The following is a 144,179-nucleotide window of genomic DNA, read 5'->3' on the forward strand; positions in this document are numbered from 1 at the left end:
TGATAGTTTAGCCACGATCTTGCGATCTTGATTTTTCTTGATTTGATGTTGCAAATCCGGAAATTATTTTCTTGTTTTATTGTTGGAATTGACAAATATTATCTTTAATCTTTTGTACTTTGGTGGCTAAACCGGTTTATCCTTGTTGTTTTTGTATGCTGGTCTTGTGTTGTAATGTGAATTCCTCTCCAAGAACGTAGGAGATGGGCTTGGATGAGTGTATACAAGGAAGTAGACGCAAGGAACCTTGAGGATGGAGGTATGTGAGGCTGTGAAAACAGCTAGGATCCACTACCTACCTATGAGTGGTGACTACCTCTTGGAGGCTAAACACCTTACACAACAAGGGATATTCACGAGGGACTTGTATGGAAGGTAAGCACCGCTATGGTGTACCCTAGCACCATCAAGCCCTCGAGTGAGATGTTGGATATATGTTGATCATGTGTTTATTCTGAGAGCAGGCATAGAGATGTGGATCATATATGTTACCTTTGACCGATCATTAGACATGAACAATTCTAAAATGTAATAACCAACAATTCTACGAGATGAACAATGAAGAAAACATAAATTGAAAATGCAGAATCCAACTGAACTAAAACTAAGGAACTGAAAGAAGAACTGGAAAATGAACTCAGAGGTGCACCTAATACTAAAAATTAGGGCAAACTAGGTAGGACCAAGTCACCTTGCCCTAGTCCCTTTTTGGACAAGAAGCTAGAACTCTGGATCTAGGATCTCAACGGCTTGAAATGCAAAACTGCCAAGAAATGATGTAAAACTCAAGGGACCAAGGTGTCATTCCCTAGTCTCTAAAAACTGAGACCTAAATATGTGATTGATTCTGTACCTATGTCTTTCATCGGTTCTAAAAGTTGTGCATACACCAGATTCTTGTACCTATGCCTGCAACTTGAAAAATGGTATCTGATGCTCTGCAAAAAGGATTAGAAAATCTGTTTGATGGCAACACACACAAGAGCACAAGAAACAAACATTAGTGTTAGCAACAAAAGATTATCCTAAATAGGCATATCAAGAGAGATATTAAGCATGAAATAAAAAGCATATAAACATAGAATAAAATAGCTAATCAAGATGCTCATAGTTGCTCCTCCCTTGTTCCTCTCCTCTCCAAGTCCCAAATGAGTGTAGCTCTCAGCTTTTAGCACTAGCCATGGATGCCATATGGAGATTCAAGATGGTTGAATATGATAAGCAAATACTATGCAAGAGTAGATAGTGATGCTATGAAAAAGCTCTATGTTAATGTCAGTATAACAACAATACTCTAATGCATCCTTGTTTGCTTGAGGAGAAGGGTTCTATTTATAGAAGAAATGGGGAAATGAAGGGTTAAGATTGAATGGTTTAATCAAGGGCCAAGTTTGAAAGTTGGGGATCCATGTGCACAATTGGCACCAATAAAATGGTGATAAGTGTCAACATAGGATTGGGTTGAGAGAAGAGGTTGGAGGCATTAAAGGCCTGAGAAGACCTCATGGTTATCTAGAGGCTAAGGGTCAAGTCCAAATTAAGATTACCCACTGGATTAAGAGTTAATCCAAGGATAAACCTTTGTGCAAATGTTTAAGAGATAATCATGGTCAAAGCATTAATGGCCTGATGAGACCTTTGGGTTGGGTAGAGGTTGAGTCAAAACAAATGTTTTAACCATGTGGGAGGGTTTGAGGTAACCATTAATGGTTATTGGAGACTTTGGGGATTAAGTGGTTGAAGGTTGAAAGCCTTCAATGGTTATCAAAGACTTTGAGCCATTTAGTGGTTGAAGGTTGAAAGCCTTTAATGGTTATCAAAGACTTTGAGGGTTTGAGAAGTGACTTCCCTTTTGCTTAGGAATGTGACAAAGTTTAGAGAAGGGGTTAGGTTATTTAGAAGTGATTAGAAAATTCTAGAAGGGGTTTAGGCATGCAAGTGGATTTTGGAGGAAAATGCAAGTGGGAGAAATTTTGGTATTTTCAATTAAAATAAAATCATTTATTTCAATTAAATGGTGTAATTTGCATTTGGATAAATATTCAAATAAATATTAATTTATTTAAATGAGAAAAATGAAGATAAAGCATTAAAATGCTTGAAGACTTTGAGGGAAACCATTAAAGGCTTGAAGACTTTAAGGAGAACCATTAAAGTCTTAAGAAGACTATAGAAGGAAGCCATCAAGTTTGAAGACTTTAAAGCCATCAAGTTTGAATACTTTAAGGGAAACCATTAAAGGTTTCAAGTGGGTGAGGATAAATAGGATTTTAAATAAATAATTTATTTAAAATAGTTGTGCAACTTGCTTTTGTAGGAAAATACAAGTGGGTGGAGGATAAAGGTGATTTAAATAAATTATTTATTTAAAATAATTGTGCAACTTGCATTTGTAGGAAAATGCAAGTGGGTAGAGGATAAAGGTGATTTAAATAAATGTTAATTTATTTAAATGTGAGAGGTGGGATTTTGGGGGATTTAAATAAATATTAATTTATTTAAATGTGAGAGAATATTTAATTAAATAAATATGATTTATTTATTTAATTAATGGTCTAAATTTGGTTAAGTGAATTAAATCAAATAAATTGAATAATTTATTTAATTAATAGGAGAAGAGGGTTAAGATGAATTAATTAAATATTAATTTAATTAATTATTAATTGATGGTTAAATAATCAAATAAATACTAAGTATTCATTTAATTAAGTGGACAGATTTATGTGACTACATTTGCCCCTCTTTGAGACGGTGCGGTTTATCGCGTCGTTTCAAAGAAAGAAAAATAGGTGTGAAGAAATGCCCCATAAAATGTAAATTTAATGGGTGGTATGCCCCCTCGAGAGATGGGCCGAATTTTTTTGAAAAATCGGGCGATCTCTCGAAAAAGAATGAAAAGTGGAGGGAGGTAGACTAGAAGAAATTAGAACTAATGATGAAAGAATGGGAGAAAATGGAGTGAATATGAAGAAACAACAAGCCAGCGAGTACCCTGAGGTCATGCAAGAGATACATAGCAGATGTAGTGTGGGGTTTTGATTGATGCTATACAATTGATCAAAATTGGTTGGACAATCTAGTGCAATCGGTTTAATTTCCCCGGTCAAGTCAAAGCGTGACAGTTGATGTCAGTTGGTCGCTTGGACATGATAAAGTCTGAGTAAGTGAATCAAAGTGACCTGATGGTGACTTAGACAATTGATGTAATTTCCCGATGAAGTCAAGGTATATGAAGCAAAATACTCGTTGAGACGTAGACAATTGATGTAATTGTCTGTTGGATTGTGTTTGATTGGTTGATCAATTGATAGTGTGTGCGTGTGATGGATGGTTGTGGGGAATCATGGCAACCCCGTTGAGACTAGGTCATTATGATAAATGCCTGTTGTAGTCTAGGTTTGCCATAATCGATTACCTGTTGAGACCCGAAGATACTTGATCAGAGTATCTGTTGATAGTCTAGGTGTGTGGGAGTCGATGTATCTGTGTAGACAGAGTAACTGGCTTAATTTTGTGGATGAGTGAGGATGGGAAGCGATGAAGGGATTAGGATGATGTTGATGATCAAGATAGGGAGGGTGAGGGGGGATTCGATGTTAGATAGAAGATATGGAGGACTAGGACCGAGTCCTATGGAAGAAGATGAGTAAAATAGAGTATGCATTATTATGACTACGTATGTATGATATGCAGCTATTATGAATGTATGGATGGATGGAATGCAATGAAATGCAATATATACAAATGAGATGGAATGATGATCCATGGTGCTTTATTTTTCATCATTGAGCTTTAAAATGTTGTAAGAAAATACAAGCAACTTGACATAAAGATTCAAGATGACCAGAGTATTTCTTACATGGATTTTATATAGCAAGTTAATACAAGCAGCTTGATATAATGGATCAAGTTGACTTGAGTATTGCTTGCGGAACAGGCAAGGATTATCTCCTTTCATGCATGACTTGGATTGTCCTCCTTGATCTTAGACTGATCATATCCTGAGACAAGTGCATACCGTAATAAGAGATAAAACCTTTATCCAGTTTGGATGAGGTAGGAGGAACCAAAGAAAAAGCATTGTACCTGCAAACAAACAGTATATACATAAAGAATAAATAATATAGATCCTTGGTAATAGTTCATGCTCATATGGTCGAGGTATACGCTGTAGTCAACAAGCCATAGTGATCTATGACTGCATTTTGCATAAGATCACATAGCTTGGTGAACTTCCCACATAGACACCATTAGTACATGCCCCAGTACTTTATCAGAAATAATGCACAAACAATACAAAACAATGCTACAAGATCCTGATATAGATAAACAAACGATTGTACTCACAAATCAACCAAGTATTTGATAGCTTAACATAATTTTCTTGTCAAAGAAAACGTCACTTTTGTCTTTGTTTTGGTAAGGAAGGATGCATCCTTGTTGAAGATAGTTTGATTGTTGATGTTGATTGTGTGGTTGATTGGTAAATGGTCATTGTGTGAGTAGTTTGTCAATGTTTGTTTTGGTATCTGCATGGATGGGTATGTACAAGGTGTTGCCATGTTTTTGTGTGATTTTTCAATGGTTTTGTCGATGTTTTTGGATTTTGAATTGTTTTGAATGTTTTTGGATTTTTGATGATTGTTTGAATGAAGAACTTAATGAATCATAAGACAATGTAGAATCTACTTCCATCAATAGGTTAAAGGCATTGCCCCCAGTTTTAGACATGACTATGAAAAAGCGGGATGCAAGATGTATGGAGTACTATCATAATTGCAAAGGAATAACAAGCCATGGTTGATGGATGGATGGATGTATGTATGAAGTAGATGTGATCGCAATGAGCCTGAAAGACAATGGAGCCATAGCCTTTATGAGTGGCATCTGTTTTCCAAGTTTTCACCATCGTACTTACCCAAGGTGCCACCGGAGTGGTTGTTCACCGTTTGGATGCATGATTTTTCTTTACTTTTTTTGAATGTTTTTGTATTTCTTCAGGACATTTTTCTGAATGTTTTTGGTATTTTCTGATATGCAGGGGAGCCTGATGCTCTGTACAGCTTAGGTATAAAACTGTTTGAGGTGCATGCTGTTGATTGGATCTGCACGCGGTTCTCCTTCTGATGTAGCCAACTGATATGCCCCGGACCCGAACACAGCAGTGACAACATATGGGCCCAGCCAGTTTGATTCAAACTTGCCCTGATGTTCTCGGTTTGGTTGGTTGTGAGGATTCTCTCATAGAACAAGATCACCTACCTCAAATGTACGAGGTTTAACTTGGTTATTGTAGCTTCTGCTCATGCGCTGCTGATAGGCTTTGAGATGGTTGTATGCAGCTTGTCGCTTCTCATCTAGTAACTCCAAGTCCTAAAGACAGGATACTCTGTATGCTTCATCATCTATCAAATTATGCAAGGAAACCCGTAATGATGGTATCTCAACCTCAATAGGTAAGATAGCTTCTGCACCATAGACCAATGAATAAGGAGTTGCACCTGTAGGGGTTCGAATGCTAGTTTGATATGCCCATAGTGCCGGATTTAGTTGAACATGCCAATCACGGCTGACATCATTGACTGTCTTCTTTAGGATCCTCAATATGTTTTTATTGGATGCTTCGACCTGACCATTGCCTTGTGGGTAATAGGGAGTGGAAAAGTGGTGTTGGATATGAAATTTCTCACAAAGTTCGCGGACATCCTGATTTTTGAAAGGAAGACCGTTATCTGTGATGATGGACATGGGTACACCATACCGGCAGATGATGTAGTTGAGGATGAATGAGGTGATCTGCTTGCCGGTGACTTGGGTAAGTGGAACAGCTTCGATCCACTTTGTGAAATATTCGGTAGCAGTAATAATGAATTTATGGCCATTGGATGAAGATGGATGAATCTTACCCACAAGGTCAAGGCCCCATTGACAGAAAGGCCATGGTGTCGTGATTGGTTGCAGTTCCTGGGCTGGTGCATGTATTAGGTCACCATGAACTTGACATTTCTTGCATTTTCTGACAAAGTAGTAGGAATCCTTTTCCATAGATGGCCAATAGTATCCATTGCGCAGGAGTTTCTTGGCTAGTGACGGACCACTTGAGTGAGTCCCACAAATTCCTTCATGGACCTCTTCCAAAGCCTTTGTTGTCTCACCTTGTCCCAAACATCGAAGGAGAGTACCATCAAGATCACGTCGGTATAGGGTTTCGGCAATAATGGTATATCGAGCAGTTTGGCGAATGAAGGTTTTACGTTGGTTATTCGATTGGTCGGGAGGAAGGGTATGATCGTGGAGATAGGTGTAGAATTCACCGTACCATGGGGATTCAGAACCAACAAGGCAAAATATCATTTCAGATTCAGGGATATCATAAGCGGGAATCCAAAGCTGTTCTACCAAGAACTCGTAGCATGTTAAATTCTGCGGAAGATCTAGTAGAGATGCGATGGTAGCCATAGCATCAACAACTTGATTCTGATCTCTTGGTATCTACTCAAAAGTGATAGTAGTAAATGATGTCTTTAGAGTGTCCACCATTTGCTTGTATGGCATGAGTTTATCATCCTTGGTCTGATACTCATCTGTGGCTTGTCGAATGACCAGTTGTGAGTCGCCATATACTTACAGTTCTTTTAATTTCCATTGTATGGCTAGTCTGAGTCCTGTGATCAAAGCCTCATATTCTGCTATGTTGTTTGTGCATGGAAATGTGAGCCTGTAAGACTTCGGGATGCTATCACCTTGAGGTGTGATAAACAGAATGCCTGCCCCCGAGCCGTGCCTAGTGTATGAGCCATCAAAGTAGAGTTTCCATGGTTGTGTTGTTGTGATCATGAATATCTCTTCATCTTGAAAATTGGAAATAAGGGGGTGATCACCTGTGAGGGGTGCATCGGCCAACTGATCTGCAATAACTTGACCTTTGATAGCTTTACGGTCCACGTATTCGATGTCAAATTCACTTAGAATCATCACCCATTTGGCCGAGCGACCTGTCAATGCTACTTTGCTGAGTAAGTACTTGAGTGGATCAATCTTTGCGATGAGTTGTACCTTGTGCATCAACAGATAGTGCCGCAATTTAGTGGTTGCTAAGATTACTGCTAGGCAAGCTCGCTCAATAGGTGTGTAATTGAGTTCATAGCCAACCAGTGTGTGAGAGATGTAGTATACAGCACACTCTTTGCCTTCTGCATCATGTTGTGCCAATAATACACCTAATGTTGTACTTGTTGCTGAGATATAAAGTAACAGTGGTCTACTTGGATCTGGTGGTATCAGCAATGGTGGATTCATGAGATAGTCTTTAAGTACCTGAAATTGTTGTTGGCATTTGGCATCCCACTGAAAGCGGATGTTCTTGTGTAGCAGGTGTGTGAATGGGTGACACTTATCAGCCAATTGTGCAATGAATCTGCGGATGGATTGAAGCCATCCTTGTAGTGTTCTTAGCTGACTGATATTCTTTGGAGGTGGCATGTCCATGATAGCTTTTACCTTTGCTGGGTCAACCTCAATGCCTTTGCTTGAGACAATGTATCCTAGAAGCTTCCCGGAGGTCACTCCAAAGACACATTTCTTTGGGTTGAGTTGAACATGGTATTGTTCCAGTCTATCAAATATTTTATCTAAGATGTGGAGATGCCCATCTCTAGTGAGTGATTTTGCTAGTAAGTCATCCACATAATCTTCCATCATAGTATGCATCATGTCATGGAAGATGGTAGTCATTGCTCTTTGATAGGTCACTCCTGCATTCTTTAGACCAAAAGGCATTACATTCCAGCAGTAGGTGCCCCATGGACATGTGAAGGTTGTCTTATGTTGATCTTCGGGTGTGATTTTTATCTGATTGTAGCCAGAAAAGCCATCCATGAGTGAAAGCATCGCATGTCCTACTGTTAAATCCACTATGATGTCGATATTTGGTAGGGGGAAGTCATCCTTAGGACATTCCTTATTCAGATCTCTGAAGTCAGTACAAATGCGGATGCCCCCTTTTGGTTTGCCGACAGGCACAATGTTGGAGATCCATTCTGCATAATCAATTGGCCTAATGAAACCAACATCTAGGAGTTTCTTGAGTTCTGTTTTTACTAGCACTGCAATCTGGGGATGCATCTTACGAAGCTTCTGCTTGACAGGTTTGGCTCCTTCTGCTACTGTGAGGTGATGCATGACTAAATCTGGATCAAGCCCAGGCATGTCTGCATATGACCATGCAAAGTTAATCTGACGCTATTGAAAGAACTCTATAAATTTAGGCTGTTCCTCTGGAGTGAGAAGAGATGCCAGATGTATGATATGAGGATTTTCAGGAGTCCCCACATTGTATTCTTTGGTCTCCTCAATGAGAATCATTGATCGTTCTTGTTGTACATTAGCAGGGAGAATGTCAAACCCTTCATCCTCAGGCACCTCAGAGAGGTTTTCACCATTGGATACGCTCTTTCTTTTTACGTTTGTTGGATCAAACACTACCACAGTGTGGTTTTCACTAGAAAATCCATGTTTTATTGTTATATTTTTGCAGCTAAAAGGTTTGGCATCCGCCCTGAAGTATGCTGCGCTATTAAGTTCAATGGTGAATCCAGCTTTGTGATCCCCACTTGGTAGATTATCCCTTAGTTCCAAAAAGTCAATGATGGCCTCATCATTTTGGAAGAAGTCAAGACATGGGGGATTTGGTTGGTTCCATTCGATGAGTTCAGGGTGGATAATGGGCATTACTTCATCGATTAGGTTAAGTTCATTAGATGTATCAGTGAGGGTTAAGACAGTGTGGTGAAGGTCGTTGATGATACTCTCCCTGTCAGAATCAGGCGTAGGATGAGACATAGGGTCTGTGGAAGATGTTTCCAGCTCAGGTACCCAAGTGGTCTTTATCTGTGCTTCTCCGTAAACAGGGATGTCTTTGCATGGCGGAGGTGGTGATGTGTCTTCCTCATCTGAAGTGTTAAGCTGTACAGAATCAAATTCCCACTCATGTGAGTCGGTCTCTAAATCACTTTCCAGCATCCGATTGCTATACCATATTGGGATGTCGCTGGAGTTGAATACTACAGGCGTGATTGGTTTACGTACCTTTGTAGTGATCGGTGTTGTAGGAATTTTGATGGGGATTAAAGGATTTGTTACTAGAAGTATCGGCAGTGTTGATTTAGTGGCTTCTGTTGGAACGGCTGGTGCCAAAGATGTTGCTATGGGTTTCAATACAGTTGTTGCTACAAATGGTGTTGCTAATGGGATTACTGGTTTGTTTGGTGGGATGAATAACATTGGTGATGGTTGCAGTGGGGTTGTGAGCCTTGATGGGGTAGTGGGGATAGTGCTTGATGGTGCTTTGATTATGAAAGGTATCCTCTTTGCAGTAGGTGGGCAAAATGGTTTGCTGGATTTTCCTTTGAATCTGAGTTTAGGAAGGATCTCTTTTTCAAAGCCCAGGCCTGTATTACCTTTGGGTTTTAATTCTAGTAGCAGAGGTTCATGTCGTCCTTGTTTGCAGTATCCCAAAGCACTCTGACCATCATATCCCATTCTTTGCATAATGAGGAGGCCTTTGCCATACTGTTCCGTAGGAAGTGTAACTTGCGGTTTATCAGTGGTGATGGGATCTTTATAGATCCATTCTGCTAGGTCCTCATCTTGTGTCTCTTCCTCTTGACTCTTTCCAAGGATGAAAGGCATCAAGGCACATGCAAGCATGATTAATGGTTGCTGGAGTAACTGCTGTGGTTTACCATGTGTTCTAGGAGAAGTGGGCATTTGTCCCACACAAAAGAGTTGACTCAAGTTGTATTCTCCAGGACCTTCCTCTGCTACTTTCATTTTAATTTTTTCTTTCTTGGGTATAGGGGTGTTCGAACTGGCAAGAGATGCGGGATTTACATATGATGTGGAGGAAATGGCTTCCCTATTATTAGGAACAGTAATCTCTGGTTGATGGCTGATATTATGGCAAAAAGCAAAGGGATTTGCATCACCCAGGATTGTGATCTTTGTACCGTTATGTGGGAACTTGATACATTGATGGTAGGTAGATGGAACAGCTTGCATGGCATGTATCCAAGGTCTCCCTAATAATAGATTATATGGCAGAGGAAGGTCCAGAACCTGACAGATGATATGCTTTACCACAGGGCCCACTCGGATTGGTAGTACCACAGCTCCTTTGGATGAACGCTCTGCATCATCATAGGCCTTGATGGTGATCTTCTTGCGAGGATCCACTGATTCTATTGCATATCCCAATGTTGTGACCAACTGTAGTGTACAAATGTTTAGGCCTGCTCCATTATCTATCAAGACTCGCTTGATCCTATGTTGGTTGATAAAGTCTTCAATGTGTAGCGAAGCATTATGAGGTTGTTGGAAAGAAGAGTTGTCACTTTCAAAAAAAGTGAGACAAGGTGATGACTTTATATTTCCAACCATGGCTTGAAACTGGTCCGTATTCAGGTTTGTAGGGATTGACGCCTCTTGGAGTGCTTGATCCAAGATTGTTTTATGAGATGGTGATAGGCGCAATAGCTCTAAAATGGATATAAGTGCAGGCGTTTTATCTAAGTGTTCCACAAGATTGTACTGCTTTGGGACAGAGGTGGTGCCCTGTGGAGCTACCTTGATGGTGACCTTGCCACGACGTGTAACAACATTGCAATTTGAGGTGGGATTTTTGAAGGTTATAGTTGCAATTTGTTCACTGGCATCATACAGGTGATTTACAGTATAGTTATACGTAGCCTGTGTATAATCAGTGGTATCAATGCCTCACCAAGAAGTGGAAGGACCCCTTTGATCTTGTGATGGAAGTGGATTCTTGAACATCAGATGATCATTATTGGTCATTTTTGGGTCATGTCCTTCAATTTCAATTTCTCCTCGATCAATAAGATCCTAAATGAGATCTTTCAATTGGTGACAATTACTTGTCTTGTGTCCTCTTCCTTGATGGAACTCACAGTGTTCAGTATCTCTCCACCATGCCGGTTTGACCTGAGGCTCATAGTTTGATAGCTTAGGTAGAGTGATCAAATTTTGAGAAATGAGTTGTCGCAATATTGTTTCAATGGGTTCCCCTAAGGGAGTGTATGTGCATTTTTGTTTTTGCTGACGAGGTCTAGGTTCATCGTGAGATGTGATGCGACCTTGATTAGAAGGAACATTTGTGTTTTTCTGAGGTGGAGGATTTTGTCCTGCAAACCGAACCACAGGTTGTGCATTTTGGATAGTTCGAGCATCCACAACCCCATCGTTGACGATATTCTTATTCTTGTTCCAGAAGTTTGGTTTATCACTATTGAAGCGCGGGTGAGGACCATCTTTTGGTTCATTAAAGATTTTGATGAGTCCTTTCTTGATGAGTGCCCTTTCACATTTTAAACCCTTGGTGATCATATCGTTAAAGGAGTCTGTGTCTTTGACATCTAGGTGAAATTCCATTTCTTTGTTTAAGTTGGAAATGAATATTTCCACTAGTTCTCATTCAGGTAACTGAAGAGAATGTCTGCTAGACATTTGGCACCATCGTTGCAGGAATACTGAGAATAATTCACCTAGTTTTTGTTTGGTGTTGTATAGATCAGCCATGGTGATATCGTGTTCAATGTTATGAGAGTAATGAGTGAGGAATTTTTGGATAAGTTCCTCAAATGTTCTAATGCCACCTGGTAGTTGGGAAAACCATGATGTGGTTGTTCCTCCCAAGCTTTGGGGAAAAAGGCGCATTATGTATGTGTCTTCATATGCTACTTCAAGACAAGCGGAATGAAATTCTCTGACATGATCACGAGGATCTCCCTTTCCTCTATATTTTTTGAATTTTGGTGTTTCGAACCCGCGTGGAAAGGGTGGCATATAAAGATTCCTATCAAAAGGATAGGGACAGATGTCGTTAAGTGAGAATTGATTGGTCTTAACACCACTATGAAGTTGTTGGGTGAGATTCTTGACTTGTTGCCACAACATCTCCAATTCATTTAGAGGAGGAGGTGGTGGGTTACCTCGAGGAATGTTATATCTGATGTGATTTCTACCTCTTTCCTCCTCATGGCGACTTTGTCTTTCTGATGCTTGTCTTAATTGGGCAAGATCAAAGTTAGAGGGGAGTTTGGCTCCTTCTTGAGCGAGTTTTAAGAAGTGAGCATCCACATTGCTCCTGAGTATTTCATCAAACAATCTGTTAAAGTGAGGGTTATGCTGAACCCTTTTGATTTTTGAAGGAGTGGGAGTACTTGGGTTTTCATCATTTATATTTCCTCCAAGTGCTTCTTGATATTCATTGAGATTTTTTTCTTCTTCTTCCTCAATTTCTATTTCTCGTTGCCTTGACCGTGATCGAGTTTGAGCCATTTTGCTTGCAAGTTTTTGTTGAAGTTGATTGAAGATGATGATGAGTTGTCGATGAAATGAAAGATTGATGGTTGGTGATTTGTATTGTATGGGGATCTCTAGCACTTTAAGGTAGATGTAACCAAAATTCCTTCTTTGAATTGCTTGTTTGTTTTGAGGAGTTTGGATGTGATAAGGTGTAGAGAAATCTTAGATGTGTTACAGATTTTGACTACCTAGTAATGAGAGGATTCACTCATGAACTAGTTTTACCCTACGTAGATGTGTCTCTTAGGATGAGCTTATCCTAGATGTAGAAACAATCTAAAAAGTGATGTGATGTGTTTGATTTCAAGCAATATCCAAAAAAGGAATCTTGGGACAAGAACCTCTTAATGTTTTGAGAGTTTTGGGATGGATTGATGATGGAATAATGATGTATGAATGAGATGATGGATGTTTTGTTTTCAACTTCAATAAAAACTTTGTGTTACAAATGGAACAAACTCTACTTCTTCCCTTTCAGGCATTGGTGGCACTTCTCGAGTTGTGTTGTAGGTGATACAGATGTTTGGGAAGAAGTTGGGATTAATCTTTCCTCCTTGATTTTTGTGATAACTCAGAGCTCTATATTGCATAAAAGCTCTGTGGTTCAATGATTCTGAATCAAACTCGTTTGTTTTACCTTGAAGGTATAGACGCATGCGATGTAGAAAGACTCTATGTGAGACAAAAATTTGTCTATTGAGATAGAAGAATTTCCTCCTTTTGATCAAAGCCTTTGAGCTTAATGGTCTCCTTTTCAAGTTGATATTCTGATGACACTTCTTCTTTCGCAAGATGTGAAGAATGGTCATAAAATTTGTCTCTTTGTTGTTTGCACTTTGTTTTTGGTATTTTTGTTTGTTTTTGAGAAATGTTGGATGAATACTGTGTTTTTGGGATTGATTTTCTGATTTTTATTTGACAAGAAAACAAAGCAAGCACACAAACACAAGAATGTTGCCTCAAAGGCACAAATGAGTATGGGTCTAGATCAACCCAATCCTTGGACTTGTTTTTGACCCTTCCTTCAGATGTATTTTAAGGTGTATTTCCAAAGCCTGAAGTCGGCTCAATTTGCACTTGTTCTTGACTAAAATGAACACACTTCAAACACTTTTTATCCCTAAGGTCAAATGGCCAGTTGTGATAAATTTAGCCCACATCTTGATATTTCTTCGACTTTGGTACTACATACCTTATGAATCCTGCCTTGGCAGGTAAGGATGTGATATACTAAGTCTTGCATGAGCATAACAAATAGATGATCCCTATGATGGGGGAGTCACCACTTTTATCAAGCCACAAGTGACTTTTCAAAAAGCTATGTTTCTACTCAAGGAAATATGTATGGTGAGTATCTTGGGAGCAAAACCATCTATGCTCTTGTACTAAATTATATCGCAAATATCCTCAATCAATAGAACAGGTGGGCTACTACTTAAAGGTGTTTAGTCATGTTCGATGTTTTTGGACATAAGTTCATTCTGCAGTGACTCACTTAAGAGCCTTGTAACTAGTGGTGGGGCCCATTTGTCCTTTCGGCCAGTTACACTGTAGGAACAGCTATACCCAAGGCTACAGCTTTCACTCTCACCTGATTTCTATAGCGGCTCGAAGGATTTACCGCTCGAGGTCGTTCCCAAGAGTATCGATCCCTTGGCAGGCCTCTCTTAAAAAGATAAAATTTGAGTGTTACTAACACTTTTCTCTTGCACCTAGGACCACAAGAGCCAAGGGAGAGGATAGTGTGTGTTAGAGGTAGGACCACTCGACCAACTCTTTTGCACAAGTGTGCCAAACATAAAATACACTTGTTCTTTTTAATCTGTCATTGCAATGTGATCTAACTATTTGGAGATGTTGCTCCAACAGTCATGGTGTTCTTCTTAACTTCAAAGGCAAAATATTTTGTAAACTAGGAACTTTGAAATCCTAGTCATCTGAATTGAAAACACGTCTTGCTTGAAGTAAAATTGTTTTTGAGCTTGAAGGAAAAATGGCTTGTTCTTTTTAGATTGCCCAAGACAAAGTGTTGATTGTAAATTTCTTTTAAGTTGATGCAAGAAAATAAATTTTGTTTTGTTGATTTTAAGCACCAAAACGAAGTTTGTTTCCTAACTTGCAAGAAATAAAGTTGTTTTGTATAAGTTTGTGGTTCTTTTTACCTTGGAATAATGAAATTCTTTTTAAGAGCCCCAAACAAATGTGTGAAAAAGCCCAAATTTGAAATGTGAAGTTAATTTTAAACCAAAATAAAAAGTGAATTCATTTTTAAAACCAACTTCAAAAACAAGTTAGTAAAAAATATAAATCTACTTTTTAATCTAATTTAAATCTGCACAAAAGAGAAAAATAGTTAGTAAAATCTGCCTATTTGGTGGGCTTCTACAAGCCTAATTTTTTTGTTTTTGGTTACAAGGTGATTTGTACAACGTTTTGTTACAATAGCGCTAGTCTGCGTTTGAACAGAGGCACTATTTAACACAAACGCACTAAAAGAAAGGGAAAGACAAAGAAGGAAAAAGAACTGAAATAGGGGGAATAGCGCCAAAATAATGTCAAACACACCAAAACAGTGTCAAAAGCGCAACCTGTGTGACATTTTCAACATTCAAACATGTTATTCGTTAAAAAAAAAAGTTGATCTTTTTGGTGTTCGATTCACGTCGGGTTCACCAAATGATGCTCTGCAAAAAGGATTAGAAAATCTATTTGATGGCAACACACACAAGAGCACAAGAGACAAACATTAGTGTTAGCAACAAAAGATTATCCTAAACAGGCATATCAAGAGAGATATTAAGCATGAAATAGAAAGCATATAAACATAGAATAAAATAGCTAATCAAGATGCTCATAGTTGCTCCTCCCTTGTTCCTCTCCTCTCCAAGTCCCAAATGAGTGTAGCTCTCAGCTTTTAGCACTAGCCATGGATGCCATATGGAGATTCAAGATGGTTGAATATGATAAGCAAATACTATGCAAGAGTAGATAGTGATGCTATGAAAAAGCTCTATGTTAATGTCAGTATAACAACAATACTCTAATGCTTCCTTGTTTTCTTGAGGAGAAGGGTTCTATTTATAGAAGAAATGGGGAAATGAAGGGTTAAGATTGAATGGTTTAATCAAGGGCCAAGTTTGAAAGTTGGGGATCCATGTGCACAATTGGCACCAATAAAATGGTGATAAGTGTCAACATAGGATTGGGTTGAGAGAAGAGGTTGGAGGCATTAAAGGCCTGAGAAGACCTCATGGTTATCTAGAGGCTAAGGGTCAAGTCCAAATTAAGATTACCCACTGGATTAAGAGTTAATCCAAGGATAAACCTTTGTGCAAATGTTTAAGAGATAATCATGGTCAAAGCATTAATGGCCTGATGAGACCTTTGGGTTGGGTAGAGGTTGAGTCAAAACAAATGTTTTAACCATGTGGGAGGGTTTGAGGTAACCATTAATGGTTATTGGAGACTTTGGGGATTAAGTGGTTGAAGGTTGAAAGCCTTCAATGGTTATCAAAGACTTTGAGCCATTTAGTGGTTGAAGGTTGAAAGCCTTTAATGGTTATCAAAGACTTTGAGGGTTTGAGAAGTGACTTCCCTTTTGCTTAGGAATGTGACAAAGTTTAGAGAAGGGGTTAGGTTATTTAGAAGTGATTAGAAAATTCTAGAAGGGGTTTAGGCATGTAAGTGGATTTTGTAGGAAAATGCAAGTGGGAGAAATTTTGGTATTTTCAATTAAAATAAAATCATTTATTTCAATTAAATGGTGTAATTTGCATTTGGATAAATATTCAAATAAATATTAATTTATTTAAATGAGAAAAATGAAGATAAAGCATTAAAATGCTTGAAGACTTTGAGGGAAACCATTAAAGGCTTGAAGACTTTAAGGAGAACCATTAAAGTCTTAAGAAGACTATAGAAGGAAGCCATCAAGTTTGAAGACTTTAAAGCCATCAAGTTTGAATACTTTAAGGGAAATCATTAAAGGTTTCAAGTGGGTGAGGATAAATAGGATTTTAAATAAATAATTTATTTAAAATAGTTGTGCAACTTGCTTTTGTAGGAAAATACAAGTGAGTGGAGGATAAAGGTGATTTAAATAAATTATTTATTTAAAATAATTGTGCAACTTGCATTTGTAGGAAAATGCAAGTGGGTAGAGGATAAAGGTGATTTAAATAAATGTTAATTTATTTAAATGTGAGAGGTGGGATTTTGGGGGATTTAAATAAATATTAATTTATTTAAATGTGAGAGAATATTTAATTAAATAGATATGATTTATTTATTTAATTAATGGTCTAAATTTGGTTAAGTGAATTAAATCAAATAAATTGAATAATTTATTTAATTAATAGGAGAAGAGGGTTAAGATGAATTAATTAAATATTAATTTAATTAATTATTAATTGATGGTTAAATAATCAAATAAATACTAAGTATTCATTTAATTAAGTGGACAGATTTATGTGACTACAGTATCTAGGTGGATATATAGGGTTTTTCCTTAGTCAAACCCCCTTTTTTTTGGGTGATTTCCACCTCCACAAATAGTTGATAATGCATTGAAAATGTGTGTGCAAGAATCTACCCTACACTGTGGAGAGAAAACCCTAAATGTTAATAAATGTAAATGTAAATGCTTCAAATCATAAATGCAATAATGGATCTAAATCATGATTGTAAATCTAAAAATTAATGTTATGAAGCTTGTACAAAGACATGAAAATAATATGAAACTATACCAAACCCTAAGGGAGAGGTACAAGTCAATCAATAGTTGATGATATCCTATTATTCTTCAATGTCTTAAAAGCTCCTAATTGATTTTTAAGATAATTGATGTAGACTTGATAAATTCTTGATGAGTTCTTGATTTTCTGATTATAGACTTTACATAAGTTGCACTTTCACTTCATAAGAGGCTCCTTCAATTGCTTGTAGATGGATCCTTCAAATGAGGAAAGGAAAGGCTATATGTAAGAAACCCTAACTTTATTTTGAGTCATAGGGCGACCTAGAAATGATATTTTTTGCCGATTTATTGGATTTAAACATTTAAATACTACCAAAACATGCTCCCAAAATTTGGGGAGAAAAAAGTTGAACTACCTAGTCCAACAAATCTTTTGCCAAATTTTTGAGGAAGCAAGATATTGTGATGTTAAAGTATATGGGAATTTGAGATGTCTAGATATCTGAAATCAGGCCTTTAAGGTTGAAATAGGACATAATTAGGGCATTTGATGAATTAATTAAGTGAAAGACTAAAATAAAAAGGGGCTCACTTAGTGTAAAGGGCCCACTTTTATGATGTGTAGAGTGATAAAAGAAGACTTTAGACTTAATTAAATTAACTAATTAAATGCTTAAAGGGAATTTTAAATGCAAGATGCAAACACACTTAGGCGAGTGCTAACCTAAGCATGGAATTTTACCACCCAGTTAAGGGTGTACAATTTATGATGCTACAGTGGTATAGAAATACCATTCCAAAGAATTGAGAAATGTTGTAAAGCTATCAATTTTCTCAAAGCCTCTACTATTACTATGAAGAGGGATGGTGATAGAGGATCTCATTGTCAGATCCCTTGTGAAGATGAAAAGAAATCTGTAGGTGTTCCATTAATAAGAACCAAAAAAATTGCCCTTGTTATGCACGATAAAATCCATTTACACCATCTATTATCAAGGCCAAATCTGAGAAGAACATGATGAAGAAAGTTCCAGCTGACTTTATCATAAGTCTTCATCATATCCAACTTAATAATCATAGTTTATTTTTCATTTTCAAATGTCAAATGAATAATCTCATGTGCTATCAAAGCTCCCTCTGAAGTGTCCTTGTGATTAGAAATAACTTATAGTATTCAATTAAATGAAATATTTTAATCTTTAAACAATTTTTGTCCTCGTAGAAATGTAATAACCTTTCAATATTGGATTGTCTCTTTGATTTATGATAATGACTTTGATGTAGTGACTATTCATCTTCTTTGAAAGCTTATAAATAAGCTCAATTTGAATCCAATAAATAGAGTTACAAGAATACAACTCTTAGGATGAGTTTGTTAGGTTGTGACGTACATCTCATCTATCAAGTTTTCCAATTTGTATGGACTCATGGAGTCCATGGGCATACATCTACCTCATGAGTTTTTCTTACTTGTATAGACTTGTATAGACTTGGGCATACATCTCTACCATGAGCTTTCCTAAATTGGATAGATTCAAGGGCATACATCTCTTTCACAAGTTTTCCCAAAATTGTATGGTTTTTACACATATTTAATGAAATGAAACTTTCATGTGGTTTATTATGTGTTTACAATACCACCAATTCTACTTTGGGTATTGTCCCCTGAATTGGCAAAATAATTGAGATCACCTTGCCTGTAACAAACCCTCCATGTTGTTGTGAAATAATTTTAGGGAGTAACTTTGCCAATCTAATAGATTTGCCTTTGTAACAATTTTGTAAATGGTGTTACAAAGGGAAATAGGCCTAAAGTCTACAAAGGATGATAGGCATGACACCTTTGGTATCAAAATAATGTGTGTAGTGTTGAATTACTTCAACATTTTATAATAATTCCTTGACTTCTCAACTAAATTCCAAATGTCATCCCCTACAAATACCCAACATTTTTGAAAGAACAAAGCTATACATCCATCTGCACCTAGGGCCTTATCCAGTTGTATTGAGAAAACAACTTTTTTGACTTCTTGAAGGGAAAAAGGCTTTAGTAGATCTGCATTCTTCTATGGAATAATCAAGGGTGGAATGTGTCTCTCAAGACTGAAAGACTTTCTTGGGACAAATTGGCATTGTCTACCCTTGCATCATTCAAGAATAAGGTAGAAAAAAACTGTACACCCTCATTTTGAATACCTTCTTTATTTGTTATGAATTTTCTTGCCGAGTCTTGGATATGTGTAATTAGATTAGAATCCCTTCTCATTTATGTTGAGTAATGGAAGTATTTTGTATTTTTTTCATGCTTTTGTAGCCAAAGTTCATGTGATTTTTTCCTCCAAAAAATCTCTTCCCTCAAAATAATTTCTTCCAATTTCGTATTCCTATATTTTTCAAGTTTATAAGTCTGATCATTGATCCCATGCTTTATAATATCATCATTCAAATTCTTGATGGCTTCCTCCATGTGTAGTTTCTACAAAAAAATATTTTTGAAAACAGTTTTGTTCCAATGTTTGATTTTCAGCTTGATCCATTGTATTTTCTAGCAACTTGAAATATCCTAGATCCTAGGAAGAACAACAAATTATTCCACCATTGTTCTAGTGAAGACAAGAAATAAGAATCCATGAACCACATGTGTTCAAATTTAAAAGGGTTCTTTGTTTTTGGGAACTATGGTGAAAGAGCAATAGATGCTTGAATGGAAAAATGGTCTGAGCTAGATAGGGGTAAAATTTCAATCGGTGGAGTGCCAAACTTATCTATCCACATGAGGTTAACCAAAAACCTATCTAATATTTTTATAATGTGCAAAAAACCTTTCCTTCTATTTGTCTAAGTGACATTACCATTTAAGGGAGTGCAGTCTTTTAATGCATTGTCCCTCATAAAATCATTGAAAACTTGCATGGCTTTCAAAGGAGGGACTATACCACCGGTCTTAACTTTTAATAAAATGATTGCATTAAAATCCCCAACAATTACCACTGAAGCCTCTAGGAAGTTTTCTAATGATTGTGAAATTGTACCCCATAAGAGTTTCTTACCTATACTTGAGTTTGGGCCATATATTGAAAAATAAATGTAAGGAGGCATCTCAGACTATAACTTCCACTTGTATGAAATTTGCCTTGATTAAAACTAGCTTAATTTGGGCACTCTTCTCCTTCCATATAATTTATAATCCACTTGATGCCCCTATGAACTGGGATGCCAAGAATTTCCACTGTTTTCACAATTTGAAAGGTTGATCTTGTGTTGCATCTGAAAAAATTAGTCTCTTGCAATAATATTATATCTGCCCCCAAAGTTTCTAATTGATATTTCATGACATCTCTTGTTAGGGGCATTCAAGCCACTAAAATTCCAAGAAATAATCTTCATTTGTGGCCCAGAGAGTTGCACACTCTCATTGAGTGCAATTTCTCCTCTAATGTAGACTGTGTACTTGCCTGAATATCTTGCATTGTTTGTTTAGCAAGTTTTATTTTCTTTGGAGGCCTACCCACCTTGCCTTTAGTCTTTTTTTGAATGACCTCCTTCTTAGACTGAGCTTGAGTAATAGAATCTCTAGTAGGAGATGACTCTTGACTTGTGGAGCTTTTAGACAAGAGGAGAAAAATAGAAGGAGAGATGTCTTTCCTTTCACAATCTAAGAGTTGCATAATAGAGGTAGACATTCTTTTTAGCTTACCATCCAGAGGCTTGAAAAATGAGATTCAAGGAATGGATCTCAATATTTTTCCTAGAAGTGTTGTATAGAGCCATAGAATTCAAGATTAAGAATAGGGTATCCCAATTCAATTGTGATCTTCTCCCAATGAAGTTTTACCCTGCACCCACTACATTAGTTTTCATAAAATAGCTTGGAAGGTGAGTAGAAATATTAATAGAGTGAGTTAGCTTATGAATTTCCTCATCTATAAGTTGGTGACAAGCTCTGAAAAGCCAAGCCTCAATAATATTTTCTAGTGATCTTAGGAGAAAATCTTGTTTTAATTTCATTATGAAATTCCTATTCTTTACTAAAATAGAAGAATGTTGAATAGGAGACTCTTGAACATACACATATTGAAACTGAGAAAAAAATCCACATGAATACAATATTTTCAGGATATAATAAAAGTAGAGTACCTCAAAATGCAAAGAATAACAAAGGTGAATATTAGGTTGATATTGTGGAAGAATGGAGCTTGGATTTCGATTGGAAACTCCACTTCTACTCCAATCAATTGGATTTGAACAAAAATCTTCATAGACCTTGATATCATGTTGGTCTGGAAGTGAACATTAAGAAGTGAAATGCCCTAAATGAAGAATGTGTTGTTTCACAATGACCGCATCATCCACTACAACCTCTTGTATGAATGAACCAAAGTTGGAATCAATAATGATCTTAGTTGGGCCCTGTTTGGAGAGATCAACTAGAACATATACTCTCACTAATTTTTTTGTGTGTTCATATGGGAGTAAGTCATGTATCATAAAGATGACAAGTTATTTGGAAAATGCTTCAACTAAATCCAACTCTTTATATTGAAGAGGAAATGATGGAAAGGAGATCCATTTTGGAACAAATTTAATAACAACGGATTTTGTGTTGAATTTAGGCATCCATGGTAGGGTTGTTAAACCTATTCCTTCACAAAACTAGTCTTTTTGTTTGTGAACCCTATCATGTTCTTCTTTACATGGAAAAATCAAAATAAAGAAACCCAACCCTTATCAATATAAAAGATATCTTTTAGACTTATCCACAACTTAGAAGCCCATTTGCATAGAGTATCAATGAGAATAGGGTTTATGTAGAAATTACCAATCAATTTTATTTCTCTAAGAAGTTTGATCTAAGGACTCAAGGATTCCTTTGAAATGGCAATCTTGTGAGTGCCCATTTTATCACCTCCTCCAACATTTCAAGGTTGAGAAGAGGGTTCTTGTTGGAGATTAACGACCTTCTTCCTAACCCATACTTTAAGCATCTCCTTTGTATTATGTGAAACCCGCTTATTCTATTGCAAGAACTCTTGTCTAGTATCTCCTTAGCATTTTCCTGTTGCTCTAAAAAAATTGTTGTTCTCTGATTTGGTTTGAAGGGAGGTCCCAGAGAGATGTTATTTGGGTATGTAGGAAAACCCTGATACCTTTGTTTGAAGCCCCTATGGAGACCTGAAATCAAGTCTTCTTCATGTAATGAAATATTGTTTGGGAAAATCAAAACTGAAGGATCATTAGAATGCTATGTAACCAAAATATCTGGCATCTCCATAAAACCTATTCTACTGATTTAAAAAAAAAAATCTTGCTTCAAAGCCATCCACCTAGAGCCATAAGTTAAATGATTTAAAATGGGTAGTAGTAAAGTCCAATCCTATCTGGTCAGTGGAACAAGCACCAACATAATATTTCATAAGTAAATTGACCCCCCACCTTTTCCACTACAAAGTTGCCTTGAACTTGTAACCTCAAGGGATCAGACCCCAAGTCCTAACCAATAGAGCTACAAGTGGTGGCTAAAGGGTAGTAGTAAAGTCTAGTCCTATACCCTGAGTCAATGGAGCAGGCAGTGGCACAATATTCCATATGGGAACTGACCCCCCACCCTTTCTACTACAAATTTGAGTTGAACCTGTGACCTCGAGGGAGCAAACCCCAAGTCCCAACCAACTGAGCTACAATTGGTAATATTTATGTCATCATGCATGACATTGTTTTACCGAAATTATTAAATTCTAATTTTTCAAATATAGATTCACCACACCTAGATATTTTTTTTCATAACTTTTTGTTGCATATATTTATTTTTAATTAAGATTTGAAATTAGAGTAATTACTATAATTTGGACAGAGGTGTATGCCATAATGCATAACCTTTTTTGTATGCCTTTGAATTAAATTTTTCTTTTTTTGTTGAAATAAGGATATCAATACCTATGAAAAACATATTCTTTAGAATTATTTTTCTATTTTCTTATTTTTCCCTATGTGTGAAACAAAGACCTTAATTTTTGATGAAAAATATACATTCACAAGAAATAAAATTAAATATAATAACAAAATTAAATATTTCTAATTATACTTTTTGGGAAACTTATAATAAGGGCACATACTCGCAAAACATAAATTGTAAATGAGATTGTTCAGTCCCCCAAAACATGAAGTAGAATTGATTTTTGTTTGCATTTTAATAGGTGTGGATGACACTCCATTTCAAGTATGATTTAAGACTAGAGGAGTTATATGCAAGGGGGTTCAATATTGTTGAAATATAGAGCTAGGTTGCATCCCTTGATTGGGATGACCTAGCCTTTCAATTTCTAATTGTACATTGGCCTTATAAACTCAATGTATATGCTGGACTCATTTGTAACTTGTAAATCATATGAGGCTGGCCATATTTGGGCATGTAAGCAATGTGTAACATGTTTTAGGGTAGGACCCAAATTGGACGGTTGAGCAAACAACATGTAACTTGTAATAAATAAATCATTATTTGTATTTTTGGCCACAAGTGTATTTAGTCAACCTAGCCTATAAGGAAATGTAACCATGTATAAATACAAGGCATAGTGATGCCTTACATAATCACTCAAGAAATGATCTCTTCATCAATGAATATCTCTACAATATCAACGAACTTGCCTTAGGTATTAGCGAACTTTCCTTGGATATCAACGAACTTGTTTTGGACATTAGCGAATACACATTAGAGACCAATGATCACACCTTCGAGGCCCGCGATATTAATCTGAGTCTCAGCTAACATCATCTCTACACACAGTATCAAGTTCTGAATGTATTTTATCTGTCGAATCTACCCTAGAATCTTCCCTACTGGTGATTGAAGGATATTACAAGTTCAGATCAGAAGTTGTAAAACAAATAAGTCATTTTTACCTTTTCCCTAGGAGGGTGAATTGCATTTGATCAATTGATGATATTAATAAATAATATCTGAACATTGTTGTTGGGTTTTTCCTCCAAGAGGGAGGTTTTGCCAAGTTATATGTGTGTTATGTGTGTGTATTTTTCTCTATCTATGTTTTATGTTAATCTGATCACTAAAATTAACAAATATAAGAGAATTTTATCTAACCCTAATCAAGTGAAATCCTTCAAATCAAACCTCTCATGGATTACATCATTATATTTTTTAAGAAATATGTGATTTGGAGCAAAAATCAAGATGTCCCAAGTTTGGGACTCATTATTGTGGGATTACGTTGATTTCTATCAAATGATGTCTCATTTTCACTTTCATGGATTTTTCCTTGACTAGTACATGGAACTACAATTCTTCTTCTTAGATCAAACCTTTTACTATCCCTTATAAGCCCTTGTATAGAAAACATGAAAAAAAAATGTCATTTAAATGCAACTTGGCATTCATTGTGAAAGTAAGAGGGTTTTACTATAGAAGAAATCCATTTTTCATTACAATCCACATGCATGTTTTTTAATGAGTGTAATATAGTGATATCCAAGGCCCTAGAAGTCAATTTCAATTCTCTCCTCTTTATTATTAATTGTTGATATTAATAAATAAGATCTGAACATTGTTGTTGGGTTTTTCCTCCAAGAGGGAGGTTTTGTCAGGGTATATGTGTGTTATATGTATTTATTTTGTCTCTATCTATGTTTTGTGTTAATCTGATCACTAAAATTAACATGGTATTAGAGCCACATTTTCTCTAAGTAATCAGATTAACAGTAAACTCTCACTTTCAGTTTTGTGTTCTTATGTTAGTCAAGATGGTGATAGGGTTGAAGGTAGAAGACAAACTTGAGGGGGTAGACTTGAGGGGGCCTTGAATTTCATTTCTTGGAAGGTTTGCATACTTCTAGAACTTGAGGAAAATGATCTACTTCAATTTGTAGTAGGACAAGATTAAACTGAGCCTACAGATCAAGAGGATTTATGTTAGTTCAAGAAGAATGGCATCAAAGCCAAGAAGATTCTAATTGATTCTATGAAACACCATCTTGTTCCTATCATCTCCAAGATGTCTGTAGCTATAGAGATGTTCAAGCAGATGAAAGGAATGTATAAGATCAACAACATAAGTAGGGAACTTGCATTAAGACAACAACTGCATCAAGTCAAAATGAAAAAGGGAGAATCAGTCATGGCTTTCTTCATGAAGATTTCAAAATTAAAAGATCAGCTCAGTGCCATTGAAAGTGAAGTTGTGGACAAAGACATTGTTATGCTTGCATTAAATGGTCTTCCTCACTCTGGAAATGATTCATTCAAAGCATAAGAGAGAGAACTAAATTCCCCACATTTGATCATCTCCAAGTTGACCTCATTCAAGAGGAATCATGCCTGGTTCCAAGAGGAATGATTAAGATCTTCCTTGGTGAAGACAATCATGTCCTTGCTGCCCAATCAATCAAGAAGAAAGGTGGCTATTGGAAGAATAACAACTTCAAGAGAAACAGAGATTTCAGACGCTCTGCTGCTCCCGATTCTAGAAAGAAGCCAAAGGATCTATCTCGCATTCGATGTTTCAGATGTGACAAGTTTGGTCCTATGTGAAGGAGTGTTAATCTCAACCCAATAAGTAAGAGGAAAACCTAAATGAAGTTTTAGATCACAAAAATAATGAAGACTTCCTCTTCATTTATTCCTTGTCAAGCAACATTCCTACAGATAGTAACACTTGGCTGATCGACACTGGAGCATCTAGGCACATCAGAGGCTTCCGAGAGCAACTTACAGATTTGGTAGAGGATTCCAACCTTCATGTTGTTATTGGTGATAATGCTCAATATTTTGTAAGAGGTTTTGGTACTACTTCTATTCAGTTGAGTGATGTTTTATTTGTACTAGGAATTAAAAGAAAACTAATCTCAATATCTTCCCTAGAAGATAAAGGTTATCAAGTTGCATTTTCTTAAGGAAGATTTCTTGCATGGCCTAAGAAATCTAGCATCAAATCAGCTCATGTCATTGGAAATATATTTGAGAGTCTCTACAAGCTTTGAACCCATCCTATTGAAGCTTTCATTCATGAAGCACCTGAGTCAAGTGAACTATGGCATATAAGACTCAAACATCTTCAATTTTATACTCTTCCCATACTTGAGAAGATGGTTAAAGGCATGCCTAAACTCGGTCATATCCATGATGATGTGTGTAAAGGTTGTATTATGGGTAAAAATATTAAGAGTCCATTTCATAAAAGTGAATCTAGGTCTAAAGGGAAACTAACTCTTGTCCATTCTAATTAATGTGGACCTATGTCTATTGCATCTCCAAGTGGATTCTTGTATTATGTAACCTTCATAGATGACTACTCTAGGAAAACATGGATTTACTTTCTAAGAACAAAAGAATCTGATGAAGTCTTAAGTAGATTTAAAGCATTTAAAGCCTTAGCTGAAAATTTATCTGGGAAAAGAATTAAAGTACTAAGATCTAACAATGGAGGTGAGTACACCTTGGGTGGATTTCATGATTTCTATTTAGAGGAAGAGATTAAGAGGGATTTCTATGTTCCCTATAACCCTCAACAAAATGGGGTTGCAGAAAGAAACTATAGATCCATAATTCAGGTAGCAAAGGCAATGATTCATGACTAAGACTTGTAGATGTTTCTATGGATCAAAGTAACTAGGGCTGCTATCTATATTTAGAATAGATGTCCTCACTATGTCTTGAAGGATCTGACTCTAGAAGAATCTTTCTTAGGAACTAAACCAAATATTGGCCACTTGAGGATCTTCGAAAGTCTAGTTTATGTTCATGTTCATAAAGAGAAGAGAACCAAACTGGAACCTTCATGTAAGAAGGGTATTCTTGTGGGCTTTAGTGAGACCTCCAAAGCCTTCAAAATTTACATTCTAGGTTAGAAATTCATTAAGGTTAGTAGAGATGTTACTTTTGAAGAAAATATTGCATCAAGAAGTCTAAAAGTTTGTTAATAGAAACATATAATGAGTTTAATGGAAATCAAGATATATATATATATTGATCATGATGTTGAGATTCAAAGGGAGTCTTTCAAACCTATAGATCATAATGATTTAATTAAGCCAATGGATACCACTAATGGGCTAAGAGATATTACAAAGAGCAAGAAATGACCTCTTTGGGTAAGGAACACCATTCAGGAAGCTGAAAAGTTTGCAGCCCCCAAATACACCTTCAGAGAAAGTAGGAGACCACAAAAGTTCTCCAACTATGTTGCATTGATGTGCAACATCATTGAGACTGAACATTCTAGAGTTGAAGAGGGTATGGACCAACAAGCGTGGGAAAACACTATGGATGAAGAATATGAGTCTATCATCAAGAATGATGTGTGGGATATTGTACCTAGACCCAAAGGTAAGTCTGATGTATCCTCTAAATGGTTGTTCAAAATTAAACATACTACTAATGGAAGTATTGAGAAATATAAGACTAGATTTGTAGCTCATGGATTCTCTCAAAAGGAAGGAATAAAATATGAGGAAACATTTTCTCTTGTTGCTAGATATACTTCCATTAGAACTATAATAGCTATTGCTACCACTAAAAGGTGGAAGTTACATCAGATGGATGTAAAGATTGCATTCCTAAATGGTTTCATTGAGGAAGAAGTCTAAATTGAACAAGTAGAAGGTTATGAGATTCATGAAATACAATCCCACGTTTGCATATTGAAGAAAAAACTATATGGCCTTAAGAAGGCCCCTTGTGCTTGGTATGAAAGAATTGACAAATATTTGGTAAGCTTAGGATTTTGTAAGAATGATGTTGATCCTAATCTTTACTTCAAAGTGTTTGATGGTGAAATGATAAGTCTAGTTTTATATATGGATGATTTATTTATAACTAGTGAAGATAGCCTCACCATTAGATGCAAGATAGAATTAGCTTCAGAATTTGAAATGAAATATTTGGGCCTAATGAATTACTTTCAAGGACTAGAAGTATGGCAAAGTCCTAACAAAAGCATTCTAAGTCAAGGAAAATATACTATTGATATCTTGGAAAGATTTGGAATGTTGGATTGCAAACCTATGTTTACTCCTATGCAAAATAACTTGAAAAAGTTAAGTATATCTACTACTAATTTTGATTTTGTAGCTCTAACTGGGTACATGCAGTTGATTGGATGCTTGATGTATCTAGTTAACACTAGACCAAATATCTATTATGCAGTTAGTGCTCCCGACCAGTTCATGAACAAACCTAAGCATGTGCATCTTGTGGTAGCCAAGCATATGTTGAGATATTTGTGTGGCACAGTTGGCTATGGCTTAAAGTACTCTCTTAATAATGTCATCACCTTGAAAGGGAATGTCACTAACAGAAAGAGCACTTTAGGAGTATGTTTCAGTTTGGGATTTTCCATGATTTCTTGGGATAGCAAGAAACAATCCTCAATTGCATTGAGTATTGTTGAAGCAGAATACCTTGCATCAAGTGTGGCTTCAAGGGAAGCGGTGTGGCTTTGCAAGCTTCTTGTTGGGTTATCTGGACAACTTTGGGATCCCACAGTCATTAATTGTGATAACTAGAGTTGTATAAGAATGTTTGTCAATCCTATATTTCATGATAGATCAAAAACATGTGGAGACTCATAATCACTATGCTTGAGATATGGTATAGAGAGGTGTCATTCAGCTGTAATACATTAGCACTAATGAGAAGATAGAAGATGTTCTCACCAAGCCTCTTACTCGAGTAAATTTTGAATACTTCAAAGATAAGCTTGGAGTTGTGGAGAACATAGCTCTACCTAAGAGGGAGTCTCATCTTCCATGATACATTAAGTTGTATCTTCCACCCTCTATGGGAAATGCAAGGTGGAACAACCCTCTATGGGAAATGCAAGGTGGTGTTGTATTCTTCTCTGGGAGAAGATTTGAGGTGAAAGACCTCTTCTACCCTTTATGGGCAACGCAAGGTGGACCCATCCTCCAGGGGTATGCATGATGGATATCATGCAAAGAGTCCATGGAATATTTAAATCACCCTCTAGGAGTGCCTTGGTGATAGTCACATTGTGACTTGATTATTCAATGGATCCTCCCTAGCTAAGAGGGAGTTTTGAAATATAGCTAGGTCGCATCCCTTGATTGGGCCAACCTAGCCTTTGAATTTATAATTGGCCATTGGCCTTAGAAATTTGGTGTATAAGTTGGACCCATTTGTAACTTGTAAAGCATATGAGGTTGGCCCTATTTGGGCATGTAAGCAATGTGTAACATGTTTTAGGGCAGGACCCAAATTGGGTGGTTGAGCAAACAACATGTAACTTATAATAAATAAAACATTATTTGTATTTTTGACGGCAAATGTATTTAGCTGACCTTGCCTATAAGGAAATATAACCATGTATAAATACAAGGCATAGTGATGCCTTGTCACAATCACTCAAGCAATTATCTCTTTATCAGTGAATATCTCTACACTATCAACGAACTTGCCTTGGGTATCAGCAAACATGCGTTGGATATCAACAAATTTGTTTTGGACATTAGTGAATACACATTAGAGACCAATGATCAAACCTTGGAGGCCCGCGATCTTCATCTCAGTCTCAACTAACATCATCTCTGCACATAGTATCAAGTTTTGAGTGTATTTCATCTGCCAAATCTACCCTAGAATCTGCCCTACTGGTGATTGAAGGATATTTAAAGTTTAGATCAGAAGTTACAAGTTAGATAAGTTAGTTTTACCTTTTCCCTAGGAGGGAGAATTGCATTTGATCAATTGTTGATATTAATAAATAAGATCTAAACATTGTTGTTGGGTTTTTCCTCCAAGAGGAAGGTTTTCCCAAGGTATATGTGTGTTATGTGTTAGGATAACTGGTGAACAACTGAGAGGGGGTAGGTGAATCACTTGCTAACAAATTATAACTTTTAATCCACAATATAACCTTAAACAAATCAAGTACTGGTAAAGCATAGACAGATGTCGATAGGAATAGATACCGATAAACAATATAACTCAACAATTAACCAAATAATCAATGTAAAGAAATCATACCACATAACACCATGATTTGTACGTGGAAAACCCGAAAAAGGGAAAAACCATGATGGGAAACCTACCCACAGTCAGATGATACTTCTGCAGCAATGAGGGGCCTACACTTGCAGGAAGGTACATTGCTTAGAGCCAACTTCTCATTACAAAAGAGTCTCACTGACTATAGAGAGGCTAAAACCTTCTCAAGATAAATGGACAACAATCCAATAGAGTGAACTGCTAGAAATGGTGTCTAACATGCCTAATTACAGTACCGGTTAAGCTCAATATCAGAGGACTAAATCCTCTTCTGAATCCAATTTGATCACCAATGATCAATCAACTCCTATGCTTGAATGATATAACAATATTCACACATTACATTCCTTGACCATGACCTTTCTAATAACCATGATACTTTACAAGAGTTTCTACCTCTTATTTATACAAACCCTAATAAACCAATTAGGTCGCCACCTAAAGATATTATAATAAGATCATTATATAATTCCTTATTACAATGATATGCCATGTTGGCTTAAGACCAAAATAATTAAATAAATCCATAAAACATCTTGAAACATCTGGGTAACGTGTAGAGTATGCATTAGCATGATAGCAGTCTATAACCAAGATAGCTACCAGACCTATTATGGGTCCACCACGCCAAAGCAACGTCTTCAAGAAGTTGAAGCATGATCAATGAACATCTTTAGCATCCTGAAATCCATGAAGAAGTTGTACCAACACCAATTATGCATCCTGTCATGATTCCTCGATGAAAGCTTTGCTGGTAAAGCCTTAAACCAATGTCGGTAAGTGTTTACCAAAGTGTATGATAACATCCAATTACCAAGCCAATCACAAATGACCAAAACATTTTCATGGAGCATATAACACATGAAATCAAATATACTTCACTGATTCAAACATGTCAAAAGTGTTAACAGATAATCTCTTCTACCTGTAACACTAGATCTTCTACTAGTAACCAAAAACCTATCTACCGGTAACCATCAACTACTATTGACATCAATGGCAAAACATCAATGCAACACATAATCAATTCATCCATGATGCCAACAATCTCCCCCTTTGGCATTGATGGCAACACTAGATGTGAAAAACATCTAAGTAGCAAGAAGTGCCAAAACAAGTCTCCCCCTGTGGAAGACAACCAACAATCAATAGCTCTCTCCCTTTGAATGATATCATTGTAAGGTTCAAATAAAATCTCTCCCCCAAATGTATACAACTTCTTTTTCTTTATTTTCACATCAATATCTCTCCCCCTTTGATATCAATGCTAAAAATCTGACAAAACTATCAAAGAAATGATAAAACCCCTGAAACTCAAGGCTAACTACTCCCCCTGAGTAGTAGCACCACTCATCAGCGCCATAATGAATAATGTCTCTGATAATGCATATCAAACTTATCACAAAATTCATCAATCAAGTCTCTACTAGCGGGGCAGAAACCCCTAACCTGTCTCTCAAATATTCAAATGATTCCTTAGACAATGGTTTAGTGAATATGTCTACAATTTTTTCTTTAGTGTTCACATAAACCAATTTGACTTCCTTTGCTTCTACCTTGTCCATCAGAAAGTTATACTTTATTGAGATATGCTTAGTCTTAAAGTAAAATACCAGATTTTTTGACATGTCAATAGCTGCAAAGTTATCACAGTAGATAACTACCTGTTCACTATATTTTTCCCTGATATCCTTCAACATTTGCTCCATCCACAAGAATTGAGTGCAATTAGTTGTTTCTACAACATACTCAGCTTCTGAACTAGATAAAGAAATGCATGACTTTTTTTTGCTGATCCAAGAAACTAGTTTCTTTCCAAGAAAGATATCTCCACCAGAAGTGCACTTCCTATCATTAGTATCACCTACCCAATCTAAGTTAGTATATGCACATAAAGTGAAATCATCATCTCTAGAATACCATAAACCATATTTTGTTGTTCCTTGTAAATACTAAAATATTCTCTTTACTGCACATTCATGATTTTATTTAGGATTACTTTGATATGTTGAAACAATACCTACTGCATTCATAATATCAGGTCTATTCTGAGTTAGATATAACAAACCACCAATCATAGACTTATACCTTGTCGGATTTACCGATGTAGAAGTATCCTTGATAGATAATTTCTCACTTGTAGTCATAGGGGTACTTACCAGTTTGGAATTCTCCATACCAAACTTCTTCAAGAATTCCCTCAGATACTTAGTTTGATAGATAAAAATCCCTTTGTCAATTTGAGTAATCTTCAAACCTAAGAAAAATTTCATCTCACCAATCATGGATATTTCAAATTCATTTTCTTGTTATTAGCAAATTCCATGCACAGTTTATCTTCTCCTCCAAAAATGATATCATCAACAAAAACGTCAATAATCAGAATATCATTATCAGTGATCGTATAGTATAGATTACTATCAACACTTTGTTTAGTAAAACCAAGTTTCAAAAGATATTTATCCAACCTTGAATACCAAGCTCTAGGAGCCTGTTTCAAACCATATAAAGCTTTCTTCAATCTACAAACCATATCTTTATCATCTGTCAATGAAAATCTGTCAGGTTGCTCAATGTAAAATTCTTCCTCAAGTTCATCATTCATAAATGCACATTTGACATCCATTTGATAAACTTTATAGTTCTTATAAGCTGCATAGGCAAGGAATAGTGTAATAGCTTCAATTCTAGCTATAGGTGCAAATGTCTCACCATAATCAATTCCTTCCATTTGAGAATATCCTTTACAAACCAATCTAGCCTTGTTTCTTACAAATTGACCATCCTCATTTAGTTCCAATAACATTCTTATTTTTAGGCTAGGGAACTAAAGACCAAGTTTCATTCTTTTCTATCTGATCTAATTCATCTTCCATAGCCTTTAACCAATGTTTGTCCTCACAAGCTTCAATAACAGTTGTCGGTTCAATTTGAGAAATAAAACATACCTCTTCATTTTCTAGTTTTCTTCTTGTCATAACTCCCTTGTTTCTATCTCCAATAATTTGATCTTCAAAATGATTTAATCTTACATACCTTGGTGTCTTTGGAACTTCAGGTTCACCATTTTGATCATCAGTCATAGTTGAGTGTTCTCTTTGTGTTGGTGTAACTATTTCAGCTTCCTGTACCAATTGAGGCATTGTCAGTTTTGTTATGATCATTTCCACTGCTGGTTCCCTATCATATGATATAGAATGATTTCTATATTGTTCATCTACTTTCACATTAGCACTCTCCACAATTTTCTGCAATCTTTTGTTATGGCATCTATATGCTTTTCTTTGAATTGAATAACCAAGAAATATTCCTTCATCACATCTAGGATCAAACTTTCCAATTGAATCATATCTTTTGATATAGCATTTAATTCCAAAAATTCTAAAATACTTAATAGTAGGTTTGTGTCCAAACCATAGTTCATAAGGAGTCTTACGAATTTCATCTTTGATGTGAACTTTGTTCAATGTGTAGACTGTTGTACTCATTGCTTCTCTCCAATAGATATGAGGTAATTTGGCTTCCATCATCATGGATCTAGTTGCATCCAAAATGGTTATGTTCTCCATTTTGCTGAGGAGTCCTAGGTGCAGATAGATGTCTCCCGATTCCATTTGCCTCACAGTAACTATTAAATTCATGAGAAGTGAACTCACTGCCATGATCTGATCTTAGAGATTCAATTTTCAATCTAGTTTTAGTTTCAACCTTCACTTTAAAGATCTTCAATTTCTCAAAAGCTTCAGACTTCTCCCTTAGAAAAGTTACCCACATCATTCTAGAATAGTCATCAATAATCAACATGAAATACCTATCACCTTGAAAGCTTCTAGTCCTTGTTGGACCACATAAGTCAGTGTGACTCAAATCAAGTACAACATTAGATTTATTATGTATGATTTTAAAAGAACTTCTAACTTTCTTACCCAATTGACATTCCTTACATATCGGATTATGATGCTTCATAATCTTAGGTATATCTCTAACTTCCTTAATTGAACTCATCTTAACAATGCAATCAAAATTAACATGACACAACCTCTTATTCCATAGCCAACTCTCATCAATATGAGCAATCAAACATGTCTTATTACCAGTGTTCAAGTGAAATATATTACTTCATGTTTGAATACCGGTTGTAATCTCCAAACCGGTCTTGTTAATGATTTTGCATTTTCTATCTTTAAACTAAAGTTGGAAACCCTTATCAACCAATTAACCAACACTTAAAATATTATTCTTCAAACCTTCTACATAATAGACATTATCAATATTATGCTTTCCATCCAAAGAAATAATACCTCTACCTTTGATCATACATGCCTTGTTATCTCCAAATCTGACTTGGCCACCATTGTATTCTTGTAGGGACAAAAATTTTCTTTTATCTCTATTCATATGGTGTGAGCATCCACTATCAATTACCCATTCATCTTTATCTTCAACTTTTGTTGTCAGGGCCTTTTATTCATTCTTGATAGCCAGTTCTGGTTCATCTTCCTTCAATGCATAGAATACTCATTCCTTTCCATTTATGGATCCACTAGCAAAGTCTAATAGTTCTGATACTTAATGTTAAGTACAGATGCCAAGCTAATAAGATGAGAGGTGGGGGGGTGAATCATATAACCTTAATCTTCAATAAAAACAACAGATTCAACCTTGGTAACATATACTTCAGTAATATAACCAAAACTGCTAAACATGCAAACTCAAAAGCATATAAACATCATAAAACTCATAACACCAGATTTAACATGGAAACCCAAATAGGGAAAAACCACTATGGGATTTCAGACCCACTAAGAAATATACTCTTCTATATTATGCTCGGTTAAAAGCAAATCCTATTAAAGATTACAAACACATTGCTAGATGTGACCCGGTTAAGGGATTTCCCTCAGATCTGTTAGGATCTTCACCTTGTTAGAAGTGACCTTGTTAAAGGATTTCAAACACTCAATCAGAATGTCACCTTGCTAGAGGGTTTTACAAATAAGAATGTTAAGTCCACTCAGTTAAGAGATTTTATGTCACTTTACAAAATAATAGTAATAAAAATCTATCTACAACTTCACATCTAAAATGCTAAAGTAGATTCTTATTTTCTCAATACAATCTAGGACTTATCTTGTCCATCTGTTGGGCTCTATACTCTATTATTCAAATAGTTCTTCAAGCTTCAGTGCTCGGTAATCACTATGTAGCATCCCTATGCATACACTTGCCTGCATGCATTGTTTATCAACAATTCCTTATTTATAAACAATTCGCCAACCGCTTAATCTCCTTGGTCACATTTCCCATGATCAATCATAGCCATCAGATCTTCAAACTTGACCAAGTTCAATGTATCCTTCGATATGAAAAATGTTTTACCCCACCTTGGAACTTGCATATATTTCTTGGAACTTGTGCTAGGGTATTGCGGTTCAATCTGTGCTATAGATCTTCCTGTCGATTTTCCTTTACCATAGATTCTTTAACAAACTTCATGCATGACATACCAATCATTTAATTAGTTCCATCTCATCAGCTTCCTTCATTAAACAATGCTTTTATTCATTCAATGCATTCTGTTACTACTTGGTTGCAACTCGATAAATACTAAACTTCACTTGGTAGACATTCTGCCTTCATTAACCGATAGCAATAACCTTAGGGTTTACCGACTAGGTTCCTTAGGGTTTACCAACTAGGTTCTTTACTCAGTAACATAGTATAGTATTAACCTTACAATCAACAACATATGTATGATATCAAAACAATCTAAACATCATGATCTCATCATTGTCTAACTCGGTAATAGTTGCCCATTGAATAACTTATTCCTCCCCTTATTCATCACATTGTTTCTGTGTCTTTTACCAATTTCTTTATACTCATCAAATCATACTTCTTAAGATATGGCAACATAATACTGAATTAGAAAATCAATTTCTTGACATCAATGACAAAATAATAATATTATGACAGTAAACATCCTTGATCAGTTATATCCATAGTCATCAACAACCTTCTCAATATGCATATGCCAACAATCTCCCTTTGTCTGTTATAATGCCAACAATCTCCCCCTTTGGCATTGATGGAAAAACCAATTGATTTGACCTAACTGATTCGGATTGCTATGAGATTCTGAAATGCTGAAATGCTCTCCCCCTGTCATCAGTTTTCTCCCCCATATATTAGTCTTCTCCTCTTTTCTTTGGTCTTCTCCCCCTTTGCCAAAAAGTAAAGAACTAAAACATAATTTCTTCCTGTATGAAGTGATTTCCTACTGTTATGTGTCAACTTAGTCTTGGTCAGAGCATTTTGTCTTTAGTTCCTATTCCTTGTTATTAATTCCTACACACCTTTAGAAAACATCCTAAAGTGTGTAAATCAGCATCAACTCCTAAAAGATATTCTGTAGAGTGATCGAATTGATGCGTTCACCGAACTCGGTCAATGAATGGAAGATAGGGGTAGGAGCCCTAACTTACTTTTGAGATACTCAAAAGTGTCCCTTGGCAATGGCTTGGTAAAGATATCTGCTATTTGTTCCTTTGTGCTAACATACTCCAACACCACTTTCTTCTCTTGAGCTTCTTCTCTAAGATAATGATATTTGATAGAGATGTGCTTTGTCTTAGAGTGCATAACAGGATTCTTTGAAATGTTAATGGCACTAGTATTGTCACAGAATATAGTTACTAGCTCTGTAACTTTTTCATTTATACTTTCCAATAGTTGTTTGATCCATGCTATGTTGGTACAATTCAATACTACAGCAACGTATTCAGCTTCTATTGTTGACTGTGAAACACATCCTTGTTTCTTGCTAAGCCAACTCACTAGTCTTTCTCCTAAAAAGAAAGCTCCTCCACTTGTGCTTTTTCTATCATTAATGTTGCCTACCCAATCAGCATCAATATAAACTTTTAAATCAAAGTCATTTCCTTTCTGATATACTAAGTCGTAATCTTCAGTGCCTTTCAAGTAGCTGAAAATTCTCTTGATTGTTGTCATGTGTGTTTCCTTAGGATCTGTAGAGAATCTTGCAACTATACCTACTGCATGTGCTATGTCTGGCCTACTGTGAACAACATATTGTAGCTTTCCAATCATGGATTGGTAAAGTGTCTCATCAACAGATGTAGATTCATCATTCTTTGATAGTTTATAGTTGGTAGTCATAGGAGTACTGACTAGTTTTGAATCCTCCATTCCAAATTTCTTCAAGATTTCCTTTATGTACTTGGATTGAGTAATGAAAATCTCATCTTTCATTTGCAATATCTGTAAACCTATAAAATACTTTATCTCACCGATTAATGACATCTCAAATTCTTTACTCATTTCATTTCCAAAGTTCTTGCATAGAGAGTCATTTCCACAAAAGATAATATCATCAACAAATATGGCTGAGATCAGTATTCCATTTTCATCATTCCTCATGTACATATTGTTGTTTTCACTTGTTCTTATAAATCCAATCTTGATTAAATAAGAGTGTAGTCTTTGTTCAGACCATATAAAGCTTTGTTCAATTTACATACCTGATCTTTATTCTTGTCTTCAACAAATCCTTCAGGTTGTTCAATAAAAACTACTTCTTCTAACATACCATTCAGAAATGCAGATTTGACATCCATTTGATATACCTCGAAATTCTTGTAAGAAGCATATGCCAACAATGTTCTTACTCCTTCAAGTCTAGCCATAGGTGCAAAAGTCTCACCATAGTCAATTCCTTCTTCTTGGCAATAACCTTTGCAAACTAGTCTTGCTTTATTTCAAATGACCTCACCTTTTTCATTCAGTTTTTTTCTGAAAATCCACTTTGTACCTGTAGACACCTAAAAATGGTCAACGCTTGCGGAGTCATACTTTAACATTTGCACATTGCCTCATTTTAGGTTTTTGTGTCGCATTAACATTTCTCCTATGTTACGCACTTGGTTTTTATCATTTGTGAGCATCGAGTCTTTCTTCTGCATTTCTTCATTTATCTTGCTTTCGAATTAGGTCTTGTCGATAGCAATCTTTAGTCATGATTTTGGTCAATCTTTGTCCTTGTCAATCTTGTCATATTGCGATCGATTCGTCATCGATCCTTGTCCTCTTCAATCATGTCAATTTGGTCAATTTGTCATTGATTTTTGTCAACCAATCTCAATCAAATCACTTATCAGCATTGATCCTCTACCAATTAAAATCATGATCAAATCGAATCGACATCAATTATCTTTTGTCAAGACCTAATTGTCGTCCTTGCATTTCTAATTCATCTTCTAAGGTTTTATGATTTATTCATTTAATCTTGTTTGTCATTTTCCCTCTAGGTTAAATTATTTATTTATTTATCCTAAGTCTTCTTGTCACAATTAAATGTTTATTTAATTGGCTAATTAATTCCTCCTATTTTTGTAAATTAATTAATGAATGAGAAATTATTAATTAATTTACCTAATTTGCATCAATTTTCTATTTTCTTCATTTCTAATTTTCATTATTTCCTAATTCCTAATTTCATTATTTCCTATTTCCTATGCTACAGTACTGATTAAATTTATGTCCTTTGGTCTTGGGACCAGTGTCCATGTGTCATTCTTCTTGATTTGATCAATCTCTTCTGTCATAGCATTTATCCAATCTTTACTGTTAAATGCCTCTTTCACTATCCTCAGTTCAAATTCAAATAATAGACATGTGTTATGTCTCAGTTTGTTCCTTGTCATCACTAGATCATCCTTATCTCATATAATCTGACTTGATGCATGATGTCTTCTAACATACTTGGCTAATACAGGCTCGGTAGGCTCTGTATGAGCTTCTTCATCACTCGATAACTGGACATTATCTTCATTTTCTTCAACAATTCTCTCGGTAAAACTTATCGGTTGCACATAAACAAATTCATCATAATCTTCTAGTTCTTTGGAATTTCCTTCATCGTTTCTTTCTACAAATTCATCAATTTTCACATTTGCACTTTCTACTATTTTGTTAGATGATTTGATCATACATTTAAATGCTTTGCTTCTAGAAGAATAACCTAGAAATGTTTCTTCTTCACTTTTCTGATCAGACTTTCCATTTCTATCATCCTTGTGTACATAACATCTACTTCCAAAGATTTTGAAGTAACTTACATTAGGTTTCTTGTCATACCAGATTTCATATGGTGTCTTCCAAGTTCATTTTTTCAGTTGTACTCAGTTCAAGGTGTAAACTACTGTGCTTATTGCTTCTCTCCAAAATGTTTGTGGCACTTTCTTTTCAATCATCGGGGTTCTGGCACAATCCATAATAGATCTATTTCTCCTCTGAGCTATTCCATTTTGTTGTGGAGTTCTCGGTGTAGAGACTTGTCTTTTTATACCATGATCGTTGCAGAATAAGTTAAACTCATCAGATGTGAACTCTCCTCCTCTATCTAATCTAAGACATTTCAGTTGTCTTCCTGTTTCATTTTCAACTCTTACCTTGTACCATTTAAACATTTGAAAAGCTTCTGATTTTTCTTTTAAAAACATAACTGACATCATCCTTGAATAATCATCCACAAATAATATAAAATATTTATCACCATAATAACTTTGAGCTTTCATAGGACCACAAAGATCAGTGTGGATAAGATCTAAAATTCCCTTAGAAGTGTAGGACTTACTTGTAAAGCTTGATCTTGTCATTTTACCCATCTGACATCCTCGGCACATAGCATTCTCAAGTTTCTCAAGACTCGGTAGACCTCTTACTCGGTGCTTCTTGCTTATTTTGATCAGATTATCAAAATTTACATGACAAAACCTTTTATGCCATAACCAGGTATCATCTATCTTTGCATATAGACACTTGTTTTGAGTTGATTCAAGATGAAATGTATTACCTTTTTTTTGTGTCCCAGTAGTAGCTAACTTTCCATGCTTGTCATTAACTTTGACAATTCCTTTCTGAAATTCTATTCGGTAACCTATATTGTTTATTTGTGCTACACTCAACAAATTGTATTTCAATCCTTCAACCTAATAAACATCATTGCATTTTGCATTGTCAAGAAGTGTTATAGATCCTTTACCTTTTACCGGACATGGTGCATTATTACCAAATCTTACATAGCCTCCATCATAATCTTCTAACATAACAAACTTGTGTTTATCACTTGTCATGTGATGTGAGCATCCACTATCTATGATCCAAGAATCATTAGTATTTATGTGAGATATTAGGGATTTTTCTTCATACCTTTCTTCATCTGATCCATCTTTGATAGCCACATAAACTACTTCCTCTATATCAGTTTCATCTGATTTATCATCATTGGATTCCTCATCAGCTATTAAGCATGGCTTTCTATCTCTTCTTTTGAATTCTCGATATCAGCTGTAATGATTATCTTTATGTCTGTCATCTCGGTAATCTCTCTTTTCAGTAGATTCTTTGTCAGGATAGTTGGAAGCCATATGTCCTATCTTATCACAATTGAAACATTTCAAAGGTAGTTTTCCTTTATACTTACCTTTGCCTCTCGGTAACCTTCTGGCTAATAGTGCTTCAAACTCTTCTTGCTTTCTGATTTCCTCATACAATTTGTGTACATCTTCCATGTTCTTGTGAAATCTTTCACTTGATCCACTGTGATCCCCTTTAGTGTACTTACTCATTCTATCATTGTAATCATTAGATTCACCAATATGAAAAGAACTAAATGTAGATTCAACTTTATTTACCGATGACCCACTGTTATCAAAATTACTTAACTCAAATGCATGTAGCTTACCAATAGTAGCATCTAAAGAAACTAGCATATTGGGTACAGACCTCAATTCATTAATTGGAGAGACTCGGATTGCATAAGCTAGTAGAAGAGTTCTTAACAACTTACTTGTTATATCCTTTTCTTCAATAGTTCCACTTACTCCTTTGATTTGATTGACAATCTCCTTTAGTCTTGTAATGTACTGGGTTATGTTCTCACCTTCATTCATCCTCATAAATTCAAGTTGTCCTCTTAGACTATCCACTTTTTCTCTTTGAACATGTTCATCTCCACCATACACAGATATGAGCTTGTCCCACATTGCCTTTGCATCATTGCAGCCTTCTAGATCATTAAACTCTGAGTTGGTCAATGCAGATATTATTTCAATCATTGCTTAGATATGTTCATGCTTTGCTTTTATCTCTTCCATTGTCAATGGATAGGTGCTCGGTGTAATGAAATCATTGTCCAGATAATATACAACATATTCTCCAACTTCTGATAGGTGCAGCTTCATCCTTTTCTTCCATGTAGAGAAACTTGACTTGTTTAGCTTTGGTGCATCCCTCTTACACATCTTTAGATCTTTGCCTCAAGTACCTTTAAACTTTTTCTTCCGGAGTCCAAAGCTCTGATACCAATTGATAGTTATGATACTTAATGTTAAGTACAGATGCCAAGCTAATAAGATGAGAGGGGAAGGGTGAATCATACAACCTTAATCTTCCATAAAAACAATAGATTCAACCTCGGTAACATATACTTTAGTAATATAACCAAAACTGGTAAACATGCAAACTCAAAAGCATATAAACATCATAGAACTCATAACACCAGATTTAACGTGGAAACCCAAATAGGGAAAAACCACTGTGGGATTTCGGACCCACTAAGAAATATACTCTTCTAGAGTATGCTCGGTTAAAAACAAATCCTGTTAAAGATTACAAACACATTGCTAGATGTGACCCGGTTAAGGGATTTCCCTCAGATTTGTTAGGATCTTCACCTTGTTAGAAGTGACCTTGTTAAAGGATTTCAAACACTCAATTAGAATGTCACCTTGCTAGAGGGTTTTACAAATAAGACTGTCAAGTCCACTTGGTTAAGAGATTTTCTGTCACTTTACAAAATAACAATAATAAAAATCTATCTGCAACTTCACATCTAAAATGCTAAAGCAGATTCTTATTTTCTCAATACAATCTAGGACTTATCTTGTCCATCTGCGGGGCTCTATACTCTATTATTCAAATAGATCTTCAAGCTTTAGTGCTCGGTAATCACTATGTAGCATCCCTATGCATACACTTGCCCGCATGCATTGTTTATCAACAATTCCTTATTTATAAACAATTTGCCAACCACTTAATCTCCTTGATCACATTTCCCATGATCAATCATAGCCATCAGATCTTCAAACTTGACCAGGTTCAATGTATCCTTCGATCTGAAAAACATTTTACCCCACCTTGGAACTTGCATATATTTCTTCGAACTTGTGCTAGGGTATTGCGGTTCAATATGAGTTGTAGATCTTCCTGTCGATTTTCCTTTACCATTGATTCTTTAACAAACTTCATGCACGACATACCAATCATTTAATCAGTTCCATCTCATCAGCTTCCTTCATTAAACAATGCTTTTATTCATTCAATGCATTCTGTTACTACTCGGTTGCAACTTGTTAAATACTAAACTTCACTCGATAGACATTCTGCCTTCATTAACCGATAGCGATAACCTTAGGGTTTACCGACTAGGTTCCTTAGGGTTTACCGACTAGGTTCTTTGCTCAGTAACATAGTATAGTATTAACTTTACAATCAACAACATATGTAGGATATCAAAACAATCTAAACATCATGATCTCATCATTGTCTAACTCAGTAATAGTTGCCCATTGAATAACTTATTCCTCCCCTTATTCATCACATTCTTTCTATTTCTTTTACTGACTTCTTTATACTCATCAAATCATACTTCTTAAGATATGGCAACATCATATTGAATTAGAAAATCAATTTCTTGACATCAATGACAAAATAATAATATTAAGACAGTAAACATCCTTGATCAGTTATATCCATAGTCATCAACAACCTTCTCAATATCCTTATGCCAACAATCTCCCTTTGTTTGTTATAATGCCAATAGAGTCTTCTGCTGGTTCATCTCCAGAGTCATCTATCACTCCTTCCTCATCTAGTATGTAGCATTGTTTTCTTTTCTTGAATCTATATCCGTTCCTGGTTAGGCTTAAAAATTTTCTTAACTCTTTTTTCAAACCTTGCATTCCTTTCAAGACATCTAGATGCAAAATGACCAATCTTATTATATGCAAAACATTTAAAAGGTTCTTTTCCTACATACTTACTTCCAATTGGTCCTTTAGGTACTCTTCTAGCAAATAGGGCTTCAATTTTCTCAAGCTATTCAGCTGCTTTCCTCGTGTCTTCCAATTCTTTTTCATATAAGGCTATCCAATCACTCTTGCCAGTAGATGTTGATGATGATGCATGAAAAGCAAGTTCAGACTTTACAACTCTAGAAGATCCAAATTCTTCAAGCTCAAAGGCAGATAATTTTCTAATCAGGATGTCTCTATTAACTGAAGTGTTTTCCATTGTCCTTAACTCATTAATTGCAATTGCCTTCATCTTGTAAGTTGGTGGAAGGGCTCTCAAGACTTTCAAAACTATTTCATCTTCACTTAGAAATCCTCCACCACATTGAATTCCCATAACAATCTCATTTACTCTTTCCATAAACACAACTCTTTCATTTTCTTCCATTTTTAAGTTTTCATATCTTACCCGATAACCATCAGGTTTAGAAATTTTGATGGTAGGGTCACCTTCATTCAGAGTTTGCGATTTGTCCCTCATAACTTTAGTCAATGATTTGTCAGTCAATCCCATGATTTGCTAATCAGTAAGTGCACATAGGAGGGTTCTCTAGCTCTACAATCATTTTCAATATTCTTATCCAAGTCTGCAAGAGTAGGGTTGCCAGATGTCAGATCATAAGGTGTGTAACCTTTCTCAGTGATCTCCCAAATATCTTTTCCAAGACATCTAAGATGAGTTTCCATTCGAATTTTCTATATCCCATAATTTGTTCCATCAAGCTTATGGGTTTCTTTTCTGAAAATAGTTGCTAATGGATTAGTTGTGTTAGTTCCCTTAGGATCTACCTCAAGCGGTTAAGCTTCTGCAAAAGAGGACCAAAGCTCTGATACCAATTGTTAAGATAACTGGTGAACAACTGAGAGGGGGGTTGAATCAGTTCTTAACAGATTATAACTTTTAATCCACAATATAACCTTAAACAAATCAAGTACCGGTAAAGCACGGACAGATGTCGGTAGGAACAAATACCAGTAAACAATATAACTCAACAATTAACCTGATAATCAATGTAAAGCAACCATACCACATAACACCATGATTTGTACATGGAAAACCCAGAAAGGGAAAAACCATGGTGGGAAACCTACCCACAGTCAAATGATACTTCTGCAGAAAGTATGTGTTACAATGAGGGGCCTACACTTGCAGGAAGGCAAGCTGCCTAGAGCGTAATGCTCATTACAAAAGAGTCTCACTAACTATAGAGAGGCTACAACCTTCTCAAGATAAATGGACAACAATCCAATAGAGTGAACTGCTAGAAATAGCATCTAACATGCCTAATTATAGTCTTGGTTAAGCTCAATATCAGAGGACTAATTCCTCTTCTGAATCCAATTCGATCACCAATGATCGATCAAATCCTCTGCCTGAATGATATTACAAAATTCACACATTACATTCCTTGACTATGACCTTTCCAATAACCATGATACTTTACAAAGAGTTTCTACCTCTTATTTATACAAACCCTAAGGCCTAAACCAATTAGGTTGGCCACCTAAAGATATTACAATAAGCTCATTACACAATTCCTTATTACAATGATATGCCATGTCGGCTTAAGACCAAAACAATAATAAAATATCCATAAAACATCTTGAAACATCTAGGTAATTTGTAGAGTACATGTTAGCTTGATACCAGTCCATAACCTAGATAGGTACCAAACCTATTCTAGGTCCACCATGCCAAAGCAACATCTTCAAGAAGTTGAAGCATGATCAATGAACATCTTCAACATCCTGAAATCCATGATGAAGCTGCACCAACACCAATTATACATCCTATCATGATTCCTCAATGAACATCTTCAGCATCCTAAAATTCATGAAGAAGCTGCACCAACACCAATTATGCATCATGTCATGATTCCTCAATGAAAGCTCTATCGGTAAAGCCTTAAACCAATGCCAGTAAGGGTTTACTAGAATGTATGATATAATCCAATTACCAAGCCAATACCAACTGACCAAAACATGCTCATGCAGCATATAACACATGAAATCAAATATACTTCACTGATCCAAACATGTCGAAAGTGTCAATAGATAATCTCTTCTATCGGTAACACTAGATCTTCTACCAATAACCAAAAAATTGTCTGTCGGTAACCATCAGCTAGTATTGACATCAATGACAAAACATCAATGCAGCACATAATCAATTCATCCATAATGCTAACATTATGTGTGTGTATTTTTTCTCTATCTATGTTTTATGTTAATTTGATCACTAAAATTAACAAATATGAGAGAATTTGACCTAACCCTAATCATGTAAAATCCTTCAAATCAAACCTCTCATGGATTACATCATTATAGTTTTTAAGAAATATGTGATTTTGAGCAAAAATCAAGATATCCCAATTTTGGGACTCATTATTGTGGGATTATGTTGATTTCTATCAAATGATGGCTCATTTTCACTTGCATGGATTGTCCTTGACTAGCACATGGAGCTACAATTATTCTTCTTAGATCAAACCTTTTACTATCCCTTATAAGCCCTTGTATAGCAAACATGACAAAAAAAATGTCATTTAAATGCAACTTGGCATTCATCGTGAAAGTAAGAGGCTTTTACTATAGAAGAAATTCATTTTTCATTATAATCCACATGCATGTGTTTTATTGAGTGTAATATAGTTATATCCAAGGCACTAGAAGTCAATTATAATTCTCTCCTCTTTATTATTTTTTCCTTCCCACATTACCATGCCTTATGTATATGCATGCATGCATGTATATGTAATACATATATACTTGTATATTTGTGTGTGTGTGTGTTTGTATATATCTATATATAGGCATACTACATACAATGTATTCATATAGCATACATATGTACAAATATTGACATACTACAAAAATACCTTCTATAGACATATATGATCTTAATATTTTCATTGTAAACCTCAATCCATAAACTCTATTTCCCTTAATGCCAAACCTTGAATAAGAAAAATCCTAGACATCAAGCCTTACATCATAGCGCCTAAAACCAAACCCTATATCCCTAAACCTCAAACACTATTAAACCTCGAGGGCTAACACTAGAATTAAAACTTGAAGCCATGAATCCCATTGAATCATGTTTATACCCAACATATCAAACCCTAAACTACAAAATTCAAATGATTGATCGTAAACTCCAAACCTTAAACCCTCCATGCTTAGGTATCTCAAAACCCTAAAATAATAATTGTAAGTTTCCTATTTTTTTAACCCTTAAACCATAAACTTTTTTAAACCTAAAACATGCATCTTAAATCCTAAACCTCAAAACCTAAACTAGACAAACCCTACTTACATACGAAACCTACCTATAACCCAAAACCCTAAACAACAAAACATTTTACATTCTGTATACCTTCCATCCTTTAAAGTAGAATCTTAAATATTTTATGTTGGCAAATCCCAGCCACCCAATTCTTAAACTCCAAACATCAACAAGACACAAAACCCCTATTTTAATGCTAAAATTAAAACATAAAACCAAAAAATCTAAATCCCATTGAATCCTAAACTATAAACTTCAAAACCTAAAAGTGTTTTCTATATCATATATTGTAAACCCTAAACCAAAAAACATAAATACAAGCCTCAACACCTTAAATCATAAACTCTACATTTCATAGCTAATTCAAAAGATTCAAGATGAAAAACATAACTGATTTTTCAAACAATCTCTTCTCACTTTCTTTATATTCTTTTTATCATAAAATCTTTTATAATCATGAAGCTCTAATCCCTCCCTTTTATTCATCACAAGTTGTACAAAGTCACTTGCGCTTATAGAACCTACAATTCAAAATTTGTAAATACTAATAAAATTGCGCCCTAGAAATACAATTTATCTAAATAAAGCCTAAATTAAACCCTAAACCTTGTTTACCTCTTTCCTAGACCTTAACATAATCTCAATTTTTCTACCAAGAATAAATTAAAGTCATACATATATAAACATATCTTTGTAAACAAAGATAAAAAAGATTAAAAAAAAAACTATCCAACCCTCAATAAACACCAAAACATCATTACCCTTAGCCATTCCAAGGGTTAGATCCAAAAAAGCTCAATATTTTTGTAACCCTAACCAGATCTGAATGTGGAAAGAGCAATACTTGCCCAAAATTTTGACTTGCGCATTTGATTTGGAGTCTTTTTAGCAATTTCAAGAATCTGTCGGTTAGGTGATAAGCTCTACGAAGACATTCAAAACGATTCATTTGCAAAAAAGAAACTTTACAAGGATCAGTCCGTATCAAAGCTGGAAGTAGGTAATGTTTTGTCCCTGTTATAATGAATATTGAGTTGATTTCTATTTTATTATTCGACTTTCGGTTTATTTTCATGGAGGTGATTATATAATCAGATATTGATATATATAATATTATATTTTGTAATTTATTGTTCTTTAGTCAAACAAGTAGTTACAAGTCAAACGAGTTGTTACAATAGTAAATGATATGACAAAAGTAATGTTTATTTATGGTACAAAATAAAGACATTTTTTTGTACTGAAGAAGATTTGAACAACACCATCTAGATGCGTACAACATGGACTTTCCCATTAAAAGTAAAGACTTAATATCATAAAAAATGGAATCAAATGAGTGTAGTAAAATATTAATGAAGGATCAAATCTAAGTATGCTCAAGCTAAAGTCGTCACAAATATTGGTTATGGATAGTTGGATGGTATGACCTTACAGTGTGCTTGTAACTCGCAATGGTCTTACTATTTGACTTATGAACTCATGTTTTGAATACAAAAAGTGAGATATGTAGATATTATATCATTGTGAGATAAGAATCACGAAAAAATTGTCATGAAAATATGATATTATATAGAATCCATAAACCAATCATTATAGAGCCACATAAAATCAAATGGATAGTTACAATAATCAATGACAACATAGAAGTAATGTCTATTTGTGGTATAAAATAAGGACTTAATATAATAAGAAATAGAATCAAATGGGTGTAGTAAAATATCAATGAAGGATCAAATCTAGGTACTCATATTGGTTATAGACGCTTGGATGGTATGACATGGCATTGCACATGTAATTACTTGTAGTGGTCTTACTATTTGACCTCTTCTCATGTTTTGTATACAAAACATGTCAAGGAGGGATGAGATATTATGTATATAGAGAGATGAAATTTTATATATAAGTTAATAGAGATGGCAACGTGTGGCACTCATCCCTTAAATTAGTTATTAGTTATTTAGATAACTTGTGTAATTAATTATATTAGATATCAAGTAAGTCTACATGGATTTAATAGTCAACCCTTCCATGATATTATTAGGAGTTTAAATTATATCATTGTAAGGAATGTGAAAAGTGTGTTATGTGTTTGAAGTCTTTGGAGAGATATCTTAGAGTGGGTCCTTCCTTAAAGAGTATCCTATGGTGTTAGTCTACTTCAAGAAATTATAATATTTCTAGATATATAGAAAAATTAAATATCTTGACTTGACTTTTAAATCAATAAAAGATAATTTTTACAATTGTCAATTTAAGATTGAATATTTTAACTTATATAAATAAATCTAAAGATATTTGAAATAACATTCATTTTTCAAATGAAACCCCTAAAATTTATTATAAATAAATTATTTCTTTAATAATTAAAGAGAAAAAAATATGAACAAATGTATGAATGACATTTAACATTTAACTACTCAAAAGTCAATGATATTATGAATCCTCAAAAAGATAATCTTTACTTGCAATGCAATAAAATTATTAAAAATGTAGTATAGGTCAAGTATCATTTTATATAGTTATATATTTACAAATGGTATTATTTTATATAAAATTATACAAAAAGTGAGATATGTAGATATTACATCATTGTGAGATAAGAATAAAGAAAAAATTATCATGAAAATATGATATTATATAAAATAAATAGACCAATATTTATAGGATCACACAAAATCAAATGGATAGTTGCAATAATGAATGACAACACAAAAGTAATATCTATTTACGGTAGAAAATAATGACTTACTATAATAAAAATAGAATCAAATGGGTGTAGTAAAATATTAATGAAGGATCAAATCTAGGTGATCTCAAGCTAAAGCCATCACAAATATTGGTTATGGGTGCTTAGATGGTAAGACATGATATCATACTTGTAATGACTGATAGTGGTCTTACTATTTTATTTCTTCCCATGTTTTGAATACAAAACATGTCAAGAAGGGATGACATATTATGTATCTAGAGATATGATATTTAATATATAAGTTAGTAGAAATGGAAACATGTGGCACACATCCCTTAAATTTGATATTACTTATGTAGAAAACTTGTGTAATTAATTATATTAGATAATGATCAAGTCTATATGGGTTAAATAGTTAACCCCTCCATGATATCATTAGGAGGAGTTTATATAGAGAATGTGAAAAGTGTGGTATGTGTTTGAATTCTTTTGAAGAGATAGCATAGAGTGGGTAATTCCTTAAGGAGTATGTTAGTCTACTTCAACAAATATTATATATCTTGATTTTACTTTTAAAACGATAAAAAATAAATATTTTTACAAAAGCCCATTTTATATTGAACATTTTAACTTATATAAGTAAATCTAAAGATATTTGAAATGACATTAATTTTTCAAATGAAACCCCTATAATTCATTATAAATAATTTATTTCTTTAATAATTAAAGAGAAAATAAATATGAACAAATGTATGATTGCCATTTTACATTTAACCACTCAAAAGTCAATGAAATTATGAATCTTCAAAAAGATAATCTTTACTTGTAATGCAGTAAAAATATAAAATTTGTTGTTAGACAGTTCAATTAACTGGAAGACAATTGAGAGGGGGGTGTGAATCAGTTGTCTCAGATTACCAAAACCTTAAGAAATTAAAACTTTAATACCGGAATCGAAAAGATCAATACCAGAATGCTTAAACCAATTACCAAAATAGCAGATAAACCAATTAAGCATAAACAACAATCAGAGAATAAATACCATCCACATGACACCAAGATTTGTACATGGAAAACCCGGTAAAGGGAAAAACCATGATGGGAAGCCTACCCATAGTTAGATAATACTTTTGCAGTAAGTATGTGAATTACAATTGAGGGGCTTGCACTTGTAGGAAGGCCAATAGCCTAGAGCACACTGCTCATCACAAAAGGAGTCTCACTGACTACATAGAAATCCATATTACAATCCGGAAGAAGGAATGAACTACAAAGATAGCATCTCCTATGCGTGAGTACAGTTCCGGTTAAGCTCAACACCAGAGGACTAAATCCTATTACATAAATCCAACTCGATCACCATTGATTGACCAAATCCTCTACCTAAATGATTATTACATTATTCGCTCATTACATATCCATATCCCATTCCCATGTGTGATCTACAATGAGATCTTACATCATATATATACAAACCCTCGTCCATAAACAATAAGATCGCCCACCAGACAATAACACAATTACACAATTACAAAACATGTTGGCCTAAGACCAAACAAATAATATCCAACCCATAAGACATCCTGAAAACACATCGAGAGGTCCAATCCACACGTTACATTAAGCTGGTCCATAACCTAGATAAACCGGGACCTAATTTAGGTCCACACACACTAAAGCAATGAAATACATCAACCAAGTCTTGAACATGATCACCATCAACATCCTGAATCTCCATTAGAAGCCACACCAACATCACTTATGCATATCATCAAGGATCTTCAACAAAGCTATGCCGATGAAACCCTCATCGGAACCACAAACCAAGTTTACTACTAAGAAGGATAGCATCCAATCACCAAATCAAAACCAACTAACTGAACATGAACCTAAGTAACATTAATAAGCCAATTCCATAACCCAAACATACCAGATCATACCAGATCAAATCCAACCAGAAACCACACAACCTACCGAGACTTGAAGGGTGCCGGTAAAGAAGCCAAAATAGATAGTGTTAACATCAATGACAAAACATCAATGCAACACATAATCAATTACTCCAAATGGCCAACAATATCTCCCTTTGGCATTGATGGCAACACTAGATGTGAAAAACATCTGAGTGCGAAGAAATTCCAAACAAGTCTCCCCTAATGGAAGACAACCAACAATCTCCCACACAAAGATATAGCAATTAAGTTCTAAAACAAAGACCAAACTCCCCCTATGAATTATATTTTTGTACAGCTCTATTTTTTACATATATCTCTCCCCCTTTGACATCAATGCCAGAACTCTAACAAAAATATCAAAGAAAAAATATAAACCACTGAATTACAAAGCTAACTACTCCCCTTGAGAAGTAGCATCCCCACATTAGTCCAAAATGAATAATATCTTTGATAATGCATATCAGACTAATGCCAAAAAGCATCAATCAATTTTCTATCGGAGGGGTAGAAACCCCTAACCTATCTTTGAGGTACTCAAATGATTCTTTAGGCAAAGATTTAGCAAAAATATCTGCAATCTGCTCTTTAGTGTTCACATAAACCAATCTGACCTCATTTTCTTCCACCTTCTCCTTCAAAAAGTTATACTTGATAGATATGTGCTTTGTCTTTGAGTGAAATACTGGATTCTTTGATATGTCAATAGCAGCAGAGTTATCATAATGAATAACTATCGGTCTAGTGCAATTCACTTTGATATCCTTCAACTTTTGCTTCATCCACAAAAATTGTGTACAATTAGTAGCAGCAACAACATACTCAGATTCAACAATAGATAAAGAGGTACATGAATGTTTCTTGTTGATCCATGAAACCAACTTCTTTCCAAGAAAGAAAGCTCCACCAAAAATACTTTTCTAGTTATCACAATCTCCTTCCCAATCTGTATCTATACATGCACATAAAGTAAATTCATCATCGTTAGGGTACCACAAACCATATTCTAATGTACCTTGCAGATATCTAAAACTTCTTTTCACCACACTCTTGTGATTTTCTCTAGGATCACTCTGATATCTAGATGTAATACAAATAGCACTCATTATGTCAGGCCTAGTCTGAATCAAATATAGTAGACCACCAATGATAGACTTGTAGGATTTACCAGTGCATAAACATCTTTCCTTGTCAATTTCTCACTAGTAACCATAGGAACTACTTACCGGTTTAGAATATTCCATGCCAAATTTCTTCGACAATTCCCTAGAATACGTAGTTTGATAGATGAAAATACCTTTATCAATCCGAGTAATCTACAAACCTATGAAAAATTTCATTTCCCCAATCATAGACATTTCAAATTCCTTCTCCATATTTTTAGAAAATTTCATGCACAACTTATCTTCACCTGTAAAAATAATGTCATTAACAAATACTTCAATAATTAGTATATCATCATCAGTGACCTTATAATATAGATTACTGTTAGCATTACCCTTAGTAAAACCAAGCTTCAAAAGATATTTATCTAGCCTTGCATACCAAACTCTAGGTGCCTGTTTCAATCCATATAAAGCTTTCCTTAACCTACAAACCATGTTTTTATCATCTGAAAGAGAAAAACCATTAGGTTGCTCAATATAAACTTCATCATCAAGATCCTCATTTAAAAATGCACACTTAACATCCATTTGATAAACCTTGTAGTTCATATGTGCAGCATCGACAAGAAATAATCTTACAACTTTAATCCTAGCTACCAGTGCAAAAGTTTCACCATAATCAATTCCTTCCTTCTGAGAATATCCTTTACAAACCAATCTAGCCTTATTCCTTACCAATTGACCATCTTCATTCAATTTATTCCTAAAAAAATCATTTAGTTCTGATAACATTCTTATTTTTAGACCAGGGAGCTAAAGTCCATGTGTTATTATTCTCAATCAAATCTAATTCTTCTTCCATAGTTTTCAACCAACATTCATCTTTACATGCTTCAATTATTGATACCAGTTCAACTTGAGAAATTAAACATACCTCATTAGTTGTTGGTCTTCTTCTTGTCATCACCCCATTGTTCTTATCCCCAATGATCTGATCTTCTGAATGACTCAATCTCACATAACTAGGAGTCTTTTGACTCTTTGTTCCTCTTCTCGGTTCTTCAGTTACTATTGAATTTTCTGATACTACCAAAGTAACTGGTTCAACATTCTATTCTAGAAAAGGTGTTACCAGTTCAGTTATGATTATTTCCATTTTCAATTCTTGCTCGTAAACTCCGATTTGACTTCTATTCATCTCATCCACCTTGACATTAGCACTCTCCACAATTCTCTGCAATCTCTTGTTATAACATCTATATTCTTTGATTTCATTAGAATAACTAAGAAATATGTCTTCATCACATCTAGGATCAAATTTGCCAATGATATCATCTCTCTTGATATAACATTTACTACCAAAGATTTTGAAATACTTAACCATAGGTGTATTGCCAAATCATAATTCAAAAGGTGTCTTACCGGTTTCTCCTGTGATATGTACTATGTTGAATGTATAAAATGTTATGCTCATTGCTTCTCTCCAGTAGATATGAGGTAGACTAGCTTTCATCATCATTATTGTAGCAACATCCAAGATAGTTTTGTTCTTCCTTTCCACAACTCCATTTTGTTGAGGTGTCTAGGGAGCAGAAAATTGTCTTCTTATACCATGCTTCTCACAAAAGTTATTAAACTCACCAGATGTTAATTCTCCACCATGATCTGACCTTAAACATTTAATCTTCAATCCTATCTCAGTTTCCACTGTAGCCTTAAATATTTTAAACTTTTTAAATGCTTCATATTTTTCCCTTAGAAAAGTAACCCACATCATTCTAAAATATTCATTAATGATTAGCATGAAATATCTATCACCTTGAAAACTTTTAACTCTAGCAGGGCCACACAAATCAGTATGAATAAGATCAAGAACACCACTAGATTTATCTTGTATACTCTTAAAAGAGGTTCTCATTTGTTTTCCCATTTGACATTCTTTACATACCTAATTATAGGGCTTCACAATATTAGGTATATCTCTAAGTGCCTTAGTTGAACTGATCTTTACAATGCAATCAAAATTCACATGACATAGCCTTTTATGCCATAGCCAACTTTCATCAATTTGTGCAATCTTCACATGTCTTTTCACTAGAATTCAAATAAAATATATTACCTTTTGTTTGAGTACCAGTTGCAATCTCCAAACCATATCTATTAATGCTTTTGCATTTTCCATCTTTGAACTATAATTAAAATCCCTTATCCACAAATTGTCCTACACTCAAAATATTATACCTTAAACCTTCAACATAATAAATATTATCAGTATTGTTCTTACCATCCAATGATATAGTTCCTTTTCCTTTGATCATACATGCTTTGTCATCTCCAAATCTAACCAGACTGCCATCAAATTCTTGCAAAGATAGAAACTTCCTTCTATCTCCAATCATATGATGTGAACATCCACTGTCAATTACCCATTCATCCATGTCTTCAATTTTAGCAAAAAGTGCCTTCTCTTCAAGTACATTCTCTTCTAGTACCAGAACATCTTCCTTGATAGCCAAGAACACCCATTCCTTTCCATTGCCAGAACCACTAGTAGAGTTAGGTGTCGGTTTATCATCAGAATCAATCACACTTTCCTCATCCGCTATGTAGCATGATTTATCTTTGTTTTTCCTATACTTATACTTTTTCTAATATCCAAGGTTAGGCTTAAAAGATCTTCTAGCTCTCTCTTCAAATCTTGAATTCCTTTCAGGACATCTAGATGCAAAATGACCTATCTTATTACACGCAAAATATTTGAAAGGTGATTTTCCTTCATACTTACTTCCTACCAGTCCTTTAGGTACTCTTCTAGAAAATAGGGCTTCAAATTTCTTTGCATATAAAGCTTTCTAATCTTTCTTACCATTTGATGATGTAGATGCATGAAAAGTAAGTTCAAACTTCACAGCTCTAGAAGGTCCGAATTCTTCAAGCTTAAAAGTAGATAATTTCCCAACCAAGGTATCTTTGTTGACAGAATTATTAGCCATTATTTTCAATTCATTAATTACAGTAGCCTTCATTTTGTAAGACAGTGGTAAAGCTCTCTGAACTGTAGAAACTATTTCATTTTCACTTAGAGTTCCACCACAATATTGAATTCCCATAACAATCTCATTTACCCTTTCTATGAATGCAGTAATCCTTTCATCTTCTTCCATCTTGCAGTTTTCATATCTCACTTGGTAACCATCAAGTTTAGCAATCTTCATAGTAGGGTCACCTTCATTAAGAGTCTCCAACTTGTCCCATATATCCTTTGCATATGATTTGTCAGTTAATCCCATTATTTGCTAATCAGAAAGTGCACACAAGAGGGCTTCTCTTTCTCTACAATCATTCTCAAGGTCCTTATCCAAGTTTGTTGGAGGAGGGTAGCCAGATGCTAGATTATAAGGTATTACACCATTCTTTGTGATTTCCCAAATCTCCTTGCCAAGACATCTCAGATGAGTCTCCATCTGAATCTTCCATACTCTATAATTTGTTCCATCAAGCCTAGGAATATCTTTCTAAAAGATAGGAGCAGATGAACTAGATGAACTTCAACTATTAGTCGCCATAGGATCTTCCTCAAGAGGTTAATCTTTTGCAGAGAGGACCAGAGCTCTAATACCAATTGTTAGATAGTTCAAATAATCATAAGACAACTAAGAGGGGGGTGAGCGGTCAATCAGTTGTCTCAGATTACCAAAATATTAAGCAATTCAAACTTTAATAAAAGAACCCAAAAGATCAATATTGGAATGCTTAAACCAATTACCGAAATAGTAGATAAACCAATTAAGCATAAACAACAATCAGAGAATAAATACCATCCATGTGACAACAAGATTTGTACATGGAAAACCCGGTAAAGGGAAAAACCAAGGTGGGAAGCCTCCCATAGTCAGATAATACTTCTGTAGTAAGTATGTAAATTACAATTGAGGGGCCTACACTTGTAGGAAGGCCAACATCCTAGAGCACACTACTCATCACAAAAGGAGTCTCACTCACTACATAGAAATCCAAACTACAATCCGGAAGAAGGAATGAACTACAAAGATAACATCTCCTATGCCTGAGAACAGTTTCGGTTAAGCTCAATACCAGAAAACTAAATCCTCTTACATAAACCCAACTCGATCACCAATGATCAACCAAATCCTCTACCTGAATTGTTATTATATTATTCGCTCATTACATATCCATATCCCATTCCCATGTATGATCTACAAAGAGATCTTACATCATATATATACATACCCTCGACCATAAACAATAAGGTCACCCATCAGACAATAATAGAATTACATAATTACAGAACATGTTGGCCTAAGACCAAAAAAATAATATCCAACCCATAAGACATCCTAGAAACACATTGAGAGGTCCAATCCACACGTTACATTAAGCCGGTCCATAACCTAGATAAACCAGAACCCAATTTAGGTCCACACATGCTAAAGCAATGAATCCATCAACCAAGTCTCGAACACAATCACCATCATCATCTTGAATCTCCACTAGAAGTCATACCAACACCACTTATGCATATCATCAAGGATCTTCAACAAAGCTTTATCATTGAAACCCTCGCCGGAACCACAAACCAAGTTTAATAGTAAGTAGGATAGCATCCAATCACCAAATCAAAACCAACTAACTAAACATGAACCTAAGTTGCATGAATAAGCTAATTCCGTAACCCAAACATACTAGAGCATACCGGATCAAATCCAACCAGAAACCACACAACCTACAGGGATCAAAAAGGGTTCCGGTAAAGCAGCCAAAATAGCTAGTGTTGACATCAATGCAACACATAATCAATTCCTCCAAATGGCCAACATATGTATTATACATCAAGTATCATTTTATATAGTTATATATTGATAGATTGTATATTTTTAAATAGAATTATACAAAAAGTGAGATATGTAGATATTAAATCATTATGAGATAAGAATAAGGGAAAAAATTATCATGAAAATATGATATTATATCCAATCAATAGACTAATAATTATAGGGTCACATAAAATCAAATGGGTTGTTACAATAGTGAATGATACAACAAAAATAATGTCTATTAATGGTAGAAAATAATGACCTACTATAATAAGAAATATAATCAAATTGGAGTAATAAAATATTAATGAAGGATCAAATCTAGGTTCTCTCAAGCTAAAGCCATCACAAATATTGGTTATATATTCTTGGATGGTAATACATGAAATTGTACTTGTAATGACTTGTAGTGGTCTTACTATTGTTAGATAGCTCAGATAACTGGTTGTTGGTATTGTGTTGTCATTGATGTCAACCAGTATAGAAGGACAACCGGTATGGGAATATTATTGACATAAAGTATTTGATGTCAACTAGTGTTGCAGGTCATCGATAAAGAAGAAGATTGTCATTCAAAGGAATGATCATTGGAGTCTCTAAGGTCACCGATGCACAAGTTAGTGTTTGACTTCTATGGATAAAATGGACAGGTTACCAATATAATGTATCACCGATAAATAAAGGATGTCAACTAGTAAGAGTTGTGTTGACAGTGAGTAGTTGCCAGTTGGAAAGCTTATGACTAGTGTACAAATAGGTTGGGAAAGATGTTGAGCCATTGTTTGTTATGAAGAGGCATAATATTACCTAACTCACATCAAAAGAGGAGAAGAAAGATGTACAGGTCATCGATATGTTTTGTGGATGTAGAACAACATGACTCCCACCAGATAAAGATGTAGTCACCATGTGAAGAGATGGCTGACAATGAATATGCTCACACCAGATCTATCGGTGAATCAAAGGGATGCCTCAAGTGCATGAAATCAGGGATATGCACTGGACCAACAAAGAAGGTATGTTGAGTTTCCATTACAGATGAAGAGTGATGGGTTCGTCACTTTGACAAACTGATTGAGACATGGTCTAAGCTAATTAGGAAGAACACAAGGCCGAGCAGATGCAAACAAAGGAAAATGGCCGGATTGAAGATGAAGTCAATTTGAGGTTGATGACATGGTGTCATCAAGATTGTTTACCGGTATGTATGTCCACCAATAATATGGACAAGGTGCAGATGTAGAAGACTCCCATGTGATGAAGATGTGCATAAGGTAGGCTAGAGTGTTAACTGGTTCAGTGTTCCACTGAAAGAAAAGCAGAGTGCAAGGTTGATAAAAGATCGGTTTGAGGGTTTAACCGACAGGGTTAGTAAGTCGGTAGATGAAACCAATAATGGAGTTGGTCGATGAGCCAATCCATACCAACATAGATGTTCAAGCAAAGGTGGATGCTGACATAGTTTCCACATGGATGTGAAGCGACATGCATGCATAGGTCGGTGTGTTAAGTCAGTGAAGTGTCAGGCGCCAAGGTAGATGGTGACATGTTGACATTTATGTTAGCTGCGAGATTGATGGGATGCAAAGAAGGGGTTTGTGGCTTGAGTTTAATGAACAGAAGAGATATAGCATAGACTATTTGATAATATTGAGGAAGGTGAAGGAAGCCACAAAACCAATCTTGGTGATCGACCAGGAAATCCACTGATAGGTCAAAAGAAGGTTGCCAAAGATAGAAAGCATGATCAAGAAGGCACAAAAATGGTAGGATTGATTGATGAGCTATAGTTCATCAATCCAAGCTATCAGATCATATGAGATCTGATTGGATTTGGTTTGTCTCGAGGTTGATGATAAAACCCTAACCGCCTAAACTTTACATTGGCTTTTGGTGGGAAAAGCAGGTTATAGATATGTAAGCCAAAATCATTGAGTGTTGTCACTCACTGAGGGAGTGTTGCTACATGTAAGGTGAGATCATTCAAGTGCTCATCAAGAAGAAGAAGAAGAAGAAGAAGAGACTGAGTGTGAGAAATAACAGGGTTGAAGTGTTCAACCAACAAAAGAAGTGCAGAATCGACAATGACCATACCGAAAGAGGAGAAGTGAAGGAAAGTGTAGAGAAGGCAGACATAGAACTGACAGAGTGTAGTATCAGTGGAGAGTAGCAGAGAAGTTGAGAGAAGAGGAAACCGAAAGAGGGAGCTGGCACAGAGAGAATCGATAATGAACTAGATAGAAGATCCAACAAAGAGATTTGAAGAAGAGTTATAAAATCCATTTGTAACAAGAAGATAACTTTGGTATCAAAATATGTTTTTGTATTCACTAAGTTGTAGCTCGGTGCAAGGGTTGTAGCTTCTTGGGTTGGTTCCCTAAATTAGGGGTTGGTGCTCCTTAGGCTGGTGCCTTAAAATCAAGGGTTGGTGCTTCCTGGGTTAGTTCCCTAAACATTGTAATCAGAGATTGATTGTGAGGCTAGATTGGAGCAGTAGTCTCCAACAACATTTCTCACTGAGGTTTTTCCCATATTGGGTTTTCCTCGTATATGTTAATGTTATGTGATGTCCCTCTTGTGTGATTGCATTTGTGTTTAGTCCCCTCACTAACCGGTAAGCCTACATTGAGTTAGATTTGATAAGCAGTATACACACATAGGAATGTTAAAGGGAAAAGTTTAAGAACCACTGATTCACCCCACTCTTATTGGTGCATTGTGTCTAACAATTGGTATCAGAGCATAGGTTCCTAGTTAGAGGAGCTTTCTCCAGCTTGGGTAGATTCTGGCTTAAGGACACAATGTTTTGCTTAGTGTCAATTCCTACTTCAGTTTATGATTGTTCAAACTATTCCATTTGGAGTTTTAGAATGGAAGTCTACCTATCCTATCTAGGGTTTTATGTGTGGATGTCTATTGTAAATGGTTTCCCTTGTAAATTCAGTCCTCCCACCAATTCAGATATAGAAAGAAAAAACCAGTGCAATGAAGCAACAATGAAGGCTATAATCTGTGGGTTAACAGATGATGTCTCCTCATAGGTGGATAGATGAAGATTGACAAAAAGCTTATGGGAGAGATTGAAGAATCTCTATGGAAATGAGCCTACTATTGTAGAGCCAACTTGTGATGATAGGATGAGAAATACATCTCATGAATCTATAGATGATGAAGGTAGATTTTCCAGCAGCTACAAGAATGATGATTAAGGAACCCACCTCTTCATAGCTCAAGAATCAGAAGATGAGAGGCACACATCTAAGAATGATCATGCAGATCACTCCTACTAGCAAGATATGTTTGGTAGTGATAGTGAAGGAGAAGAAGAAGATGAAGTAGAAGTTGATCTTGAAAGTGAGATTGTGAATGCACTTGAAGAAATCAGTAGATTAAGAAAGGAATACAAGTTATTCAAGAATATTGCTATAGTGGAGTAGAACCGGTTGATGAAATAACTTGAAGAATCTAAAAAATGTATCTCAGAGTTAAAGCCTCAACAAGGAGACACCAAGGAGTGTCGGTGCAGTGATCTAGCCTTTGTGCTAGAAGTAAAAGATATAGAATATCAATAGCTACTCAGAGAAATGGAGATTCTCTGAAATGACCTTGAGAAGTGTCAAGATGAGCTCAAGGTAAGAATCTGATCTGATAGTAGTAGTGATGCCTTAGACAAAATATTGAAAAAGAAAAAGCATGCTAAGGACACTAACAGTTTAGGAAGTGGTTCCTATGAATGCTCCACCAGCAAAATGTCCCCCATAATGACATTATGTTTGTCTCCTCAAATGGAGAAAATAAGGGACAGACCTTCACGATTAGAAATGCTCATTGAAAGAAGGTTGATATAACTACAACCGGTGAAGACTTGTAGACAATAATGAAGACCAGTGTTGCAAGAAGGAGGAACAATGCAAATCCCAAAGGAAAAGGGAAGATGGGAGAAGACAGCTTCACCAGAAGCAAGAACATGAGAAGACAACAAAGAGGATCTCCTACCGATAGAGGACAAAGAAATGCTACCACCCACATGTCAAGACAACTGTGGTAGAATAAAAGATCAGAAGGAGGAAATGCAATGAATGGACAACCCATGATCCATCCTCAAAGAAGGAGAAATGGAGATACTAAACTGGTAAGATCCCCCATGCATCCCAGAATAAATTTGTAAGTCATGTGTCATCCTTCTCTGGTTATTGCTTTACATGTAATGGTCATGGCCATAGGTCAGAAGAATGTAGAAAGGGATCTAGAAGGAATAATCTAGGATCTCATAGATTTCATGCATATGAGAAAAATGTATCGAGGAGTAGATACATACATATCCCCTCTCCTAGCTATGCAAATAAGGTTTGTTATAACTACAATGGAATTAGCCATAGAGAGTTTAAATTTAGGAAGAGGAACTTGTAGTCACATGGAGACTGATATAGAAACTATGATCAACATAAATATGGATATAGAGCATATGGAATTCAGAGACTTGCATGGAACCAGAGAAGAAATGTCCCTGTAGAAGCAAGAGGTCCATTGGTTTCAGTTGCTAGTCACAACAACATGACCAGAAGAAGATGGTCAAATTGGTATGTTAAGAGATTCCCCAATCATGAAGTTGGGATGACTGTTGTGTGCTACTATAGCACTACTTCCTGTTGTGATGTAGAGTCTGGAAATGAAATGACCCATCAGCAGAAGATGGTAAGACCTACTCCCAAGACTAAAAAATGGGAAGGAGAATGAGACCAAGTAGGTATGGAGGAAGAAGACCATTGACCGACACTATGCATTCAATGCACATGTGATATCTCCTAAGGCCTAAAGGAGATGCAGGACCTCAGGGGGAGTAACATATTGACTAAGATCATTCACCCCCTCAATGAAGAAGGGCACTTGGAAGAACAAGTTGTTACCAGTATGAAGGATGGAAATGAGAAGATAAGTGTGTGTAGTGGCTAGCTTAGCTACACATCTACAGATCAGTGTTGGATCACCACTGCATGTGTCAATGGATGGGGATTAACAATTGGTATCAAATACAAAGTGACACATAAATGTCAAAAGTTACATGAAGGTGTTTTGGTAGTGATGATGGACTGGTACAGGAAACCGATAAGTGTAGGATGTTACTAGTATGAATGCTAATAGGTACTTACAGGTTATGTAATAAAATGAGGTTGGAGATCATTGCATTAGCCTCAATAACATGAAATGGGAAGTTATGTCTCAAGTGGTGTTGATGAAGACCTGGGTGACATATGATGGCCTGACTGTTGAGCATGAAGGCATAAATGTTTTTGGGCTAACCGGTTTGATTCATGACATGATGATGACATGGTATGGCATTGTGTACATCCAGGATCATGTCATCGACTGTGGTGGATATGATGGAGCTGAAAGATCATCAGATGATCACATATGCACAACTGAACTAGTTTAAAGGGAAATATGGCCCCGATATTGGACCTAATGGGCATTGTGGACCTGAGATGCATAACTCAAGGGGAGTTCAAGTGCTTATGAAGCAGAGCCGACATGCTTGAACTTGTGAGTGTACTGATTGTACATGATGGAAACTGTTATAGGACTACCTAGGAGAATTTCATGGTTAAGGGTATTTACTTTTCATTTGGTTGGTTGTATTCATAGTACATTCACATTTGATTCTAAAGAAATTTGGGATCAAATGAGAGGTGATGTAGTTTGACCAACATGTAAGTAGTATTCATTGACATACCCTTCTATAATTGAGTACTTTAACAACTGGGGAGTTCCTTAACAATTAGTATCACATTTTCATGATCAATTGGTGTCAGTTGATGGTTGAGTCCTCCATTTCAAGTGTTGTGACATGAGAAGATGTAACAAGTGGTATCAAGGAGGAGATACATGTGGTAAAGAAAAAGGGGAGAAATATTTATGTCAGTGCCTAGTAGATACAAGGAGGAGTGGAACCCTGACAGTTCCCTTTGTCATTGTTGTCAAAGGGGGAGACAAATTTAATAGTATACCACATACTACATGTGTGAGAATCCATGGATTATACAAAGGGGAAGATTTGGATCACACAAAGGAGGAGAAAGACTATATAGTATGCCAGATACTACATGATTTGACATCAATGCAAAAGGGGGCGATTGTTCAAATTGTGTTGTCATTTATGTCAACTAGTATAGAATGACAATCGGTATGGGAGTATTGTTCACATAAAGTCTTTGATGTCAACTAGTGTTGTAGGGCACCGGTAAAGAAGAAGAATGTCATTCAAAGGAATGATCATTGGAGTCTCTGAGGTCACCGGTACACAAGTTAGTGTCTAACTTGTGAGGATGAACTGGACAGGTTACTGGTATAGTGTATCACTGATAAGGAAAGGATGTCAACTAGTAAGGGTTATGTCAATAGTAAATAGTTGCCAACTAGAAAGCTTATTCAACCAATGTACAAATAGGTTGGGCAAGTTGTTGAGCTATTGTTTATGATGAAGAGGTAGAATGTTACCTAACTCACATCAACACAAGAGAAGAAGGATGTACAGGTCACCGGTATGATATGTGGATACATAACAAAATGACTCCCATTGGATAAAGATGTAGTCACCATGTGAAGAGATGATGGACAATGAATGTGCTCACACTACATCTATCGGTGAATAAAAGGGATGCCTCAAGTGCATAAAATTAGGGATATGCACTGGACCGACTGAGAAGGAATGTTGAGTTGCCATTATAGATGAAGAGTGATGGGTTTGTCACTTTGTCAAACTAGTTGAGACATGGTCCAAGCTGATTAGGAAGAAGGCAACGCTAAGCAGATGGAGATAGAGGAAAATGGCCGGATTGAAGATGGAGTCAGTTGGAGGTTGATGACATGGTGTCATCAAGAGTGTTTATTGGTATGTGCCCATCAATAATATGGACAATGTCTAGATGCAGAAGACTCCCATCTAATGAAGATGTGCATAAGGTAGGTTAGCAAGAGTGCTGACTGGTTGAGTGTTCCACCGGAAGAAAAGAAGAGTGCAAGGTTGATGACAAACTGGTTTGAGGGTTTAACCGACAGGATTAGTAAGCCGATAGATGAACCCAGTAATGGAGTTGGTCGATGATCCAATCCATATCGATATAGATGTTCAAGCAAAGGCGGATGCTGACATAGTTGCCACATGGAGATGAAGTGGGATGCATGCATAGGTTGGTGTGTTAAGTTGGTGAAGTGTCAGGCAGTAAGGTAGATGGTGACAGGTCCACATTTCTGTTGATTACAAGATTCATGGGATGAAAAGGAGGGGTTTACTACTCGAGGCAAATGAAAAAGAAAGATCTAGCACAAACAATTTGAGCAGATTGAGGGAGGTGAAGGAAACCGCAAAACTAATCTTGGTGATCGACTAAGGAATCCACTGACAGGTCAAAAGTAGGTTGCCAAAGATAGAAGGCGTGATCAAGAAGGCACAAAAATGGCAGGATTGATTGATGAGTTATAGTTTATTAATCCAGGCTATTAGATCGGATGAGATCTAATTGGATTTGGTTTGTCTCAAGGTTGATGACAAAACCCTAACCGCCTGAACTTTAAATTGGCTTTTGGCTGGAAAACCAGGTTATAAATATGCAAGCCAAAATCATTGAGTGTTGGCACTGGATGAGAGAGTGTTGTTTCATGTAAGGTGAAATAACTCAAGTGCTCATCAAGAAGAAGACAAAGAGACTGAGTGTGAGGAAGAATAGGGTTGAAGTGTTAAATCGACAACAGAAGTGAAAAATTGATAGTGACGATACCAGCATAGAAGAAGTGAAGGAAATTGCAGAGAAGGTAGGCATAGAACTAACAGAGTGTAGTACCAGTGGAGAGTAGTAGATAAGTTGAGAGAAGAGGCAACCAGAAGAGAGAACTGACAGAGAGAGAACTGACAGTGAACTGGATAGAAGATCCAATAGAGAGATTTGAAGAAGAGTTACAAAATCCATTTGTAAAAAGAAGATAAATTTGGTATCAAAATATATTTTTGTATTCACTGAGTTGGAGCTTAGTGCAGGGGTTGTAGCTCCTTGGGTTGGTGCCCTAAATTAGGGGTTGATGCTCCTTGGGTTGGTGCCCTAAACATAGTAATCAGAGATTGATTATGAGGCTAGATTGGAGTAGTAGTCTCCAACAACATTTCTCACCGAGGTTTTTCCCATCTTGGGTTTTCCTCATACATATGTTGGTGTTATGTGATGTCCCTTTTGTGTGAATGCATTTGTGTTTAGTCCCCTCACTAACCGATAAGCCTGCATTGAGTTAGATTTGATAATTGGTATACACACATAGAAAAGTTAAAGGGAAAATTTTGAGAACCACTGATTCATCCCCCTCTAAATGATGCATTGTGTCTAACAATGGTGGAAAGCTGAGAGGGGGGCTGAATCAGTTGTCATTAGATTATAGAAATTTAAATGTTAAAAACTTATTACCTGAATACATAAACCAAATACTAGAATAATAGATATAGCAGTTAAGCACAAATATAAGCCATAGAACATTTACCAACCATGCACAAAAGATAACACCAATATTTATATTTGGAAAACTCGGTAAAGGGAAAAACCATGGTGGGAAGGCTACCCACAGTTAGATAATACTTCTGCAGTAAGTATGTGATTACAAAAAGAGGGGCCTACATATGCAAGAAGACCAATATCCTAGAGCACATTGCTCATCACAAAAGGAGCCTCATTGACTACAAAGAAATCTAGATTACAATCCAAAAAGATGAGTGAACTACAAGAATAGCATCTCTTATGCTTGAGTACAGTTCTGATTAAGCTCAATAATTCGATCACCTATGATCGACCAAAACCTCTGCATATGATTACAACATTATTCGCACACAGATAATCACATAATCATCCCATAACCCATGATCTACAAAGAGATATTACATCATATATATACCAACCCAAGACCTAAACAATTAGGTCATCTACCTAAATGATAATTCAATAGATTCATAACATAAACCCACAATCCAATGATCATCCAAGTCGGCCTGGGACCAAAACAATATAAACCAATCAATAAATCTAAGTGGTAACTCATTGGGATCATCCACCAACACATTACATAAACTGGTCCATAACCTAGCAGAATAAAACGAGACCCAAAATAGGTCACCATAAACCAAATCCAACACCACCAATCAACATGAACATGAACAAGATAGCCAACAACATCCCATGAGCCATCTAGAAGCCACACCAACACCATTTATCAATTGCATCAAAATATCTTCAACAAATCTCGACCGGTAAAACCCTTAGCAGTGACCAAAAGGCTTACTAGAGAAAATGATAGCTTCTGAATCATCAAATCTTGAACCAACTAATCGTGATACACATTTGAATAGCATGAATGACATATCCAAACCAATTCCACAAACCAAAGCATACTGGAGCATACCAAATCAATATCATAATCCAACCACTCTACAGGAACCTATTGGAAACTAGTAAACAACCAAAATAGCTAGTGTTGACATCAATGACAAAACATCAATGCAACACATAATCAATTCCTCTAGTTTTCCAACAATCTCCCCCTTTGGCATTGATGGCAACACTAGATATGAAAAAAATCCAAGTGGCAAGAAATGCCAAAAAAGTTTCCCCCAATGGAAGATAGCCAATAAACTCCCAAAAATTATATAACAATGAAGCTCTGAACTAATAGACCATACTCCCCCTGTGAATGGTATCTTAAGCTTTGATCTCTCCTCTTTGATTGATATATATGTTAAGATCTATTTTTCGCATATATCTCTCCCCCTTTGACATCAATGCCAAAAATTTGACATAAATATCAAAGATAAATCATAAATCCTTTGAACCACACATTTGACTAATCCCCCTAAGTAGTATCACCACCACATCAATCTAAAATGAATAGTAGCTCTGATAAATGCATACTAGATTGATTCCAATCAGTATCACTCAGGTCTCTATTGGAGGGGCAGAAACCCCCAATCTCTCTGAAGTACTCAAATGATTCCTTAGGCAAAGGTTTGGTGAAATTGTCTGCAATTTACTCTTTAGTGTTCACATAAACTAGTTTGACTTCATTTTCTTCCACCTTCTCTTTCAAAAAGTTGTACTTGATAGATATGTGCTTTGTCTTAGAGTAAAATATCGGATTCTTTGATATGTCAATAGCAATAGAGTTATCATATTAAATAACTATCAGTTCATCATAGTCTATCCTTATATCCTTCAGTATTTGATTCATCCATAAAAATTGTGTACAGTTAGTAGTAGTAGAAACATACTCAGCTTCAGCAATAGATAAAGAAGTACATGTTTGCTTCTTTTTGATCCATGAAACAAGTTTCTTTCCAAGAAAGAAAGCTCCACCAAATGTGCTCTTCCAATCATCAAAATCTCCAACTCAATCTACATTTGTATATGCACATAGTGTAAAGCCATGATGTTTAAAATATCACAAACCATACTCAGTTATTCCTTGCAAATATGTGAAAATCCTTTTCACCACACTCTCATGATTCTCTCTAGGATCACTTTAATATCTTGATACAATACAAACTGCATTCATTATATCCAATCTAGTTTGAGTCAAATATAACAAACCTCCAATCATAGACTTGTACCTTGTAGGATTTACTAGAGCTAATACATCTTTCTTTGTCAATTTCTCACTTGTAACCATAGGAGTACCAACCAGTTTAGAATTTTCCATACCAAATTTCTTCAACAACTCTCTAGCATGCTTAGTGTGATAGATGAAAATACTTTTATCAGTTTGAGTAATCTACAAACCTAAGAAAAATTTCATCTCCCAAATCATAGACATCTCAAATTCATTCTTCATAATGTCAGAGAATTCCATACACAACTTATCCTAACCTCCAAAAATGATATCATCAATAAAAACTTCAACAATCAATATGTCATCATCAATGATCTTATAATACAAGTTACTATCAGAATTACCTTTAATGTAACCAAGCTTCAAAGAAAACTATCCAATCTTGCATACCAAGCTCTAGGGGCTTGTTTCAATCCATATAAATCTTTACTTAACTTGCAAATCATGTTTTTGTCATCTAAAAGTGAAAATCCATCACCCAGTTGCTCAATATAAACTTCCTCTTCAAGATCTTCATTCAAAACTACACACACAACATCCATCTAATAAACCTTGTAGTTCTTATGTGCACCATAGGCAAGAAATAATCTCACAACTTCAATCCTAGCTACCGGAGTAAAAGTCTCATCATAATCAATTCCTTCCTTTTGACAATATCCTTTACAAACCAATCTAGCCTTATTCCTCACAACTTGTCCATCTTCATTCAATGTATTCCTAAAAACCCATTTAGTTCCAGTAACATTCTTATTTTTAGGTCAGGGAACTAAAGTCCATGTATTATTCTTTTCTATCTGATCTAATTCCTCTTCCATAGCTTTCATCCAACATTCATCTTTACATGCTTCAATTACTGATGTTGGTTCAACTTGAGAAATTAAACATATCTCATCAACTGCCAATCTTCTTCTTGGCATCACTCCTTTATTCTTGTCTCCAATTATCTGATCTTCAGAATCATTCAACCTTACATACTTAGGAGTCTTCTGATTTTCTATTCATCTGCTCTGATCTTCAGTTACTGTTGAATTTTTTGATACTACCAAAGTAACTGGTTCAACATTTTGTTCTGGTGTAGGTGCTACTGGTTTAGTTATGATCATTTCCACTGTCCATTTTCTCTCATAAGTTCTTATTTGACCTCTGTACTGCTCATCAACGTTAACATTAGTGCTCTCCATAATTCTTTGCAATCTTTTGTTATAACATCTATATGCTTTCATTTCATTAGAATAAGCAATAAATATTCCTTCATCACATCTAGGATCAAACATTCCAATGGAATCATCTCTTTTGATATAGCATTTACTACCAAATATTCTAAAATACTTAACTGTAGGTGTATGACCAAACCATAACTCATATGGTATCTTACCAGTGTCTCCTTTGATATGAACTCTATTGAATGTGTATATTGCAATGCTCACAGATTCTCTCCAATAGATATGAGGTAGATTACCTTCCATCATCATAGTTCTAGCCGCATCCAAGATAGTTTTTTTCTTCCTTTCCACAACACCATTCTAGTGAGGTGTCTGGGGTGCAGACTATTGTCTCCTTATCCCATGCTTTTCACAATGACTGCTAAATTCACTAGATGTGAATTCTCCACCCTGATCTGACCTTAAACATTAAATCTTCAATCTTATCTATGTCTCAACTTTATCTTTAAAGATTTTAAACTTTTCAAACGCTTTATATTTTTCCCTTAGAAAAGTAACCTACATCATTCTAGAATAGTCCTCAATGATTAGCATGAAATATCTATCACCCTGAAAACTTTTGATTCTAGTAGGGGCACACAAATTAGTATGAATAATATCAAGAACATCATTATATTTTCCTTTTATACTCTTAAAAGAAGTTTTGACTTGCTTTCCCATTTGACAATCCTTACATACTGGATTATAAGGCTTCACGATCTTAGGTATATATCTCTAACTTCCTTAGTAGAACTGATCTTTACAATGCAATCAAAATTGACATGACACAACCTCTTATGCCATAGCCAACTTTCATCAATCTATGCAATCAAACATGTCCTCTCACTTCAGTTCAAATGAAAGATGTTACCTTTAGTCTGAGTACCGGTTGTAATCTCCAATCTAGATCTATTGATACTCTTGCATTTTTCATCCTTAAACTATAATTGAAATCCCTTATCCACCAACTATCCTACACTAAAAATATTATGCCTTTAACCTTCAACATAATAGAAATTATCAGTATTATGCTTACCATCCAATGATATAGTTCATCTTCCCTTGATCATGCATGCTTTGTCATCACTAAATCTAACCAGAACACCATCAAATTCTTGCAAAGATAGAAACTTCCTTTTATCTCCAGTCATATGATGTGAACATCCACTGTCTATCACCCATTCATCCTTGTCTTAAACTTTAGAAGCAAGGGCCTTCTCCTCACTTTGAGTAACCGGTTTCAGAGCATCTTCCTTAATAGCCAGTAATACCCATTCCTTTCCATTGTCGGATCCACTAGTAGAATCTTGTGTCGGTTCATCATCAAAATCAATCACACCTTCCTCATCCACATAGTAGCATGATTTGTCTTTGTTCCTCCTGTACTTATGCTTGTTTTGATAATCATGGTTAGGCCTAAAAGATCTTCTAGGTCTTTCTCAAATCTTGAATTCCTCTCAAGACATCTAGATGCAAAATTACCTGTTTTATTACATGCAAAACATTTAAAAGATGATTTTCCTTCATACTTACTCCTAGTCGGACCTTTAGGTACTCTTATAGAAAATAGGGCTTCGCGTTACTCAAACTCTTCATCTTCTTTCTTCATTTCCTCCAGTTCCTTCGAATATAAATATTTACAATCACTCTTGCTGGTAGATGATGTGGATGCATGAAAAGCAGGCTAATATTTTGTAGCTCCAGAAGGTCCAAATTACTCAAGCTCAAAAGTAGGTAAATTTCCAACCAAGGTATCCCTATTAATAGAGGTGTTTGCCATTGTTCTCAGCTCATTAATTGTAGTATCCTTCATCTTGTAAACCAGTGGCAAATCGCTTTGTACTTTGGAAACAATCTCATATTCGCTTAGAGATAGACCATAGAACTAAATTCCCATGACAATTTCATTAACTCTTTCCATAAAAGAAGTAATCCTTTCATCTTCTTCCATCTTTAGGTTCTAATATCTCACTCGGTAACCATCAAGTTTAGTAATTTTAATAGTAGGGTCACCTTCATTAAGGGTCACCTTCATTAAGAGTCTCCAATTTATCCCATATAGTCTTTGCAGCTGATTTGTCAGTTAGTCCCATTATTTTCTGATTAGAAAGTGCACACAAAAGGGCTTCTCTAGCTCTACAATCATTTTTAATGTCCTTATCCAAGCCTGTCAGAGGAAGATTTCTAGATGCCAGATTATGAGGTGTATATCCTTTCTTAGTGATTTCCCAAATCTCTTTCCCAAGACATCTCAGATGAGTCTCCATTTGAATCTTCCATACCCTATAATTTGTTCCATCAAGCCTAGGAATTTATCTCCGAAAAATAGCTGCAGATGAACTTGAACTATTAGATGCCATAAGATCTTCCTCAAGTGTTTAAGCTTTTGCAGAGAGGACCAGGATCTGATACCAATTGTTAGACAACTTAGATAACTGGTGAACAACTGAGAGAGGGGGGAGGGTGAATCAATTGTCAACAGATTATAGAACTTTAAGCATTAAAACCTTATTACAACAATACATAAACCAAATAATAGAATAACAGATATAGAAGTTAAGCACAAATATAAGCCACAAAACATTTACCAACCATCCACAAAAGATAACACCAAGATTTGTACATGGAAAACCCAGTATAGGGAAAAACCATGGTGGGAAGCCTACCCATAGTCAAATAATACTTTTGTAGTATGCATGTGATTAAAAAAAGAGGGGCATGCACATGCAGGAAGAACAATAGCCTAGAGCATACTACTCATCACAAAAGGAGCCTCACTGACTACAAAGAAATCCAGACTACAATCTGGAAATATGAGTGAATTGCAAGAATAGCATCTCCTATGCATGAGTACAGTTTCAATTAAGCTCAATACCAGAGAACTTAAACTATTTTACAAACCCAATTCGATCACCTATGATCGACCAAAACCTCTGCATATGATTACAACATTATTTGCACATAGATAATCACATAATCATCCCATAACCCATAATCTGATAGTTCTGATACTAAATATGATTAGTACAAATGGCAAGTTAACAATATGAGAAGGGGGGGGGTGAATCATTCAAACTTAATCTTAAATAAAAACAACAAATTCAACCTCGGTAACCTTATTAGAAAAATAGTAATGTATGCAGACCCATAAATACATAAGATCACAAACATATAACACCAGATTTAACGTGGAAACCCAAATAGGGAAAAACCACTGTGGGATTTCAAACTCACTAAGAAATATACTATTCTAGAGTATGCTCGGTTAAAAGAAAATCCTGTTAAAGATTATAAACACATTGCTAGATGTGACTCAGTTAAGGGATTTCCCTCAGATCTATTAGGATCTTCACCTTATTAGAAGTGACCTTGTTAAAGGATTTCAAACACTCAATAAGAATGTCACCTTGCTAGAGGATTTTACAAATAAGACTGTTAAGGCCACTCGGTTAAGAGATTTTCTGCTACTTCTCAAAATAACAGTAATAAAAATTATGTCTGCAACTTCACATCTAAAAATGCTAAAGTAGATTCCTATTTGTTCAATACAATCTAGACATAGAACTAATCTTGTCTATCTGCTGGGGTTCTATACTCTGTTATTCTAATAGGTCTTCAAGCTTCTGTGCTCGGTAATCACTATGTAGCATCCTTGTGCATACACTTTCCTGCATACATTGTTTATCAACAATTTCCTATTTATAAACAATCTTCCAACTGCTTAATCTCCTTGATCACATTTCCCATGATCAATCATAGCCATCAGATCTTCAATCTTGTCCAGGTTCAATGTATCCTTCAATCTGAAAACATTTTACCTCACCTTGGAACTTGCATTTTCACCCTGGAACTTGTGTTAGGGTATTGCGGTTCAATCTGAGCTGTAGATCTTCTTGCCGATCTTTCTTCACCATAGATTCTTTAACAATCTTCATACTTAATATGCTCCAGCTCATCAGCTTCCTTCATTAAATATCACATGTAAACATTTAATGCATTCTGTTATAGCTCGGTTGTAACTTAGTAAATACTAAACTTCACTCAGTAGACATTCTGCCTTCATTAACCGATAGCGACAACCTTAGGATTTACCAACTAGGTTCTTTGCTCAGTAACATAGTATAGTATTAACCTTTCAAACAATAGCATATGTAGGATATCAAAACAATCTAAACATCATGATCTCATCATTGTCTAGCTCGGTAATAGTTTCCCATTGAATAACTTATCCCCTTATTCATCATATTCTTTCTGTGCCTTTTACCGACATCTTTATACTCATCAAATCATACTTCTTAAGATATGGCAACATTATACTGAATTAGAAAATCAATTTCTTGACATCAATGACAAAATAATAATATTAAGATAGTAATCATCCTTAATCAGTTATATCCATAGTCATCAACAAACTTCTCAATATCCTTATTGAAATGCCAACAATCTCTCATTGTAATTGGAATGCCAACCTTCTTCTTGTTTGTTATAATGCCAACAATCCCCCCCTTTGGCATTGATGGCAAAACCAATTGATTTGACTTTATTGATTCAGATTCAGATTGCTATGAAATTCTGAAATGCTCTCCCTGTGTCATTAGTCTTCTCCCTGGTTCTAAAATGTAGTCTTCTCCTTCGGTCAGTAGACTTCTCCCCCATAGATTAGTCTTCTCCCCCTTTGACAACAATACCAAAAATGAAAAGAACTAAAAACATAATTTCTTCCTCTAAGAAGTGAATTCCATGCTATTATATATCAATTCAGTCTCAGTCAGAGCATTTTGTCTTCAATTCCTATTCCCTGTTTATTGTTTCCTACACACCTTTAGAAAGCCTCCTAAAGTGTGTAAATCAGCATCAACTCCTAAAAGATATTATGTAGAGTCATCGAATTGATGCTTTCACTGAACTCGGTCAATGAATGGAAGATAGGGGTAGGACCCCTAACTAACTTTTGAGATACTCAAAAGTGTCCTTTGGCAGTGGCTTGGTGAAGATCTCTGCAATTTGTTCCTTTGTGCTAACATACTCTGAAACCACTTTCTTCTCTTGAACTTCTTCTCTAAGATAATGATATTTGATAGAGATGTGCTTTGTCTTAGACTGCATAACAGGATTCTTTGAAATGTTAATGGCACTAGTGTTATCATAGAATATAGTTACTGGCTCAGTAACTTGCTCATTTATACCTTCCAACAGTTGTTTGATCCATGCTATATTGGTGCAATTCAGTGCTATAGCAACATATTCAGCTTTTGCTATTGTCTGAGAAACACATCCTTATTTCTTGCTAAGCCAACTCACTAGTCTTTCTCCTAAAAAGAAAGCTCCTCCACTTGTTCTTTTTCTGTCATCAATGTTGCTTGCCCAATCAGCATTAGTATAAACTTTTAAATCAAAAACATTTCCTTTCCGATATACTAAGCCATAATCTTTAGTGCCTTTTAAGTATCTGAAAATTCTTTTGATTGCTGTCATGTGTGTTTCCTTAGGATCTGCAGAAAATCTTGCAACTATACCTACTGCATGTGCTATGTCTAGTTTGTTGTGAACAACATATTGTAGTTTTCCAATCACGAATTGGTAGAGTGTCTCATCAACAGATGCAAATTCATCATTCTTTGATAATTTACAGTTGGTAGTCATAGGAGTACTTACTGGTTTTGAATCATCCATTCCAAATTTCTTCAAGATTTCCTTTATGTACTTGGATTGAGTAATGAAAATATCATTTTTCATTTACAGTATCTGTAGACCTATAAAATACTTTATCTCACCAATTAGTGACATCTCAAATTCTTTGCTCATTTCATTTCCAAAGTTCTTACATAGAGAGTCATTTCCACTAAAGATAATATCATCAACAAATATGGCTGAGATCAGTATTTTATTTTCATCATTCTTCATGTACATATTGTTGTTTTCACTTGTTCTTATAAAACCAATTTTGATCAAATATGAGTGCAATCTCTCATACCATGCTCTAGGTACTTGTTTCAGACCATATAAAGCTTTGTTCAATTTACATACCTGATCATTATTTTCTCCTTCAACAAATCCTTCAAGTTGTTCAATGAAAACTTCTTCTTCTAATATACCATTCAGAAATGCAGATTTGACATCCATTTGATATACCTTGAAATTCTTGTAAGCAACATATGCCAACAATGTTCTTACTCCTTCAAGTCTTTCCACAGGTGCAAAAGTCTCACCATAATCAATTCCTTCTTCTTGGGCATAACCTTTGCAAACTAGTCTTGCTTTATTCTGAATGACCTCACCTTTTTCATTTAGCTTGTTTCTGAAGATCCACTTTGTACCGATTACTTTTTTGTCCTTCGATCTTGGGACCAGTGTCCATGTATCATTCTTCTTGATTTGATCAATCTCTTTTGTCATAGCATTTATCCAATCTTCACTGTTAAAAGCCTCTTTCACTATTCTCGGTTCAAATTTAGATATTAGACATGTGTTATGTCTCATTTTTTTCCTTGTCATCACTGGATCATTCTTATCTCCGATAATATGACTTGGTGCATGATTCCTTCTGACATACTTGGCTAATACAGGCTCGGTAGGCTCTGTATGATCTTCTTCATCACTCGGTAACTAGATATTCTCTTCATTTTCTTTAGCAGTCTTCTCGGTTGAACATGGACAAATCCTTCATAATCTTCTGGTTCTTTGGAGTTTCCTTCATCATTTCTTTATGCAAATTCATCAATTTTCACATTTGCACTTTCTACTATTTTGTTAGATGTTTTGATCAGACATTTACATGCTTTGTTTATAGAAGAATAACCTAGAAATGTTCCTTCTTCACTTTTCTGATCAAACTTACCATTTCTATCATCTTTGTAAACATAGCATCTACTCCCAAAGATTTTAAAATAACTTACATTAGGTTTCTTGTCATACCAGATTTCATAAGGTGTCTTCAAAGTTCCTTTCTTTAGTTGGACTCGGTTCAGGGTGTAAACTATTGTGCTTATTGGTTCTCTCCAAAATGTTTGTGGAACTTTCTTTTCAATCATCAAGGTTCTGGTACAATCCACAATAGACCTGTTCCTTCTCTTAGCTATCCCATTCTGCTGTGGAGTTCTCGGTGCAGAGACTTGTCTTTTTATACCATGATCATTGCAAAATAAGTTGAACTCATCAGAAGTAAACTCTCCTCCTCTATTTGATCTGAGACATTTCAGTTGTCTTCCTGTTTCATTTTCAACTCTAGCCTTGTACCATTTAAACATTTGAAAAGCTTCTGATTTTTCTTTTAAAAACATTACTGACATCATCCTTGAGTAATCATCCTCAAATAATATGAAATATTTATCACCATAATAACTCTGAACTTTCATAGGACCACAAAGATCAGTATGAATAAGATCTAAAATTCCCTTAGAAGTGTAAGACTTACTTGTAAAGATTTATCTTGTCATCTTACCCATCTGGCATCCTCGACACATAGCATTCTCAGGTTTTTCAAGACTTGGTAGACCTCTTACTCGGTGCTTCTTACTTATTTTGATTAGATTATCAAAATTAACATGACAAAACCTTTTATGCCATAACTAGGTATCATCTATCCTTGCATATAGACATTTATTCTGAGTTGATTGAAGATGAAATGTATTACCTCTTGTTTGTGTCCTAGTAGCAGCTAACTTTCCATGCTTGTCATGAACTTTGACAATTCCTTTTTCAAACTCTATTTAGTAACCTGTGTTGTTTAGCTGTGCTACACTCAACAAATTGTATTTCAAACCTTAAACCCAATAAACATTATTACATTTAGCATTGTCAAGAAGTGCTATGGATCCTTTACCTCTTACCGGACATGGTGCATCATTACCAAATCTTACATAGCCTCCATCATAATCATCTAATTTAATAAACTTGTGTTTATCACCTGTCATGTGATTTGAGCAACCACTATCTATGACCAAAGAATCATTAGTATTTATATGAGATATTAAAGATTTTTCTTCATACCTTTCTTCATCTGATCCATCCTTGATAGCCACATAAACAACTTCCTCTGTATCAGTTTCATTTGATTTATCATCATTAGATTCCTCATCAGCTATTAGGCATGTCTTTTTATCTCTTCTCCTGAAGTCTCGGTGTCCTCTGTAATGATTATCTTTCTGTCTATCATCTCGGTAATTTCTCTTTTCACTAGATTCTTTGTCAGGACAGTTAGAAGCCATATGTCCTATCTTATCACAATTGAAACATTTTAAAGGTAGCTTTCCTTTATACTTACCTTTTCCTCTTGGTAGCCTTCTGGCTAATAGTGCTTCAAACTCTTCTTGCTTTCTGATTTCCTCATACAGTTTGTGTACCTCTTCCATGTTTTTACGAAATCTTTCACTCGCTCCACTGTGATTCCCTTTAGAGTACTTATACGTTCTATCATTGTAATCATCAGTTTCATCAATATGAAAAGAACTGAATGCAGATTCAACTTTATTTACTGATGACCCACTATTATCAAAGTTACTTAACTCAAATGCATGTAGCTTACCAATAGTAGCATCTAAAGAAACTGACATATTGGGTACAGACCTCAATTCATTGATTGCAGAGACTCGGATTGCATAGGCAGGTAGAAGGGTTCTCAGCATCTTACTTGTTACATCCTCTTCTTCAATAGTTCCTCCTGCTCCTTTGATTTGATTTACAATCTCCTTTAGTCTTGTACTATACTGGGTTATGTTCTCACCTTCATTCATCCTCATAGATTCAAGTTGTCCTCTTAGACTATCCACTTTTGCTCTTTGAACATGTTCATCTCCACCATACACAGATATGAGCTTAGTCCACATTGGCTTTGCATCAGTACATCCTTCTAGATCATTAAACTCTGAGTCAGTCAATGCAGATGTTATTTCAATCATTGCTTGAATATGTTCTTGCTTTGCCTTTATCTCTTCCATTGTCAATGGATAGGTGCTTGGTGTGATGAAATAACAACATATTCTCCAATTCTTGATAGATGCAGCTTCATCCTTTTCTGCCATGTAGAGAAACTTGACTTATTTAGCTTCCGTCCATCCCTCTTATACATCTTTTTGATCTTTAACTCAAGTGCCTTTAAACTTTTCTTTCAGAGTCCAATGCTCTGATACCAATCGATAGTTCTGATACTAAATATGATTAGTACAAATGCCAAGTTAACAATATGAGAGGGGGGGGTGAATCATTCTAAGGTAATTTTCAATAAAAACAACAGATTCAACCTCGGTAACCTTATCAGAAAAATAGTATTGCATGCAGACCCATAAATAAATAAGATCATAAACATATAACACCAGATTTAATGTGGAAACCCAAATAGGGAAAAACCACTGTGGGATTTTGAACCCACTAAGAAATATACTCTTCTAGAGTATGCTCGGTTAAAAGCAAACCCTGTTAAAGATTATAAACACATTGCTAGATGTGACCCAGTTAAGGGATTTCCCTCAGATCTGTTAGGATCGTCACCTTGTTAGAAGTGACCTTGTTAAAGGATTTCAAACACTCACTTGCTAGAGGATTTTACAAATAAGACTATTAAGTCCACTCGATTAAGATATTTTCTACTACTTCTCAAAATAACAATAATAAAAAATATGTCTGCAACTTCACATCTAAAAATGCTAAAGCAGATTCCTATTTGTTCAATACAATCTAGACATAGAACTAATCTTGTCTATCTACTGGGCTTCTATACTCTGTTATTCTAATAGGCCTTCAAGCTTCTGTGCTTGGTAATCACTATGTAGCATCCCTGTGCATACACTTGCCCGCATACCTTGTTTATCAATAGTTTCCTATTTATAAACAATCTTCCAACCTCTTAATCTCCTTGATCACATTTCCCATGATCAATCATAGCCATCAGATCTTCAATCTTGTCTAGGTTCAATGTATCCTTCGATCTGAAAATGTTTTACCCCACCTTGGAACTTGCATTTTCACCTTGGAACTTGTGTTAGGGTATTGCGGTTCAATTTGAGTTGTAGATCTTCCTGCTGATCTTTCTTCACCATAGATTCTTTAACAATCTTCATACACGGCTTACCAATCATTTAATCCGCTCCAGCTCATCAGCTTCCTTCATTAAATATCACATGTAAACATTTAATGCATTCTGTTATAGCTCGGTTGTAACTCGGTAAATACTAAACTTCACTCGGTAGACATTCTGCCTTCATTAACTGATAGCGATAACCTTAGGGTTGACCGACTAGGTTCTTTGCTCGGTAACATAGTATAGTATTAACCTTTCAAACAATAGCATATGTAGGATATCAAAACAATCTAAACATCATTATCTCATCATTGTCTAACTCAGTAATAGTTGCCCATTGAATAACTTATCCCCTTATTCATCATATTCTTTCTGTGTCTTTTACCAACATCTTTATACTCATCAAATCATACTTCTTAAGATATGACAACATCATACTGAATTAGAAAATGAATTTCTTGACATCAATGACAAAATAATAATATTAAGACAGTAATCATCCTTAATCAGTTATATCCATAGTCATCAACAACCTTCTCAATATCCTTATTGAAATGCCAACAATCTCTCATTGTAATTGGAATGCCATTCTTCTTCTTGTCTGTTATAATGCCAACATAATCTACAAAGAGATCTTGCATCATATATATACCAACCTGGGACCTAAGCAATTAGGTCAGCCACCTAAAAGATAATAAAATAAATTCATAACATAAACCCGTAATCCAATGATCATCCAAGTCAGTCTGGGACCAAAACAATATAAACCAATCAATAAATCCAACCGGTAATGCATCGAGATCATCCACCGACACGTTACATAAATCGGTCCATAACCTAGCAGAATAAGATTGGACCCAAAATAGGTCACCATAAACCAAATCCAACACCGCTAATCAATAGTAATATGAACAAGATAAACAACAACATCCCGCAAGCCATCTAGAAGCTGCACCAACACTACTTATCAATTACATCAAAACATATTCAACTAAGCTCTATTGGTAAAACCCTTACTGGTGACCAAAAGGCTTACTAGAGCAAATGATAGTTTCTAAATCATCAAATCCTGAACAAACTGATCATGAACGCATTTGAATAGCATCAATGACATATCCAAACCAATTACGTAAAACAAAGCATACCGGATCAATATCATAATCCAACCACTCTACTGGAGCCTACCAGAAACTGTTAAATAAGCAAAACAATGAGTGTTGACATCAATGACAAAAAATCAATGCAACACATAATCAATTCCTCCAATTTGCCAACAACTATTTGACTTATTCTCATGTTTTGAATACAAAACATGTCAAGAAGGGATGATATATTATGTATCTAGAGATATGATATTCTATATATAAGTTAGTAGAGATGGAAACATGTGATGCACATCCCTTAAATTTGTTACCTGTTATGTAGATAACTTGTGTAATCAATTATATTAGATAATAGGCAAGTCTACATGGGTTAAATAGTTAACCCCTCATGATATCATTAGGAGGAGTTTATAAAAAGAAGGTGAATATTATTGCAAGTAATGTGAAAAGTGTGTTATGTGTTTGAATAATTTTGGAGAGATAACATAGAGTGAGTCCTTCCTTAAGGAGTATTCTAATGTGTTTGTCTACTTCAAGAAATTATAACTTTTCATAGGTATATTGCATAATTATATATCTTGATTTGATTTTTAAATCAATAAAAAATTAATATTTTTACAAAAGTTTGTTTAATATTGGAAATTTTAACTTAATGCTATTATATTTCCACAATCCATGCTATAGTTCTTTTATTTTTTCTGGATTATATCAAACCAGAAACAATAAAAGGACATTTTAACTTATATAAGTAAATCTAAAGATATTTGAAATGACATTCATTTTTTAAATGAAACACCATTTATTCAATATAAATAAATTATTTGTTTAATAATTAAAGAGAAAAAATTATTAACAAATGTATGAATCCCTTTTAATATTTAACAACTCAAAAGTCAATGATAATATGAATCTTCAAAAAGATAATCTTTGCGTGTAATGCAATAATATTATAAAAAATAAGTATTACAGGTCAAATATCATTATATATTAAACTTGAATCTTTACTTCTACTTCATTTTGAAATACATACTCACTAATAAAATCAATAACACTCTTATTCATACATCGTTTTTCTCAAACACGTGTTTTATTCACATCATATTAAACTTGAATCTTTTCTTCTACTTTATTTTAAAATGCATCTCCACTAATAAAATCATTTTTCCAATCGCTCTTACAACCTTTTTGTCAAATATATGTTTTGTTCACCATCATATGAAAGTCTTTTCCTCAACTCATTCAATAAGCATTCTTATCTCAAAATTTTATGATATTTTATTTTATTTTCATACAATTATTAAGTGATTTATTGTTGAAGTTCTTTTTTTAAATTGTTTTTTTTTCACACATAATTTTGAATAATAATTTTTTATTATTAGAATAAAAAAATAATAATCATATATTTACAATTGAAATATCCAAAAAAATATCTATATTGTAGAGTGATTTCATTTTAACAACATAGAAACTATTCACACATTAATTAGTTTTCATAGATACTTTCAAATGTTTTATTTGTGTTCTTCTAGCATTTGCAACATATTTTATGATAAAAAGGTTTGATTGGATGCTCCAAAAGTAAGTATTTTTTTCTCCTAAATTAATAATAGCATACAAATATACTTCTTATCAATGAAATATCGATCAATTTGTACTTGTTGCATGGATATTAAAATCAGTATTTACTATACTAGATGGGTGTTCCAAATGTAGTGTTGGCCATAACTTTTTATTAAGAGTGAAACATTATTCTATTTGAAATTTATATGGATCTGTCGATTTCTAGTATCACACTATGAACATTTAATGATGACAATCGCGTAGTTTTATATATATATATATATAGCTATAGCACCCAATAATATTATTAGCAACTACAACTTTTTTTCTAATAGTCAAGTGCGAATGAAGTGCTATAAATTAATTTAGTATTATCAAAGAAATTTATCACTACAGATTTTTTAATATATAAATTAGATTAATATTATAATATACAATTATAAATAAATTAATTAAATATTAAAATAAAAATAAAATACTTAAAGAAAGAAATAAAACTAAAATATATGTGAAATTTAAGCTTTTGTACTTCTGAAAAGATGGGCATTATTTTTTTAAATATATTTAGAGTTCACAACTTTTTACGTAAAGACAGATTAATACTTAATAATAGTTTCTTATCCTTGAATTATAAGTCTACATTTCCTTATCTTTTAAATGTTTCTATCTTATTAATTTTTTTTGTATTAGATATAATATAACCATACAAGAGTATAATCAGTTTCAGCCAAGAGAGTAGTGATCGTAGATACAAAATCAAGATCAACAAGGGGATACAACCTCCAATAATTATCAAGTGTAAGGATTACATATACAAAATGATAACATAGATAATCTGCAACAATAAACATATAATCAAAACAGAAGTCATGGTCATCCTCAATCCATGCGGTCCAACCTCGTTGGCCCTCCATCCAGATCTGTTGCTTTCTACCATATGATGGGATAGGAATGGCCTCGGGTATGACCCCCTCTAGAGCTAGGATTGCAACTATAATAGGGGTTGCTACTACTGTTGTCTTCCTTTTAACTTCCAACTCTGTTATGAAGTTTCTAAGCCTGTTTCAAATATATTTCTTTGTTCAGTGGTCCTCCACCAGGTGTACCCATGTGATATCTCACTTGTGTACATTCTTACTTGCCCATCACCAAGAATTTGTTCAAATTTCATCTTGGAGATCCTCATTACCACTTTACCTGCCATGAAACGTTAGAAGATATGAGTCTCTTGAGAGACTCAATAAGTGTTCTTTCAATACCATTAAAAAACTTGTTATTTCTAAACTTCCAAATTAACCACAATATAGCTAAAGAGAGCACAAACCAAAAGACATTGACACTTTTTGACAACCCTAACACATAGCCAATGACACATTCCCAATTCATGATATTGCCATTAATAGAAATTCCAAACATATTCCAAAATTCCTTAGCAAACAAAAAGTCAAAGAAAATATGATTCACTATTTTAGGCACTCTGCAGCAAGAGCACATAGGGGGATCATTACCTTTCAAGTAGATAGGCAATCTATGGAGCAACAGGCACCAAGTGAAGTTTTTTTGCTTAGGCTCCACTAGTTTAGCCCATAGATGGCCAAGCATTTTGGTCCACTTAGAATGTTCCATGTTAAAATTCCATTTATTATTATTAATGTGATTCAAGATCTCCTCTTTATCTACTAGCTGGTTAAAAATATCCTTTGCTTTCATTTTGTGCAGGGGTTGCCATTGCACCATTTGAACTGAGTATAGCTGTCCTTATTGCCAAACTATCTAGGAAGGGCAAGAGATAAGCATGCTTCTCTCAGCATAGAATAGGTTCTCCATTAGGATCTTATTATTATTTTGAAATCTAAGTCTACATTTAATTAAATTTCTTTAATTATTTTGTATTTGGAAAAAATATATTTAAAGAATAATAATATACATATTATTTTTACTTTTTCCCCACTTTAACTTCAACTTAAGACACTATATTTAAATGTTAAATATAAGGAATACAAAGTTTTAATATGACACAACTTTTATATGAAAGTATACCACTTATCACTTTATTTAAACTAAAACTATTTTAAGTAAATTAAAGTAATACAACAATTGAAATGGAATATTATTTTATTTGAAAGTATAATTTACTATCAATTGTTTTACTTACAAATACCATACTTACATGTAAATCATAAGAAACAAAAACTCTTAAATTGACAAAAAGATTGGTTTTACAAGAAAATTGTCAATCTTTCAAAAGAGCTAAAATATTTTAACCTAAAAAGGCTTCATAATTCAAGAGGATTATATTATTGGAAACTTGAGTTGTGTTGTCATTGATCTCAACCTATCTTGCATTGTCATTTATGTCACTACTTGTTGTTGGTGGTCCGAAAATGTATGTTTTGATATTTTTGTGTGGTTTGGTAGTGATATTGAGTAAGGTTGAGGTATTTTTGAAAGGTTGGTGTAGTGAAAGTTTCAATATGTAGGACACAATATTTATGTAGGAAAGAGTTTTTAATGTCTTAGTAGAAGAATTTTTTTTATTCCTTTAGTATGTGAAAACTATGGAGTGTGGTTTCAGATATAATGTTTATGACTTACATGTATATTATACTATCAAGTTTAAGGTTCTTTTGTTGCTCCAATGAAGGAGTTAATTGTTTTTGTTTATGACAGTGGTGGTCTATCAGAACTAGTCCAAAGAATTCTTAACAGTTTTCAATTGAGGTTTCAAGTGTTGCGGCTTAGAGAACATGTTCATCTAGTTTGTACATTGTTCCAGTTTAGTTTTTTGTTGACTGTTTGATTGGAAAGTGAAGTTATGGTGTTTTGAGTTCTATTTTGTCAATTGGATTGCTTTCTACTTAATAGAGGTGGTGTATTCTATCTGGATTATTCCCTTTTGGTCAAGATATAATGTAGTGGTTGTGTGTAGATGTTGATATGGGTCTTACCATGACATGTGTAGATTGACATTAAGTTTTGTACATGGGAAGATGGGTTTTGAGCTAACTAGTTGTCATGATACATTGTTTATCTACATGCTTCATTTTGTGTTGACCTTAGAGTATGTGTTAGCATGCGTGGTTTATTGGAATCATTTGGGAAGCATATGTTGTGATGTTTTTGGGTCCCCTCTATCTCTTGGAGTGGGCTGGAATGGATGTTATAGGTCCAGGTAGCTGAATTTATGTAATTTTGTATATTATGTCTGTGGCTAACCTAGTTTAGGGTTTCAATTAATTATCTCGTATATATAGGAGTGGGGATGTATGAGTTGAAAATGGCATGGATGTCAATTGATGTGAAGTGTATTTAAATGATGTACAAGCAAATTTGTTATAGTAGAAGTGTGAAAGATAATTGTGAAGAGCATTAAGACAAATTTTGAAGTAATATACATGTTTTCCATGACATTGGTCACTTGACATAGTTGTTCAAGGACAATTTTATGATTAGGAAAACTAATGTATTTCAATTCATTTGATCCTCTACACCAACTAGTAGAAGGTGTGTTCCTTTTGGTAGTTTGTGCACATTTGTATATTTCCCTAAGGTTGTATTCCTTAGTGTTGTAATTCCTTTCGAGGGTAGTGAGATCCTTGGCCTTGAGCCTAAATATTGTAATCAATTATTCATTTTGTGAATGCAATTCTCATCATTGTTTTTCCCTATTTAGGGTTTTCCATGTAAATCTAGTGTTCATGTATGTGTTGTGCTTTGTGCTTTCGTGTTTCATAATTGTAGTTTGATTTAATTGTTGTTTTAAGTTTAATTAATCAAAAGAAAAGTGTTTTGAGGTTTGGAATAACTTCCCCCCTCTCTCAATATTGTGGTGTGTTTAACAATTTGTATTGGAGCTTTACCACTTAAGGAAGATCTAGAATTACATAGGAAGTTAATTTCCAAGCACCAAGATTTGATGGTAAAAGTTACTCTTATTAGAAGGAAATAATGGAATGTCATTTGGAATCTCTACCAGCTAGGATATGCGAGAGTATTAACAATGGGTGTAGTTCTATAGTAAATGGTCCTCAGACTCTAGATGAGGTTAAGGCACATGAGAACAATGTGAAGGCTAAAGTTGTAATTATCAATTGTCTAAGTGATGTAGTATTTTCTAAATTTGTTGGATTGAAGTATGCTAAAGAGGTCTAGGAAAAGCTTATCCATGTATATGAAGGTAATGAGAATACAAAGTAAGCCAAGTTGTCAAATTTGAAGCACAAGTTTGAGAAGTTGAAATTGTCCGATGATGAGAGCATTGAAAGTTATATACACCAAGTAAATGAGATTTGGAGTTTAATTAATGGTATTGGTGGTGAACTAGAAGAAAGTGAAGTGGTGAGAAAGGTAATGTTGATACCACCCAGATGCTACAAGTTTAAGAAGTATGTTATTGAAGAAAGCTATGATATGGATAAATGCACTTTGGATCATCTATATGGCTCACTCTTTTCCTTTAAAATTGTTGAGCTAGATGAGTTACAAAATGAAAAGAAAGATGTAGCATTCAAAGCTAGGAAGAAGATTAAAGATGGGCCTAAATTAGGCAATGACATGGATGAGATAGAATAAAACTTTGTAAGAAGACTAAAGAAATGATCCAAAAAGCAAAAAGGTATGTTACCCTTCAAATGTTTCAATTATGGAAGAATTGGTTATTATGCTTTTGGATGTACTTATAGGGAAGACTATGATAGTAGATTTGATGATGATAATAAAGGAAGAGATAATCATAGATGGAATAATAGAAACAAGAGAATAGATGACAAAGACAAATCTAAGAAGAATTTTTGTTCAATGGAGAACCATTCATTTGAAGAGGAAGATGATAATGACTTGAATGAAGAATCATTGTTTTTAGCTATATAGGAGAAGAGTGATGAAAGGTCTGATAATCTAAAAGATGTAAAGAACAATGAAAACTAGAGACTAACAAGACTACCCTACATGCAAAAATAGAGACTAAGGCATGGATAATTAACATTGGATGTTCAAATCACATGACAAGAGATAAAGGAAATTTAATTGATTTTAAAAAATATGATGGTTTTATAAAATTTGTGTTGGAAACTTGAGTTGTGATTTTCTATCATTGATGTCAATTTTTCACATGTTGTCAGTGATGTCAACCTATCTTATGTTGTCGTTGATGTTGAAGTAAGGTTGGTATAATGAAGTTTCAATATGCAAGAAATAATATTTATGCAGGAAAGAGTTTTTAATGTCTCAATGGAAGAATGACTTTCATTCTTCTGACATGTGAAGATTATGGGTTGTGGTTCTAAATCAGGGACAACTTTAAGAAACCACCCCTCGGTCAAAAGCGTAAAATCCTAGCGAATTAGACATTATTTTTTGGGGGAAATTTTCATATTGATGATGAATTTTTTTTCAAAATAGGGAAAAAAATTATTTTGTATTGGCAATTTTTTCTAGGGTACGAAAATTCCATAAATTTTTGGCGAATAATACCTTATTTTATGGAGAAAATATATATGTAGTAGGTGAGTATTTTTTGTTTAAAGGAACAAATATAATTGTATGGGCGAAATATTTTACTCCGAAGGAAAAATTATTTAAATGTATTGGCGATTTTTATCCACCACTTGAAAATCATGTAATTTGTTTTGGATAATATTTGTTATTTATGAAAAATATATAATTTATTGGCGATTTCATGAGTTCATTGCCATTAATAGATAAGGCACATCACATCACATCAATACGTCACATTGAGTCTGGACTCTACATGATGTATCAATAAGCATGACCTCTTTTACACTTGAAGGGTGACACGTACCTAAAATCCATCAATGATTTTAAACCGTTTGATGACCGTAGATCAATGGCTGAAGTTTTATTTTGGCCCAATTTTTTGAAGAGAACATAGCTCACCAGAAAGTGCCCAGAATGGAATTGGATTCAATAGACATGTATCAAATGTCACGATCAATAATTTCAATCATTTAATATATATCTAGTCACTAACTGCAATCCACTTTGTCCCCACAACTTCCAATGTGGTACTTGCCAACTTGGTACTGGCTTATAGTTGTTTCCAATTTCGCACACTAGTGCATTTATGGGAAAGATTTACAAAGATACGAAAGATTTAAAAAAATTTAAAGGAATTAATATGGTTAGAGAAGTAATTATTACAATCAAGAGCTTCAACTATTTATATATGATCTTTACTTCTTTCATCTTCAATTAGCCTTTTCCATTTGGTAGATAAATCATCGGAGCTCATGGTATTTAAATTCTGCCTCTAGTTTAGGTCTATAGGCTCAGGTTGTTTAATTTGGTAATCTGATTTCTCAATATGGATACTCCCATCTGCATGAGAAGGATTTCTGTAGAGGACCAGAGGGCCTTTTTGGGCTCCGTTAAAGACCCAACCCTCCAATTAGTTTGCAATGAGATTGGGCTGTTCACCAATGAGGTTGTGCAGATGGTTCGGGGCAGAGACTTTCTGCGTAATGAAAATAGATACCGTGTTAACATGGACATTACATCTCGGTTCTTGGTGTCTCTTCTGGACCTCAGAGGAGACAAGGTGGATTTGTTGATGCTGTTAAGGAAGGTGTTTAAGGAAGACTTCCTTGGAGACGACGTTACTATTGTTGTCCTTGCAAAAGTAGGGGTGGGAATCCCTTGGGCGAGTGAATTAACCAAGCTTCTCCTCCCTGACCAAATAGTGTCAGTGACCAGGCAACCATTTCTTCTGAACCTGAATGCGGAGTAGTTGACCCGTCACAAGAAATGGGCATGGATTGGCAGGGACTTTCTCTGAAAATGGTTGCTCCTAGATGAATTTCCAAATTATAGGTGGCTTGAAGAATTCTCTTAGCTTATGCTGTCTGAAGAATTCTACATGGAGGGAGGGCCAGATTCTTAGGGTAAACCATCCACTACCTGTGCCCTAGCCCCAACCCCCTAGTAGTTTATTTTTGCTATGTCCTCATAACCTCACAAGCTCAATGGCTCACTCATTTTGGCTTTAAATTTTTTGAGGACTCAAGTCTCAGACATGTAAAAATTGTAAATTTCCAAAACATAAATATTAATGATAATTTTTCAAATTCCAGTTTTTTTCAGTTTGCCTCTTATGGATATAAAAATGCTTTCTATTTCATTTTATTAATGAAAGTTTTGCAAATGCTTTTTGTCTATGAGCTACGTTATTTTAATATTTTATTAAACAATGGAATTAAATTTAATACCATGATATTTTTTATGTAATGCTTCTTCCTCTATATTTAATATATAAAAATAAAATCTAGTTTGTTCCATTAATTATTTGTACATTGATTATGATTGATTATAATTTTATAAATATAAAAAAAGATGTTTATCTTGTGAAAAACAAGTGAATTAAAAGTCCACCTTACTTGTTGTTGAAGTTTTGAACTAGTACATGCGTGGGTTGGTACTAGGTACATGCTATGATTGATAGTTAAGATTTTGTCATAATGAAGAAATTTGAGACATTTATGAAGGGTAGATGGGATCGCTTTCATGGAAGAGAACCAATGGCAATGATGTCCCAACTTCACACAAAATTGATCTAATGTAGGAATGATAGCAAAAATGACATCTAAGCACTTAATACCAACCTTAATGGGAAGAGTAATAGAACCTATAGTAGGACAAGAGAAACCATCAAAGATCTTAACCACTAAATCAAATTTATCATATCAATATGTTACTTCATGCAATTGTAAAGTATAAAGATATTCTTAAGTTATTACATTCACCATACATGTTGGATCAATCATCAATGAGAACCCCTCATGAGAGTATGTCTTTGATCTTTGTAGAGATATATAGACTTATAGTGGGCCATCAGGGGTTTCAATAGTCTCGCTAGGATCAAAGGTAATGCATATTGCATAGGTCCTTAGGAGGTGCAGGTTTATCAATAAGATTCACCACATTATTAGACTCAAGGCCAAGGTTATTAGAAGGAAATTCAAGATTCTAGACTCAATTAGAGAACATGATTAGACTCAATTAGATCAATGACTTAGGGTGGATTTTTCATAGAGGCTATAGACTTTGTTGTAAATACAATCATATAATTTTTTATAGTCTTTATTTGTTTATTAAATTAATTTAAACTAAATTAAATTAAAATTTATATTAAACTAAATTTATGTTGAACTTTTATATATATTTTGAGTCTTTATTTATTTATTAAATTAAATTAAACTAACATGTATATTACACTAAATTTATGTTGAGCTTTTAAATATATTTTTAAACTATTTTTTAAAATCACATATCGTAAACATATTTTAAAGAATTTTGTTAAACTTTAAATTAATATTTTAGATTTAAAAGTGAATGTTTTCTTTTTTATATTAAACTTTTACCTTTCAAATTGTATATCAAAATTTATATTTTTATTTAGTTATTTTTTTTTATTCTAGAATCTAAGTTTCATGTTCTATACTACTTTTGTATTTCATATTTTTACAAATAATATTAACATTATATTTAATAGTTATCTTAAACTATTGCACATATTTAAATGTCTCTTATTATGGGACCCACGCCATCTGACAATAGGTACCATCGTGCATTAGATGAGAAAAGATCAATGACTTAGGGTGGATTTCAACCCGAATGTGGGAAGTGAATACATTTGTGAGAAATTCACTAGGAATTGAATGTTTTATATTTAATTAAGTATAATTAAGTCTATAAAGCTCTTTTTCGAGTGGAAGTTGAAAATGATTTAATATACTTAAAAAACAGTCCCGAAAAGTGACTCAAGTGTGGTGGTGTGCCTGAAAAATGGCAAAAGTCATGGGACCCCTGAAAACTGACAACAGATACCATCATTCATTGGATGAGAACAGATCAACGACTTAGGGTGGATTTCAACCTAAATGTGGGAAGCGAACACTTTGTGAAAACTTCCACCAAAATTTAAAGTTTTACATTAAATCAAATATAATTAAGTCGATAAAGCTCTATTTGGGGTGGAAGTTGAAGGATTAAAAAGACTTAAAAAATAGTCCAAAAAAAGTGACTCGAGTGCAGTGATGTGCTCGAAAAATGGCAAAAGTCATGGGACCCACGACAACTGACAACAGATACCATCATCTATTGGATGAGCACTTATCAGCAGGTTAGGATGGATTTTGGCCCGAATGTGGGAAGTGAACACATTTGTGAGAACTTCGCCCAGAATTGAACGTTTTACATTTAATTAAATATAATTAAGTCGATAAAGCTCTATTTGGGGCGGAAGTTGAAGGATTAAAAAGACTTAAAAAATAGTCTAAAAAAGTGACTCGAGTGCGGTGACGTGCTCGAAAAATGGCAAAAGTCATGGGACCCATGACAACTGACAACAGATACCATCCTCTGTTGGATGAGCATAGATCAATGGCATAGGGTGGATTTTGGCTGAAATGTGGGAAGTGAACACATTTCTGAAGACTTTGCCCAGAATTGAACATTTTACATTTAATGTCCTCAGAATTTAGATTGAAGTAATGAATGTTTTGTCCTTCGGTGGTGAATAGATATTAATAATAATTAATAAAATTACAACATGATTCTAGATATTTTGCCCTTTAGGTATTACTTTTGTACTTTTTAGAGTTTTCAAAATAAGTGACTCATAAATCATAATCGTATTTTATTTCATGGACAAACCAGTAAATCGAGGGAGATTCAAAAACAACTACTAGATTGAGGATGCAAGTTGTAGCAGAGACTGTATGTGCCAATCTAGTGCAATAGAAATTTCTAGTAAAATCTAGAACACCTACATCCCGCCTTTTTTACTTTTTTAATCTCGTGGTTCAATTTGAGGGTTAGCATTTTCAGGTTTGTATCTAGCATTATTTTGAATTTTTAACAATAACAACGATGGGGAAAATGGGAAGTAGTAGTTCAATAGGAAGCCAAGTGAAAAAAAAATGTACCTAACCAAATTGGTTAAAACACCAGGTTTCACTGATGAATACCATGATATTTATGACCCTTCTATCCATGGTGAAAAGTGTATCATAGTGTAAAGCGGAAAAATCGCGATCGAACCCTAGTTGCTCTCCCCTCTTCCAACTCCAAGGAGAGAGAAGGGAGGTTCGCTAGGATTCGATGGTTTTTCACTTAGGGGAGAGACTTTACATTCAAAAGAGGGGTTGAAACTCATAAGATCCAATCCCACACAATGTAAGATTGGATGCTAAACGAATTTCAAGGGTTAGGAAAGCAAGGCTACCTTCTTTTGTAAAGAATGTTGTTAAGGAAATTAAGCTAGGAATGCATAGAAAGTCATAAAGATTCGCTTATAAACTGAGTTCGGGTTATAGGATGAAGCTGCGGACCTGGAATTAGCAGTAAAATGTCGATACGACGCTGTCCTGCAAATTTGAGCAAAAGTTGTCAGGACGATGGCGCTCGGCGCCACGGTCCTCCGAAAAATCCGCGAAACGAAGGGGGATCTGTTCGTCTCTGCACAAGGATTCCAGATCTTCAATTTCAGCCGCGTACCTGCAACCTACACACAGAAAAGCGAAGACGATTGGGGGGTTAGGGATTAGGGGTTTGCCTTTAGGTCAAACCCCGGTTTTGGAATTAACCAAGAAATGAGCAAGAGCTGTAAATGTAAATGACTGTAAAACAAGTACTAATACCTTGTTCTAAGGATGTTTGTATCCTTATGTGCGAAGGTTTAGATGTTGTATGTTGTATGTTGTATGTTGTAGCATGTAGTATGTGATCTCCTCTTCAATGGTTGAATCCTTGTCTTGAATGCAACACTTAGCCTTGAATGGAGACTTAGAAGGAATGCTTGAATGCTTGAATGCTTGAGTATAGTTTCCACGCCTTTTTCATCATCTATTTGTTCCATCCAAATGAGAGAGAAAAATGTAGTTTACATACTTGTCATTTAGGGTTGATAGACTGATTTCCCCGACCTTAGGCCAACCAGGAAAGTTAATTTCCAATTTGCAAACAAAAAGACCCGAGACCCCTTAGGAGACCGGGCCTAAAATAGGACCCAGGGACCAGGGCGCTGGGCACCCTGGTCCTGAGGGACCAGGGCGCTGGGCGCTCTGGTCCCACCTCCCAGGACATCAGGGTGCAAGGAGGTTCAGGCCAGGGTACTTGAAAAATGCAGTTTTCAGTGTCATGAGCAAGTTTCAGGGTCTCCATTCAGGTTGCGTGTTGCGTCGCCATCGTGAAGACCGAAATGCAGTCGAAATTACAAGTGTCACAATTTTAGGACGCTACATTTAGCCCCCACTTTAGCGGGAGTATGTATGCTCATACTTCCGGTAAAGTACAAGGAAACAACATTGAAAGACTTTCACCACGTCAAGGAGGCAAGATACACCAAGCCCCCAGTGGACTAAGGATCTTACGACTTCGATTGACAAAGTAAAAGGGAAGATCGCGAGGAAGAACCATGACTGTTAGTAGTAAGGCTCCCTCACTATGAGTCATGCAAGAAAGATATCAAAAATTTTCAAGGCAAGGCTAAATTTGCCAAGAAATTTTCAAGTATCTTGAAAAGATATGAACGCGATGTATGCCCCCCTACGTTAAAGCGATCACACACGCCTCACTGGGGGTGATTGCTTTAAGGTAGTGATACATATAAGAAATGAGAAAGGAGCACGTTATCGCAAGGATTTAGCCCCCAAGTGTGAGATAAACCCAAGGATAATAGACACAAAACACAAAGCACAAGGTGACTTCGCTTTCCTCGGGGTCAGTATGCTGTATGATAATTCATGTATATATATCATATGTATTTATGCATAATTGTTCTTCATTCCCCAATCAAGGAAGGTCGCCTAGAAGAAGGGAACACATGTGTCTTTTGAGTTAACATGAGAGAGATCGAGAGATCTCAATGCTTTGCATCGTCCTCAAGTAGACAACACCAAGGACAACAAATAGAAGAATGAAAATAACATATAGAAGAAGTAACAAAAGAGAGGAGGAGAGAATCTGCTATGCTAATGTAACTAGTCTAGCATGTCATCTACCCCCCGATCTTGCTGATCAATGTTTCGGGAAGGCAGGGAACACACTAGAGGAGGAACATCCAACACAACAGATGGAGCTATCACAAGATCCAAACAAGGGCTATGTTCATGTTCCGAGCCACATTGTTTTTGTCTAAGAGCTAGGATAAGTGCTTTAGAAAATTCATTAGATAAATGGTTATCGACATCAGCAAGTTCATATTCACTATCAGAAGCAAGAGGAGTAACATTTTCATCCATATCATCATCAAGATTTATAAAAATAGGATCTTTAACTCGCACCGGATCAAGACCATCATGCATCTTATGTTTAGGAGATTTAGGCTCAATGTCCGGCTGAGGAGAAAATGGAATAATGCTTGTTGAAGGTGTTTTTGGAGATTGCAAAGTTTGAGCTCCAAGACGACGCTTTTGCCGGCGTTCACGTGCAGAACGATTTCGTCTAGTCTTAGTAGGAAGTGAAGAAGATTGAGGAGGAGGAATGTTCTCATCCTTAGCACTTGGGTGTTTAGGTTGTGGTCTCTTAGGCTGGATAATAGGAGAAGAAGAAGATCTCTTCTCTCTATAAAAAGAAGGAGGAGGAACTGCTCCATATAAAGGAGGAATTTTTGGTTTAGGGAGAAGACCAAGTCCATCATGACGAGGAGGTATAGGTCTACTCTTAGGAAGTTTATTAGGTATAGACATAGTCACATCCATAGGGATGGGTTGAGAATATTCTTGAGGAAAGACATTAGTTTTATCTTTCAAAGGAAGAACTTCCTTCTCAAGAATGATAGGAATATCAAGTTTAGGTGCTCTAGGTTCACTTAGAGATAGGATCATATCTGTTTTCCACTTTTGATAAGATTTGAAAAGATGATCACTTCGCGGAGGAAGAGATTGGAATTGTTTAGGCCAAAAGTAATCAATAGGAACACTAGAGGTTCTTTCAGCTGGTTTAAAGAGACTATGATTGACAGTAACAACTTCACCATTATGGGGAAATTTCAAACACTTATGAATAGGAGAAGCAATAGCTTTCATGGAAGATAGCCAAGGATAGCCAAGCTTCACATGAAATTGTTCGGAAGATGGAATAATAGCAAAGTTCACATCAAGAGATTTGTTATGGACCTCAATAGGCAATGTAATAGAACCAATTGCAGGAGAAGAAAATGCATCAAATAATTTCACAATCACATCTGTTTTGTCATAAATCACTTGATTCAATTGCAAAGTAAAAAGAAATTCTTCAGTAATAACATTAACCATGCACGAAGGATCAATAAGCACTCCACGGCAAGGTGTATTCTTAACTTTTGCAACTATGTATAAAGGACCATCAGGTGCCCTAATGGTTTCACTGGAATCAAATGTGATGGAAGGTTCTTTAGGGATTTCTTGCTGCTCTACAAAGTTAATCACATTCGGAGTCATAGACACAAGACCATCAGATGAGAGAGAGGAATCATTAGCCTCAATTGCATTAGAGGTATGAGAAGGCAATGGATCAGTGAAAATCTAAAGATTTTGGTTAGGAGGAGCTACAGATGTGTTGCCTTTATCATTCACTCCAGAAACAGAGATAGTATTGTTATCAATCAAATCTTGAATTTTACCCTTTAAAGAAAAACATTTTTCAGTATCATGCCCAGGCTGACAATGAAATTGACAAAAAGCTTTGTTATCAAAATAAGGTGAAGTAATCTTTGCAAGATCAATTTGTCTTATAGGAGGAAGAGTAAGCACATTTTGTTCGAACAACTTATTCATAATACTATGCAATGATTCATTCAAAGGAGTATACTTTCTTTCTTTCTTGAAAAATTTAGAAATAGGAGGCACACCTGATGCTGCATTCACATTGTTGTTGATGATGTTTTCATTGAATTTGATGGAATCTCTGTTCGGTTTAAACTTCCCAAATGGTTGTTGACTGCTATCACCCTTATCACTCAGAGCCATAGGATGTGATTGTTCCATTTGACTCACAGTCAGTTGATAATTGTGAAGAGTTGCACACAACTGTTGGAAAGAAGTAAACTCAGAAAATAGAAGTTTGTCTCGAATATCTTTTTGTAAATTAGAAATAAAGATTCTTTGAATATCATTGTCAGGCACTGGAAAAGAAATTTGAGCATACAAATGCTTATATCTACCAATGAAATCAGTCACTTTTTCTTTAACACCTTGTTTACAATGCATTAAATCAATCAAAGTAACTTTAGGACTTATATTGTTTTGAAATTGTTGAATGAAAGCATTTGCAAGTTGTTCGAAAGAAGTAATAGAATAAGAAGGCAACGAGCAATACCATTGTAGGGCTTTGTCTCTTAATGTTCTCATGAATAGTTTTGCAAGCAACCTTTGGTCATAAGCAAAATCAGTACAAATTGTTTGAAAAGTCTTAACATGTGTTAGAGGATCTCCTTTACCATTATAAAGTTCCAAATGCAGGATTTCAACATGTTTAGGAGGGATAGCTCGAACAATGTCAAGAGAAAGTGGGCTCGCAACATCAAATGTGGGCACACTAAACTTAGATTGATTCATAGAGGCAATTTGTTGCTGTAAAGAAGAGACAGTTTGTGCAAGATTGTTAATGGTCGCTTCAGTCGAAGAGTTCATATTGGATGTGTTAGATTGAGATGGAGGTGTTATGTTATTGAAAGAAGGTAGAGAGTAAGGTGGTGGGACTCTATGATAATTAGTCATAGGAGATTATTGGACAAGAGGAATACTACAAGGAGGGATGGAATGGTTAAATGAATTGCCCCCTTGCGTCATGTTCATTTGTGGTGATATAATAGGCACACTCATTGAAGGAATGAATGAAGAAGTCGGATTGAATGAAGGAAGAGGGTTAATTGAAGAAGAAGGGTTGCCCCCATGACTGGTGATCATAGGAGGAATGTCTTGTATAGAAGTAGCCATGATGTTTGATGTAAAGGTAGGTATACTAGCAATAGGAGTTGTCAAAGGAATAGAATGATTGACTTGTGTAGGAGGTTGTGTATAACCCAAAGTTTCAGCACAACTCTTCATAGGCCTCACATTTGAATCCACAATGTGTGCAATACCACGCAAAATATCAATTCCATTCTTATCACTTTGAAGCATACGTTTTAGACCCTCAATTAAAGAAAGAGCTTGACTATCAGGGTATTCTTGAGACATCCATTGTCGAAAATCGTCAAATTGGTTATCCAATTTTGAAAGTTGTTCTTCAGAAACCTCATGGAGAGCTTCTTCATCATTAGGAGGATTAGAGGAATTACCCATGTCCTTGTTAAAAAGGCTATTCAAATTAGGTTCCATCTCCTCAGTAGTTAAACCTTGGAAAGACTTAATTCTACGGCTTCGTCTAACGGGAATAGTGTAAGTAGGGCTTATTGTTGTAAAACTCATGCACTAGAAAGAGAGAGAAGATTTTGAATTTAGAGGTAGCAATTTTCAGTAAAATCAGCCAATCTTCTGGATTTAAGCTGTTAAATGCAATCACAACAGTCTCCCGAAATTTCAAAAAAAATGCCCGGGACCGTGGCGCCCGGAGTGCAACACGGTCCTTGCAACTTTTTTTGAAATTTGCAGGGATGAAAGGTATGATGATTTTAGAGCTAATCTGAAAAAATTGAGTGATTTTACAATCTGTAGATAGGCCAAATTAAAGTTGTAATCTCGAAATTGAACCCTACCAAGATTGTCGAAAAATGCAAAATTTTGAATTTTGAAAAAGAGAGGGAAACTGAAATTTTGAATTTTATGATTTTAGAGGGAATGTCAAAAGCAATGCAAGTTTTGAAATTCAAAAGTTGACTCAATTTCACGCAAAATTCAATTTTGAAAGCGGAAATCAAAGTTGTTGTAATTAAGCACTTAATTTCAAAAGTCACAAAATGCAAGAATTTGAATAAAGCACTGAAATTTTTAATGAATGATAACACACTTTTCAGATTTAGGACAGTAAGAACACAATTTTGACACAAAATTTCAATTTCAATGATTTTTAAATGTTTAGAAGCCTTAATCCAAGCAATCACAAGACCAACTTTGACTGTTATTTTGAAGGTGTTAAAATTGATAAAATCAGCCAAAATTCTGGATTTTAGCAGGAAAATACAGTAAGATCTCGCTCCTGAAATTTCGGAAAAAATGTCGGGGACGATGGCGCTCGGCGCCACGGTCCCCGCAACTTTTTTCCAAATTTTCAGGGATGAAAGATATTGTGATTTTATTGCGGAATCCAAAGTTACAGCTGATTTGGAGATGTTTTGATCAGTGAAATTGTCGGACAAAGGTTGAATCAAGAGGGTTTCAAAAATTAGGGTTTTGACACCTAACCACTTAATTTTCAGAATTAAAGCACAAATATGAATTGAAAATTTGTAATAGAAGGGCAGATCTGAAACAGGCATTAACATTTAGACATTTCGCAAGTTCAATTACCAAAAAGAAAATTTAGGGTTTTTATGCAATCACCTCTAAAATTTTGCAAAAGATCAAACATGGAAATGTAATCAATTTTTTTTTTTCAGATCTAAGCATGAAAAATCAGAAAGGATGTTCACGTCGGGTTCACCAAAATGTAAAGCGGAAAAATTGCGATCGAACCCTAGTTGCTCTCCCCTCTTCCAACTCCGAGGAGAGAGAAGGGAGGTTCGCTAGGATTCGATGGTTTTTCACTTAGGGGAGAGACTTTACATTCAAAAGAGGGGTTGAAACTCATAAGATTCAATCCCACACAATGTAAGATTGGATGCTAAATGAATTTCAAGGGTTAGGAAAGCAAGGCTACCCTCTTTTGTAAAGAATGTTGTTAAGGAAATTAAGCTAGGAATGCATAGAAAGTCATAAAGATTTGCTTATAAACTGAGTTCAGGTTATAGGATGAAGCTGCGGACCTGGAATTAGCAGTAAAATGTCGATATGACGCTGTCCTGCAAATTTGAGCAAAAGTTGTCAGGACGATGGCGCTCGGCGCCACGGTCCTCCGAAAAATCCGCGAAACGAAGGGGGATCTGTTCGTCTCTGCACAAGGATTCCAGATCTTCAATTTCAGCCGCGTACCTGCAACCTACACACAGAAAAGCGAAGACGATTGGGGGGTTAGGGATTAGGGGTTTGCCTTTAGGTCAAACCCCGGTTTTGGAATTAACCAAGAAATGAGCAAGAGTTGTAAATGTAAATGACTGTAAAACAAGTACTAATACCTTGTTCTAAGGATGTTTGTATCCTTATGTGCGAATGTTTAGATGTTGTATGTTGTATGTTGTATGTTGTAGCAAGTAGTATGTGATCTCCTCTTCAATGGTTGAATCCTTGTCTTGAATGCAACACTTAGCCTTGAATGGAGACTTAGAAGGAATGCTTGAATGCTTGAATGCTTGAGTATAGTTTCCACGCCTTTTTCATCATCTATTTGTTCCATCCAAATGAGAGAGAAAAATGTAGTTTATATACTTCTCATTTAGGGCTGATAGACTAATTTTCCCGACCTTAGGCCGACCAGGAAAGTTAATTTCCAATTTGCAAACAAAAAGACCCGAGACCCCTTAGGAGACCGGGCCCAAAATAGGACCCAGGGACCAGGGCGCTGGGCGCTCTGGTCCCACCTCCCGGGACATCAGGGTGCAAGGAGGTTCAGGCCAGGGTACTTGAAAAATGCAGTTTTCAGTGTCGTGAGCAAGTTTCAGGGTCTCCATTCAGGTTGCGTGCTGCGTCACCATCGTGAAGACCGAAATGCAGTCGAAATTGCAAGTGTCACAATTTTAGGATGCTAGACATAGATATTAGATATGCATTATCTAGTAAGGTGGTATATCCAACTAGGGAAAAATTTACTATTTTCAACACAATGTTAAAACAAAGAACAAATAAAATCGCATTGTGGGATGCTGGATTGGGAAGCATGGTGTTACCTGAAGTATTCCCTTGCCCTGATTTTTGTCATGGTGTGCGCTGAAAATTATGATGAAGATAAAAAAGCAATTGTCAATAAAAATACAAAAGAGGAAACTCTATCCATAAACGTGGGAGAATTTGCTCATTTGTTGAACCTAGGGTTTGAAGCACAAAACTCAAATGTCCAAATTGACCTAGGAAAGCTGGCAGAGAATTATGAGAATCTCGATCCAAGTGGCAAAGATTCATTTATCAAAGCTCTAATAAAGTGTGGTACTTTGTTGGATCAAAATTATAAGCCTCCTTATGATTCTAACATTTTTGTTCCATGGTTTGGGGATACTATTCCCTTGTTAACATTTTGCTTGGGATTGGAAAATGATAGGGAAGTTGGTGCAAGCCTTCTTGAAATGATTTATAATATCCATTGTGCAGCTCAGCCAGTAAGATATAATTTTGTTGAGCACGTTGTTCAATCCATGCAAAAACAATTACTAATGATCAAAAAAGGTTCTTGTAAGACATTTAGGTTCTCATCCTACTTGTGCTATCTCCTTCTATCCAAGTATTGTGCAATATTCAAGACCAACAATCTTCAAATTGTGAACTATAAGATTGATGAGAAGACTCAGAACAGAACATAGTGTCCAATATATGAATGGAAACCAAAGATAAGGATGCATGATAACAAAAAGAACTACAACCATTTTGTAGACTTCTTTTTGGCACCAATGTATAATGAAATTACAAGCACTCCAATGCCTAGATTTCCTATGTCTTGTAGAGATTGCATTCAACTTGGAAGTCAAATAGAATTGGCTGACTGGTTCTTCATGGAAGAATACATTGTGTTAAGGTTTTACAGATCAGCAATAAAACCATACAGACTTCCAATACATGTGATAGAGAGGGTATTTGCATTGGAATATGTATGGTAGTTGGAGAGCATAGATAGGCACTTCCATGGTCAACAAAAGAAGAGCATATTTCCTTCCTTACCTTTCTCATGTGGAGGGTTCACATTTGAGAGAAAATCATTCAATGTGGCACATGATTTTTTGACAGTTTTTAGCTTTGGTGATGAGGGTCTCTAGCAGTATGATCCAAACGGTGCAGTTCAAGCAAGGCTTAAGAAAAATGGGAACTCTTCAACATTATGTCAACATGAAAGTAAACCATTGATAGAAAAGCTTAGAAACATGGACTCCTGGGATGAGGTTAAAAAAGAGATGGAGAAAATTTCCGCTCACAATAACATTTCAACAGAATAAATGCCATCACAAATTATGGCACTGCACACATAGAGGACAACAGAGGAGGGCTAGGGCATCCAAAATAGGAGGTCCTACAATTTCTACAAAAAATCTACTAATAACAAATTTATTCCCAAATCAATTTCGCAAGAATGTAAAGAGAGTTATTGGACTCAAACCAAAATAAATGATTTTTGGACTATGTGGAAGAATCTTGGTGAACCAAAGACCAGTGCAGAATTTGTGTCCATCAATGAGGATGAAGAGTTTATCAAATTGTGGAATATGGAGCATCCCACAATAGCATATGACAGGAGTGAATATGATGATGAGTATGAGGTTGAGCCCACTCCAACAACTACTACAGTCCCTAAAATATTAGGTGGAGTCAATGAGTCCATGAAAGAAAAATATAGCAAAGGGGAAAACATTGTGGAAAAATGGGGTTTGCAGGTGGTGGTCTAGGTACCAGAGGAGAAGGCATTTGGTATCCACTTGAGGTACAACTTCCATCAGATTCAAAAACAAAAGCTCCTATTAAACCAGTCATTAGACTTGATTCTTAAAATTCATCACAAAAAGGTGCTACTCATTACCCTCAATGTCCACCTACATTTGTTTCGGGTTCAAATCCACAACCTCCACCACATCATGGTATTCCCATTGGTGGTGAATCAAGTGCCATTGCCACTGGTGGGGAATCTAGGGATATTATTTCTATTAGTGATCAGTTAAGTGTCGATGTGATTGGTGGGGTTGGCATGGGTACTACTACTGATACTAGTTGTCTTTGTGTTGGACAAGGGCAACAACAAAATATCACTTGCAAGAGGCCACTAGTGGTAGATAGTCATACTATTTAGAATCCTATATCAAGTGCCACTGACACTACAAATCAATCATTTGCAGCTTCAGATCACACATCTCAAAAGATTATAAAAAATACACATGAAAGTGACAGTGGGACATGATCAGGAATGGTTGTTGGTAATCCTAGTAACACATTAGTTAAAACCATAGGAATAAGTGGAACTAGAGCCTCTACTATTCCTATTTCACCTTTCAAACATTCAATTTCTTTAGCAAGCCTATATTTTCAATTTTGTGATTATTATGAAAAATTTGAACACACAACAAATGCAAATAAAGAAAAAAAAGAGAGTATTTCATAATGTTGCCCTAACTGAAGTTTTAGGTTAACAACCTACAAGGAACAGGGTATTTCCAACATATGACCCACACAAAGATATGATGGATTCCATGGTTGTTATGCCCCCAACTAAAGATAAAAATCCACCACATAGTTAGATAGATCCCTCTAAATTTCAAGTTAGCACCCTCCAAATGGATTTTTCCGAAGTGCATAATGTGGACAAAATTAGTGTGTCAAAAAGGACTAACGAAGTGGTCTACACTTCACTGCTAAAGGTGGAGAGAGAAAAAAATAAATTGGAGAAACAAATAGAAAAGTTACAAGAAGACTTAGCAAATGAAAAATCAAAGAGGAAATCAGTAGATAACAAGTGCAATGATTTACAAAAAAGGAAAATATGGATGCAGAATTGAAGGAACTGAGAGAAAAACTGGCTAAAAGCAGTAAAAAAATTGATGAGGAAAGATCTAGTTTTCAAAAATTATACCAAAGTTATGATTCTGTTGTTGCCAAAATAAGAAAAATATAGGACCTATTGGATCATGAGAAGGAAAACGTAAAACATTTGGAAGAGGAAGTAGAGGAAGAAAGAAAAGAATGTGCACAAATGAAAGAAGACCCACACAATGCAAATGATAAAATTAAAACTTTGGAGGATAGATTGAAATATAATATGAAAAATACAACAAAGTATATACAAGAAAATATTTGGTGGCAAATAATGCAGAGGAGTGACAAGTTGTGTGAATGGTTTGAATTGAATGAAAGTCTGAGATTAATTTATATGAAAATCAAAGGGCACATTGAGAAGAGCATACATGTTTATTCAAAAGAGGATATGGCAAAATAGATTCAGCAAGTAGTCTATAGTACCAGTGACAACTACTTGGCATCCAAGGGAATTAAGAGTTGCATTGATGCCACAGTTAAGAAATCATATATCCTTAAAAAATGCCAGAAACTAAGGGAAACATCAAAAGTTATGGATAAATGTGGCAAAAAGATATTGAAGCTGGAAGAAAAGATAACTACTTTGATTAAACTTGGTTTTCCTAAGACCGTTGACCCATCAAATAAATGTATTGGAAAATAAGTTTACAAAAAAACATGGAGATAAAAATGAAGTTTGATTTAGACTTGCTTCCTAAGAACACAACTCCCCAAAGTTTTCTAGAATTCATCCAACCATTTATAACTCTGAATGCGGTATTGGGTGAAATAATGATGTCAATTCACTCTTCTAAACATGGATTGTTGACAAAGTCGTAGTTGACTTTCCATAGTTTATAGAATATTGACCTTCCATTAGATGAAGAGTGGAGCACCCTACAAAAACTAGCACATAAATCCTAAGAATCATAGTATGTATTGAACAATTTTCTTTTTTTACTCTTAATTTCAAGGTTTTATGTTTTTTTTGTTTGGAATTTGGCATTGCTTGAAATAACTCTATTTTATGAAGAGGAAAAAACCAACACTTGCTATTGCTAAATCGCTAATCCATCCTATGAATCTATGATGCATATGCAAAACTTCAGCTTGTAAATTTGTATTCTCAAATTCTCCCAAGTTTTAACATTTTTGCATTTCTCTATTTATGATTACTAGGTTCTCGGCACTACTATTATCTATATTTAATTTGTCATGGCTTGAATTAATATTTAATTTTGAACTCTATTTTTTGAATAGGAGACATCAGACATGTAGCAATTGTTAAATTGATAATCTGACCTATGATGGCCATGTAAATCTATGTTGAGTTTTTGATTTTGATGTTGAGTCTTCACATGTTGTAATTTGACCTAAAGCTATTGTTTCTCCCTTGTTTCTATAAAAGGGAATTCAGGGTCATTTCCGAAGGGTTCTGAAACTTTGTATTGACTTTTACATGGAGAATCACATAGAGTGGTGTATTACTATTGAATTAATTGTATCATATGGCTATATTTTGAAAGAATTAATGAAAATCTAAGTTCTCAAACATGTCTAAATAAACATCTCTATATCAATAAACACATTATGGTCTTTTATTATGCTATTTTAAATCTAGAAATAGAAAGTTGAAAAATACAATTACAAATCAATATTAAATTTTAATTGCAAAAAGTTAACAAACTCATAAAATGTCATCAAGATATCAACCATAATAATATGCTTTTGTAATATGAATGATAAGATACAATAATAAGATAATAAATACCAATCTCTTATAGTTGCCATTCATCCTCATCAAATTCAAAGCTTTCTTGATTCTTGTCTGTTTTTTTTTCACTCTGAGTCTGCATACCTTCATTGAAGTGCATCTCAATGCTACCAGTAGGTCTAGTACATGAGTCAATAGTCCCACTAACACTTTGGTTTGAAGGGTTTCCCAAACCTCTTCTTTCACATTTGGACCTCCAGATTTCTAGTGCCCCATCGTAAGGAAAAGTGTGGACATTATACCTAGATGTATAGAGCCTCAAGCAATTTTCCAAATTTGTGTCTAGTTTGTTTCTTAGCTTTGATTTTAGGAACCCCAAAGCACTGAAAACTCTCTCATCTTCCACCGAACCCAATATCATGGTAAGACATAAATCAGCAAGCTTCAAATATTTTGGCATTGAATCCTGCAACGTTGTGTTCTCAGCTATATATTTCCCAAGCCTTGTTACTGATCCCTCTTCATAGGGGTTATCCATTGTACCATATTGTTCTCTCATAGTGTATGCAAAACAAGATGATTTCTCTCAAAGATGAGTTTTGTTTAATATTCCATTTATAGTTACTCCATTCAATTCTTTGGATACACAAAATTGTTTTATCAAAGTCAGTAGCTTAATTTGAAAATCAGTTGCACTGTTGAGGCTTCAATATTGAGGAAACACAATAGACATGGCTTCGAGTAGGTTGTCAGGAGGGAATCTTCTTCTAATTTGTAGGAAAGATCATATGTAATTTTCTTCACAAAAGTAGTTACAGTCTCAACAATCTTGTTGAAATCTTCCCTTGTAACTCTTTCTAGTTTCTTCCTGGGGCGCTTTCCTGGTTCCTCGGGGTCGACCGTGGCATAAAAGTGCATTGGTACATACCTCCCCATTTGCACTAATTTGTAAAAAGTTATCAGGATTGTTCAAATCTCTAATTGTCTTCCACTTCACAAATTTTTCATCAGATAGTGTTGGTTGATTATGATAGAGATTATCGAGGGTCATGCATGTCATCTTATGCAACATAGCATATTCTGCAATATATAGAGCTCTTATTTGGGTAACCTTCATAATATTCCTCATTTCTTCTAGCATGGGCAAAAGAGATGCTAAAGTTAAGAGTGTCTCTAGATTACTTAACCTCCGAAGAAGGTCAGTAAATTTTGGTTGCTCTGATTCATCATGAGTTGTGTGAAATAGTCCAATCAAGGATGGATATTCTAAAAAAAATCAATGTGTTGGACCATCCAAACAGATCCATCTAGTATCATTATCCTTGACAAGCTTGTTCCCATTAGTTATTCCATCAGAAAAGTGTTGAAATTCCATAAATCGCTTGGGACTTCGACATAAGTGTCAGTAGAGTTCTCTGATTAAAATTTTAATTTATTTTATCAAAGCATACTTGCTCACAATTCCAAAAGCTAGATTCATTTTGTGAGCCATGTAGTGAATTGTAGTAATGTACGGTGCAAATGAAGTTTCAATCTTTGTACAAAGACTATTCCTATGACCTTGCATTACTGAAGCTCCATCTGCTCTAACAACACCAAATTTTTGGCAACCGCCATGTCATCCATACCTCCATATTCAATTAAACTTCTATTTACTAGTTGAAATAAATTTTTCATTGTCGCACTCTCCTTCATTTTAGTAACATATAGTAGATAAGGTTGGCGGACATGATTCTATACAGTATCAACATGCATGCATACCCATGAAGTATTTTCTATTGCCGTGACTTCGTCTAAAGAAAATGCAATAAAGTTTGACTCTCTTATTTTTTCCTTTACATCTCCTTTTCCAACCTTAGCAAGACAACTTGCCCATTCCCATCCACTGTTTACTGACCAGTGTCTATTAGGATAGTTAGGAACTTTAAAAAAGTGTAATAAACCACTAATTGATGGGAAATTTTTCATAGCATGCCCTTTTCTCAAAATATAAAAAACAATGCTTAACTGAACAACTTTTCCCCGTTGTTCTATTTGCATTGCTTTTCCAAAACTAGCTTCAATAGAACCTTTAACTTCAATAGGCTTCATCTATATTTTCTCATGAAAATAATACTCTTCAGCATTCCTCACATGCTTACATTCCTCCTTTTTTTTCCATCTTATCACTGATTTTTCAACTCCATCTATCTTTTGTTTTTCATAAACTTTACTCATATGCTTTTCTATGGTGTCAAATTTTAGCTACAACCTAATTTCCTTGTTATGTTTCCAAGTGCAAATCTTACACCTACATTCTATTGGAGGATCACCTTCAATTGGATTCTCCACTGGTTCAATGAATGGATACTTTGATGCCCAATTAATTTGAAAATTCCTCATTGACATATCCCACTCCCGATCCTTTTTTGATTGTGATTCATCCTTTTTTGATTTGGCTTTTCTTTCCCCCTTCCATGCATTATCATCAATAGCATTATCACCCAAGTCGATTATATCATCCCTGTTGAAATGTGGCAATTGATCAACAAAGTACTGTACACTGAACATGTATCCTCACTGGGGTCCAGGGTCAGGTCAGGCCCTAGGCAGGGGTTCGAGGGTGGCAACCCCCAAGAAAAGGGGGGGTTCGGGGGCAGGAGCCCTTGAGAAATTTTTGTTTTGGGTATTTTTTTGATGAAAACTGACATTGTAATAAAACCCTAAAAAAGCTGACTTTGTTTTTGCCCTAAAAATGCATGTTATAAGTAGTTGGGATGCTTAAGGCATTGTAATGTTGATGTACCATTTTTGCTGGATAATAAGAAAGATTGGATGATTGTGTATGGTGGACGTAACCCATTCTGGGTGAACCACGTTAAATCTCTTTGTTATCTATGTCCTATTTTATTTCTTTATCTTTTGTATTTAAATTTGCATATAATTGTTAGTTCATATTTGCTTCAGAGCTGCTTGAAACCCTAACAATTGGTATTAGAGTGAGGTTTTCTGTAAATTGGCAAGACTTTCAGATTTGAGTGTGAGCAATGGAGGATTCCAAATTCAAGGTCAAATAGTTTAACAACCGGAATTATCAATTATGGAAAATATAGATGGAGGATTACCTGTATCAAAAGGATTTGTGGTGGCCATTGGAAGGAAAGGCAAAGAAAGCGACCACAATGTCTGATGAAGAGTGGGAAATTTTAGATAGAAAGGCACTAGGATCCATTTGATTGTGCCTTGCACCGTCTATAGAATTCAATATAACAGAAGCAAAAATGACTGTAGATTTGATGGTGACATTGGCTAAGTTGTATGAGAAACCCTCAGCTTCGAATAAGGTATTTCTTATGAAGCATCTATTTAATTTGAAAATGAGTGAGGGAGGATATGTAGTGGAGCAATTAAATGAATTTAATACAATTACTAGTCAATTGTCTTTGGTAAAAATTACTTTTGTAGAAGAGGTTAGGGCTCTCTTGATTTTATGTTCTTTGCCAGAAAGCTAGAATAGCTTGGTTATGGTTGTAAGTAACTCTGTCTCTGGTAAAAATACTTTGGTATTTGATGATATTGTTCGTGTTATCCTAAGTGAGGAAATGCAAAGGAAAAGCACAGGTGAGACTCCAACATCATCGGATAGTGTTTTGAATGTGGAGAACAGAGGAAGATCAAAGGAAAGAGGAAAAGGCCCTAGGAATGAGAAGTCACAAGGGAAGTCAAAGAAAGGACACTCTCAATCTAGAGGAAAGAAAGATTGCTGGTATTGCAGAAAGCCTGGTCATCTAAAGAAAGACTGTTGGTCTCGGAAAAACAAAGAAGGAGACAAAAATAAAAATAACAATAAGGAAGCTAATATTGCAAGTAATACTTTACAAGATGCTTTAATCTTATGTTTGGATAATGTTAATGATTCCTGGGTAATAGATTCTGGGGCTTCATTTCATGCTACACCCCATAGAAAATATTTTCTAATGTTCAAGGTGATTTTGGAGAAGTATATTTGGGTGATGATGAGACCTATCAAATTGTTGGAAAAGGAAAGATAAAGATCAAGTTATAGAATGGAAATGACTGGTTTCTGCAGGAGGTAAGACATGTTCCTAATTTAAGAAGAAATTTAATTTCTGTAGGGCAACTAGGTAGTGAAGGTTGCATTGTTACCCTCTCAGATAGTATATGGAAGGTTGCTAAAGGATCATTAGTAATAGCTAAAGGTGCAAAGGTAGGCACATTATATCTATGTATAGGTAACACTTACTCTACCCTAGCCGCTACAGATAAAGTTACTGTAGGGATAACAACAATAAATGTTGCAAGAACAGATTCAATAATGTGGCACCATAGGCTTGGGCACATAAGTGAGAAAGGGATGAAAACCCTTCCCTCCAAAAATCTATTGCCAGGACTAAAGAAGATTGATTTAGAGTTCTGTGAAAAGTGTGTTTATGGTAAACAGAAAAGAGTCAGATTTCTCAAGGTTGGGAAAAAGAAGAAGAGTGAGAAGTTAGAGCTTATACATTTAGATGTATGGGGACCGACTCAGGTATCATCTCTTGGTGTCTCTTGTTACTATGTTATTTTTATTGATGACTCAGCCAGAAAAATATGGGTATATTTCCTAAAACAAAAATTAGATGTTTTTGAAACTTTTAAGAAATGGAAAGCTTTGGTTGAGAATGAGACAGGAAAAAAGTTGAAGTGTCTCATAATGGATAATGGAGGTGAGTATTGCAGCAAAGCATTTGAAGATTGTTGCTCCTTAAATAGGATTCAAAAGTAGAAGACAGTTCCAAGAACTCCATAGGAAAATGGTGTGTCAGAGAGAATGAATAGGACTATCATGGAACACGCAAGGAGCATGAGATTTTATGCTGGATTGCCCTTACATTTTTGGGTAGATGCTATACATACTGTTGTCAATTTGATAAATAGAGGACCTTCAACCCCTTTGGATGGTGGTATTCCAAAGAAGGCATGGACTGGTAAAAAGGTAAATTATTCTTTTCTAAAAACTTTTGGTTGCGAAGCTTTTGTCCATGTTGATAAAGAAAATAGAACCAAGCTTGATGCTAAATCTCTGAAATGTACCTTCATTGGATATGGGATAGATCAATATGGCTATCAGTTATGGGATTTTGAAAATAAGAAAATAATTAGAAGTAGAGATGTTATATTCAATGAGAAGGTCATGTATAAAGAACAGATGCATGAAAAGAAGCATGAACAGGACAAACAAGAATATGTGGTGTTGGATGAGATTCCTAAAAATGAAATGCCACAAGTACCTGATGCTCAACAACAATAGATTGTTCCACAAAATCCTACAAGTGTTAGACATTCTATGAGGACAAGTAGACCCCCTGAAAGATTTTCTCCTTCTTTGTATTCTATTTTATTAATGGATTCTGGTGAGCCAGAAGAATATGAAGAAGCAATGCAGGTAGATGCCAAACAACAGTGGGAGCTAGGCATGAAAGAGGAGATGGACTCCTTGATGAAAAATAAGACTTGGGACTTAGTCCCTTTACCTACAGAAAAAGAGTCTTGCCTAACAAATGGGTTTATCAGCTAAAGGAGGAGGAAGGAGGTCAGAAAAGATATAAGGCCAGACTTGTGGCAAAAGGTTTTGCACAGAAAAAGGGTATAGATTATGATGAAATATTTTCTCCAGTTGTAAAAATGACTTCAATTAGAACTGTACTTAGTCTTGTGGCTGCAGATGATTTACATCTTGAACAATTAGATGTCAAAACAGCTTTTCTCCATGGAGATTTGGAGGAGGAAATTTACATGTTGCAACCATAGGGATATGAGGTCAAAGGTAAGGAGAACTTGGTGTGCAGGTTGAAGAAAAGTCTGTATGGCCTAAAGAAAGCACCCCGACAATGGTATTTAAAATTTGATAGTTTCATGGTTGAACACGGTTATCATAGATGTCATTCTGATCATTGTGTATATTTTAAGAGATTTGATAATGGCAGTTATATTATCCTGTTGCTTTATGTTGATGACATGCTTGTTGTTGGGTCTAACATGCAACATATAAATGATCTTAAACATAAATTAGCCAGGTCATTTGCTATGAAGGATTTGGGTGCAGCTAAGAAAATTCTCGGTATGAGGATTACACGGGATAGGAAAAATAGAACCTTGAATTTGTCCCAAAGTGAGTATATAAAGAAGGTGTTGAAAAGATTTAACATGCAGGATGCAAAAGTAGTTAGTACACCTTTGGCTAGTCATTTCAAATTGACTAAGGAGATGTGCCCAAAGGCACAGGAAGAGGTTAATAAAATGTCTAACATCCCGTATTCATCAGCGGTTGGCAATTTGATGTATGCAATGGTATGCACAAGGCTAGATATTGCACATGCAGTGGGAGTTGTGAGTAGGTTTATGAGTAATCCGGGTATGGAACATTGGAATGTTGTGAAATAGATTCTTTGGTATTTGAAAGGAACTACTACAAAGGCATTATGTTTCAAAGGATCTAATACTGCTCTAAGTGGATTTGTTGACTCTGATCTGGCAGGTGATATTGATTCATGGAGGAGTACTATAGGGTATGTTTTTACTATAGGGGGAACTGCAGTCAGTTGGATTTCTAGGCTGCAAAAGGTTGTTGCACTTTCAACCATTGAAGCTGAGTATGTTGCTGCTACAGAAGCTAGCAAGGAGATGATTGGGTTGCAATTTTTTTTGGAGGAATTGGGTCAGACACAAGAGGATAGACCATTGTATACTGATAGCCAGAGTGCCATTCATCTTGCAAAGAACTCTACTTTTCATTCAAGAACAAAGCACATTCAACTCAGGTACCACTTCATCCGGACTATTTTGGAGGAGGGTCAGTTACGGCTTGAGAAGATTCACACAAGTGAGAATCCTACTGATATGTTCATGAAAGCAGTTCCACAGGAGAAGCTGATTTCTTCATCAGTTTTTGTTGGTCTTCTTGATTGATAATTGTGGAATTTATACCAGTCGAGTCCTAGTGTTTTATCCAGCAGATGTTGCATGTACAGTGGTGTCATGTAGTATCAGTCTCCAAGTGGGAGATTGTTCGGTGTGGAGCTTGATTAGTCTCCAAGTGGGAGATTGTTGAAATGTGGCAATTGATCAACAAAGTACTGTACACTCAGCATGTATTTTCATCGGGGTTCGGGGCTGGGCCGGGCCCCAGGTAGGGGTTCGGGGGCAATAGCCCCTGAGAAAAGTGGGGGTTCGGGGGTAGGAGCCCCTAAGAAATTTTTTTTTTTTTGGTATTTTTTGATGAAAACTAACACTGTAATAAAACCCTAAAAAGGCCGACTTTTTTTTTGCCCTAAAAACGCATGTTATAAGTGGCTGGGATGCTTAAGGCATTGTAATGTTGATGTACTATTTTTGCTGGATAATAAGAAAGATTGGACGACTGTGTATGGTGGACGTAACCCATTCTGGGTGAACCACATTAAATCTCTATGTTATCTATGTCCTATTTTATTTCTTTATCATTTGTATTTAAATCTACATATAATTGTTAGTTCATATTTGCTTCGGATCTACTTGAAACCCTAACAATTTTGGCTAACTTGGGCATCTACTAGATAATCTTCTTCAAGATCATCCCGATCTGAGATATCAGGTTCGTCGTCATCTTCAACAAGTAGTGTAGGTTGCAAATTTTGTACTTGTACTTGTGATGATGTACCTTCCTAATTTTCACCACAATCTTTTCCAAAGCCAAAGTACAAAGACAATGTTCTACTTTTTGTTGGCCTCTTATGGACTTCCCCACATTTAGGTTTCCTACCCTTCTTCCTGTTTGACATCTCCAATGAAATAAAGGCTGCCAAAAAAATATCAATTTGTTGAAGAAGAAATAATAGACTATAAATTATAATATATGTTTCATTGGCCCTACGACCTACAATCTAGATGTTTGAGGCTTGAATGTCTCGACTGACCACTTGGCACTGACAGGTCACTACTAAATACAAATGAACTCAACAGTGCAAGCAAATATAGATAAATTTAGAATAATATTATAACACTTCAAAAATATGATCGCTCACGTTTAGGTCACTAGCAGTCGCCAATGCAGTCAACATCAATGATTTTCCTTGGTCTAAAACTTTTCTATTGATCAGAATTCAAAGCCTAGAACCCACCAGATTGTGTAGAGATAGATCTGATCTTTGCATGTATTTATACCAATCCTTATATGGCAAATTCCATAGAAATTTTATATGGTATACAAATATTTGGTGAATCTTGCATAACTATAACATGACATGTAATTTTTGAGGCGATTATGAGTTGTCCAAATAATTGGCAAATGCAATATAGTTAGCAAAAGTTGGGGTGGAAGGAGACATGCGTCGACAAAATGCCAGGTGAATTGGGTCCTCCTGGCTAACAAATATTCACATGCCTATAGGAGAATTATGGTCATCTATTAAGGCAACCTTGAAGAGTGTAGGCAACAAAATAAAATTTACCGTGTGTCCATTGTATATTTAATTGGCAAAATCCTTACATAGAAACATTTAATTACAAAAAACATATGGCAATTGGGCTGTGAATTTGATGAAAATTGATAATGTTCTGGCGACATGGCCACCCCCAATCGGTACAAAATATTCACCATTTCGCAGGTCGTCGATGTGAAAAATTCTCCATTGGCAAATATTCACCACTAAAGTAAAATTTGTTCTAAATACAATGTATATGGTCTATGTATATTGCACTATTAGATTTGCAGGTCCTCTACTGGTCAGGTGGTAGAGTTGGTTGTTGATGTTTCTGACAATAAGGTTGTATGTTAGAATAGGTCTAGAGAATAACTAGTGGCTTTTGGGTATGTAGATTCAAGTGTTGGCCATTTGGAGGAATTGAGTATGTGTTGCATTAATGTTTTGTCATTGATGTCAACACTAGTTGTTCTGGATGCTTTACTAGCACCCCTTTGGTCTCGATAGGTTGTGTTGTTTCTGGTTGGTTTGGATCCAACATGATCTGGTATGCTCCAGTATGATTTGGTTATGGAATTGGATTACTCATGTTCATATTCATTTAGTTGGTTTTGATCTGGTGATCAGATGCTATCTTGTTTTCTAGAAAGCTTGGTTTTTGGTTTGGATGAGGGTTTCACCAATAGATTTTTGATGATATGCATAAGTGGTGTCAGTGCAGCTTCTAATGGATTTCAGGATGGTGATGGTGATCATGTTTGAGACTTAGTTGATTGGGACCATTTCTTTAACATGTGTGGACCTAATTTGGGTCCCAGTGTATCTAGGTTATGGATGTTAGGATTCCCAAAGATACTGAGAGGGGGGGTGAATCAGTATCTTGCCTATTAATGAATTTTCTTAACTTATTAAATGAATTGCATCTCAAAATAGTATACAGGTAAACAAGAATTAATGCAGTTAATAAGAACAAAAATCACAACATAGAAAGCACACCATAACACAATATTTTTAATGAGGAAACCCGATGTGGGAAAAACCTTAGCAAGATTTGTGACCCACAATATTCACTCACTGGCCAATAAGTGAATATTACTATTACAATAGGGGCCTGCACATGTAGGAAGGCCAACTGCCTAACGCTCACTACTTAAATACAAAAGAAAAGTCTCACTAACTTACAAAAGTGGATTATATAAATCCAATGTCATGTACTACTTCAGATCAACATTTTCTATGCCAAGTTCAATATCAGTTTAAGCTCTGCAATAATCATAAACCTTACTTTACAATTTGCCCGCATATTCTCACATGATATCCAACTACGTATCCTATCTCTTTTTTTTCTACAAGATCTCATACTTATATATGAGCCTTATTATAATATGCCTTGTCAGCTTACAAAAAGATATTACAATTAATTACAAAATACAATAAATAAGATCCTATTGGCCAGAGTGCCGGTGAACATCTTTGCCGCTACCGCTGCTGGTGTTTGTGCCTCTGTCAGTGTCTGTCGGTGTCGGTGCCATAGGATTGTAAGGTTGCCATCAATGACAATACCTTCAATCACCTACAATTTCTCATTGGAGTGTGTATTTGCGAACAATCTCCCCCTTTGGCATTGATGGCAACACTCATGAGAAAAAGCCAAAAAGTATATCCAAAAAGTGTTGTCCAAAAATGTCTGCTTCAAAATTGAGTGCTCCCCCTGAGAAGATTATCTCTTCTGTCATATCCTTTTTTTCATCCTCAACTAATCCCCCTTTGGCATCAATGAAAAAGGCTGTCATTCAATGTCAATTGAGTGTAGTTCCTATCTTGATCCTTGTAACCGGTTGATTACCATCTGATAAATTTACACTAAGGCAACATTCAAACTGTTGTAAAATCTCTCACTGTCTTTCAGTGCTACTTCAATCCTTTGAATTGTATCGGTGAGAAAGTGCATTTTCTCTTCTGGTGTCTTATGTCATGGAACAAGAGCCTCAAAAATCTCTTTTCTCAAAGAGATGAGGATATCCAGTTTAGGACTTAGTCTGCACTTAAGTTATTTTGCCTTAAACTTTATCCTTTCCTTGTCTTTCTCAAGTTTTTCTATTTTCTCTTCAAATCCTGTAATTTCCTGTTTAATTACTGATATTGAATCTGATGAACCTTTCAGGTTGTCAGCAATATCATTTATTTCCTTTTGGTCTATGTCTATCTGTTTATCTATATCTTTTGTCAAAATGTCTATTTTGCATGTGTCTCTATACAATTTCTTAAAGTCCAAAATTGTCTTTCCTAATACCAATAATAAGGTTTCCATTTGTTCCTTATTCTTCTTGATTGTCTTCTTAAAGAATTTTTCCTTCTCTTTATTCATTTTTTCTCTGAAGGTATCTTCATTTATCAAATCAAGTGTTATTAGGTTGCCAGTTATATATTTAGACAATGTGTCTAATTGGCTCAAAGAATCTTTATTTTCTATGTTACACTTTGGAGCTATCATCTTCAAAATTGGTAAAGTGTCATCAATAGCCTTATATGCCTATGCATTACACTCTGTTATTTTCTTTATTGAGTCTAATAACACCTCTATTACATTAGTTGACCTAAATTCAATTATGGATGTTCCAGATGACTGTCCAACTGTCTTCACAATCTGCAATCCGTTGGTGGTAGTAATAGCTTTGGTTTCCTCTTTCTCTAGAGGATCTGTTTGAGCTTCCATTTCCACTACCAAAGGTTTAGGTTTTTCTACTATAGCCAGAAGTACTGTCTGAGTATGTACCTATGAAGAAGCCTATTGCTCTACCTATTTCTCAATGTTCTCTCCTGGTGATTTTACTGTGTTATTCATTGCCGGTTTTTATTTATTGTAACTCTGATTTATCTACCAGTTTCTCTTTATTTACCTTTGTAATGTCTACCATCAGTGACTCAGTAGATACACTAGTGTGTGCACCTATGGTTTTTTCCTTTCCTGTATCCAGGGGATCATTTGATATTTTAGTTTGTTGCTCATTCCCAATTTTAGTGTTTCCAATTGCAATATTCCTGTCAGTGGCTCTGTTGCCACATCCCTCTCGTCAGTTGTTTCCTTATCCACCCCAATATTTACTTCCTATGTCTCAATGTTTATTGTGTATAACACCTCAAATTCAGGGTTAGTATCCTCATGTGGTGTATCCATACTCTCTATTGTCGGTGGTGTGTCAATAGTTTGTACTGATGGAGTATTAGAAGGAGGTGGGGCAAGTTATCAGTTATTTTTATGCTTGGAGGTCCACCTACCTTTCCTTTCCCTTTATCCTTATCTTTTTCCTTTTGATAGACTTTAAAAGGCTTTGGTCTCTTAAGCTCTTCTTGTTTCTCTTTTTCAACAAAGAATATATCCCACTTGTCTGTAGTTTCTTTTGATATCTCATTAATTCTCCCTGCCATTAATGCTACATGTCAGTGACCGGTTGAGAATATAGTCTGATTGGACTCACTAACCAACTCATCAATCTCTTGAGTTGAGTTCACTAGGTGAACTGCAAGTAGTTTTTCTATTTTGATCTTTTTTATCTAATTCCACAATAGCTACCCTTCTAGCTTCTAATCTTTTGTACAAGTCATTTGGTATATCATCAACAATTTCCATCAAAAATTTCTTATAGATATCAAGATGTAGTATAACACTATTATGTATACTTTCTTTTTCATCATTTGAAAGTGCATTATACGTCTTGCTGATGTTTGTCAATTTGCCATCTTCAGTTATCTCATTCAGAAGTTTGTCAAAAGGAGGAATAACCTGTTTCACTTTTCTTTTCTTTGGGGTCAATTTCTTAGCTGGAGGCCTAGCTTCCTATTTTTTTTGTCTTGTCCTTCTAGGTGTAGGTGAGGGTACCAGTGAGGGTTTTCTCTTTCTTTCTACCTTTTCGAATTCAGCTGGTATATTACTGTCTAAGGAAGTAGAAACCGGTGAAAGATGTGTTTCAGGTTGTAGTCCTTCTAAGTCACTCTCCTTAATACCAGTTTTGTTCAATACATCCTCTTTGATTGCTTTGGCCTGCCTTGTTCCTTTCCTAACTATCTGTTCAGTTTTCTTAATCCTTTTCTCTGATTGGATTTTTCTTTTTATGCTTTCAGCATTGCCAAATACTTTTTTTGTCGGTTCCTTAGGGGATTCTAAGAGGGCTTTTGCATAGGTCTCAACTATGTTCTCATCTGCCTCATATCCCATCTCTATGACCCAAACAGTCCTAGGGACAAGTGCCTCCATCCAAATTTCTATCTTTCTTGATCACAAAGCATATCTCCTTTCGATATTTGCCAACAATAGATTGAGATAGCCTTATTCTAGTCTTCATCCTAGCCTTCAATTCTTGAAAATGTTCATTTATGTTTTTCTCCTTGTCATCTCCCATATTATTTAGTATGTCTAGAAGTTGTTTTCCTATTGGTATATCAAAACCAAAGTCTATTCTACCAATACCTGTAACTTCCTTAGTAATGCACAACATTAAACACACAAGCAAGTTGCCAAATTTGAAAGTCCCTTTCTTATCACCTTTAATTTTCTTTAAATTGTCTATCAGTTCATCTTTTAGCCACTCACATACATCAATCATAGCATTGTTATTCACCATGTCATATGCACTTTTGATACACAAGATAGAAACCAAGTTTAGTCAGTTGGCATGTGTAGCCTTATATCCAAGAATCATTCTAACAAATCTAACATTGATATATTTTACATTGTTTACTCTCAGGGATCTTTTATCAAAAGTTGCACCGGTTAGGATCATCACAGTGTCATTTGGAACCTTTTTCATTTTGTTAGGCCTGCTACCAGTGGAAGGTAAGCTTGTCACTACCTTAACTGCCTCTTTGGTAATCTTATGGATGGAATCCAACCAAAAGAACTCTCCATGAACTCTGCTCAAGATGATCCTTATCACATCCTTAGGAAAATCAGGGATATTAAGAATGTCCACAAAACCTAGGGTTTCCACTATCTTGTGTTCCGGTTTAACATTTCCATGTTCATCAAAAATTACAGTTCTATACATGTTCATTATTTCTTTAGTTCCTAGTTCCTCAATATGACAATGTATATAGATTCTAGGATCCTTAGCATAATCTACTCCCTTAGGTATTTTTGAAAATGCTCGTAGTGTATCATCCTTCTTTGCAATTTCAGGAATGATTTTAAACATGGGTCTAGGGCACTTAACAACTTCAACTACAGTAGGGTTTGCAATGAATTTAGGTGTAGAGGAGGAAGCCATTGTTATAAATACCTTAATCTACCTTTAGGATGATTTTCTTGGATGATTTGCTTTACTTCTCACTATGGACGCCTTCGCTCAGGATTTTCACGCTCTCTGGAAGTTTGAATGCTCAATGAATGAAAAAAGGAGCCAAAACACTTGCTTTATAGTGTCATTTCCTTCAACTACCATATTTAATGTCTGTCGGTTAAGTGAAAACTTAACTCATCTACTGGTAAAGAAGTATTTCAACTTCTCATCATCAACTGAGGGTAAACTAGCATGTTTTTCAATTTGTTGCCATACCCCCAAAGGATTATTTCTTAGTTAGATGAAGAATCGCCTATCGATGGAGTGGTACTCTGTTCTGTCGATGAAGGAATAGCTTCATTAACATTCATATCTAACTTTCTGATCCATTGTTTTGAAAATTCTTTCTTTACCTCTTCAACCTTTTCTTTACCTTTCAAGCTGGGTCATTTGTTATTTGTCAGTGATGCCTTACTTCTATAAAATTTTGCAATATGCCCAATTTTGTTACAAGCATAACAAGTCACATTGTTTTTCTGAATAGCTTTTCCATATCCTATGCCGGTATGTGTTCTGCATTGATTAGATAAGTGTCCAAATCTTCCACAAACATAACATCTTACATTCATTCTATAATTTTCTGAATTATGACCAACTTTATTGTATTTAGATCATTGATTGGTGGGTGCATTGGTGTTCTGATAGTTTCTAGATCTACATTGATTTTCTCTATGGCCATACTTGTTACAGTTAAAGCATTTTCCATTAAATTTATAAGCATTAGGTTGTCTTACCAGTTTGCTGTGATCATGTTTGTTTGCAGTGTTGGAGCTTTCACCAACTTCAAAGCCAAGGCCATTAGTATCTCCATTAAGTTTCTAATTTTTCAGCATGTCATCAAGTTCTTCTGAACTTTTCTTGAATTTCTCCTTGTGTTAATTTGTAGTAGCCAACTCATTTTCCAAGAAATATTTCTATCTCATGAGTTCAGTTTTATCATGTTCGAAGTGTATCATATCTATTTTTAACATATCATTCTCATGACTGAGTCTTATATTTTTATTTGTAGAATCATTGATTCTTCTAGCCAAATCATCTTCATTCTTCTTTCTATTATCACTATCTTTACAAAATCTCATGGTCATGTCTTGCATCTCATTTCTCAAAGATATATTCTCTTGTTTCAGTTTACTTAACAGATCATTAAGAGTCTCTTTTTCATCATCATCACTCTGTATCTTCTCATGAAGTTGTCTTCTTTTGTTCCTAGCAATAGTGGGATTATCCTGAAGTCCTTGAATGATTTTTTATGCAGCCTTTAGATCATCTTCAAGTTTCATATTTTTCAACTTTTCTGCATCATAATCTACAAGAGATGTTTCTATTTTCTTTTGAAGATTATCCATCTGTACCGGTGTTAGAATCTTCCTCAAGATGTTAGGCTTTTGAAAATTGAGGACCAGGCTCTAATATGAATTGTTAGGATTCCCAAAGATACTGAGAGGGAGGGGGGGGTGAATTAGTATCTTGCCAGTTAATGGATTTTCTTAGCTTATTGAATGAATTACATCTCAAAACAGTATACTGGTAAACAATAATTAATGTAGTAAATAAGAACAACAACCACAAAATATAAAGCACACCATAACACAATATTTTTAACGAGGAAACTCAGTGTGGGAAAAACCTCGGTGGGATTTGTGACCCACAATATTCGCTCACTGGCCAATAAGTGAATATTACTGTTACAATAGGGGCCTACACATGCAGGAAGGCCAACTGCCTAAATCTCACTGCTTAAATACAAAAGAGAAGTCTCATTGACTTACAAAAGTGGATTATATAAATCCAATGTCATGTACTGCTTTAGATCAACATCTGCTATGCTAGGTTTAGTACTGATTTAATCTCTGCAATAGTCATAAACCTTACTTTACAATTTGCTTGAATATTTGCACATGGTATCCAACTACATATCCTATCTCTTTTTGTACTACAAGATCTCATACTTATATATGAGCCTTATTACAATATTCCTTGTCGGCTTACAAAAAGATATTACAATTAATTACAAAATACAATAAATAAGATCTTGTCGGCTAGGGTGTCGGTGAACATCTTTGTCGCTATTGGTACCGGTGTTTGTGCCTATGCTAGTGTCTACCAGTGCCAGTGCCATGGGACTGTAAGGTTGCCATCAATGACAATACCTTCAATCACCTACAATTTCTCATTGGAGTGTGCATTTGCCAACAATGGATTGACTTAATATAACGTGTGGTTTGGACCTCTCAATGTGGTTCTGGGATGTATTATGGGTTGGATATTATTTGTATGGTCTTAGGCTAACATGATTTGTAACTATGTAATTGTATTATTGTCTGGTGGCTGGACTGATTGTTTATGGTCAAGGGTTTGTATATATATGATGTAAGATCTCATTGTAGATCATTAGGGAATAGGAAAGGGAATATATGTGAGGATGTAATGAGTGAATAATGTAATATCATTTAGGCAGAGGATTTGGTTGATCATTGGAGATTGATTTGGGTTTATGTAAGAGGATTTATTCCTCCGGTATTGAGCTTAACCAAAACTGTATTCAAGAGATGCTATCTTTGTAGTTCATTCATTCTTTTGGATTGTAGTCTAGATTTCTATGTAGTTAGTGAGACTCCTTTTCTGATGATAAGTGTTCTCTAGGTTGTTGGCCTTCCTGCAAGTGCAGGACCCTGAATTTTAATTCACATACTAATGAATACTAAGAGGGGGGGGGGGCTGAATTAGTATACCAAAAAATACTGAACTCAAACACTTTATCAGTCTAGCAATAAACTGGTATAACAGTTTAACTAACAAACTAGTTAACACAAATGCAAACTAAATAGCAAGTAAGGCATTCACCCATAGAAGAACAATCACCATAACACAAGAGATTTTGACGTGGAAACCCAAATGGGAAAAACCACAGTGAGATGAAACTCACAAGTAACTATCTGCAAAATAGTAACTAGACCAGTTAAGGTTAGACCGGCTAAGGTCATACAATGTTCTTTACCAAAACAAATCCTCTTAGGAATCTCAATCTTTGTTAGGAGATAAGTCCAATTAAAGACTACCTTGTGAGAGGATTTCTGATCCACATATGTGAATCACCTTGTTAGAGGATTTACAAAGGCTTTTCTGGGCCTACCTGGTTAAGAGTTTCTAACTTGTCAAAGATGTGAGTAATCAATAAGTGAATGATCTAGCAAATGGCATAGTCTACTTGATTAGATCCATGGTATCTCTTTGCTAATGCATTTTAGCATTACTTCAGTCTTCAGTAAATCCACACTCTGTTACAACACACAAACTTGATCTTCTCTGTTAATATCACATGTACAAGAACTCATCAACCACCAAAAACCCTAACAGCTACACAAATACTAAAACCCTAGACATGATGTCCTTAAAAGGAATCTGATTTCATGTCGGTCCAATAGGATTACATTGCAAGTTCCTCGGTTCATTGTATCTAGACACATTTGGTAACACGACACAAAATCACTGTCAAAGTGTCGGTGGATGGTAACTCATCACAAAAATATACCAGTTGGTAACTCATCACAGAGTATTACCAGTTTATACAACTTTATCGATTACCGATTGGTAACTCAGAGTAATACAAGTTTAACTATTAAATAGATTACCGGTTAGACAAAAATGAAGATTGGGAAAATGATAACTGTTGCTTTTAGTTCCTTTGCTCCATTCCGCTTGAGATCCTTGAACTGCTTGAGGTCTTCATACTGCTTGAGATCGGTAAACACTTTCTGCAGAACACCAATAGTCTAAAGACTACAACATAATATCGGTTTGGAACAAATACCAATTGAGCATAATTCATACATTCAAAAAGTGATCTCATAGCAAGTGTGTGTCCATCAATGACAATCACAACATAATCATAAAAAATGCCAACACAAACTTACTACAAAAGTATTATCTGACTGTGGGTAGGCTTCCCACTATGATTTTTCCCTTTACTGGGTTTTCCACGTATAAATCTTGGTGTCATGTGGATGGTATTTATTCTTTGATTATTTCTTATGCTCAATTGGTTTATCTGCTATTTCGATATTTGGTTTATGCTTTCTGGTATTGATCTTTTGGGTTACGGTATTAAAGTTTTAATTGCTTGAGGTTCCAGTAATCTAGTGACAACTAATTCACCCCCCCTCTCAGTTGTCTTCTAGTTATTTGAGCTATCTAACAATTGGTATTAGAGCTATGGTCCTTGCAAAAAGATTAACCACTTGAGGAAGATCCTATGGCAAGTAATAGTTCAAGTTCATCTAGTTCATTTGAAGCTATCTTTTAGAGAGATATTCCTAGGCTTGATGGAACAAATTACATAGTATGGAAGATTCAGATGGAGACTCATCTAATATGTCTCAATAAGATGATTTGGGAGTGTTGGTGCCCAAAACCATAGATTGGAAAACCCAAAGACTTGCCAACTCCTTAGGAAATCCAATCAGCCTTGGCCAACAAACAGGGATAGTCGAAGACTAGATCTCTCTGCACTTTAGGCTCCACAAGACCTAGGTGGGTGTACCCTTCTCTCTCAAGCACAAAAGAGTCATTTAAATGTGGATTTAAGCCTCTAAGAAAGTTTACACAACTAGCAAATTAGTGTTCTGCAACTATGCTATATCATGTGCTTTAGCTAAATACTTTGAAAACTGAAAACTGAATATGAATAAAAGTGTATGTTAAAGATATTGTATATTGAAAATGAAATGCTTTCAAGACTTGAATGAAATCTGCAAGGATTAGATCAAATAGGATATGGAAGAATGTTTCTCTGTAAGGACCTTATGCATACAAATCAAAATCTTAGAAATAAATAACAGACCAGTGCCTCTATCCAGGAATATGCATGATACTTTGTGGACAAATAATTCAATTAAACTCTTAAGATAGTTTTTTAGGCAACTTATAACACAAGACTATCAATATAGAGGTTCCATTAAGTGCTATAAGAACATGAAGAAGCAAATCTTATATTCAGTTATAGCAACTTGTGGTGGCACACTGTATTAAACCCTTTATCAGATTTATCAAGAGGACAAAATGAAATTCATCAACACAAAAGTATACATGAATACTGTAATTGAAACAACGAATCTTGTATACTAATTTTTGGAGAGCGAATGCATACAATAGCTACACTTACAGATACTCCATTACACAATGATTTCTCAAAATGATACTTCCATTCCTAGAGACTTCTCCAATACAGACATCCCATAGCCCCTATCGGTAGCCTGACAGATTGTGAATTGTTCTGGATCCCCCCTTTTAAGTGAAAAAGACTCCCTATAAATACCTTATCCAAAAGACATATGTGAAAGGACACACCCTTTCGCATAGAGGAGGGAGTTACAGACAGTTGTTTTTCCAAAGGACACACCCTTTGGTTTACAGAGATAATTACATTTGAATCCCTAAAATACACACTAAATAAAGCTTTAATAATATATCCTTTATCATCCGCTTTGATAATACTTCCCGTAAATATTCAATATCTCCTGCACATAAAATAAACCAATCAAATCCATTTTTAATTAAAGATTAAATATATTCCACTTTAGATTAGGCAATAATCATTTTACCCTATGTAAAAATACTTATTTACAACAATTCACTTAAATCAAAGTATTAAACACTTGTAAATATTTATTCGAATAATAGTTTTTATTAAATAACATAAGGTAAAAGATTTTGTATAGTAAGTAAAAGAAAATACTTCTCTTCCGATAATGTTACAATACTTTCTTACCTTTTGGTAATCTTTAATTTGGGTGGGAAATATTATATCATATGAAATAACCTTTGCAAAAAGCAATCAAGCATTATATCAAAATGTCTTTCGCAAGTAATAATTAGAAATATTATATCACAAAAAAATGTCAAAATGTAATCTTGGATGAAGAATACTCCCTTTTAATGTTTGCCCAAGAATTTTAGCTTTCTGCACATAAAACAACATTGTAATGAATATTTATCCTTTAATTAATCTCTTAATAAATAAAATTCACCCTAAAGTATTTAATTTAGTGATTAAGGGCAAAAATAATTTACAAGAGAATAAAAAAGGTAATAACAATATCAAAATTCAATTTTCTTCATTATTACATTTCACACCTTTTAACATATTTTTCAAAATAAGATCCATTTATATGAAATAACATTTTACTCTAATATATATTTTACCAATGTTTTAGGGTAAAAATAATTTATTTAAGTCATGATTTCAAAATGTATTTTCACATTTCAAGATTACTTTAATAAATTAAAATCTTGTGGAAATATTTGCAAATTATTATCCATAGTAATTTACCCTAATAAACATTTTCAAGTAATACAATAGAGCAATTGGTAAAAGGGGAGGGTAGGTATGGGTAGTTAGGAAGGTCGGGTTGAGAGGTTGAGTGTTCAACTCCCTCTCCCTGTCCTTTTGTAAATACATTCCAGTTGAGATGTATTATCTCTTTCAATCCTTGGGTCCCACTTGATTTTTCATTAGCATAGCTATGTCTCAAAGGATGCATTGTTTTGAAACTTTGCTCTGCTGAAGCTTTTTTACAAGCACAAACAATCATTTAGAGCCCCAAAACAACTTCAAAACTCTACCAGAAAATTAAAAATGTGATTTCATCTCTTAAGCAACAACAAAAATTATTTGTTGTCCATTAGTTTAATATTTCACATAATGGATTACATTTAGATTTACATATGATAATGTAACATAATAATATAATAATATCTGAAATGTAAACCAAAATGAGAATGTATCCTACTTTCAAATGAAACATTAGGGTTGTGAGAGTGCACCTGGCATGATTTGAATTTGTGAAATATACACATACCTAGAGTTAATTGCCTAACATGTGAATCAAACTCAGGTGGCCTAAGGCCCCCACAAATCAACATTTTCTCTTTCCTCTATCAAATACCTGATTTTGGTTATGTAACAATATGTCCTTCCTGAAAATATTAACATTTGCTTCGCCATTCTTTAATATATTGTTTTTTTTCATTTGGACTGGAATATGATACACATAGTTTCCTTCACACTCCTTTATCCACCTTAATTTAGATAAATTATATCTCAATAATATTTTACCCTTACTCTGAAACCCTATTACTTCATTGTATCCCTTCTCTTTTAGGCAATTTTGGAAATCAACCTTGTCATCCCAACTTCCCATGGTAATGAAAACTCTCAGTTTTATAAACCTGATTACATTTTTCACCAAGCATAACATTTTTTTGAAGATAAATATTTGGTAAATTTCCTTTGCAACTTTGCTCTTTGGAAATATTTATGCCTCCCAACTTAATATCCAGATTTAATTCCACACAACCTTTATTGCAGCTTTCTAAAATATTTATCCCTCTCAAATTGTGTTTCATTTTACTTATTTTTACCATCTCCTTATTTTGGATAAATATTTCACTTTTCTCAAATAATAGATTAGGGAACTCATCACATATGACTTTACTATAATGTAAATTTGATAAAAAATTTATACTATTTTCTTTTTCCTCATGTTCTGGAAATAATTTAGCATGTATCATTCTTGGCAATATTTGACAAAAATACTATCTCCTTTTCCCCTAAAACTTTATCATATAATATTTCTGCAACATCATCATTTGGTATATTTTTTCTTATGTCCTCTTCAAACAATGAATTTGAAAACATAGAATATATATGCATAATCTCATGAAAACCCTTTTTTGGTTTATTGCACAAAAAATCATCTGACAAATCACAATGCATACCTTCATAAAAATTTTCTTTAGAGTTATCATCATATGCTTCACACACTTCATCTTCAATAACAATGTCTTTACAAATTTCCTTCATTGAAGTATCATCCTGTGCATGAACTATATGAACATCAACTTCACAGAGAGAATTAAAAGATGATTCACTCTGGAAATATAATTCTTCATACTTCCTAGGGGTCTCATCATACAAGGGATTGTTGTAACTATCATATAATAACTTTTCTTTTTTATATTTATTTTTTTCTTTGGAATCATTATTTACTTCATCAAACATACCTTGAATGTGTCCAAATTCATTAATTTGCTCTTTTTGAAAAAAATTGGACCATTTTTCTAAATGTACCTTTCATATTCCTTCTCTAATAAATAAGAGATTTCCTCTATACTAAGCAATGTTTCTTCCTCTTCCTTACATTCAGCTACACACATGCCCTCTTCCTTTTCTAAACCTATATTTTCTACCTCATGTGGGGTCCAAATAATACCATGTCTTTCTAAATATTTAAATATACGCTTTAATTCAGGATCATGAGATATCCCTAATTCATCCATTTTGTTTGAAAATGAAGGCATGCTATCTACAGGTATTTTTACATAAATGTTTATCATCCTGGTGAGCAATCCCGCTATAGATTCACCCTCATATCTTTCTAAATCAAAGAAGGCATTCAAAGGGGACATCCATGATTCTTCTTCCATATTGCAAATCTGTTCCTCGTCCTCTTTATAGTAAATGTCATCTTCTTCATCAGCTTCAACATGAAACTCATATAAGAACCATTGCTCAAATTCCCTCATTGATGAAATACTTTGTGTAGGTAATGATTCATAAGCTTCTCTCACATAACCCCATAATGTCCCGATGAAGAGATTCATCACTAGATCCTCTGCATCGATTTCATAATCTTTTACAAATGAGTAAAAAGCATTTAAATGATCAATCGTTGATTCATCCCATTCTCCATGAAACTTTTGTACTAGTGGTGAAAGTTTAGGGAGTATGCACTTAGTAGGGACACATTGAAATCCTCTAAGATCCAATGGCCTGATGCCATCTGGAATAAATGGTTTTCTTTGAAATGATTGTCCAATTTGATACATCCTGAATTAATTTCAACTAAAAACAAATTTTTAATTTCTTTCTGGATTGTCTCCCTTAGCAGAGTCACTTACTGAAATATTTTGTTGAATAGAGTTGCCACCTCAAATTTGAGGAAAAACTTGTTCCTAACTTATCTGATCTTCTGGGGTCTCTCCTCCAGTAGAGTCTGATACAACACACCAGAAACTCTGAATAGTCCTTCTATGACAAATCCCCACCAGAGTCACCAATCTGTTGGTTCCCAAAACCACAGACTGGAAAACCCAAAGACTTGCCAACTCCTTAGGAAATCCAATCAGCCTTGGCCACTGAACAGGGATGGTCAAAGACCAGATCCCTCTACACTTCAGGCTCCACAAGACATAGGTGGGTGTACCCTTCCCTCTCAAGCACAAAAGAGTTATTTAAATGTGGATTTAAGCCTCTAAGCAAGTTTACACAACTAGCAAATTAGTGTTTTGCAACTATGCTATATCATGTGCTTTAGCTAAATACTTTGAAAACTGAAAACTGAATATGAATAAAAGTGTATGTTAAAGATATTGTATATTGAAAATGAAATACTTTCAAGACTTGAATGAAATTTGCAAGGATTAGATCAAATAGGATATGGAAGAATGTTTCTCTGTAAGGACCTTATGCATACAAATCAAAATCTTAGAAATAAATAACAGACCAGTGCCTCTATCCAGGAATACGCATGATACTTTGTGGACAAATAATTCAATTAAACTCTTGAGACAGTTTTATAGGCCACTTGTAACACAAGACTATCAATACAGAGGTTCCATTAAGTGCTATAAGAACATGAAGAAGCAAATCTTATATTCAATTATAGCAACTTGTGGTGGTACACTGTATTAAACCCTTTATCAGATTTATCAAGAGGACAAAATGAAATTTGTCAACACAAAAGTATACACGAATTCTGCAATTGAAACAACGAACCTTGTATATTGATTTTTGGAGAGTGAATGCATACAATAGCTACACTTACAGATACTCCATTACACAGTGATTTCTCAAAATGATACTTCCATTCCTAGAGACTTCTCCAATACAGACATCCCATAGCCCCTACTGGCAGCCTGACAGATTGTGAATCGTTCTGGATCCCCCCTTTTAATTGAAAAAGACTCCCTATAAATACCTGATCCAAAAGACATATGTGAAAGGACACACCCTTTCGCATATAGGAGGGAGTTATAGACAGTTGTTTTTCCAAAGGACACACCCTTTGGTTTACAGAGATAATTACATTTGAATCCCTAAAATACACACTAAATAGAGCTTTAATAATATATCCTTTATCCTCCACTTTGATAATACTTCCCGTAAATATTCAATATCTCCTGCACATAAAATAAACCAATCAAATCCCTTTTTAATTAAAGATTAAATATATTCCACTTTAGATTAGGTAATAATCATTTTACCCTATGTAAAAATACTTATTTACAATAATTCACTTAAATCAAAGTATTAAACACTTGTAAATATTTATTCCAATAATAGTTTTTATTAAATAACATAAGGTAAAAGATTTTGTATAGTAAGTAAAAGAAAATACTTCCCTTCTGATAATGTTACAATACTTTCTCACCTTTTGGTAATCTTTAATTTGGGTGAGAAATATTATATCATATGAAATAACCTTTGCAAAAAGCAATCAAGCATTATATCAAAATGTCTTTCACAAGTAATAATTAGAAATATTATATCACAAAAAAATGTCAAAATGTAATTTGGATGAAGAATACTCCCTTTTAATGTTTGCCAAAGAATTTTAGCTTTATGCACATAAAACAACATTGTAATGAATATTTATCCTTTAATTAATCTCTTAATAAATAAAATTCACCCTAAAGTATTTAATTTAGTGATTAAGGGCAAAAATAATTTACAAGAGAGTAAAAAAGGTAATAACAATATCAAAATTCAATTTTCTTCATTATTACATTTCACACCTTTTAACATATTTTTCAAAATAAGATCCATTTATATGAAATAACATTTTACTCTAATATATATTTTACCAATGTTTTAGGGTAAAAATAATTTATTGAAATCATGATTTCAAAATGTATTTCCACATTTCAAGATTACTTTAATAAATTAAAATCTTGTGGAAATATTTGGAAATTATTATCCATAGTAATTTACCCTAATAAACATTTTCAAGTAATACAATAGAGCAATTGGTAAAAGGGGAGGGTAGGTATGGGTAGTTAGGTCGGGTTGATAGGTTGAGTGTTCAACTCCCTCTCCTTGCCCTTTTGTAAGAATATATTTTATTTTTAAATCATTTATATGCAAAATATAATCACATTGCAAAAAATATTCTTGGGTATGGGTAAGATATACTCCCTGCAGAATTATTTTTTGAGAATATTTTAATCTGGTTATCAATTACCAAGTTTTTGCCTGTAATTTTAGGCTCCACCAGGGAGATCACATAGAATGGTGTTATACCTTATAATCCAACATCTAGCAACCCTCCTCTGGTAAAATTGGATAAGGATCTTGAGAATGATTGTAGAGAAAGAGAAGCCCTCTTGTGTGCACTTTCCGATCAGTAAATAATGGGATTAACTGACAAATCATCTAGAAAGGCTATGTGGGATAAGTTGGAGACTCTTAATGAAGGTGACCCTACTATGAAGATTTCTAAACATGATGGTTACTAGGTGAGATATGAAAACTTGAAGATGGAAGAAGATGAAAGGATTATTGCATTCATGGAAAGGGTAAATGGGATTGTTATGGGAATTCAATGTTGTGGTGGAACTTTGAGTGAAGATGAAATTGTTTCTAATGTTCTGAGAGCCTTAGCATCAGCTTAAAAGATGAAGGTTACTGCAATTAATGAATTTAGAACAATGGCTAATACTTTTGTCAACAGAGATACGTTGGTTGGGAAATTATCTTCTTTTGAGGTTGAAGAATTTGGACCTTCTGGAGCTATGAAGTCTAAACCTGGTTTCCATGCATCTGCATCATCAACCGGTAAGCAAGATTGGAAAGCTTTATATAAAAAGGAATTAGATGATATGAAGAGATAAGATGATGAGTTTGAGCAACTTGAAGCACTATTTTCTAGAAGAGTACCTAAAGGACCAGTAGGAAGTAAGTATGAAGGAAAAGCACCTTTTAAATGTTTTCCATGAAATAAGATAGATCATTTTGCATCTAGATATAGTGAAAGGAATTCAATATTTGAAGAAAGAGTTAGAATATATTTTAAGACTAACCCTAGATATTAGAACAAGTATAAGTATAGGAAAAACAAAGATAAATCATGCTACATAGAGGATGAGGAAGGTGTGACTGATTTTGATGATGAACTAATAGAAGACTCTGCTAGTGGTTCCGACAATGGGAAGGAATAGGTGTTCTTATCTATCAAGGAATATGTTCCAGCACTGGAAGAGAATGTACCTAAAGAGAAGGCACTTATTGAAGAGAAGGGAAGGAATGGGTGTTCACATCATATGACTAGAGATAAAAGGAAGTTTATATCTTTGCAAGAATTTGATGGTGGTCTGGTTATATTTGGAGATGACAAAGCGTGTATGATCAAAGGAAAAGGAACTATATCATTAGATGGTAAGCACAATATTGATAATGTTTATTTTTTTGAAGGTTTGAAGCATTATCTTTTGAGTATAGGATAATTAGTGGATAAGGGATTTCAATTATAGTTCAAGGATGGAAAATGAAAAATCATTAACAGATCTGGTTTGGAGATTGCAACTAGTACACAAACAAAAGGTAATATATTTCATTTGAATTCTACTGAGAAGACATGTTTGATTGCAAAAATTAATTAGAGTTGGCTATGGCATAAGAGGCTATGTCATGTGAATTTTGATTGCATTGTTAAGATCAGTTCAACTAAGGCAGTTAGAGATATACCTAAGATTGTGAAGCCCAATAATCCAGTATGTAAAGAATGTCAAATGGGTAAACAAGTCAAAACCTCTTTAAGGAGTATATAATATAAATCTAAAGATGTTCTTGATCTTATTCATACTAATTTGTGTGGCCCTACTAGAGATAAAAAATTTTCAAGGAGATAGATATTTAATGCTAATCATTGATGATTATTCTAGAATGATGTGGGTTATTTTTCTAAGGGAGAAATCTGAGGCTTTTGAAAAGTTTAAAATCTTTAAGGCTAAAGTGGAAACTGATACAAGATTGAAGATTAAATATTTGAGGTCAGATCATGGTGGAGAATTCACATCCGATGAGTTTAATAACTTTTGTGAGAAGCATGGTATTAGGAGACAATTTTCTACTCCTTGGACACCTCAGTAGAATGGAGTTGTGAAAATGAAGAACAAAACTATCTTGGATGTTGCTAGAACAATGATTATGGAAGCTATTCTACCTCATATGTACTAGAGAGAAGCATTGAGGATAACAATTTATAAATTCAATAGAGTACATATCAAAGGAGAAACCAGTAAGACACCTTATGAATTATGGTTTGGCAATACACCTATAGTTAAGTATTTTAGAATATTTGGTAGTAAATTTTATATAAGGAGAGATGATATCATTGGAAAATTTGATCCTAGATGTGATGAAGGAATATTTCTTGGTTATTCTAATGAAAGAAAGGCATATAGATGTTATAACAAGAGATTGCAAAAAATTGTGGAGACTGCTAATGCCAAGGTGGATGAGCTGAATAGAAGCCAAATCAGAGGTTATGAGTAATAATCGATAGTGGAAATGATTATATATAAATAAGTAGCACTTTTACCAAAACAAAATGTTGAACCAGTAACTCTAGCATTATCAAAAAATTCAATAGTAACTAAAGATTCGGGAAGAGGAACAGAGAGTCAGAAGACTCCTATGTATGTGAGATTGAATCATTCAGAAGATTAGATCATTGGGGATAAGAACAATGAAGTAATGACAAGAAGAAGACTGGCAACTAATGAGGTATGTTTAATTTATCAAGTTGAATCAGTATTAGTAATTGAAGCATGTAAAGATGAATGTTGGTTGAAAGCTATGGAAGAAGAATTAGATCAGATTGAGAAAAATAACACATGGACTTTAGTTCCCCGGCCTAAAAATAAGAATGTTATTAGAACTAAATGGGTTTTTAGGAATAAATTGAATGAAGATGGTTAATTTGTAAGGAATAAGGCTAGATTGGTTTGTAAAGGATATTCTCAGAAGTAAGGAATTGATTATGGTGAGACTTTTGCACTTGTAGCTAGGATTGAAGTTGTAAGATTATTTCTTGCCTATGTTACCCATAAGAACTACAAGGTTTATTAGATGGATGTCAAGTGTGCATTTTTGAATGGGGATCTTGATGAGGAAGTCTATATTGAGCAACCTGATGGTTTTTTACTTTCAAATGATAAAAACATGGTTTGCAGGTTAAGGAAAGCTTTATATGGATTGAAATAGGCACCTAGAGCTTGGTATGAAAGGTTGGATAAATATATTTTGAAGTTTGGTTTTACTAAGGGTAATGATGACAATAATTTATATTATAAGGTCATTGATGATGATATATTGATTATTGAAGTGTTGATGACATTGTTTTTGGAGGTGATGATAAGTTGTGCATAGAATTTTCTAAGAATATGGAGAAAGAATTTGAAATGTCTATGATTGGGGAAATGAAGTTTTTCTTAGGTTTGCAGATTACTCAGAATGATAAAGGTATTTTCAGCTGTCAAAATAAGTATGCTAGGGAATTGTTGAATAAATTTGGTATGGGAGACTCTAAACCGGTAAGTACTCCTATGGTTACAAGTGAGAAATTGACAAGGAAAGATGTTTTTGCACTAGTAAATCCTACAAGATACAAATCTATGATTGAAGGTCTGCTATATTTGACTCAGACTAGGCTTGGCATAATGAATGTTGTTTGTATTGCATCAAGATTTCAAAATGATCCTAGAGAAAATCATGAGAGTGCAATGAAAATAATTTTTAGATACTTGCAAGGTACATCTGAATATGGTTTGTAGTACCCTAAGGATGATGACTTTACTTTATGTGCATATACAGATGCAGATTGGGCTGGAGATGTTGATGACCAAAAAAGTACTTCTAGTGGAGCTTTCTTTCTTGGAAAGAAGTTGGTTTCATGGATCAACAAGAAATAATCATGTACTTTATCTACTGTTGAATATGAGTATGTTGTTGCTACTACTAACTGTACACAAGTTCTATGGATGAAACAAATGTTGAAGGATATCAAAGTGCATTGCACTGGACCGGTAGTTATTCATTGTGATAACTCTGTTTCTATTGACATATCAAAGAATCTGGTATTTAATTCTAAGACAAAGCACATATCTATCAAGTATATATTTTTGAAGGAGAAGGTAGAAGAAAATGAAGTCAAACTAGTTTATGTGAACACTAAAGAACAAATTGAAGATATTTTCAATAAACCTTTTCCTAAAGAATCATTTGAGTATGTGAGAGATAGGTTAGGGGATTTTGCCCCTCCGACAGAGAATTGATTGATGCTTTTTGGCATCAATCCGGTATGCATTACCAGAGAAATCATTCATTTTGACACTGATGTGAGGATACTACTACTCAGGGGGAGTAGTTAGCCTTATGATTCAGTGGTTTATGTTTTTACTTTTATTTTTTTGTCAGATTTATGGCACTGATGTCAAAGGGGGAGATATATATGTGAAAAATAGAGTTGTATAGAGATATCATTCACATAAGGAGTTTGGTCTTTGTTTTAGAACTTCATTGCTATATCTTTTATGGGAGATTGTTGATTGTCTTCCATTGGGGGAGACTTGTTTGACATTTCTTGGTACTTAGATGTTTTTCACATCTAGTGTTGCCATCAATTCCAAAGGGGGATTTTTTTTACCATTTGGAGGAATTCATTATGTGTTGCATTGATGTTTTGTCATTGATGACAACACTAGTTGTTTTGGATGCTTTACCGACACCCTTCTGGTCATGGTAGGTTGTGTACTTTCTGGTTGGTTTGGATCTGGCATGATCTGGTATGCTCTAGTATGATTTGGTTATGGAATTATCTTATTCATGTTCATATTCAATCAGTTGGTTTTGATCTAGTGATTGGATGCTATCCTGTTTTCTAGCAAGCTTGGTTTGTAGTTCTGACGAGGGTTTCACCGATAGAGCTTTGATGAAGATCTTTGATGATATGCATAAGTGGTGTTGTTTCTATTAGGATTGATGATAGTCCTAAAGATACTGAGAGGGGGGGGAGTGAATCAGTATCTAACCGGTTAAGAGAATATTTAACCTTATTAAGTATTTTGCATTCCAAAATAGTATACAATGCAATATATAGGAACAATAAAAATAACATATAAAGCACACCATTACACAAGATGTTTAATAAGGAAACCCGGTGTGCGAAAAACCTTGGTGGGATTTGTGACCCACAATATTCACTCACTAGCCAATGAATGGACATTACTTACAAGAGGGGCCTGCACATGCAGGAAGGCCAACTCCCTAGAGCTCACTGCTCAATTACAAAAGGAAGTCTCACTAACTTACAAAATGGATTATGAAAATCCAATATAGTGTACTTCTACAAAAAAACATCTGCTATGCTAGGTTTAGTATCGGTTTAAGCTCATACAATAACCATAAACCCTTATACAAAATCTACCTTATTATTCGCTTATCACTTCTACCATCATATGTCCATCCATCACTATTATCCTATATTACAAAATGATTTACAAGACCTCATACATGTATGAGTCTATTACATTGTGCCATGTCGGCTTACAAAAGATATTACAATTAAATACAATAAACAAAACTTTATTTCTATCGGCTGGGATGCCGATGAACATTGTTGTTGCTGCTGATGAAGTGCCTGCCGGTGCTGGTGCCTGAAGATATCCATAAGGTTGCCAGTAAGCTTCCATCAATGACAACACCTTCAATCACCTTCAATTGTCATTGGAGTGTGCAATGCCAACAATCTCCCCCTTTGGCATTGATGGCAACACTCATGAGAAAAATCCAAAAATCATATCCAAAAATGAATTCCAAAATTTTACCAAAAATGTGTGCTCCAAAATGTGGGCTCCCCCTGAGTAGATGATCTCCTCTGGTAATCATTTTTCATTGTCCTAATACTCCCCCTTTGACATCAATGACAAAGGTTGTCAAAATTGCTAAATGAGTGCAGTCTTCAATTTGAACCTTGTAATCGGTTGGTTACAATGTAGAATAAGTCTACTAAAACCAAATTCAAGCTCTGAATAAACCTGTTACTTTCCTTCAAAGCTGCCTCTATTATCTGAATAATATCAGTGAAATAATGCATTTTCTCTTTCGGTGTCTTCTGTCCTTGAATTAGTGCCACATAGATCTCTTTCCTTAGAGAGATGAGGTTATCTAACTTTGGACTGAGTCTACATTTTATCTCTTTGGCTTTTCCCTTTATTATTTCCTTCTCTTTCTCTAACTTCTCCAATTTATCTTCAAATCTAGAAATTTCGTGTTCAATAATTGATATTGGTTCAGATGAACTAATTATATCATCAACTATGTCATTAATCTCCTTTTGAACTTTGCTGATTTCCTTGTCAATATCCACTATCAAAAGATTTGTCTTACAAGTGTCTCTATACAGTTCCTTGAACTTCGTAATTGTTTTATTCAATACCAGTAAAAGAGTGTCAATGTGTTCCATGCACTTCTTTATTGTTTCTTCACAAAATTTATCTCTTTCCTTCTCCATTTTTTCCCTAAATGTTTCTTCATTTATTTGATCTATAATCAGTATATTGCCAGGAATATATTTAGACAATGTATCTAACTGACTCAAAGAATCCTTATTATCTACATTGCATTTGGGTGCAATTAACTTAAGAATAGGAATTGTATCATCTAATGCCTTATAGGCCAATGCATTACAGTCTGTAATTTTCTTTATTGAATCCAAGAGTACTTCAGTCACATTGGTGGGTCTAAATTCTATCATTGAAGTACTAGATGTTTGGCCAATTACCTTCACAATCTCTGTGCTGTCAGTTAGAGTAACCACTTTGCTTGTCTTGACCTATGGTGGGTCAGTTTGTGTTTACATTTCCACTAGAAAAGGTTTTGACTTTTCAGTGGTTGTCGGTGGCACTATGTTAGTGTGTACCTATGAATCAACCTGTTTCTTTGCATGTGTCTCTGCTTGTTTTATAGTGTTATCTATCAGTATCTCTGTCTGTATTTTTGCATTGTCCACTACCGGTATCTTAGTTGATGTCTCTATTGGTTTCTCAATGCTTGCATCAGTGTTATCAGTAACCATGCCACTAACCAAGGGATCAATTGAATGTTCAATTTTCTCTGACCTCTTTGTTTGAGTCTCAACCCCAATCTTAATGTTTTCAGCTAGTTGCTCAGTAGAAATATCATTTTTCTTTTCCTTGGTGCTTTCTTTATCAACTACAATATTAACAACCTGAGTGTCTATGTTCATAGTGTACAAAATTCTAGACTCAAGGTTTGTGTCCTCATGTGGTGTATAAACATTCTCAGTAGCCGGTGTACTATCAGTCTGTACCAGTGGAGTAACTGAAGGTGGTGGTAGGTTATCAGTCACTTTTATATTGGGTAGTCTATCTACCTTGCCTTTTCCCTTTTACTTTTGATATACCTTGAAAGTTTTAGGTCTTTTCAGTTCTTAATTTTCTTTCTCAACAAAGAAAATGTCCCATTTGTTAGTTGTCTCTTCTGAAATTTCATTAACTCTGCTAGCCATTAGGCTCACATGCCAGTGTCTACTTGAAAAGATTGTTCTATTTGCTTCACTGATTAGTTCATCAGTTTCTTCAACAGTTTTTATCAGATGTACAACTAGAAGTTTCTCAATTTTAATTTTCTTATCTAGCTCCATAATTGCTAACCTCTTAGCATCTAACCACCTATATAAATCACTAGACAAGTCATCTACAACCTCTATTAAGACTTTGTTATAAATGTCAAGATATAGAATGATTCTATTCTATATACTTTCTTTTTCCTCATTTGTGAATGTATCATACAATTTGCTTACATTGGATAAATTAGCATCGCCTGTTATTTCATTCAACAAGTTATCCATGTGTGTGTGAAAAGTGGTATGAGAATCTGTATCTGCAAGACACAACACTTCAATTAAGTCATTACATGCATGGTTAATTAGATATAATCAATGAATAAATAAACCATAACAAATCGACCTATTGCCTTCTAAAAGATGCGAGTATAAGATTGCTCTCAGATTATAAGCAATACCAGTGACTAGACAACATCAAGACGAAGGATTTTATCTATATGAACATGATGAATGCTAGATGGATGCAATATTAATCTAACAACATTTTTGCAATATTAAACTAAATGATTTAATTAATATGAAATAATTAATATGCAATATATCAATGAAATCCTAGAGCAAAAATAGTATAATAACAATATATTCTCCAGCCTCTCTTTGAATGAGAGATGAGCCTGAATTTATAGAAAATTCAGAAAGAAACCAATGGTTGAGATCAAATGATGATGAGCGGTCAAGATTTTCCAAGAGGAAGCACAATCCAGGTGAATTGATGTGATTGGATGCTTTTCTCAATTTTAAAGGAAATTGAACTAAAAATAAGATTAAATCAAGAAAAAACTGATTTAAAGGAAATTGAACTAAAATTAAGACTAAAATCAGGAAAAAACTGATTTATTCTCTATTTCATTCAATTTTAATATTTAATTGTTTTAATTCTTTTCTTTGAGATTATCTATCAATTTTTAATTTGTTTTTTTCAAGATTATCTCCAATTGATTTCTTTTCTCAAATTTTAATTCTTTTTTGTCAATTAATTCCTTTTTTGATTTATTTCCATTTTTGAAGATTTGTGCTCAATTGATTTATTTAATTTAATTAATTCCTCTTTCTTGATTTGTTTCCTTTTTTGAAGATTTATGACAATTTGATTTATTTAATTAAATATGCTAAGATATTTAATTAAAATAAATAAGATAATTGTTTAAAAAGATTTACTTGGAATGATTTAATTAATTAAATAAATAAATATTTAATTAATATTGAGTGATTGATTTGCCATGTGACATTTGATGATTTTAGGAATTAATTGTGTGCTCAAGATTGATTTAATTGCCTTTGGTTAGGACCTTGGTGACGTTGTCGAGATTAGGGGCCCATGGTTTAGATGGCCATTTTTAGGGTATTACATTTGCCCCTCTTTGAATTAATGTGCGAGTAGCGTGTTGGTTCAAAGAAAATTTGATGTCTAGGAGATGTCAGTTCTGAACTTGATTGATCACGAACTACATAAAAAAGTGAGGTGTTTAGTTTGATTTGAAGCGACAAAGCTAAATAAAGTCTGATTAACGTGATACCGTTCCGGAACTTGATTGAACTTGGGAACAATAGAAAACAAAAGATACCGAACTTGAACTTGATTGAACTTGGGAACAATAGAAAACAAAAGATACCGAACTTGAACTTGATTGATCAAGAAGTGGATCTTACTGATCTAGAACTTGATTGAACTTAGATACAGTGAGTGATGATAAAAATCGATCTTGAACTTGATTAATCAAGATACGATGAAGATAAACTGTTCAGTTTGATCAAGAAATGAATAAAACTTAACACCTGTTTAGATTTAGCATGATCGAAGATACTCTTTAAACCCTTGATTGAGTTTAAACTAAAAATCAGCTTGATGAAAAGTGATGGAACTGATTAACGTAAAGAGTTTGATTCAGATAAAAGACAAATATCAGCTTGATATGAAGCAATGAAACTGATATGCCCCTAGAGATTGATTTGGATGAGATGATCGAGAAATCTCAACTTGATATAAAGTGATGAAGTTGAGATGCCCCTAGCGATGAGGTCTTATTTGATTTTCTTTAGTTGAAAAGATTTTTGCTCGACTTTTGATGAAGATTTAAAAAATTTCTCGACATTGAAGAATGTGAGGTCATAAGGTCATGAGTATGCCCCCTCGGGAGCAAAATCGAAAGATAGCAAGGGTTCATGATGATTATAGGCAATTTTGAGCAATGATAAGTTGTTTTGAGCACAAATGATTCAGAGGAATTTTTGAAATTTTAGCGAGAAAGAGCACAAAGTTGATTTGTAGAAATTAAATTGAGATTCGGCATTGATTAACGAGAAATTGAGTGCAATTAGAAGAGAGAATGAACTTTTGATGAAAAGCATTAAGTGGTCCAAATTTTGAAATTGACTAGCAAAATGATCTCAATTTTTGATTTCGATCCCGAAAATGGACTCAGGACAACCGATTTACAAGCTCGTGATTTGATTTCATCGTACTTGTGTTGATGGATTAAGAGATGTTGTTCTATATGCTTTATTCTATATGTATGCATTTCTTTTAAGCATGAATGTATGCAATGCAAATGATCATGGATGTCTATTTTTGTTTCTTTTCATATGCAAATAAATGATAATGCAAATGAGTAAGGAGAATGAGTAATGCAAATTTTTTCATCTTTCTATGCAATAAGATGAATGCAAATGAATGATAGTGAATGCATGAATTTATATGAAATGCTCATGTATGCAGCTAACATCTCAAAACACAAGTACTCGATCAAAGAAATGATGAAAAGAGACCACTTAGTGAAGAAATGATGACGCTCCCATCTCTCATTCAACAGACAAAGAGGAAGCATTGTTACTATACCGAAATCACTCCAAATTCACAAAATGCAGAATGAAATGCAAGATGAGATGCAAAATGAGATGCAACCTAAACCTAGTCACTGGACTTTGAAAAGCTTAATTGTCATCATTGAGCATTTTACAATTATAGCAAGCAGAATAGAGTTCATTTCTTTTCATGTGCAATATTAATTATCTTGTCCGCAATGACCCTTTTTTCGTTCATATCCTTGGACAAATTACGCATGGACCCAGATTGCACAATGAAGAAATTCCCTCAAAACAAACAAAGAAATAATGGGAACCTCCTTGTAGCATTCAAATAAGTGGAGTCGAGGTATGTGAGGCGATTCTACCTTGATGTGAAGGCTCTTATCAAAGACACCCAACTAATTTAGATGTTTCCAGATCATTGGGATCATTCCTTCAAGCAGCAAACAAGAAAATATTATGCCCCCAATCCTTGCTCCTCTTAGTCAAGATAGACTTCTTCGAGTTACTCAGAGGGATAATAATCGAAAACCAATATAAAAGTCAGCACACAAATACAATTTTCATGCATAGCTCAAATAGTTTAGTGATTGTTTTTCGTTATGTTGTTTTGCTTGTTAATTCAGTGATAAAACTCTTTAGTAGTCAGGAGATAGGTAACTGACTCAGAGTGGACGACCAGGTTTCACTGACGTAAGGTTGACTTGGTTGATACTGCTTAGGACATATAATGTGCTTTGTGGATTACCTAAGACTAGGACATTGATCGATTTCAAGCCATGAGGGTTCCAACGAACCAGGATGTCACAAAAGTGACTGAAATATGTACAAACGAAAGAAAATATGCAGGAAAGCAAGAATGCCAACGTTGCGTTGATAGATGGAGCGCTTGAGTACAAGAGGCACCTGTTTACCAGGTTTTCACCTGTTTGGCAGAGATTCTTTTTTTTTTTTTTTACCAAGGTGCCTGTTTACCATGTTTTCACCAGGGCATTTTCTCTCTTTTTTCCTTTTTTTTTTTTTCTGTTTTTCTTTTTCTTTTTTTTTTTGAATTTCTTCAGGACTTTTTCTGTTTTTTATGATTTCTTCAGGACATTTTCTGATTTTTAGGATTTCTTTAGGACATTTTTTTTATTTTTAGGATTTCTTCAGGACATTTTTTTGCTTTTTAGGATTTCTTCAGGACATTTTCCGCTGTAAAAGCTGCTGGAACAGAGAATATCTAGGTGAAGAATTTCTTCAGATGGATGGTGTTAATCAGTTCACAGAGTTGTTCTCCTTCTGATGTTGAGATTTGATAGGCACCAGAGCTGAAAGCTGCAGTGATGATATAGGGACCCAGCCAGTTGGGTTCAAACTTCCCTTTGTTATCTCGAAACTGTTGATTTTTAGGATTCTCTCTGAGAACTAAGTCACCAACCTAAAATTCTTGATGTCTAACTTTCTTGTTATATCCTCTAAACATTCTCTTTTGATACACTCTGAGATGATCAAATGCCACTTGCCGACGCTCATCCAGCAATTCAAGCTCTTGCAATCTAGATATTCTATAGTCTTCATCAGTAACAAGACCTTGCAAGGAAACTCTTAGAGATGGTATTTCTACTTCAATGGGTAATACTGCTTCGGACCCATACACCAAAGAAAAAGGTGTAGCCCTAGTAGGTGTTCTGATACTTGTTCTATAAGCCCACAGTGCAGGATTGAGTTGCAGATGCCAATCCTTCCCAGATTTGTTCACTATTCTGTGCAAGATAGTCAGTAGGTTTTTGTTAGATGCCTCTACTTGTCCATTACCTTGAGGGTAATATACTGAGGACCAGTGTTGTTTGATTTTAAACTTCTCAAAAAGTTCATCTAGATCTTTGTTCTTAAATTGTCCTCCATTATCTGTTATAATTGATGAAGGTATACCATACCTGCAGATGATATAGTTAAGAATAAGTAGAGCTACTTGTTTTCCTGTTGCCTTGATGAGTGGAACTGCTTCTACCCACTTAGTGAAGTACTTAGTGGCAGTGATAATAAATTTATGTCCATTAGATGATGCAGGATATATTTGGCCTATTAGATCGAACGCCCACTGTTGGAAGGGCCAGTGTGTTACAAATGGTATAAGATCCCTTGCAGGAGCGTGGATAAGGTGCCCATGTAACTGACACTATTCATAGGTTTTAGCAAATTTTATGGCTTCCTTCTCCATGTCTAGCCAGTAGTATCCAACCCTTAGTAGTTTTCGTGCTAAATTTAGACCGTTTGAATGAGATCCACAAATACCTTCATGAACTTCGGATAATGCATGTTGGGACTCCTTAGTTTCTAGACATCTAAGCAAAGTATTATCTAAACCTCACCTGAATAAGTCATTAGCAATGATGACGTACTGGGATGCATTTCGGATTAGGTTTCTTTTTTCATTTCAGGAAAGATTGGCAGGGACAACTTGGTCACGTAGGTAAGAGTAAATGTGACTATAACGAGATGAGTCATGTCCAATAATAGAACAGACTACCTGGGACTCGGGAGAATCATAGGTGTTGGGAGTATTTAAAACTGAGTCAAGTTTATAGGCCCATTTCAAAATTTTGCCCTGCATTTCCAAATGATTAAAATAAGTCAGTTTGAATGGCCTAGTTAGCAAGGGGGTAAAATGGAGCCAATTGATTTTCAGAGGGTAAGGCTCGGGATTCATGTCCCACACCTTTCATTTGGCCTATTCAGTGATGTGCAACTTTCAGAATTCAATTGGATAAGTTTACGAGGTACCTATTTTGAGGGGTGAGCTGGAAGTGCATTTTAGGCACAAATGCAGATTTTATGGAGTAGCCTTCTTTGAGTGATACATCTTTTGCCCTGTTGATCGTCATGAAAAAATTCAAAATGGATTCAATTGTATGCATTAATGTGAGTCACCCTACAAAATTTCAGGTCTTGACGAATCCATTTGCCCAGTTTTCAAAACCGAATCCGTTTGCAGTTTGTGTGTTTTGGCAAGTCCCTATTTCGACAGCTAGTCGGAGCCCTGTTTTGCACAATTGTAAAACTTGCCTTAGTAAGCATCATACCAAAGTGTTTCTTCCAGGTTGATGTTAGTATAAATGGTGAGCTATGTTTCAAATTTCAAGTCCTTATGAGTCCGTTTGCTCAGTTTTCAAAGATCAATCCATTTGTAGTTTGTGATGTTTGTACAAGTGTAAAAATGTCCCGGTGAGCGTCATGTCAGAATGTTTGTTCCAGGATAATGTTGGTATAAATGGTGAGCTAAATTTCAAATTTCAAGCTTTTATCAATCCGTTTGATCAGTTTTCAAAAGGACTCATTTCGCCATCAAATTCAGTTATCCGCACTTCCAGTGTTAGATCAATTAATGTAGCCGTTTTGGTGAGCACGACATTTGCATCGTGTCAGTCGGGTGATCGAACTGAGAATTCAAAGATTTAATATGTACTTAAAGGTACCTATGTTTTGAATTTGAGAGCCTACGGAGGTCGTTTGATATTTTTGAGAAAGGCATCATGTGTTGCCAGAACATTGACTTCATCAGGTCCGCAGTGTCGACAAAGCTAGTTGGCCGTTTTCGGAAATTAATATCTCTTTGCTCGGGACTCCTCTTGAGAAACCGTTTGGTAGAATTCATCCTTGTATATCAAGGTACATGCCTGTCAGATGGCGAGCTCCAGAAAGGTGTTTTGACAGGTTTGAAAATTACGTCTTCGCGATTAAATGCAAAAATTGTGGCGTAATTGCCTGAAAGATGTAAAATGCAATTTTATGATCCGAAAATGGTGCCGATCGATTCCAGAGGTGTGTTTGAGGTTCCTGAAGCATTCCAAAGGTTAGTTGCATGAAAACGAAATTTTTTTTAGTCGGACCCACTTTGGGGCCCGACCTGGCTCTTGCCTGTGCATTGTTATTTTATTGGCGACTTTGTTTATTGAGGAATTGTAGAATATTTAAATGTGGATTGTGATGCAATTGGCATGTGAGTACAAAGTAAATGGGATGTGTTTTGAGAAGGTTTTTTGAAACATTCAGCCAACTGTGTTTTGGCGACTGGTGTAGCGTTTAAAAGAGCAAATGAAATCCAAGCAAATGTAATTCAGCTGGTGGAGGATAATTAAAATGGAGTTCTAAAGCAAATTCAATTGCAAGGTGTAGAAGATTTTGATAAATGCAAGATAGCAGCTTGTCAAGCAAATTTGATGTGAAGTCAAATAAGGAATAACAAAAAGAAAAGACAAGTTTGTCTGTATGAGGTGCAAATTTTTGCTCTCATACTTCAAACATTCAAATAAATTACAAAGATTCAAATTGCACCCTTTGATGTTTGATCTATAAGTCAGCTGGGAGGGAATGATGTCAAGAGTCATCATTTGAAAGGACACAAATTGATTCACCAACATATAAAAGAGACCCAAGGAAATCAATTCAACCATTTAGATTTCAAAGTTGATTGTGATATAAGGCAGATCGAATTAATACCAGCAGACCAGCGACTTTCAAGGAGACATTCAATTAAGTACAAACAGTTCACACTCCCCTTTTTTCTCATGTGTTAGCTGGCAAAAGAAGTTTAAAACAAGTTTCAGCAATATGAAATGTTAATGGCAAATACTAGGTTGGATTTCAATAAATAACAACCATTGCAAACATTTACTGTTCTCCATGTGTGTGGCATGTGAAGACAACAGTTTGAAATAAAATTCAAAGTGCAAATCAAACAAAGAGACCCCTCCTAGCGATGGTTTATTCACA

This window comes from Cryptomeria japonica, chromosome 6, assembly GCF_030272615.1.
Source record: "Cryptomeria japonica chromosome 6, Sugi_1.0, whole genome shotgun sequence".
Taxonomy (NCBI): Eukaryota; Viridiplantae; Streptophyta; class Pinopsida; order Cupressales; family Cupressaceae; genus Cryptomeria; species Cryptomeria japonica.